The sequence below is a fragment of the Pseudoliparis swirei genome, chromosome 1 (assembly GCF_029220125.1).
Source record: "Pseudoliparis swirei isolate HS2019 ecotype Mariana Trench chromosome 1, NWPU_hadal_v1, whole genome shotgun sequence".
Lineage (NCBI taxonomy): Eukaryota > Metazoa > Chordata > Actinopteri > Perciformes > Liparidae > Pseudoliparis > Pseudoliparis swirei.
In genome coordinates, this window is record NC_079388.1 from 19,502,825 (window position 1) to 19,623,799 (window position 120,975).

Here is a 120,975-nt window from a genome sequence, read left to right on the forward strand (position 1 = left end):
AAAAATACACATTTAAAAATAATAAATATAAATACAAATAATACAAAATGTTCTCTGCATTGAAATAAACATCGATTTGTACATTGCAGGAAAGCAATAACTTCTTTACCTCTAAACACAGAGTTCGGGTGTCCCAGCCCTCACGTCCACGTGCACACACACATCTAGTTTCCTTTCACTCTGCCGCTTCGCGGTAACACTCACATTGTGGGTGTTGCCCTTGATGCACATTCTTTGTGTCAATGGCATCTGAATGATGTTGTACCACAGGCTGAGACGATTCTTACTCAGTTAAGATCCGCGCAGCGAAGAGCTCGCATTATTCAGGAACATGGACGAAGGAAGGGACTTACCCAAGTGAGTAAAGAATCTTCTACATTTCTTTATCCCAGCGTTTTGGGATATTTTATTAATTGAACATGTTTGAAACATTTTACTTCTTTAATGCCAGAAAGCAGAATGGGTCAAAAATGGGTAAAAAATAAAATCTAATCTGATTTCCTGATCTGATGAAGAAAATCTGTTTTCTCTAAATAATTATTTGTATTATTTGTTTTAATTCTTCAGTTGTTTATTTCTTTGAAACCATACAATTAAAATGAGATTGTGAAATGGACATTTTAAAACTTTTAAGAATTTGTGTCTTTTCAAAAAATTTCATTGTTCCACAACGTTATTTTTTAGGCTTTTATTTGTGTTTTGTGTGTTTTGTGGTACATACGGATGGTATGGGACCAATATTTATTATATGTGTGTCCACAAATATTAAAAACCAAACAATGGTTGTTGTTTTTAACAATGTAGTTTAGTGATCCGGGTATGAACATCCTATCCAAATAAAAAAGAAAATGTTACTATATCTGGAGATCGATAGACAAATGGATGTGTTCTACCTGTAGATGTATGAATATATAACAGATAGATACATAAATACATTTCTACAAGCATTTATCATCTTTGCACAACTTTTTTTTTCTTTATGAATTCCCTCCATGAATATTCACATTTACTTCACTCTGCCTTCACACTCATTATGATATGATATGATATATACCTTTATTCGTCCCACAGTGGGGAAATTTCAAATGACCATTATACCATAATACCATTTCATTACCAAACCCGCCAATCAAATTGTGCGTTTGTTCAGGAGGCCGTGGGACACCTGCCGAGAGGTCCCCGCCATCGGAGATGAGCGGACGCCGTGGAAGATGCTCAAACTGCTGGCGATCATCTCAACCACTGTGGTCGCTGTGGTTGTGTTTGGCTTGGCCCTGTGTAGCAAGGTTCGTCCTGGACATTTATTATAGCTATGCGGGTATTTTAGATCAAATGTTGGGGTGGATGTCCAGAGATTAATCTGCCGAACTCATGAATTGGACGTTGGAAATCAAAAATAGAAGTTGTTCTTTATTGACTTCTTTCGTCGTTCCATGAAATCACTCCTATCTCATTGCCTCGACTTTCCCCTCTTGTTCCAGGCGGCTTTTCTCCTCCTCATCACGTTGTCCAACTACGGCACGAAGACCCTCACGGATGAGCAGAGGCCCGTCGCCCTGCTGTGCATCGGCTGCGTTCTCATCGCCTCCAGCGTGCTTCTCTTCCTGACGAGCATCTGGAAGGCGTGTCACAAAAGCTCAAAGATACCGCGCAAAAGCACTGTCGCCGTGGTGAGGAAAACGTCTCGTGTGTCCCCGACCTTTGACTTTTACTGGACTTTTACGACCCTGAATTGAGTTAAATCGATACCAGATTTCAGAATTGTAGATTTGGTACAGTAACATGACATCTTTACCTCGCAGTGCACTTACCAGGAAGTATTTTGATAAATATTTGTTCTGGAATTTCGTGATTTCGATTTACTGTCAGGCTGTAGAACTGCTTGAAAAGAAAAAGTGCGCCCAATCTCTCTCCTTAAATGTTCTACTTCTGCTTCTCCTTCAGGTTCTGGTCTTCGAGTTCCTGGTAGCTATGGGCGCGTCGATCCTCACCATCATCGCGATGCCGCACCTGGACATCGTGACCAACATAACGATCCTGAGCAGCGTGGCCGTCGTCTCGGCGCTCCTCCAGGTGATCACGCAGTGCACCGCCAAGGCAAAGAAGCGCTTCCTGGTGCCCTCCATCATCGCCTTGATCCTCATCTTGCTCGGTTACGCCCTGTTCGTCTACCTGTACATCACGAAGGATCTCAATGACACCAAGACCATCATTTGGGTGGGACTGGCTGTCGGTGGGTCTATCTTGATGTCTTTTACCTGGTGGGAGAACTACTTCAGGCTGATCAGCCAGAACAGCAGCTCCGTCTTCCTCAGCCTGCTGATGAGAGACGTGAAAAAGTGCCAGAACATGCTGAACATCATGTCCAGCCTGCTCCGGATCGCGGTGACCGCCGTCGTGCTCGGAGCCTACATCCCTCTGGTCAAAATGGACTGGAACGCCGTGACCTCCATCCCAACCCGCGAGACAAGAATTATAGCCATCATCATCGGGGTCCAGCTAGTCTCCTCCTCACTCTGCCACTGGTTTTCATTGGCGGCCTGCAAGATGCACGCCCTGCGCCGGTGCTTCATCCTGCCTTTGCACCTGGCCTCTCTGGCCGTCATGGTTCTCTTCGTCGTCCCCGTCATCGTTTACTATCAAGACTACAAAACGAGCCTGAACGGGACCGCGATCGACTTCGCAGGCTACTGCAGCCAAGTCGTCGATACAAGAAACCAAAGCCTGAACGGCAGCGTGTTCCCGGGCCTGGTTCTGGATGTTACACACACTCTGTGCGTCCTGGACATGTCCAAGCCATTTGACATTGGCATGCTGACAGGTAATAAAACTGTAATTCATTTTTTTCTTGTAAACGTGTTAGAAACCATGTCTTTTTTCGCATACCGTCTTTTAATCCGCACTTGGGTAGGTTAGTACTCAAGTAGTTTACTACCCAAGTATTTAAATGCAGAAGTTGTTTTGACAAGGAGCACAAAGGCAGAACGACCACACCCTGACACCGGGATTCTTTTTCTAGGGTAACATCCAGGCTTTATTTGGCATACAACATATTGAGGCAATTAGGTATCCCTCTGTTTGTAAAGAAACATTGCTGACCCTTAAACATGGACCTCCTTTGGTTGTGATCTATTCTCTGATGGGAATATTGGGAACATATGGAACGACTAAGAGGAACTGAAGCTGGTGTGTCAACGTGATGTTAGTGGATTTAAGGGATTTAAGGGTCCCTCAATCCTTTCATTCGTCTTCCCTCAGGCTACGCAGTTTGCTGGTGGCTCGGCCTTGTGTTGGCCACCGTCCACATCTGGTACCTCAGTCTGTATCGTATCCAGAGGACCCAGGACCTGTTCACCCGGCGGCTGTTCGAGGGAGGGTTCCTAGACCAGTCGCTGCTTCTGAACACTCGATTCGAAATCCAGACGTCTTCAAGGAGAAAGCAGTAAGTGTGTGTTTCTGTTTGGAATGTAAGGAATATCCTAAAGAGGGAGGTTCACGGGGCGGGGAGTGTTTTGAGTTTGTACGTTTTTGAAAATAATCAGGAGCTAATAGTTTAGATTTCTAGTTTTCCTTAGAAATCATGATCTTTATACGATGCAAATCGATTCCCATTATTAGAAATGCAGTCTGACAACTGTCTTTGTTCTTTCTTCACTTTAAAAAATTTAAATGATCAATTTAATTATCTTAATTTTTAATTCATAGCCGCACATTTCAATTGCACACCTTTTTTGAAAACCACTCAATTCGTATGAATAGCCATGGCCTTCAGACAAAGGATGCACATCAAAGGACGTTCTGTAATGTTTCACGGCTCCTGTCAACAAAATGACAACGACTGTGGTGAAAACTTGTTTGCTCGCCGCATGTATAATTAGAACAAAACAGAAAACACACAAAAGGTGACATGTATACAAATGTACCAAACCCTTCAAATGGATTATGGTTTCACTGGAATGGATTCTGAACAGGTTCAGATAGTGTTTGTGTGACTCATTTGCATGTCATTATACATTCTTTCAAACTCACTTTCAAAGTTGATTTGACCTTTTAAAAAGGTGGATCAAGGCCTGCAGGGTTAGTCAGGATTAGCTGTGTGCTTAAAACCAGATTCTCAAAAATGCGACATCTTGTCCTTTTCAGATTCAAATCTCTCGACCCGGTGAAAGTCTTCATTTGTGCGACCATGTGGCATGAAACCCACGAAGAGATGATGAATATAATCATTTCGATATTCCGGTAAGTTCCATATTTTACCCTCTTCTCTTTTAAATGTATTATTATTTGAGCGAAATGACCCGATTGAAGCCTATTAACCTCCGACTGTTTCGAGGTCGAGTTCCCCCTTTCTTCTCTCTGACATACGTTTCTCTACAACACCATCGTCACGGTAGCTTCTGGTGATTCTTGTGCCTCCACAGACTGGACAGATACAGGCCGAATAAGGAAGAACAAATGAGTGACGTTACCTTCGAGGGACATATCTACTTCGACGACGCCTTCAAAAGTGTTCCCGGGAGCCAGGGGCACATCGTCAACGAATACGCCGAGATGCTCGTGAACATTCTCAGAGAGGTTTACGGGTAAAAGTTATATTTGTAGAAGTAGAACAAAGTAAAGAAAGCACAGAGCACAACTGCCACGTGATCTCAGAGGTTATTCCTCGAAGCTGACCTACCTTTCGTCTTCTATCGTCAGTATCTTCTTGAACATCAACAAAGGCTACTTCACAAAGCAGCAGCAGATCCCCGATCAGACGATCATAACAACGCCGTACGGAGGCCGCGTGGTGCTCACCATGCCTCAGGGGAACACGCTAACAGTTCACTTCAAGGACAAGACGCTCATCCGCCACAAGAAGAGATGGTCCCAGGTGATGACAACTTTGATTAGCATCCAAATGTCATTGTCTTTCCTTTACTGCCGGTGACATGTGGTAGCATGCATGATGTCATTTTTCTAAATAGCATGTGATATTTTACAGGTCATGTATTTGTACTACCTCCTTGGCTGGAAAGTATCAACCAAATATTACAATAAGTGGGAGAAAGGAGAGAAGGAGTTTGATCTGAAAGAAAGGTTTGAGGTAAAACGCAAATGGACACACACACACACACACTCACACACACACACACCAGTGCATACCTTCCAATATCTGTATGTGAACAGAAGCTAACTGAATCTGTTCCCCCAGAAAGAGAAGCACAACACCTACATCCTGGCTCTAGATGGAGACACAGACTTCCAGCCGGCAGCCGTGATGCTGCTCATCGATCGTCTGAAACTCTACCCGCTCGTCGGAGCCGCGTGCGGCCGAATTCACCCCACCGGAACAGGTGGGGTCAAATACAGTAATGGATGGATGAGGGATGGATGGATGATGTGTGATGACTGGTTGGATGGTGGATGATGGATGGATGGATGGATGAATGGATGGATTGATGAAGGCATGGATAATGGATTGATGAATGGATGGACGGATGGATGATGGATGGTTGGATGATGGATGAACTGTGAATTATTGATGGATGGATGAATTAATGGAATGTGGATTGATGAATGATGGATGAACCGATGAATGGACTAATGGTGGATGGATGGATGGTGGATGATGGATGGATGAAGGGTGGATGATAAATGCATGGAACCTGTAGTGACACCTTTAGGGAATTATTGTGATGTAATCTTTACGGGAAGTCAAAAACTGCCCTCTGCCACGAATGTGGTCCTAACTGTATCGACACCTACGTGAGTAAATGAAGTGACGGTGAAGCTCGATACCCTTCACACCGACGCGCATGAGGCAGTGACGGTTGTGCATCTCCGTGGCAGGTCCCATCGTCTGGTACCAGAAGTTTGAGTACGCGGTGGGTCACTGGCTGCACAAGACGGCGGAGCACGTGTTCGGCTGCGTCCTCTGCAGCCCCGGCTGCTTCAGCCTGTTCAGGGCAGCGGCGCTGATGGACGACAACGTGATGAAGAGATACACCCTGAAGTCCACGAAGGCGATACAGCACATCCAGTACGACCAAGGTGAGGGTTTAACAAATCAGAGGGGCGCTCGGCCGGTCTGTTCCAGAGCTAATAACCCAAACCAGAGTTAGTTTATTGAAATGAAAATGGACACGATCTCTCGCGTCCTGTGCAGGCGAGGACCGCTGGCTGTGCACTCTGCTGCTGAAGCAGGGTTGGCGAGTGGAGTACAACGCGGCCGCCGATGCCTACACCAACGCCCCGGAGGACTTTAAAGAGTTTTACAACCAGGTGATTACAGGAGCCACTCCAAATCGTGGCATATTGTTAAAAGTGTGTTGAGGCCAGATGGCGTACGGCTGCTAAATACCAACGCTGTGTCACACCTGTCTGGTTCAAAACCGGCACACAAAAATACCTTTGGCCTATTGTGCTCATAATCACCGGGATAATGGAAGCTCAATGATAGGTCATCGTATTATTAGATCTTTAAATTCCTACCTTCCTAAATCAACAGAAGGTCACTTCCTCTGACTTCCATTGTGACTAAAGTATAATGTCATCTGTTTTCTATCAGTCGATATGCAAATTTAGATATATGGCCAATTATGTATACACGCATTTTGTCCATCGGAAATACCAAAACGTTTTTGTGTGTGTTGCAAATAGCAACTTTAGCTCAGGAACTAAACACAACGATGTCTGTCTCCATACTGGGATGCTTTTACTGAACCAGAAACCTTCTTGTTCTTCAACTTGCCGATCTATCGGCAAAAAACGTCCGCCGCCTCTCGCATTTCGCGGGATAATTCATGCTAACGTTCATTTCGTTGCGTCAGCGTCGCCGATGGGGACCGTCCACCATGGCCAACATAGCCGACTTGCTGGGCTGCACCACCATGATCTCCAAGAGGAACCCGTCCATCTCCAAAGCCTACATGTTCTACCAGTTCCTGAACTTGGTCGCCGGCATTCTGGCACCTTCCACCGTCGTCCTTATGATTGCAGGTCAGGCTCATTTTTTTTTGCCGTTTTTTTTTCCACCAGTAGAAAAGCAGTTCCTTAGTAGAACCTAAATAAGTTAAAGATTTGACTGATGTGTACGAATGAAGCATTCGAGATAATGTTAATGTGTATTATGTTACTTCTTTAAAATGCTAATTAAACTTGACTTGATTTGTTCAGTGAATGCATTGAAATCCCATCATTTGTTAGCGCTGATGGAACGTAAAGCTAATGGCTTAGACAAGACGGTCATGGTTACTCACTTACTTATATATATATATATATATATATATTATGTGGTTGTTAAACCTCGTTGTGTGTTTGCTTCCTGTCAATCATTCAGGTAGTTTGACAGTGCTGCTGGATTTACACCCGAGCATCGCTCTGCTCGTGGCCGTGATACCACCGGCCATCTTCCTCGGGGTTAGCTTCAAGATCGAGGCCGACACTCAGATCAAGATCGCAGGAGTCTTGAGCGTCATCTACGCCTTCCTCATGATCGTAGTCGGGATTTCCATAACAGGTACGCAAAAAACAAGACGTTCAACGAAAAGGCTCTTCACGCTGAGAAGTTTCTGGCATCTCAATCTCCATCTTCCATCAGGCAACATCGTGAAGCAAGGAACCCTCCTGACTCCCAGCAGCCTCTTCATCATCGCCCTGGCCAGCTTTTACCTCTTCACCTCAATCCTGCATCCTCAGGAGATCGGCCTGATTTGCTACGGCTTGATTTACATCATCTCCATCCCCAGCGCCTACTTGCTGCTGGCCATCTACTCCATGGTCAACATGAACAACGTGTCCTGGGGCACCAGGGAGACGGCGCCGGCTGCCGGAGCCGCCGCCTTGGAAGTCGCAGTCCCTCAAACCGCCGCCCAGAAAGGTAGAACTTAGTACGATAGAGTACCGTGCATTCATGACCGAGTCTGAGATTCAAAAAAACGTAATATTATAGCTAGTTATTAACATATTTTACACGTTGAAACCTCCTGGACCGATTGAGTAATCCAGTGACTCGGGATTTTGTCATTATCAAATTCAGGGGTGTTTGTAGGATTCAAAGAAAGGCGGGGCTAAGCCCCAAGGGGAGCGGCATGCTAGGACATGTTTGCGTAATTTTATTTTGGGGCCCCAGATATTCATTGTTTCCAACAGATCATAGATTTTGGATTTTGTGCTGTATATGATAACACAAGAGACAGAATTTCAGGGTCATGGTGATACTTTCTAGTCATTTGGACACCATCACTGAGTTCAGTGTCAAATATACCATTCAATGGGAAAAATATACTCATAATAGATATAAATGCAAAGAATAGAAAGATGCCGATAGTTATTTCTTGTATTTTGAATTTGTTGTTCGCGCTCTCGCTTACTGGACACAATTTCTAACTGTTATCCCCGTTCATTGCCTGAAGACCCCCTAAAATGGGTCGAACGATCAAATCCTCGAAAAAAAAATCTAAATTTATTCCAAAATGTTTTTTCTCTTGCAGCCAAATCTTCCATCAATCGGTTCTTCTCGCGGTCCAAATGCTGCCGAAAACTCTGTCACACCGGCAGCGCCGAAGAGCTCAGCCTCAACCAGGAGGAGGCGGAGGCTCAACCCCAGAACAGTGTGGTGGAGGACGTGAGGACGCATGTGGAGGAGGAGTCGAGGTGCGACCCGCTGTGGAACATTGATCGGAGGGTCATACATGGATTAGGGTAGACTTTGTTTGTTGTTTGTTTCTAATTGTTTATTGTCTTCTTTTTTGTTTTAGGCAAGTGCCAGAATACACCGTCACTCACCAAAGTAAGTCCGAATATGACTATGGGTCAGTGGTTAGCAGGTCCATCTTCAATCAGAGGGTTGGCGGTTCAATCCCCACCCTAGTCAATGTGTCCTTGAGCAAGACACTTAACCCTGAGTTGCTTCCCTATAGCTGTGTCTACGGTGTGTGAATGTAACATGTAAAGTGTCTTTGAGTACCTTAAAAAGCACTAGATTAAATAAATTGATTATTATTATTATTATTATTATTAACCCAAACAATATCCAGGTTACTCCAGAACTGTAAAATAATACAAATGAATAGGTATATAATTAGAAAACACCTCAAACTAAATTTAATTCAGCTAAATAAAATGTAATAAATATGGTCAAATCTAGCAAAAAAAATGCATTTTTTTGTTTGTTTGTAATTCTTTTTTAATGTCCATGTTGCGTAACATGTGGCTGTCTCGCTCTCACCTTCAGATTGGGTCACACAGCTGCAGAGTCTGAATGACGACATGCGTCTGACTGAGGAAACGTTCGACAAGGTGCGAATTTAATTTGTTTTAAAGCGCGCAAAGATAATCCATCGAGCGGTCCCAGATTTTGCAAAAAATTAAAACAAACTAATTGACATTTCCGTGCAGGAAGAGGAGCAGTTCTTCAGAGATCTCATGACCAAATACCTGGAGCCTCTTCCCGAGAACAAACAGGAGAAGAAAGAGATGATGGACAGCCTGAGGGAGCTGAGAAACAAGGTGACCATGTGTTCCGCCGGTGAGTCAAATCAGCAGGATGACGAATATAAAAATACTAAATCCGTTTCTCCCTCTATAACATTTCAGATTAGCTTCATCTACTTCATCGTCAACGCCTTCTGGCTCATCGTGACCTTCACGCTCCAGCTCCTGGACTCGTCCGTCTTCATCAAGGTGCCGAAGATAAACAACAACCTGGAGTACACCGGAGAGTACATCTTCATCGACCCCGTGGGCTTCATGTTCATCCTGTCCTTCGTGCTGCTGGTCATCATCCAGTTCTTCGGCATGCTGTTCCACAGGCGAGCGAGGACTCCGGTCAAAAATATATTTCAACTTAGAACCGTGTTTGATGTTCACGGAGGTGAAAGACAACTCTAACTTTCGTGTTCTGTTCGTTTCCTTTCCAGAATATACACCCTGATCCATTATGTGGCCTTCATGGACACAGAGCCCATGTCCAAACAGGAAATACCAGAACTAGAAGAAGAACTACAAAAAAAACCAAAGAAATTTGAAGAGGTATATACATCTATATATACATATAACTGATACGGTAATTCTACGTCAGGACTCTTTCTACTCCGACCGCATCGTAGTGCTCAGGCACGTGCACAGACATTTTGGGGGGCAGGTGATCAAACCCAAAAAAAGGGCACCCATCCCCAAAAATGTTTTCTGACAGTTGAAACATAAGCAGCATGACACTTATCATGCGGTCCTCGACTTTATATCTTAATAATAATAACAGTACAAAAATATGCACAAACCCCACAGTTGAATTAATATACGGAGCATTGTACAAGCCAAAAAACAACAACATAAAATTGATAAATGAGGTATTCGATAACCACTTGCATATGCGCCTGTTTTTACACAGATCAGGTTAGTTTTTAAACAATTTTAAAACTGAATTAACTCCAAAATCATCTGAGAGACAAAAGGTTCTGCAGACTTCCAACTTCACAGCTTCCTGAGTGACTAGACGGCTAGCTTACATTTTCCTTATGAATAAATATGAATTATTACATGGCACTGATAGTACAAGCGTTCTGATTGGCTAATGGGTGGTCATGTAAAAAATAAAAATAAAGCCCTGTCAGGTATCAAAACACATTTGGAGGGAATGGATGACAGAGAAAGTAATTTTTATTCTTAAATACTGATGTGATTTACTGCAGATTTCTTCATTTTTTGTATTAATATCACCAGGAAGAGGATGGAAAGAGCAGCAATGAGGGTAGTTGAAGTTAATGTTCAACTACTACTGCCATAGTACCATGTTATGACCTTTAAACCTAAAGGTCAGATCGTGACACCGTGATCCAGTTGGGAACTTCCTGCTCTCAACCCGTACCTTTTGTTATCATTCCTCCTGAGTGACGTTCCGTGTTATTGTTTGCACCTTATATTAAGGCTTGTGCGTTTCATTGGCACAACAAGAGGGAGTAGAGCTCTTCACAAAAGTGGGCAATTAATGTGTCACGCGGATCATCCGACCGTGGCAACATTTGCTCACAGGTTCCAACCCCACCCTTTCCGTCACCGATGTTAAGAATGGGCCTCAAAAATGTGTCTCTGTGGGTGTGGAGTGAGAGTCGCTGTGAACAACCTCTCCCTGAACTTCTCACATCTCGCAGGACAACGGCGACGACGGCGACAACGGCGACGACGGCGACGACGGCGACGACAGCGACGACTCCGACGACTCCGACGACTACATGTTGCCCAGCATGCTCGGCCGGGGCGCCAGGAGCGGCACGATGGTGTGACGCACGACGCGCCCCCAACACACACACACACACACGCGACCCCACGACCCCCGACGATGACCTCTCCTTCGCACTTTGAAGCAAACTATTTTTTCTGTGTGTATCGCATTCAAATAGTTTTTAGAGTCCGTTTGTGATTATTATTATTTCTTTATTTTTCCTTCCGAGGACAAAAAAAAGTGCCACGTTAAAACCGATGACTCAGACACTGCGGGCGTAAAAAGAGGAGCAGGCAGTGTGTGTGTGTGTGTGTGTGTGTGTGTTTGATGAGTGAAATTGACAATGATAGCGTCAAATCAAATATTTTTAATTCGTGGCCGACAGCTCGAGGATGAATGAAGTAAACAAAAAGTTTTTTTTTAATGTAAACAATCAACAGAATGGAATTTTTTTTGACACAACAAGAAGGAAAAACTGGAACTGAAAACAATGAGCCGACACACGGGGCATTGCTGTCACTTTATTTCCGAAGTCTCTGCATTGATGCTTCACACGCAATATGAAGAATAACCGAGAAGTGTGTGAAGGTCAACATGCACAATGTGAAGAGGAGAAAACTGACGGCATCTTTTTTTTATTTAACAAATTAATCTGTCGTTTGTGCTTATTTGTAATATTTTAATCACTTTTATCCTGATTTCTTTTGCTACTTAATGTTTTATATGATTACGTAAAACTGGTGCCTTAAAATAAAGGCACATGGGACTGGCCAGTACAGAGAACAGGAAACTAAATGTTTTAACTCTAACCTTTGCTAACATTATATGCAAAAATTGCAACTCAACTATTAAAAGAATGCACATTTTGATGAACTTCTCAGGTCTGATTTTGTCTTTAAATGGTGTATTCTAAAGGTAAACATGGAACATATTTTGCAATTACATCTCTTAAAAAAACATGTATGTCGTGTAGAGTCTAATATAACAGTTGGCGGGGTTTTTGTTGTTGAAATCTTTCATTTTTTGTGAATATTATTGGGACGGATATATGATTATCTGTGACATTTTACAATTTTACCTCATTTAACATTGAACCGGGTTTGCATTGTTGCTGTGATTATTGATTCATAATTTGCGTGCATTCGGTCATATCCTCCATATATACTGTATATCCATGGGTTTGTGCACTTTTGAAGTCTCCATATGTTGTTCTTTGTAATCAATGAACAGAAGTTGCCATATTTACATATGTTATGCAAAAATATTCACAATTCCAACTTTTTCTCAGTTTTTATATGATTGCATATTACACACGTCTGAATTGTTTGGACTCGTATCAACGTGTCCCCTCGGGCTCCCGACGTGGGAATGTTTCACTTCAGAGAATAAACAACTCGTTGTTAGGAAAAGTCTTGCAATAAAAAGATTATTTGAACATTGTAATAATCTTTTCTCTTTTGATCCAAGTGGGTTTTGGATGAATTACAAGAGGAGCTTCTTCCCTACTCAGGAATTGTATTGGTTTAAAACGTGATGTCACCAACAAAGAAAACAAAACCGAAGCCATATAACCCGACATGTACTGAGCTCCATTGTTGAGCTGAGATTATTGTATTCAAGGTGTCAGACGAGACCGTTTTACAAGACTACTGTGTACCATTTCAAATAACAACTTGTCTATTTAGTTTGGCTCTGGGTAGTAAACCAGGAGACGAGAGAAAAACACAACAATAAAATGTCTTGTTTATTCTATCAAACTGTAGAAAACAAGTGTAAATTACAAAAGTGTGCCTTTTTATTTAATCCATACATACTGTACGTGTTTTTTCATGAAATATTTCTATTTATTTGTTGTCCCTGTATTGTCTTCAAAAAGGAGTTTGTGTTTTTCTATATCATGTTTTTTTTGTGTTGGTTTGGATAACAAAACGAGTTAAAACACAGTTTTTATTTGAACAATAATGGATTTACCTTGAAACTGCACCTGGCTCATGTTTCAGTGATTATTTTTAATGCCATTTATTAAACTTATTTACAAGCTTTAGTGGACTGTGCAGTAAGTTATCTGCAGTTATGGATGTATTCAGTATATTTTGAACGTGAATGTGAAACTGCTTATGTAATCTGCTTCCTCATACCCAGGTGGCAGGGTGTGCGTGTGTGTGCAGAATGTCTAATATTTGGTTGAAAGAAAGTACCGATGCATCATTATCTGTCAGTTCGGCCTGTTTTAAATATATTGTATAAATATATATATGAGTAACAAATGTCTCGGATGTTGAAACAAATGTCGATATGATTTAATTTTAAATAAAATGCTCTGGAATTTGGTCAGGAGGAGGAATTAGGAACCAGGAAACCAGCAAATGATTCTTAAAATAAAAATGTAAAAAAACACTTCCGCACACTGACTTTCTGACTTTTGTGATGCTCCACTAATTAACCGATTGCAAACATTGAGGGAAACATTTAATTAACCCCACAATCTAAAAATAAAAAAACTGAAACTTAAATAAATAATTTGAAAGATATACGATTGCCACTTTATCAACAATCGTAGGCTACCTGGTATTTTTCTACCTTTTTATTATGATTATTATTAAAGAGCTACGGTATTTAAAAGACAAACGAGAACTGGCTTAGCACTTGGGTGTTGCGCAACATTCTAATTACGGCTTCAACATTGAGGCGTTGACAAGCTGATCGGCGCTCTCCTGAAATTCAGGTTCGAAGAGTGTAAGTGGAATAATTGCATAACAGTGTTGACATTTTAGTGACACGGGCTGCACAGTAGTCTCCTTAAGTGGTTCTTCAAAGATTGTAAACCACGATTATATTGCATTTTACACGTACGCCGCATGTCAGCTGCACGTTTCTCTGTCATAACCGAGTTGAGCCCTAGTCAGTGGCGGCTGGAGCCGAGGGCCACGGGGCCTAACCTACCTTGAGCAACAACAAAAAAAGAAGGAGAAAAGGTATACAAACATTTAAATTATAATATAATATAAATAATATATTGTGAATATTTTTGTTTGAGATATGGAATATTCTCAGTAATATTTGTAAAAAAGGATATCCGTGCAAAATAACTGCTTTCCCTGCTCGTCCTCTCCATCCAAGCTGAGCTGGGGCCGAATATTTTTGGCCCAAAAAAGGCGGTTCTAAGAAGCAGTTTAGCCAATTCATGATTAAATATATAAATGAGTAAATTTGTATTAACAACAATTATGCCACAGTCCAATCACAATTAAATCACGTTACCATTTACACTAGTGGGGTTCAATAAATGATTACATCTTGGCTCGGTCGGTCTGTGAGAGAGCAAAGGCAGCCTCGCTCAGGCCGGTTTCCCGCGGACCCCTCCTGGCTGGCTCGCCAAATGTGGAAGATAATTTGTTTTAATTGTTTGCTGCCTCCACATATAGAGGAAAGTATGTTGTGCGTAGTTTTATATTTGGCTTAAATTACAACTGCAAAGATGACCTAGAGCGCAAACACATCCCTCCCCCTAACATGAGTTACAAGAACGCAAGACGTAGATAGACACAGCGTCCTTGTGCTGCTCCAGCAGTAACCAGCAGAGAGGAGATTGTAGAGCAAGGGCCGGGACGCTCGGACAAGATCACTTTTCAATTCAATTCAGTTTATTTGTATAGCCCAATTTCACAAATTACTAATTTGCCTCAGAGTGCTTTACAATCTGTACACATAGACATCCCTGACCTCTGACCTTTGACCTCACATCGGATCAGGAAAAACTCCCAAATAACCCTTCAGGGGGAAAAAAGGGAAGAAACCTTCAGGATGGACAGAACAATAGATGTCATGTGACCAGAAGGACAGATTAGAGTTTAAATACATTCAATGAATATGACAGAGTGTATGAATAGTTCATAGTAGGCATATTCCACGATGGAGACCTCCACGATCCATCAGGCAGATGGCGGTGGGGAGGCGGAGTGGGCGGAGTCTCAACAGGACAGTGGCGTAGTCGGTAGCAGGAATTCCACGACCCAGACCTCGATGATCCATCAGCAGATAGGATCTATGCCGATTAGAGAATGACCAGGGGGGAGACGTCAGCAAGAACCGGTGTAGGGGGTAAACTGAGTGGGGAGAAATGTGTAACGAGGGAGTGGACGGAGGCTGCGTGTTTTGCATTGAATCATTCTGGGATGTTTGCTCCCAAAAAAAGTCATTCCACCAGCCGCCACTGGTCCTGGTTGCGCTTTTGAAATCAGCAAACTTTAAATATGGAACTTGACTAACTTATGTCCAAAGACAGCTTATGAACAGCATTTTATTGCATCCCGTTTTTGACACGTTTGAAAAAGCTTTAATTTTCTTGTTTACGGTTTCTTTTGAATCGCAATTACAAAAGTAATATAGTATGCACAACAGAAATGTACAAAAGGTAGAAAAGAGAAGTCAGCTTCATAGCGTAGAAACAGAATCACCATGAAGCCTACAGAGCAGACTTTTGGATAAACAGTCCGACTCTCAGTGACGTTCGTCTGCAGCCGTGTTTCATGAGCTGGTTGCCGACAACAGCTTCATTTTATTATCGTTTATATCCACGCATGCCGACCATGAAAGCCATAAACGCTCAGCTTCCGGTTACACTCATTAAACCCATTTTGTGCATCTTCGGTGGCAGAAAATGAAAATATAGTTTTACATACATGGATTTTACTGGATTGTTTTAATTCTCCTGACCTTGAGTTTGACCCCTGACCAGACAACAGGCATCAAGTTATTCCTGGCTTTCCTTTTAATAGTCTCTCTTCCTCTCCTTCCTTCCTTCTTTCCTTCACCACCGGACTCGCCGCACTTCCACTTTCCATCCGCGACTTTAATCACATGCACAACATTACAGGAACATTTGAATCTGACGCTGGTCTCTATGATCTCCGCTTATTCACAACAACGCGCTGCAGTTTTAAGTGTTAATAAATAATACTTACAGTAGGGTAAACATAAAAAAGGAGTCTCTTTAAAACAACTCTCAAACTGAACGTATCAGTATTTTGTCACATTTCTTTTTTTTAACTTCCAATTTCTTATTTTTTAGGTTGATTTCTGAGTAAAATACATAAAGTCCATGTTGACTTCACTTGGGACATGGACAGCGGTCTCCTGGGTGAAAGTCCAGGCGCAATGACTATGCGATGATTCATATGAATGTTGTTGTTTATTGTATTATGATCGTGTTTGAGTACGATGTATCCTCACTCTGAATGTAAAATAAATATAATGTGTTGGACGACTCTTCTCGTTATTTTGTATCTGATGACTGAATGTCTTTTTTTCATTATTATATTTTAAATATACTTTTATATTTATGTCATTAATTACCTTCGCATTGAAAATGTTACTCGCATAACTCAAAAAGTATTAAACCGAATCGCATGAAATTTGGTAGGATGATTGGTTATTATCCGGGAACCATTTGATTAGATTTTGGGATCGATCGGATCAAAGGTCAAGGTTAAAGTCATCAAAATGTCAAAATCTTCTTTTTACCGTAGCGCGGTCAATTTTTATCCAATTGGCATGTAACTTATGCCAAAATGTTCATAATTCAATGCCCAATCTTGTGATATGCGAAGGTATGCGCTCTACCGAGAGCCCGTTCTAGTTATTGAACTGTGTTGATTGTTGTTAATGTCGTTGTCTATTGTCGCACCGGCGGCCATGACACGTTCCTTGTATGTGAAAATATACATCGCAATAAAAAGTTGCTGATTCTGAATCCTGAAAGTACGCTTTAGTTTTCAGTCTAATTCATAAATTGTGCCGTTAAAGACGATTTCACTCAGAGTTCGTCCACCGCCGTCGTCCGGCTTCTCGTCGCCGTGACGACGCACGCTCGCCGGGACCCGCCGCTGTCGTCCAGCGAGCGCTCGTTGGATCGACTCGTCTGTCCGTCGCCGTCGTCCGCCAGAGCCCGGCGGTACACCGCCGCCAGACTCTGCCGGGACCGCCCCCTCACGTCCAGCCCCGTGCAGAAGTACAACAGTGGGTTCACGCAGCTGTTGAAGTAGGCCACGCCCCTCGCCAGAGGGTGCCAGACCCTCGCCACCGCGTTCTTGCCGTCCACCATCTTCACCAGCAGCAGGCAGTGGTACGGCGCCCAGCACAGGAAGAAGGCCACGACGAGCAACGCCAGTATGCGCAAGGGGCGGGACTTCCCCGCCAGGCGGGTGCGTCGGATGCCGATCCCGGCCAGGATGTAGCAGGTCAGGACGACCGCGAACGGCAACAGGAAGCCGCACAGGAAGCGGACGGCGTACAGGGCCAGCTTGACGCCGCCGGCGCCCTCGGGCTCCTTCACCTCCAGGGAGCACTTGGTCACGTTGTCCTTCCGGTAGACCTGGCGGTAGGCGAAGTAAGGCGTGCTGAAGGCGGCGGCGGCGGCCCAGGCGCACGCGGCCACCACCCTGGCGGCGCGCAGGGTGCGGCGGCGCTTGGTGAAGACGGGCCGCCAGACGCAGAGCGCCCGGTCCAGGCTGATCACGGCCAACAGGAAGACGGAGCAGAACATGTTGGCGTACTTGAAGAAGCCGTTGAACTTGCAGAGGAAGACGCCGAAGGGCCAGTCGTCGGAGAGGAGCTTCTTGGCGAGGGAGAAGACTCGCGTGACGCAGAAGACGAGGTCGGCGATCGCCAGATTCACCAACCACACGTCAGTGACCTTCGGCTGAGGAGGGAGAGAACAGGGAAAGGAAATAAGGAAGGGAACGAGGAGAATTGCTTCGAGAATTGTAACCTATTTTATTCTCATACCATCCCTAAGAAAAGCTTTTGACGTATCATGAATACATCTTAAAGGAGTCTGCAGAAGTTTGTGTCCGGAGGAGGTCGAGGGGGTTGATGGGTAAACAAAACAAAAACAACGAGGTGTCACCGAAATGACCACAACTTTGTTTTGAATCACGCGTCGCAGATTTAAAATCGTTTAAAAAACATCATGGTTGGGCGAAAAAATAACTTGAGTATAAAAGTCTAAAGTTGATTGACAGAATGCAGGATATGTTTTCACTTATCTATTTAGTATCTATCTATTTAGGAGTGTGATATTCACAATCTGACACTCCTAATTATACAAAATCAGACTTGCTTCTTGTGTCATACACTCCATCACTCTAAAGCACAACTAAATGGGTGATTATGAATTTGTCATACCACTTAAAAATAATGTGTCATTAACCACCAAGCCACTTTGAATGAATAAAATAAATAAAATGAATAAAATGAATAAAATGAATAAAATGAATAAAATAAATAAAATAAATAAAATAAATAAAATAAATAAAATAAATAAAATAAATAAAATAAATAAAATAAATAAAATAAAATAATGTTACAGCCTATGTTAACTTAAATGGGAATAAAATAACAATACAAAATCAAATAATTAAATCAGGCTCTTTTTGGACCCGAAAAGATTTTTTTAAATGAGTCATATCCAAGTAGGTTTACATTTTAAGCCATTTTCCGGTAAAAAATACAATTTACATTATCGGTCGCTGCGTGAGCCATTACTTTCTAACTTGTATATTATTATATATTTAGAACAGGACAAAGAGCTTCAGGCGAACATGTATATTTTTTATACTTTCAACTCTTCTGTGCATCCACCTTGAGCTTGAACCCGGCCACCCAGATCACCAGGGAGTTCCCCGTGATGCCGATCACGATCGTCAGGCTGTAGAGGACGACGGAGACGTGGTCCATGATGGCGTCCAAGTCCACAGAGGCGTTGAGGGACATGGCTGGAAAACAGGAAATCTAAATGTTACCGATTAAATGGTCAAATTCAACAATAATTTTGTACCTTTGAAAAAAATATTTTTTCCCCAAGATGACCAAAATAAATCCACTTTTTTATTTATAAATGTAAGCTAATGCTTTTAATGTGAAGCAATAAATGAAGCAATTTCAGAGCAAAATTTTTGATTTGATTCATTAATTTGCGCATGAAGCTTGAATTTTGTTGCGGAAGAAGAGATTTGATGGATTAGATTTGTATCTAGATTTACGAATACTGTTTTATGATTTCAGTTTCATATTATATGACACTGTTAAATATATATAACAGATATATTAGTCAACAACTTAGCAGGAAACTTGTATCAGCCGAAATCCAACTTCATGTATAAAAGGTGGCTGTGGCGCTGGAAATAGGGAGACAGGAAGTGGGAGGAGTCCTTGGAGCCATTGGAGTCATTGGAGTCATTGGAGTCATTGGAGCCATTGGAGTCATCGGAGCCATTGGAGTGATTGGAGTCATTGGAGCTATTGGAGCCATCGGAGTCATCGGAGTCATTGGAGCTATTGGCCGTCATCATCTTTTTTCTCTTTTTGCAACCAGAAGTACAACTGAAAGCCGAACGACCGATCTTTTGGGGCGAACAAAATGTTACAATTATCTTTCAGCGATTTAAACTTGTAAGAGGAAAACACAGACCACTCCCAGATTCATCAACGCCGTGTCACAGACCTGTCAATCACAAGGTAGTTGGGCGTAATTAGGGGTACATATGCTTTTAATGACAAACAAGGCACCTGCAATTTCGATTTAATTGAGTTTGTGTTGCTTCATCTTGCCATCATCATTAAGAATAGCTTATGTTGTGTTTCCTTCCTGTTTTCTCTGTTCGGGGAGCACAACGAGGACTAAAGATGATCTAAAAGGTTCTCGACCGAGCGGGGGTTGAAATGTTACTTCCTGTTTCACTGTTTAACGCTCTAAAAAAAGACTGATGAGTAGAGGTGACTTAAGAGCAGTGGTGTATAAAGTACCCAAAAGTCATACTTGAGTAAAAGTAAAGATACTTGACTGGAAAATTACTCAAGTAAAAGTAAAAGTCACCTATGAGAATACTACTTGAGTAAAAGTATGAAAGTATCTGATTTTTTTTGTACTTAAGTATTGAAAGTAAAAGTAAATGCTGTTAATAAAATAAAAAAAGGGTCAGAATTTTGAGAATTATGAAGTTTATTTGTTTTGGTGCTGTGGCCGCCATGAACAAGGAGTATGAGCTTGGATGAACTTAGCAATATATGAATACTATGAAATTACTAAAATATAAAAACACGATTAACACAGAAAAAAGCAGAACCAAAATCATCACTTTAAAGTGAAAAATGTATTATTCATCTTCAAAAGAAGTTGATTTTCAAAATGGACAGATTTCAGTGTCGCTCTTCTGGGGCTGAAGATGAGTCCTGCGATGCTGAAGAGCCGTTCACATGGTGCAGGTAGAGTGTGTCTAGCTTCACAGGCCCTGATGGTGCAGGTAGAGTGTGTCTAGCTTCACAGACCCTGATGCAGGTAGAGTGTGTCTAGCTTCACAGGCCCTGATGGTGCAGGTAGAGTGTGTCTAGCTTCACAGGCCCTGATGCAGGTAGAGTGTGTCTAGCTTCACAGGCCCTGGTGCAGGTAGAGTGTGTCTAGCTTCACAGGCCCTGATGGTGCAGGTAGAGTGTGTCTAGCTTCACAGGCCCTGGTGCAGGTAGAGTGTGTCTAGCTTCACAGGCCCTGATGGTGCAGGTAGAGTGTGTCTAGCTTCACAGGCCCTGGTGCAGGTAGAGTGTGTCTAGCTTCACAGGCCCTGATGGTGCAGGTAGAGTGTGTCTAGCTTCACAGACAGCAGCACACAGTTGGGAAGCATTTCAGCAAGTCAACGTGATCCACGTCTCCATCCAGCTGTTTGCTGCTGTCATGTGCTTGAGATGACGAAGAAGAAGTCCTCTTCATCAGATGAACTGGACCTGGTGGCATCACCTAGCTGCAGGGAGGGTTCTTCCATGTGCTGCTTGATGTAGTCCATTCCTGAAATAAAGTGAGAGTATTACAGACATGATAGAATTAATAACACTTCCTAACATGTCATGACCCCAACCTAAAGTTTTGTCCAAAATAGTTTGTTTTAATTTGAGGTTTATACATTTAGTTTCATGCACTGTCCGTGCATCCAGAGTTGATTTGTGAATATGTACTTGTATCTCTGTAGTTCAACACAACAACAGTCCCAAATCAATATCGTCGCCATTACTGGACCGTCACTCTTATAATATTAATACAAATAATTATAATAATGCTGTAATGATTAGCATTATATTATAGCTAAGACGACTCAAATCAACACATTCTCACAACTGTCAACACTTCTTCAGCTCATTAACTCGCTAGAGATCCGTCTACTCCACTCACGCTGATTGTCTCATTTAATTGACGATAGCTAGCGAACGTTAGCCTAACGTACAACATGCGTAGGACAATCACTGTTGCCCCCCACCTCTCCTGCCAAAGATATAATTTACTTCAATCCTGAGGACAACACTGCTAGATATCTTAACAGGTTTATGATGACTAAACATTAACGTTGCGGCTCATGGGATTAATCTTAATTTACCTCAATGTGTTTCCTGAGGTTGGTGAGTTGTTGAAGGCCAGTATCTCCGTAGCTTTCGGTCGGCATAAGAGGCACTTCATCCGGTAGGAAGAAACTTTCACTCCGACCAAAGAAAAGAGTTCGCCCAAATATGGCCACGGACGTTGATCTTGGTCCCCGTGGTTCTTCGAGTAGCTTCCATTGCTGCTCCACATGAAATGAGTCGTATCTGTAGCCGCTCGCTCGCTAGCATCCTGGGCATCACTGGGAACAGAAAACACGCAGCAAGGGCCCCTGAACCCCAACCTGGTGCTCGTGCTGCGTTCAGGTGCGCTGCGGCGTGTTCCACAACAGTCCACGATGTTTCTCATGATTATTTTTTTCCGTAGTAACGAGTAACGATACCGTTTCAGGGGAAATGTATCGGAGTAAAAGTACAAGTTTTCATTGCAAAATGTAGTGAAGTAAAAGTAAAAGTAAACAGAAATATAAGTAGTAAAATAAAGTACAGATAAAAAAAAAACTACTTAAGTAAAGTAACGAAGTACTTCTACTTCGTTACTATACACCACTGCTTAAGAGGCGTGTGTGAGGGAGTCGAATACAACCAGCTGAGTCATCGCGTTTCGGCCTGTCTGCATGTCAAGATGTGTGTTTGTTTAATGCCTTACAATGCATTCAATTCATGGGTGTGTGCCATTGGAAGCGATGAAGAATGTTCACGTTATTGTAAAATTAAAAATAAGCCAAAATAAATGTACGTGCACAACGGCTTAGCGATGTATGATTGATGTATGATTGGCATCTGCGTTCTCAGCCGTGACTCAGTTGTTGGTGTTGAGGTGCAGAAAGATTTTAAGTTTCCATTTTAATTTGTTAATTCTTCCACAGAAAGGATGAACTCGTTGATCGGAATCAGACAACTCAGCTGGATGGTTTCCAAATGATGTCATCAGTGTGAGTTGAAACAACAACTCCACGTACAAAGATGGGTGTGGTGTGAACAAAGAGGCCACAAATAAAAGGGGTGGTGGGGGTGGTGGGGGGAGACATTGTGCGTCACCATCATGAATTGTTTTTTTTTTGCAGTCATAATTGACACAAGAGGGCGGAGCTAAGTGCATATGTATTTATGATATAGTAGCTATCTGAAATATTTTTTACAATTTTTACAAATGTTTTAAATCCATAATAAAAACACGGAGTAGTCGATTAAAGCTGCTTAAATTTTTTTAAATAAGTAAAGAAAACAAATTATTAAATGATGACCTTATAGGATTAGATACGATCATTTGTTCAAATAGCTCCACGATAATAATTAAAATCAAGAGATATACAACAGGATGTGCACACATGAAAAAGAAAAGACTTAATTAATATAATTCTAGATAACAGTGTTGTTCCTTCGGCGATGTAAGTCAACAGTTATAATCGAACACGATCGATATCTCGAAAAATACTATCCGTGTGGAAACTACCAAAATAAAACAATTTGTGACGGACTTTCTTTTTTTTCTATTTTTATAAAAAAGTAAAACACAACATTACAAAATGTTTAAATAAAATTAGGGCTGTCAATCGATAAAAAAAAATTAACTAATTAATCGCACATTTTGAAATTCATTAATCGCGATTAAAAGTTTTTTTTTCTTCTTTTTAAAGACAAAACTTCACACAGAGCTGTGTTTTCAAAGAGGCTCCTACCTATAAAGTGCCAGCGAGGTATTTAATATCGTGGATGATAAATTGTTTCTTCAGTGAAACATTCAGATTAGTAAAAAAAAAGAAGTATATTGAGACCCCATTGGTCCTGTCATCTTTAACATTGAACACAGCAGAACCAGTGGCCTTGGTAACTGACTGACATTCACATATGTCACGTTAACCCTCTGGAGGCTGGGGGCATTTTATACATTTTACAAAAACATGTAAATTCACCTTTTAAAGGCGTTTGCATATGACACATACCCACGTGTTATACATCAAACATTCCAGAACAATCTCAGCTCTATCCAATGTGAGGCACATTGTCCTCGCGCCATGTTCTCTGCTCTCTGACTGACAGGCTGCTAATGAGCCGCACCTGTGAAGTGGGAGGTCCTTTGTGATTTACTGAGTGTTCATTGGTTGTTTTTTTCGCAAAATGTTGACAGACAAACGGATTGACAAATCACGTTGAAGGTTTCGTGTGACGAGTTCTTTCCGCGCCGCGTCCCCCGACACGTCGCCCCTTCGTTCCTCTGAGTATCAGAGGGGGAGACGGGAGGAAGGAGGAGCAGGAGGAAACCCGACTGATTCATCCACGAGTTCAACTGATTCATGCTCCTTATTGTCGCGGAGAAATAATTGTTTTAAAAATGGAAACAGTGTTAAACCGTACTGCCGCGGCTTGACACTCGGTTTGAGTGTAAAAACTTCAACGAACACCGGAAGTAAACAAAGTTGCGTTAAAATATTTTAGTGCGTTAACGCGGCCAAATTAATCTCATAGATTAACGCGTTAACGCTGACAGCCCTAAATAAAATATTATTTTTACATTTCGTGAGTATTTCTTTCCAAGTCATGAATTAAAAAGTGAATGAAATAATTCTTTAAACGCCCAGAAATGGGTTTTTTTAGATCTCCGATTGTTCAAAACCACGAACAACTTCCTCAGAATTATGTTTTAAATATCATCTTTTAATAATAACAAATAAAGAAAGTTATACAAACCGTCCTGACGCAGCGGCGAGGTCGGCTGCTTTGCTCTCAGTCGAGACAGAAGTGGAGATGCATCTTGTGTGTGTCTGTGATTGTGTGTGTGTGTGTGTGTCTGTGTCTGTGTGTGTGTGTCTGTGTGTGTTCATGCACAGTGAAGCTACCCTGTGTCACTGACTTCAAGTGGTTTTATTACCAGAAGCTGGACATGTGTGTGTGTGTGTTAACGTCCCCCCCACCCTCCTCCTCTTCCTCTCTTACACACACACACACACACACACACACACACACACACACACACACACACACACACACACACACACACACACACACACACACACACACACACACACAGACCCTTCCTCTTTCTCTCTCTCTCTGGTTTTATGTCATGCGTGTCTGGCTGCATCTTCCTGTCTGAATGCTTCTTGTTTCCTTCACAGTCACACACTTTGTCTCCTTGTATTTAACACACACACACACACACACACACCTAAAGAGAGCGAGCGAGCGGATGACCGTCTTGTGTTAATCACACGGAGACCGAGAGCCAATCGGGTTCCTCCGTTAGGGGCCGATGACCGTGTGCTCTGACGTCAGATAACTTTGAGATCTTCTTCATTTCTCCTCAAGGAAAACTCAACCAGAAATAACACTTCCGGTTAAAGAAATCACTTTGTGTGTGTGTGTGGGGGGGGGGGGGGGGGGGGGGTGCTTTTTCCCTTCCCTTCAAACGTCCTTCACTCTTTCGTTGTCCCCCGCGGCCAATCGGGTCGCTCTAAACGGAGCTCGCTGCGTCCCGATGTCGCAAAAAGGTCACGACGGAAATGTTGAACTCACGAAGAGAGGAAGTCGTCCAACAAAGACGGTTTCACACGATCACACGATCACACACACCTCTAGTCGTTTAAATTCACCATTTCTACTCAAAAAGGAAAACATTAGATGTGTATTCACTCCAAAACTCTGTGAATTATAGATGTCGTGCACATGTATACAGTGTAGATATGTGAGAGGGTTACAATTATAATAATAATTTTATTTATAAAGCACCTTTAAAAACAAGGCAAAACAAATAGAATAGCAAGATACAAATATAAAATGTAAAAATAAATATTAATACATATATGATAGTATGAATGTGTGTGTGTGTTAGCGTTGTGTAAGTGATAACCCTCAGAAGTATTTAATACTAATAAAGATTCCCAGCAGTCAGTGTGCAAACATCGACTTCACCTGTGTCTGCTTCCCTCTAGTGGCAGAGGTTGGAGTTGCTTCTTTGTGATTGGCCAGATTTTGAAGCCAGTAGAAGGAAAAACAAACCCTGCTGCTCTGTCTGGTGTTTTATAATGTGAATATGAAAATATGAAAAACACAATTTATTTTCAATAATCAGGCCCCCGTAAACCAGAGAATAGCACCGTACATGGAGGTGTTTCACCCTAATCCGTATAAAACTAAAACATAATAGAGCGTCACATCGCAGGTCAGTTTAGTTCCACCTCAAAAATAATTAAACCGGCATCGCAGTTTTTAAAACAGTTTTTCCTCGATTATTTATTTGCACGATGTCATCGTCAGCGTCTCCTCGTTTAACTCCGCCCTCTCCGGGTTTATTGGGTATTTTATTTTCCTTTTCAGATTATTGAACAAATCACCACAGACCTGCACATTTGTAATGCACTACAAAGGCTTTTGAAAATTATTATTATTTATTTGTTTTGGTCTTCACAATATGGCCACGATGAAACACAGAACACACGTAAATACTGCGAGAGCCAGTCGGTCACAACGAAGCCATACAGAGATATCTAGAAAAGTTCACAGGCTGTGGGACGAAGAGCTACGAGGAAGACGAGCGAGTGTCCTTTTGGTTAAGGGAGCTACGTCATCGCTTTGACAAATTAATTTTATTAATTAACAAATGTAAACAATTTGTCCCCAAAAATGTCAACAGATAAAAACAAAAATGGCTACAAATAAAATACTAAATTTCAACATATTTTCAAAAAAGAATTTAAACATATTTCCCCCAAAAAGGTCAACTAATTAAAAAACTAAATCAAAAAAAGGAAAATAAATGTTGATGAAAAAAAGGAACTTAATTTCCCCAAAAATTGTCAGCACATTTCCCCCCAAAATTAGACAAATACAAAAAAAGTCAACAATATAAAAAATAATTCTACACAAATAAAATAAATGTCAACAAATGTTCTCCTTAAAAAAAAAATTCTAAAAAAGTCAACACATTTAAAAAAAAAAAAGTCAAAATATAAAAAATAAAAGTCAACAAATAATAATCAAAAAACAAATTTGCACTAATAAATAAAACCAGGAGTGATATGAAAAGTCAACAGCTGAAGAGACGAGTGAGAAAGGCCACGAGGTTCACAGAGAACATCAGAAAACTCCTAAAAAGCTTAAAGCAAATTGTTTACATCTGCATTGAAATATAAAAAAAGGAAAATGTTACACTTATTACAGTTGAGCTTCATTTGTTTGACCTCATTCACACACACTTGTATTTCTTCTTCTTCATCCATCGTAAAACATAGACCCACAAGCCCGGATGTATCTTTCTTCCCACGCTCCAAAACCCCGACACGTCTTTTATTTTTCATTCTCTTCCAGCGTTTCTTGTTAAATGTTCACAAAAATCTACTTTTTTAAAGTTAAATCAGAAGCGTTTAAAAATAATAATGAAAAAAAAAGACAATCTTGAAATTTCCTGATGCAGATTGCAGATGTCATGTCTCAGAGTCCATTAGAGGCCTCTTTAGAGAGAACCCAGAGAAGAACCGTTCTGGAAGAGCATTTTCTTTTTGCACAGGAGGAATGTGAGAAAACTATATTACGCAGCCTCAGCGTGTTTTGAGAAACTCGAGGGCCTCGGCTTTGCTTCGGACTCTTGGTTCAACGTCTCGACCCTGTAACTCTGAGCTTACCCTGTCAGCTGAAACAATAGGACATAAATAAATTAAAGAGACACCTTTTTAAATCAAAAGAGGCCCATTCTTACTGAAATGACCATTACAAGTTATTAAAAGTTAAGATAACGACTGTGCGACACACAACTTATAGGGAGATTTAAATTAAGTTATGCGTATTTATTCACTGCATTTCTGTACTAATGCTGCGACGATTGTGGCTCAAGAAGAAAAAAACTAAATAAAAAGCCACGATGGTTCTGGATGAGAAAGAATTACTTAAAAATATGTAAATTTTCTTTACCTGTACAATAATAAACAATAAATGTATATCAGTTAAATGCAACAAACAAACAAAACAAGGTAAGCACAGCCTCGGTCAAAGGAGAAGAAGAAAGGAAGGAAAGAAGATAAAAGAAGGAATGAAAGAAGAAGAAAAGGAGGAAAGAAGAAGAAAAAGAAGAAAAAACAAGATGAGCACAGCCTCAGTCTGTGTGAAGGGCAGCCCTGTTTGTAGATAATAATAATTGTGGGAATCTTGTGCAATGAATCCAACTTCTGCATAAATAAAATACATTAAAAAAAAAACCTTCACTTCTGCAGTTTTAGCAACGCAGTTAAACCGACCGGCTGAGACGTTCAGGGCCCCTGGGAATGTTCACCGACTCACAGGCGTGACGGATGAAAGTCGTCTCGGTGCAGGTCAGGAGCTGCAGCCCCGCGGGACTCTGATCCCAACCGGTGTGTGGATCTCGAGATTTAGGGCTGGTCTTTGAATGCCTCTCAGTCCCTCAGGGCGTTGATGTGGGCGACGATCTTGAGGGCGGGGCCTAGCTTCACGTTCATGGTGGACATGAGGTGCTCCTCCCTCAGCAGCAGCAGGGCCTGTCCGTCTATCTCCTGGGACTGGAACTGGGAGGAGACCTCCTCGCAGCCTGGAGGAGGAGGAGGAGGAGGAGGAGGAATAATAAGAAGGAGCAGGTGGAGGAGGAGAAGGAGGTGGAGGAAGAGGAAGGTGGAGGAGAAGGAGGACGAGAAAGATGAAGGAGGAGGAGAAGGAGGAGGAGGAAGATGAAGGAGAAGGAGGAGGAGGACGAGAAAGATGAAGGAGGAGGAAGAGGACGAGAAAGATGAAGGAGGAGGAGAAGGAGGAAGACGAGAAAGATGAAGGAGGACGAGGACGAGAAAGATGAAGAAGGAGGAGGAAGAAGGTGGAGGAGGAGGAAGATGAAGGAGAAGGAGGACGAGAAAGATGAAGGAGGAGGACGAGAAAGATGAAGGAGGAGGAAGAAGGTGGAGGAGGAGGAAGAGGACGAGAAAGATGAAGGAGGAGGAGGAGGAGGAAGAGAAGGAAGAGGAGGACGAGAAAGATGAAGGAGGAGGAGAAGGAGGACGAGAAAGATGAAGAAGGAGGAGGAGGAGGAAGATGAAGGAGAAGGAGGAGGAGGACGAGAAAGAGAAAGATGAAGGAGGAGGAAGACGAGAAAGATGAAGGAGGAGGAAGAAGGTGGAGGACGAGAAAGATGAAGGAGGAGGAGGAGGAGGACGAGAAAGATGGAGGAGGAAGAAGGATAAAGATGGAAGAGGAGGAGAAGGAGAAGAAGAAGAAGGTTGAGTATTGGATCATTTCTTGTGAAGTCTTTAACCTCCGTACCTTGCAGCGAGGAGATGAACTGTGACACCTCCTCCACGCTCCAGTGGGCGGGGCCAGTGGGGCCGGCGAGCGCAGAGCTCTCCGCCTGGAGCGCAGGGGGCGGAGCCGGCAGCGGCGGCGGCGGGCGGCAGGACGCCGACGAGGCGGACGACAGGGATACCGGGTCGTCTTCGTCCTCCTCTTCCTCCTCCTCCTCCTCCTCCTCGCCGCTGGACTCCTCGTCCGAGCGGCTGGAGTCCGAGCGGCGCTGCGCGGCGGGAGAGACGTCAGCGTGGATCCAGATCCACGTGGATCGTGTTCTGGGTTCCTCGCTCACCTTGGCCGGGGCGGCGCTCCCCGCTATCTTGGCGCTGGCTATTTCGGAGCTGGTCCTGCGGGGGACCCTCCGCCGGGCGACGCCCCCCTCCTCGTCCGAGTTGGGGAGCTGTCCACGACCCTGACTGTGACCCCGACCCTGAGTCTGACCCGGCCGCATGCAGAAGTGCTGCCGGAAGCTGACGTTGTACCTGGGAAACCAAAACACACTGCATCACAGAGCGGCACGAGCCACGAGCCGAAAAATATAATAACTATATATAATATATTTATAACATATTATAAATGTAGATTATATATATATATATATATAAATGTAATATATGTGTATATTATATATAGATATATACTGTATATACTATAAATATTATATCAATTTAAAATACATATATATTATGTATAATATATATATAAATGTAATATATATATATAATATAAATATATATAATACATATATACATAATACATATATATACAATAAATAAATATATTATAAATATGTATAATAAATATATATATAAATATTCTGAATATATATATTATAAATATATATATATTGTAAAAAAATACATATATAAAAAAACACATATATATAAATATATAATATATGTTTTATAAATATAAGTATATATTAATTATATAATATGTGATCCATGTTGACGTACCTCTTGGCACAGGTCATGGAGCAGAACCTCTTGGTGCCTCTGAACTGGCTGGCGGGAGCAACGCTCTTACAGTACTCACACTTCAGCACTGAGGGGGGGGGGGGGGGGGGGGGTGAAACAAAAACAACAACAACAGAGCAGATGGTAAACACGTCATATCGATCATTTCATTTACATTAAATGGAGGAACACGCAGAACTTCATTCAAACTGCTTCAAGGTTTCAAGAGAGCTTGGCCTTTACCTGTCGCCGTGGTAACCGCCTCCGATTGGCTGGCGTCCGGACCGTTGCCGGTTAGAGTCGCGTCCTTCACCGACCCACACACCTGTCAATCAAACAAAATAACTCAATTAACTGCAAGAAGAAGAATTGGCGACTATTTATCTGTAAAACGATCGATGACATCAGAAACTACAAATCCCAGGCACTCACAGGGAAAGGCTCCGCCCCCTCCTGGATGACGAAGCCCTCGATGAGGTGCGTCAGGACGTTGGGTTTCACCACGGCTTGAGGGGGAGGAGCTCTCTCGCCCTGGCACAGCGCACGGGACACTGTCAGCATGGGGGAGGGGGAGGAGGAGGAGACGGGGGGAGGAGCAACGAGGCCTGGTGGCGTGGGGGAGTAAATAAGAGGAGCAGCAGAATAAGTCAATATCTTTTTTTTTTTTTACTTTGAGATTTACACGTTTCCGTGGGTCGTTACCCGCTTCGCTGTGATTGGTCGTCAGCAAGGAAGCGTGGTTTCTGATTGGCTGGAGCCGTGGAGGGGAGGGGCCGTCGTCGTCATTGGCTGAAGCAGAGTACTTATATTTTCTAATTTGTAGATAAATTTTTAATGTTTAATCTTATGGATTAAGGTTATCTAATATTATTAATATTATAATTGTATATTATTAATGTATTTTAATTAAATTTTTTTAAATTACATTTTTATTTCCTTTAAAAATTTTTTGTTTATTTTTTTTTCCCCCTGAATTATTTATTTTTTATTATTTTTAATTTAACAATTTAAAATAAAAATTTTAATTTTAAATTAAAATTTATAAAAAAAAATTATTATTTTTTGGGTTTTTAAAAAATTTTTTGTTTTTTTTGAAAAACTTTTTTTTTAATAACATTCAATATTTTTGAAAAAAAAAACAAAAAATAACAATCTTTTTAAAAATTTTAATAATTGAGAACTTTTTTTAAATAATTAAAGTTAGATTTTTTTAAATGCAAAAAAATTTAAATTGGTACTTTTGGTTAAATGTCTTAAAAAAAAAAATAAAAAAAAAAATCTTTTTTAAATTTTAAGAGAAAAATATTTATTTAAAAGATTTTTGAATTTTTTTTAATCAAAATTTTTAGTTTAGGTTTTTTAAGAGAAAATGTACTTTTTAAGAGAAAAAAGAAAAACTTTAAAATTTTTTTTAAAACAGAGAATTTATCATTACTTTTTTAAATTTTTTTTAATTATTTGTTTTTTTGTTCCTTTTTCTCCGGGACTTTTTTAATCAAATTTAAAACCGTTCTTGCCTGGAAGTCCTTTCTTCATAAAAAGGCTCCTACCGTCTTATTGGACAGGGGGGGTTTTGTCCAAAAGGGAAAAACAAAGGGAAAACCCCGGGGGGGGGGGCTTACATTTTGATTTTTCCCATAAACCCCCGGGGGGGGCCCCCCCCTTTGGCCCCCTCCCCACCCCCCCTTGGGGGGAAGGGTCTGGACATAAAAAAGTTTTGTTTAGCTTTGTGGACTTGGAGGGAGGGGGGGGGGAAAGGGGGGGGGGGTTTAAATTTAAAAGGAGCTGGACAAATAAGATTTTGGGGTATGGGGCTTTGGGTAAGGGACTTGATGATGCCCCCAAAGGTGGGTTTAGGCCCCATTTTTTAAAAAAGTTTCAGTTCCTAAAGGGGGGGGGAAAATAGGGGGGGGGGGGGGGTTTTTATTCCATTTGGTCTTTTTGGGGCTGGCTGGAACTCTACTACGGGGGAAAAGGCGGCTAAAGGGGGGGAAACCGGGGGTTCCCGGGGCCCCTCTGTGGGAAACAGGGCCCCGAGAGCGCCCGGGGCGGCCACCCCCCGCCGGGGGAAGTTGGGGGGGCCGCCTTGGTTGTTGGGGGAGGGGGGAGGAGGGGGGGGGGGCCCCTTCCTTTGCGCTCCCGGGCCGGGGTTGCGGGCCCCCCCTGGGGAGGGGCCCGGGGAAGGAAATTTGGGGGGAAAAAAATTTTTTTTTTAAATAAAAAAAAATTTTTTTGAAAAAAAAAAGGGGGGGGCTTTTTTTTTTAAAAAAGGAGAAAAAAAAATTTAAAATTTTTTTTTTTAAAAAAAAAAATTTTTCCCCAATTTTTAAAAAAAACACATTAAAAAAATTTTAAAAAATTTTAAAAACTTCCAAAAAAAAGGGCGCTCAGCAAAACGTGGTCTTTGGAATGGTTAAAAGCGATAAAAAGGAAGGGGGGGGGCCCCCCCGGGGGGCTGATGGGGGGCTTGGGGCGGGGGGCGGAATGCCGGGGAGGCGGTGCCAAGGAGAGGGTTTAAGGGGGCTTTTGTTTTTAGGGGGGAACGCCGTGGGCTGGGGCGAGGCCCCCGGGGGCTCCTGGTGGCGGGAAAGCCTGGGAGGAGGAGGGGAGTTTGGTTTTTGTAAGCCCAAAAAGGAAAAAGGGGATTTTGGGCATTTTGTGCTTTTTTTTCAAATTTTTTTTTAAAAAAATTTTTCAAATTTTTTTTTTTTTAAAAAATTTTTCCCAAAAATTTATTAAAAGAAATTTATATATTTTTTAAATATATTTTAAATTTAAATTTTTGGATTAAAAATTAAAATATTTGATAAATTTTGTAATAATTAAAAAAAAAATGTCATATTCTGGATTCATTACAAATCAACTGAAATATTGAAAACCTTTTATTCTTTTAATATTGGTTAACACAAAAAAACTCAAAATCCTTTCCTAAATTTAAATTCTGAAAAAAAAAGATTTAAAAACACTTTAATTTTTTTAATGAAACCCCAAAGGGTTTTGAGAAAACATCAGTGTTTAAATCTTTTTTTACTTTTAGGGAAAAATTTAAAATTTTTTGAGATAGGATTTTGGTTTTCTTAAGCTGTAGCCCTAATCAGCAATAAAAGAATAAAAACTGTTTTTGTTGATTTTAATAATCCCGAATGCATTTTTTTTTTTAATTTCTTTCAGAAAAATAAAGAACATCCTTTCTAATTTTTCCAAATTTTAAAAATATATATATTATAAAACATATATTAAAAAAAAATAAAACACAAAAATATCCCCATAAAAACATTTTTTTTATATATATATTTAAATTTTAAAAAATTATTAATTTTTTTAAAAATTTTTAAATATAATTAGGGGTTAAAACGTTAACTCTTAATTAAATTACAGGATTAATTAGGTTTTTTTGCTTTTGCCCGGAGAAGAGTTCAATGGTTGGGGCGCCCCCGCGCGTCACGCCAGGCGCTTAACACGAGACTCATTGCGGAGAGCTGATGCGGCGGCTCCCCGGGGGGAAAGCCCAGCAAAAACTCCCGGAGCCTTGGGAGAGGAAAGAAAGGGTTAATTGTTAATCCACAAAACCTTTTTCCTGATTAAAAATGTTAATCGTTTCACAGCCCTAATATATATAAATAGATGCCAGTTTACCTGCTGCACGGCTGCCAGGTTGTGTAACTGCGCGTTGCTGATCTGCTGCTGCAGCATCAGCTGCTGGAAGTACTGAGCGGCATTGGGCTGCCTCTGTAACGCCTGCAGCGCCTGAGGAGGAGGAGGAGGAGAAACAGGAGGAGGAAGAGGAGGATGAGAAGGAGGATGAGAAAGAGGAGAAGGATGAGAAAGAGGAGGAAGGAGGAAGATGTGGCAGAGAACAGAGGAGAAAAAAATTAAGTACAGCGATTTGAATAAAAATCTAAAGCAGAGGGGGAGGAGCCTCATAGGAAAGGGGAGGAGCCTCAGAGGCTCGTACTGTAATAAATTGAGAGGATTAGTGGCGATGAGACAGATGGTTGTCGGCAGGCTCCTCCCCCTCACGGAGCCTCCTCCTCCTCTTCCTCCTCATGATGTGTTATTGTATTCACGTGGAAGCTCATGTTGTGAAAGGTGCAATTGGATTAAAGTAAAATATCATTATGATTAATAACAGATGCTTGAAGGAGTAAATATATATTATTATTTATGTTAAATATATCAGCATTAAATAAATATAACATTTATAATAATATCACATTTGTAAAACCCTCTAGGAATAAATACATTTGTTCTTTTTATTTGTGAACTGAAGGGAGAATTTTTTTTTGGGATTTTGCTAAAACTTTAGAAATATGCATTTAATTAATTATTGTGAAAGCCGGTAAACTGTACACACACACACTACACACACACAAACACACACACCTGCACCGCCTGTCTTTCATACAGAGACATGGAATTCATCTGAGAGGGGCGGGAGCTCGTCCCAGATGCAGCGCTCCCATTGGTCGAGGCCCCCTGCTGGTTCTGCTCTCCATCCGTCTCCATGACTACTGAGGAGACAGAGGAGCAGTCTGTCAGACACACACACACAGAGACACACACAGAGACACACACAGAGACACACACATGGACACACACAGGGAACACATGGACACACACACAAAAACACTTGTTATCTGTTGTGATGCGTTCATGTGCAGTGATTTATTGTGGGCCACACACAGTAAAACAATGCGTCCTCTTTCGCATGAAGAAGAAGAAGAAGATGATGATGATGATCCCATTTCCCCCGGAGGCTAGTCCTCCTAGCATCCCGTTAGCTGTCTGGTTACCGGATTGGAGGGCTTACGTCCCAGTGCAGCAGAGGGTTCTCTCTCTCCGCCTCCTCCTGCACCGGCTGCCCGCTGCTGCTGCGCCTCCCGGCCCTCAGGGGCGGCGGGGACAGCGGCGCCTTTCCCGGGTGGAGAAGCTGCAGCTGGCGGTCCGTCGGAGGGCAACGCCTCCTTTCCTCTTCCCTTTTTTCTTCTTCTTCTCCTCCTTTATATTCTGATGCTTTTCCTGTTCCGGCGCGTGGGGATGACGGAGGAGCGGGACGGACCACGGGAGGGATCTGAAGGGTCAGGTCGGACCCGGACCCAGAACTATAGTCCTTCTCCTCTGAGCGCACATGTTTCTATTGTTTTTCTCCGAGATGAGTCTAAACATAGTCAATATTAATAGAATATGAAATACAAAAAAAATTTGTATGTAAATCAACTAAATACATTTTTAAAAATCTACAACAAACTTTAATAATACCTAATATATTGTGTTTTATTAATATCAACAATATGTATCATAGGAGTTTTAGATTTAGAACCATTTATTTGGTAATTATTTTAATACCATAACAATTGTTTTTTATAACAGACTACATTTGCTTTTAAATCCCATTTTGGTTTAAAATATAAAGTTAAAGGTTTTATTTTTATTGTTTTTCACATGAAACCAATGTTCCAAGAAGAGCCTAAAAATAGTAAATATTAATATAAAATAGAAAAATAAAAAATATCTCCAAAAAAAGTAATAATACCTTAAGTATACTGTTTGATCAATAATATGTATAAATACAATTTTTAAATCATACGAGATTTAGATTTCCTAATTTTTTGAGGACCATGACAATTGTTTGTTACAATAACTTAATTTGCCTTTAAATCCCAATTTGGCTTAAAGTGCCAAGTTGAAGGTTATTTTTGTTTTTTTTGTAATACCTTGAAAACCATGAGCTACGTGGCTTATCGCCAGTAAATAAATGTGCATATAAGGATATTTAAATTTAAATGTGTTTCACATATTTGTCTGTGTTTCAGTATTTTGGTCGAGAACATCTCAAATACCACACACACACACACAAAGAGTGTTTTGTACTTTCATAACGCAATATGTGGGCAAAATATTGGAAGCTTATTAATATTATGAATTTTAGTTTTGGGCCCAACTTCTATAAAGCATCTTAAAATGTCCCACAATGCAACACGTCATTCATGACACCCTGAGAGGACGCGGTCACTGTAACAGTTTAGCTCCACGCCTTCCTTTTTGTAATCGTTGTTTTCATCCTGTCACACCATCTCGTCAGTCCAACTCCCCTCACCTGCCTCTGATCACCTCGTTAGTCCCTCATTCCCTTCACCTGGTCCTCACGCCTGCTCACCTGCCTCTGATCACCTCGTTGAGTCCTCATTCCCTTCACCCTGGTCCTCGCCTTCACTCACCTGCCTCTGATCCTGGGTTAATCCTCATTCCCTTCACCTGGTCCTCACGCCTTCTCACCTGCTCTGATCACCTCTCGTTGGTCCTCATTCGTTCCTTCACCTGGTCCTCCGCCTTCTCACCTGCCTCTGATCACCTCGTTCTGATCCCTCATTCCCTTCACCTGGTCCTCAACCCCCTCCTGCCTCTGATCACCTCGTTGGTCTCCTCATTCTCTTCACCTGCTGTCCTCACGCCCTGCTCCTACCTCTGATCAATCTTCGTTAGTCCCTCATTCCCTCCTTCACCTGGTCCTCCATGCCTTCTCACCTGCCTCTGATCACCTCGTTGGTCTGTTCCCACCTGGTCCTCTCAGCCCTTCTCACCTGCAGTCCCCTCATTAGTCCCTCTTTAGCTTCCCTCTCCTTCCATGACAACCATCACGACCTCATTTCCAGAGTCACCAGCAACTGTCACGTTAGAATAACAGTCTGTGAGCTGCAGAGAGGCACGAATAGCAGACTTACGGTACACGGTAACCACCGAAACACACGTGCACACGCCGCGCTTTACAATGATGAAGATAACGCAGCAAGGAAGAAGAAGGAGAAAGAAGACGACGAAGCGCGTCCTCAATTTGGGGGACGAGTGCAAAGAAGAAGAAGCAGGAGGAGGAGGATGAGAAGAAGAAGGAGAAGAGGAGGAGGAGAGATGAAGAAGATAAAGAAGAAGAAGGAGAAGAAGAAGATGAAGAAGGAGAAGAAGAGGAGGAGAATAATGAGAAGAAGATGAAGAAGGAGAAGAAGAAGAGGAGGAGAAGAGGGAGAAGAAGAGAAGAAGGAGAAGAAGAAGAAGGAGAAGATGAAGAAGGAGAAGAAGAAGAGGAGGAGAATAACGAGAAGGAGAAGAAGAAAGAAGGAGAAGAAGATGGAGAAGAAGAAGAAGAAGGAGAATAGCAGAAGGAGAAAGAAGAAGAAGATGAAGAAGAAGAAGGAGGAAGAATAACGAGAAGAAGAAGAAGAAGGAGAAGAAGATGGAGAAGAAGAAGAGGAGGAGAATAACGAGAAGAAGGAGAAGAAGAAGAAGAAGAAGATGAAGAAGGAGAAGAAGAAGAGGAGGAGAATAACGAGAAGAAGAAGATGAAGAAAGAAGAAGAAGGAGAATAAGAAAGAAGGAAGAAGAAGAAGAAGAGAAGAATAAGAGGAAGAAGAGGAGGGAGAAGAAGAAAGGAAGAAGAAGAATGAGAGAAGAAAGGAGAAGAAGAGGAGGAGGAGAACGAGAAGAAGAAGATGAAGAAGAAAAAGAAGAAGATGAAGAAGAAAAAGAAGAAGAAGAAGAAGAGGAGGAGAATAACGAGAAGAAGAAGAAGGAGAAGATGAAGAAGATGAAGAAGAAGAAGATGTCGTTTTTGGAAGCGATAGAAGGCGGACGAGTATTTTTTTAAGAGTCAAAAGGTCAAAGGTCACGCCGTCAGCCGGTGTGGGATACAAAAATAATAAAATATATATTTAATATAATATAGTCTAAACATGTGAGAAAAGATGGAGAATGAAAAGAGACGGAAGACACTCACACTCACACTCACACTCACACACACACACACACACACACGCACACTCACACACACACACACACCACACACGCGCGTGTGACCATGCCGGTCCTCTTGTGGTTCTTTTTCACTCGTCTGGACAGAGTTCTCCATCCTGGTGTCGATGAGCTGAAAGAAGATGGCTGCCGGCTGGAAACACCTGCGTCATCATTTTGAGTTTTTTGGTTTGGGATTTCTTTTAAATTCGTCTCGACTCGTCAACATCCGACCGACGTGCGTCTGCGATCTCTAATTCACGTTCTCATCTCATTTTGTCCACGACGGGTTAAAGCGGGGACAAGAAACGGGAAACTCCTGCAGGAGAAGGAGAGCCTGAATGCAACACTGGTTTCATGCACAGATACAGCAAACACACGAGGAAGCCGTGACCCCCCCCCCCCCCCTGTGGGAAATACATAAATATAAATAAAATACTATCTTCACCACTAGTCACTGCAGAATATATAAAATACACTTTGTGTTATACGTTACACACCAAACACACACGCTGCACGGTGAAGCAACACGGACGTCAGCGAGCACCTTTTAACGCACCTCCGATTACGGCAATATTTACCTTCGCATTGAAAATGCGGAAGGTTATGTTTTGATCGCCGTGTATTTCTTTATTTATTTATTTATTTGTATGCGTGTTATTCACATAAGTAAAAAAGTATTAAACCGAATCGCATGAAATTTGGTGGGATGATTGCTTATTATCCGGGGACCATTTGATTAGATTTTGGGATCGATCGGGTCAAAGGTCATGGTCAAGGTCATGAAAAGGTCAACATCTTCTTTTTACCATAGCGCGGTCGATTTTTATCCAATTGGCATGCAACTAATGCCAACATGTTCTTGATGGCGCCGCGGACGGCCGCCTCGGTGCGTTGGTGCGCGATGTTTTTTGTTGTTTTCGTCTTAAATACTGTTTTCTGCTGTGATTCCCGGAGCTCTTTCACCAGAGAAGAGCTCATGAACATCAGGGGAACAACTCCAGCGGATTTATTTCCAACGTTTTTAACTTCTGTGGAGTTCCTGGACATTTTTGTGAAAGGTGTGCTCACCTTCGCTCACGCGGTGAGACGCCGTCGGAGAGGGAAACGTTCAGGGGCGCTTGTACGGCTACGGAAGCGGGATCTCGTGCAAGCGCTGCGGGCATATTTCTCTCCAACGTCCGCTCACTGTGCAACAAACTGGGCGAACTCCAGCTGCTGGTGGGGAGACAGAGACTTCTCCTCATCCTCCGTCCTGTGCTTTACGGAATCATGGCTAAGTGGATCGATACCAGATTCTGCGCTCCAGCTCGCTGGCTTCCAGCTGTTCCGAGCGGACCGGGACACGGAGCTCTCCGGCAAAATAAAGGGTGGAGGAATCTGCTTCTACCTCAACAACGGCTGGTGCAACGACGTAACGGTGATTCTACAGCACTGTTCGCCGGACCTGGAATCTTTATCATTCACTGCAAACCCTTCTACCCCACGTGAGTTCGCTTCATTCATCCTGGCGGAGTTTACATGCCGCCCGCGAAACGTGCAAGAGGCACAGCGGACCCTCGCCGAACAGATACGGTGTGTGGGCGGACCTTCCCGGACTCTTTAGTTATTGTACTCGGGATTTTAACAAAGGAAACCTCAGCCACGAACTTCCTAAATATAGACAGTCAATTAAATGCCCTACTAGAGAAGAGCATTCTGGACCACTGCTACACAACAATCAGCAGGGCCTATCACGCCGTCCTCGAGCTGCACTGGAAACTCTGACCACGTCATGGTTCATCTGATTCCTCATACAGGCGAGACTAAAGCTCTGCAAACCTGTAGTGAGGAAGTTCAAGAAGTGGACCAGTGAGGCTCTGGAGGATCTGGCGTGCTTGGACTGTACTGACTGGGATGTCTTCAGGACTGCTACCAACAGCCTGGATGAGTACACAGAGGCTGTAACTTCCTACATCAGCTTCTGTGAGGACAGCTGTATTCCATCCAGCTCCAGGGTGAGTTATAACAACGACAAACCCTGGTTCACAGCGGAGCTCAGGAAGCTAAGACTGCAGAAGGACCAGGCATTCAGGAGTGGGGACAGGACCTGTACACAGAGTCAAATACAGGTTTAGCAAGGCGGTGAGAGATGCTAACGACTGTACTCTGAGAAACTGCAACAGCAGCTCTCAGCAAACGACTCTGCTTCTGTCTGGAGAGGCTCAGGCAGATCACCAACTACAAGCCCAAATCACCCCACTCCATGAACAATGTGCTTCTGGCAGGCCAGCTCAATGAGTTCTACTGCCGCTTTGAAAGACAATGGAGCAGTCCTGAGACAATCCCCACAGCCCCATCAACAAGCCACAGACCATCGCCCACCTCCCCAGCCCATCAGGGCTCACACCTCTGGAGCACCTCCATCAACTCAGCTGACCCTCGTCATCCTGGAGAGAGCGTCAACAGGCTGTTCAAAAGCAGAACCCCATAAAGCAGCGGGCCCGGACTCCGTCTCCCCTCCACCTGAAGCACTGTGCTGACCAGCTGTCTCCGGTGTTCACCGACATCTTCAACACCTCCTGGAGACATGCACGTTCCAGCCTGCTTCAAGGCCTCCACCATCATCCCCGTCCCCAAAAAGCCCAAGATCACAGGACTCAATGTCTACAGTCCCGTCGCTCTGTCCTCTGTGGTCATGAAGTCCTTTGACGCTGGTCCTATCACACCTCAAGACCATCACCGACCCACTCCTGGACCCCCTGCAGTTCGCCTACAGAGCCAACAGGTCTGCAGACGACACAGTCAACATGGCCCTTCACTACATCCTCCAGCATCTGGACTCCCCAGGAACCTACGCCAGGATCCTGTTTGTGGATGTTGTGTCTTCCTTTTGGGGTTCCGCCGGCGCAGTTTGAATGAGGACTTGTTGAAAAAGAAGTTTCGAGAGACCCAGCACTCCAAGAATACAAAGTTTATTCTTTAAGAGTACAAAGTAAAACAGGCGGCCGTTCGAACGGCTGGGAATCCCCGGGTCCGTGTATAAGGAATTCAACGGAGCTATGTGTGTTTACAGCTTATATAGGCAAGAGAAAGTGGGAGGTATTATGTTCGATTCTATAGGTTGCCCCAAGGTTTCCTATAGCCCCCCTTCCTCCAAAGAAGATCTCCGGCGCGTTGGCCACCAAATATGGATATATAGGGCAGTCCCCTGCTGTGGACTTTCGCCAACTTGAGACAAGAACTCTTCACTCCAAACCCTCGTGTGGCCTTCTAGGCTCAGATCTATAAAATAGCTGTATCTTTAAGAGTAATATGCAAAATACACGACATATTCCCCCCTCGAGAGTTGATAGACTCTCGCCAATAAACAAACAATCAATGCAAACATACAGGTGTATTATCATGACAAACATACCACCCCGTCCTTCAGTAAAGTTCCAACATTACTGTGACTGTATGAAGTGTAAAGTGGTGTAAAATGAAGTATTACATGTGAAATTGAAAAACCTGTCAGGCAGTTATCTTTTCTTAAAATATCATTTAGCAATGTAGACAGGAAAATTATTTCACGGTCCCTCTGCCTAAGCGACCTTAAATTAAACTCCATACCACTGAAATCAGAAAGGTTTTAGCAAATTGTGCAGGGAAATGAGTTTAGCAAATACATCAGGAATTTCTCAGTAAATAATAACAAAATAATAATGTCTAGGGGTCCGGCTGGTCATCCCATTGGACCTTTCCCCCAGACCTCCTCCTGCCTGTTCCCCTGCTTTCCCTAAATGTCACGAAAAGTAAACACTTGAGATTCCATTATATTCACCAAAGAACAGAAAATATTGTTTCCCCGACAATTAACATTTTTAAACAAGAAAATACATTCGTGATTTTGATAATGACAAATCTACGAGAAGACACAAGAGTATGTAGCACTTAAGTGCTTCAGCAGCTGGACTCGGTTCTTGAGGACGTCTTGACTCTGATGGTTGTTCCACCAGTCCTTGTCCAGAGTCTTGTAGGCCACTGGTATTGTTCATGTTTGATATAATCGACTCATTCCACCCAGGGAGTCCTTCAGCACTCCATCCTCCCTGTGGTCTCCCCGTTGTTCTAGAATGACAGAAGAGGCGACCAGTATCCTTGCATACACAACAGACACAAATCAGACATCAACACAGATTAACACTTTTATGAGTAGATGTAAATTATAAAACATATCGTTCCTTTAATATATATGTCTGTTTTAAGATTATAGTACTCATAGTTCTTTAACATGGGTATGTGTCCATTATTCTACCCTCTCCCTGTCGTCCTCATCCACGTCCGTCTCCGCACCTAATAGTGGCATCTGAGTCTGATCGCCGGGCATCACCACTCCAACCCATCTGAGTATCATAACTTTTGCAAAGGTTAGCAATAGTGTACAGAAACAAAACATCACACACAATGACAGAGCGAGTGCTACCACGATCTGGACCAACACTGCTCCTAACGGCCCTAATTTGTCCTGCAGCCAAGAATTTGCAGACCATCCAGCATCCTCCGATGGTCCAAACGCATCCCTTATGAGTTTCAATGCCTCTATGACACTCGTCATATTGTCAGAACTGTCAGGAATCAGGGTGTAAGCATCTCCAGTTAAATTTAAAGACACACAAAGGCCTCCTTGTTTGGCCAAAATATAATCCAGGGCCATGTCATGTTTTAGCAATGTCAGTCTGTGGCTCCTCTGAGTGTTTGACAGTAATTGAAACCTCTTATGGTCTCGTTCGCAAAGCCCTGTAAGGTGTATGTGATATTATCTATGTGGTCCGCCAGAAACGTCACCCCATACCATGGAAATAATCCTATTCCCATTTCTCTCCGATGCTCACCTCCAATGGTAAGATTCCAAATTGTGAAACTGTGCCATCTCACGTTTCTTCCTTCGTCTTTGAGCAGCATTTGAGTCGGCAGGTCTCTTCCCTGCTGGAAGGTGAGGACCTCGTATGGAAGTTTCAATGTTGCCATATAACAGCATCCCGTCCACCCATATGGTAGAAATATGTATGCTTTGGTTCCACAAATCCACCAAATATCCTTAAAGCTACCGATAGTCACATTCCCGGGCAAAATTTGATTCGTAACCTTCACAGACTTCTTCTTCTTTTCTTATCTGATACATCAAATGTTACTACATGCGACTCATTCTGAGTTTTGTGCTTCCTAATCCCCAGGTCCATCAGTACCACCACAATCCGAAATCCCCATGAACATACCTGGCCCACCATAAGTTGTATTTGAACAAAAGCAGAAGTTTGCCTTTGCTGGTGCTACTTCCATTGTATCAGGGACCGCCGTCCTGATATCTTCGTGTTTATCAAGTAAGTTTATATAAGCTAAGTCCTTCAACCAAGAACAGAAGGCTCTAGGTGTAAACAGATGAATTGACCAGGACATTACTATATCTACTGCAGACTGCTGGTTGTACAACAGCCATGATAATGCATAACTCTGGCACACAGCGGTGAGTGGCTCTGGTCTACTCTCGAAAACTGAAGGCCATGAGATAGGTGATAAAACTCTCACTAGACTTGGGCCATCCCGCCTCGCACCCGCTCTTACAGCATGAGTTAATTGTTGGAACCATAGGTTCCTACTTGCCCAAGGGTCTGATATTTGTAACACTGAAGGATCAAATCCAAACGCCCTCCATTTAGCCTCTCTCTTTTGTACTGTGTGATAGTTATCATTCATGTTTCCAGGTGACTGAACAGAGTTAGATGAGTCATCAACTATGTTTGAACTAGCCCTCTGATCTAGCATCGATGGCTCTGCATAATCCTCTTTTATCATCTGGGTTCTAGACTCCACACTCTTGTTTCTACTGTTCGTACTAAGTTTTGATGTTTCCATCAACTTCTGGGTTGCATTAATCACGTTCTTGGACGTAACTGATGTTGTCTTCTCAATTGTTGTGCGCACCGATGGCGTCATCACTGGTGTAGTGTGTACTGCAGTTGTCATTGCTGTGGTAGTCTGAACTAAAGGTGTCATTGCTGTAGCTTGATTGTCTAAAGGAGGTCTTTTTGTCGGAATCTTCTGAGGCGCCCTGGTAGTTAGGTGTGATGCATTTATGGCTTTCAGTGTTGACAGGATGGATTTTTCTTCTATTTTTACAGCTTTTGTCTGGGGGATTGATGTATTCCCCCCTAGTATCACTAGTGATACTATGTGAACTCTAAGTCCTAAACCGGGCCGCTCACTCCCAACGGGTGAGTCGTAAAAAGAACACTTGTAATCTCCCTGATCTTCCGGTTGAGGTTGTCGTATATACAGACTGCAATCTCTCTTAATCTCCAGTCTCCTTCTGTCAGTGAGTACTGTAAACTTCCCTGCTGGTAGTTCCCCTTCTAGGTCTATAACCCTGCCACGGCTATCTTCCCACTCAACTCTACGTTTCCCGTTTCTTCTGTCTACTCCGGGGCACTTGCACGGAAGCTGAACTGACTTTCCCAAGGTCACTTCAACCCTGGTCCTCGTAGCGGTTTGGTTTAACCCTTTTCCTAACGGGTCTCGGGCTCCTCTGTCTCCCCACCTCTCTGAGTTGTCCTGTCGTGGACTCACTCCTCTGTGAGGCCTCAGGAACATCACAGCAAACCGAACTAGGTCTTGCTGTATCTGGGACATGTTGGAGGACAATATCGCGATACCCTTTCCTGCCCGTCACCTGCGCAGACATCTCCGGTATCATCAGAAGTGTGTACAGGAACATCAACATTATCTTCTTCCTGGACGGCCTCTCCTTCTGAATTCTGACTCTGTGGATTTTCATGCATCCTCCTGTCTGGCGCATGTTCTCCCGCATCGTTGTCAGGCTCTCTCGAGCCTTCCACCTCTTGGATCTGTGACTGTGTCGCCTCCTCTCCAGGTGCTTTGACACAATGTGATAAGTGGTACCACGTTGGCGACCCCTTGACCTGGACCGCGGTTCCCGTACTGCGAATCACCTCGAATGGTCCTTCACGGCGTTCAGTATACCACTTCCTTCTGAATACCTTCGAACACCTTGTCTCCAGTCTGCACTGTGTTCCTGGTTTGCTCTTGAGCTCTGCTTGTCCCTCCTGTCTTGCCTGCCTGGCGGAAACATATGTGGATATTCTTTTATGTAGATTAACCATATGTAACATACTTTGCATTTCATCTTCTAAAAGGGCCAGGCTTGGTCCTTTCCCACTTGTCCGTAGACAAGGCGTTGGCATCAGCCTTCCTGTAACCAACTCATGCGGTGTCATGTGTAAATCGCGGAGTTCACTCGAGCGACATACCATTAACGCCAATGGCAGTGCTGCCACCCAATTCAAACCCGTGTGCTGACATATTTTGACAATACGATTTTTTAGAACACCATTCATTCTTTCGCATCCCTTGACTTTGCGGATGGTAGACTGCACCAAAGCGCTGTTTAATTCCTAGTTTTGCAAGATCAATTTCACCGTTTTGTCCACAAACTCTTTCCCATTGTCTGAGGATATTCGGTCTGGGAGCCCCATCTGCATATGACCTCTTTACACAAGAACTTGGCAACTGACTGAGCATCTTTACGTTTTGTCGGGCATGCTTCCGGCCATCGGAAAATCTGTCCTAGCGACCAGCATGTATCTTTTACCGTCAATTGGTTTTATCATGTCCACATAGTCCACCACCAGTTCTCGCATTGGACCTCTTGGGGTTGGAATGTAACCTGGTGGGACCGTCACTCCCCTCCGAACATTGTTTTTTAGACAAATTGTGCACCTGCCTATCACATAATCAATCTGTTGCAACAAATAAGGTGCCCAGAAACCATACTCCTTTGTGATTTTTCTCTTGACTTCCCCCCTTGCCACGTGAGCCAGACCATGCGCCTCCTGAATCATTAGGCCCAACAAGTCCGGTGGTGCGATTATCAGTCCCTCATGATTTCTCCAAAGTTCGGTAGAATCTCGGGTGGCACCCCGCTCTACCCACAGCTGTTTGTCCGTTTCCGGGGCGGCTTCCTGTATCAAAATTACATCTTTGAGTGTTATTTTGTCTTCCAAGGTCACTTCATGAGTGACGAGCAGGATTTTGCCCACTTTGTTTGCTCCTGTGACTGCTTTGGCTGCTTCGTCTGCCGCTCTGTTCCCTTTGAAATCTTTGAAGCATCCTTTTGTGTGCTGCACATTTGGCTATCGCTATTTCTTTGGGCTTCATCATCGTGCAGCAGTTTCATGATCTGGGCGTGATGTTGTATGAGACCCATCCGTTTTCTTGAATCTCGGTTCTTCCATACGGATCCAAACAGATGACACACATTATGCGCATAAGCAGCATCGGTGTATATTGTCACTCGCTTTCCTTCGGCCAGCAAACACGCTTCAGTCAGGCCCACGAGCTCCGCAAGCTGCGCCGATGCCGGCTGTGGTATCACTTCAGCTTTTTCAACAGTGAATCCGGTTCCTTGGGCTTTTACCACGCGTATCCAGCACTCAATTTGTCGCCATGTCGATAACAGGAGCCGTCCGTCCAATACTCCAGGTCCACCTCACTCAACGGGAGGGCTTTCAAATCCGACCTCAGTCTGGAGTATTTCTCTGCTTCATGAACACAATCGTGTGGCTCCCCGTCCTCTGGAGTTGGCAAATTTTCCGCTGGATTTGTCGTGACACACCTTACGAGAGTGACATCCTCCTGCTCTAAAAGCCTATGATAGTCTCTGAGCCTAGACATAGTCAAATTGTTCTTTCCATAGTTCAAAGATTTCTGAGACTATGATGTGTAAATTGTCACCGGGTAACCCATGGTCACCGATGATGCTTTACTGTACATTAGATGGAACCCTCCCATTGCCCTGTAGCATAGTGGTAGTCCTAACTCTACTTCTGAAAAAGCCGTGGAGTAGTAGGAAATAGGTTGAGGCCCTGTTCCCGTACCTGTTGGCTGACAAAGGACTGCACATGTATGTTTACCCCAATGGATGTAGATACATATAGCACGAAATTCTTAGAGTAGTCGGGAAGAGCCAAGGGAGCCTCCTGCAATCTCTTTTTGTCATTTCAAATGCCAAAAGGCCATCGTGCGTCAAGAAAGGTTGCAGTGGGTTTAGCATTTCCAGTGTCCTTGATCATAGCTCTCAACGGTCCCGTTAAGCTGGCATACTCCTCAACCCACGCTGAGGAATACCCTGCAATGCCAAGGAATGTCATCATCTCGGACTGTTCTGGGTTTTGGAGCCGTCCGAATGGCTTCCAGATGAATTTCAGATATGCTTCGATGTCCCAGCGTGATTTGTTGGCCCAAATATGCCACCTTCTCCTGGCAATATTGTAGCTTTTTCAGAGAGGCCTTGTGTCCTTTCTCTGCCAGTATTTGAAGCAATTTAATTGAGTCTTTATGGCATGTTTCCTTATCAGTTGAACAAATGATAATGTCATCCACGTACTGAATCACCGCACTTTGTATCACCTGGTCTATCCCGACCAAATCGTCTTTCAATATTTTGTTGAAGATGTGAGGACTGTGTTTGAAACCTTGTGGCAGTCTCTCATACTCGTATGATTGTCCATTGTATGTGAAACCAAATAGGCCTTGACTCTCTTTGCTTAGTGCAGCTGAAAAATGCACCACATAAATCTAACTCTGTGAAGTGTGAGCGCGTTTGCAGGGATTTGGTCTAGCAAGGTGTGTGGATCTGGCACCTCTGCTCGAAAGTCAGTTACCGCTTCGTTCACTGCTCTCAAATCATGTGTCAGACGATAAGAATTGTCTGGCTTCTTCACTGGCAACAAAGGCGTGTTGCTCTGGGGTTCCGTGTTATCCTCAAAACACCTGCCTTTAGAAGTCCTTCAATTTGGGGGCGATTCCTCGGATTGCCTCTTCCTTCAGTGGATACTGGTTTCTCCAAGGTGGACTGGCTCCAGGTCTGAGTTCCGTCTTTACTGGTTGGGCTGACTTTACCAGTCCAATATCAGTACTATGTCGCCCATAAATCTTCTGGAACTTGTTGTAACATCTCTTCTCTTAATGCATCCGAGTCCAGTTTGACACTGCAAATTGATTCGTGTGTCATCCTCGCAGTTTAGGGCTGTCCTCGTCCTTGAGCCGAGATCATAATCTTGATGAATCGCTGATCCTTGCTCCTCCAAATGGCCTGATTTTCTTTTAGGGTGTGAACACAGCTTCTTCAACTTCTGCCATCATTTCTCCTATCTGCTTCTCATGTGTTCTTCATTTACCAACAAGGTCACATACGGCACCTCCTTGTGATATCAAACTCTCTGTTCACGTAGTCGTCCCGGTGTATCTTCATTGCTGCTCCTTGTGGTCCCACAATTATGCAGCCTGAATTGAGTTGGACTTGCTTTGGTTGGTGGCTTAGCCATTCTTCTGGGTTGGGTTGGGCGTTTTTCAAGTACTTGGCGTGCAGTGAAGTGGATACTCTGGAAGTTTCGCATTGGGCATATTGGCGATGATAAATTTCTCCCACAACTTGGCAGGCGCCACAAGGTCTTCCTGGGTTTCCGATCCAGAATACTGTAGGTGCTTCGTCTCTGTTTTCATCACTGATTGATGAAAGATATCGTTTAGTATTTCAACCAGACAGCCGTCTGGAGTACACTTTATTGTACACTTCAACCTACATAACGCATCTCTTCCCAACAGCGCTATAGGTGTATGTTCAGAGACCAATATGGGTAGTTTGATCTTTACTTCTTGATAGCTGAGATCAACTGGTTCTGTGAGAGGGATCAGCTGTTTTACTCCCTCAAACCCGATTGTCCGGATCCATTGGCCAGACATGGGGAGATGTGTAGCATCTTTGGCCGAATACAGGTGAAAGCCGCTCCGCTGTCTACCATCACTTCCAATGGTCGATTATTTATTTTCACCTTTATCGTTGGATCTTTCTCCGGGCCTGATACTACCAGCTGGCACCTCCCCTTCGAGTCTTCCGGGCACCTCTATAGCCCTGGTTCCGGGCCTCTGTCAGGGTTTACTGGTCCTTGGTTCGCTCCGGATTGGCCCCTGTATCCTCCTCTGGGATTTCCTCTATTATTTCCTCTGAAATCTCCTTGGTTACACTCCCGGGCGAAATGGCCAAGGGCTCCACACGTATAGCATTCGTCTGAACGCTGTTGGGAATTGGGATTATACCGTCCTCCTCTTCCGCGATTTCTTTGATTTCTGCCATTCCAGGGTTGTTCTTGGTTGTAATCTGCCCGTGGGTAGAAGGCGGCGGGAGCCACTGGAGATTGCTGTAGCTGCTGGAACTGGGCCTGGTATGGCTCTGATGTCAACACAGGTTGAGTTGGTGGTGCCTGACTCTGCATAACCAACGCTTGCTTCCTCTCTGTCCTCTTTGTTTCTACGAGTTGTATATTGTTCAATTTCCTGAGGGTTTCTTGTTCCTGACCCTTGATGTCTTGGTCTTTCTTCCTGTACAGCTCCACCTGGTGTGCAATATGATCAGTGTACACTCTTCTTTCCAGGCTCCCAAGCCCAACCACTTCTGCCAATTTGCTTCGTACTGGCAGCGGCAAACCCAGCAGGATCTTGCCTCTCAACACTGACTGGTCCATGCGACTCAAATCTGGATCATTCCCTGTGACATTCCTCCATGTTTGATGAGTTCTTGACACATACGCTCTTGGGTTCTCAGCCTCTCCCAGTGGTTCAATCAAGATGTTGTCGGGATGCACATTTGTCGGAAATGTCTCCTTTAGTGCCCTACACAAGCGACCTCTGCTTGCCGCGAACAGCTCTGAGTCATTTACAGCCGTTCCCACGTACCGCGCCAGTCCAGCTTTTTCTAGGATTTCTCCCATGCCATGGACCCCAAGGAGATTAGCCAGGAGTCTTTTGATGTCTCCCATCGCTGGCTGTGAGCCAATCATGATTTCTTCAGTTTTGCAATCCAAGGATGTGCTCCGTCTTGAATAATGGGCAGTTTTTCCAGTATATTTGACATATCGGTGTTCAGCAATGGCTTATACTCCAGATTCTGGCCTCGGGCGATCACAGGGCACATTGTCTTGGGCGTGGTCTGTTTCCTAGGCGGAATCTGTTCTTCATGCCTGATTGCCTTGAGTCTTCTCTTTGTAAATCTTCCTTCTGTACCTGCAACTCTTCCAACTGTTTTATCAGCTTCCTTTGTTCTTTTTTGTCTTTCAGTTTTTCTTCAAGTCACGGAGAAGCCGGTCGATGCTTACTTCAACCTCTCTCACAGTCCTCTGTGTATCCTCTTCATCGCTGCCCTCCTCTTCATTGTCTTGGGTGGTTCTATCTCCTCTTCTTTCCGCTCTAGCCAGCGTCCGCTTGACTTTAGGATCGTATCCCCCCACGTCCTCTTCTTCATCACTCTCGTCGATTTCTTCATCTCTCAATTCCACCCAATCGACCTCAGTCTCCCAGTCAGTTGTCTTCTTCCTTCCGGAATTTGGATACGTTGTTATGGTTGTCTCCGCTCGTCCTCTCTCGGTTATTTGGTCCTCCCTGTCTCTGACCAGATAAGATCCCTTCTGACTCATCACTGGTAGCTGCGGATAAACCATCTTGGGCTTCTTCTCTTCTTCATGGCGTGGTCGTCTTTTTACTGGATTCATATGTGAGAAAGTTGGATCGGTGTCGGTCAGCAGTTTCTCAGTTTGTTTCGTATTTTGCTCTATTTCTTCCGCGTATTTATCTCTTTTCTCGATGGTAGCATTCCTGAGCTTCTGTCCTTCCTCTTCAAATAACCGAAGGATGCCAAGCTCCACCAGTCTCTTCTCTTTGCGTCTTCCTTTCCTTTGTGCCTTTCTTTTGGCCTGCCTTGTATGTGGACACAAGTACCTTCATCACGTTAATCACGTCTGGGTTGAGTGTCCCCTCCTTGGGCCACGGTTGGTCAACCTGGGGCCATCGTTTTGACCATTTCTCGGATATCTTTGCGATGTTTGCGATGCCGCTGACCAAAGGATTGTTTTTCTGTACTACATCAACTGGAGTAGATACCTTTGGATCTTTGGTGACATTTTTCCCCATTATGACGGCTTTCTTAAGCACTGTTATTATTGTATTGTTTATTGCAAGCTCAAGGTACTTCAATTAACCAATTAACAGAAATCAATCAACAAAAATAAATCAATTAACCAATTAACGAATTAATCAATTAACAAAATTAATCAATTGAATTAATTAAATCCAGACTCCCCCCTTTTATTAATGAGATTGATTTGTCTCTGCCAAAATACCAAAGGCTCACAGGCCCAACCCTGAGTAATGTATGTGCTAATCAACACAGCAAGTGCATGCCCTCATTACTGACACCAAATGTCAAGCAGAGGTTTGCCCACTGTCATCAAATGTGGTCTTGAACTCTTCTAGCAATGTCCGTGTTGAATCACCATTCAGCACATATCAAAACAAACACTGCATAAAAACATAAGCAAAGCAAAATAAAATAAAATAAAAAATTATGAAAATTAAATAATAATAAAAAATAAAAATAATTAGAATTAAAAATTAAAAATTAAAATTACAAATTAAAAATAAAATTAAAGATTCAAATGAACAAATTAACAATTAAAATTAAAATGAACAAATTAAAAATTAAGTAAATAAAATGAAACCGTATTTGTCAGCCGAGTTTCGACCAACTATTATGTACCCCTATTTAATTAAAATTGTACTTGATCAGTCAGCCGCCAAGCCTTCATGTGTTTACCTAGATCAATGTTCTACAGTTTCACCACTGTACGCAGCTTTACAATGTGTATCATGAATATCTGACTTTGACTCGAATATATCAACACAAATGAAAAGCATGGAGTAAAACATGTACCGGCCTTTTGTTGCAGATTGTCCAGCAGGTGGTGCCAAACGTCAGTGGCCACGCCCCCGGCCTGGCCCTTGGTGTTAACTGGTTCTTTGTCCTCTTTTAGCCCAAATCTCATTCGTCATAAAATGAGTAAAAGAAAGGAAATATGAAATGGTTAGGTTCTATCAGCATGTAACCTTATGTTTAACAGACTGTGTTCTCCCCGGAATGCATGGCTTCCATCTGTGTAACCCAACACGTTCACCCCGTTCCTCCCACCCGAGCTCTGGATGTAAGGACTGAGATGAGGATGTTTGACCACAAGATGGCGATGACTAGTCGACCACCACGTGTTCGTTCACCGTGGGACTCTCGCGAGAGCACGAGTCAGTCGTCTTCTCTTTTTTTTTATTTTTTATTTCGACGCACCTCCCTAACGGAGCTTATTTAATTTTATAAATCAATATCTTATTAACTAGTTAGTCTCCTCTTCAGGGAACTCACGTTTGTCTTTACGTTCTCTTATAGAATAAAAATGCACGGCGTGATTTAGAGTTTATTGAACTCCTCTTTTATCACATCTGTTAACATTTAGAAAAACTCCACACACACGCACACAGCAACTCAACGCACACACACCAGCAGGCTCGCGCGCACGCACACACACACACACACTGGGTGCAGATTCTCCGGCCGAAGCAATCGCCCCCACCTTTTTTATTTCTCCAAACCGTGATCAGGCAATGTGTCTACACGACGCACAAATGGCTATTTTCTTTCCTAAAATCAGTCATTTATACCATTCATCCGTATTAGCATGCTCTTGCCGCTTGTTCCTCTCTTAAGGTTTAATTTCTGCTACCGTCCGAGACTTTATTTCCGATGAGAGGCTGCTTCTGCATTTATTCGTCAATAACCGCAGAGTGGGAGCATACAATCGTATTTATTTCTCAATCTCGTTAAGCCAGTACTAATTTCTTTAGACTATGTTCTATCCGATTTAAGCAGCTCTATGATCATTTTCCAAAAGGTCCTTTAACCTTCTCTCTCTTAATCTCTGACTATCCCGCGCAATATTATTTTAGCGATTAACTTTCCCGCGTCTTAACGTTAAAACAAATCAAAGGCCTTATTTTCGGATAACTGCACTTACTAATTAATACACCTCAATAACATTCGCTATTTACCACTATTTTACTTTAACCCGAAAAAACTTTTCCCTCTCAATTCAAACGCACCTCTTTCTCCCCGTACTCAAATATGAAGGAAAAATAAAAATATCGTTCGACACGGTGAAATTATTCTTGAGCCACGGTAATCACACACAGACTACACTTAATGAATCAGCATATCAATGAAGTCAGCAGATGTTTACCGTGTTTGTTGTCCCGAGTATTTTCACAGCGTGTCTGTTCGCGACGCCACTTGTTGTATCTTTCTTCTTGGTTCCGTCGGCGCCGTTTGAATGAGGACTTGTTGAAAAAGAAGTTTCGAGAGACCCAGCACTCCAAGAATACAAAGTTTATTCTTTAAGAGTACAAAGTAAAAACAGACGCTTCGTTCGAACGGCTGGGAATCCCCGGGTCCGTGTACAAGGAGATTCAACGGATCTATGTGTGGTTACAGCTTATATAGACAGGAGAAAGTGGGAGGTCTTATGTTCGATTCTATAGGTTGCCCCAAGGTTTCCTATAGCCCCCCTTCCTCCAAAGATGATCTCCCCCGTGTTGACCACCAAATATGGATATATAGGGCAGTCCCCTGCTGTGGACTTTCGCGCCAACTTGAGACAAAGGAACTCTTCACTCCAAACCCTCGTGTGGCCTTCTAGGCTCAGATCTATAAAATAGCTGTATCTTTAAGAGTAATATGCAAAATACACGACATGGACTTCAGCTCTGCTTTCAACACCATCATCCCGTCCCTGCTGCAGGACAAGCTCTCCCAGCTGCACGTGCCCGACTCCACCTGCAGGTGGATCACAGACTTCCTGACCGACAGGAAGCAGCACGTGAGGCTGGGAAACATCTCAGGCTCCCGACCACCAGCACAGGTTCCCCCCAAGGCTGTGTTCTTTCCCCTCTGCTGTTCTCCCTGTACACCAACAGCTGCACCTCCAGTCACCAGTCCGTCAAGCTCCTGAAGTTTGCGGATGACACCACCCTCATTGGGCTCATCTCTGGTGGGGACGAGACCGCCTACAGGTGGGAGACTGACCACCTGGTGACCTGGTGCAGCCAGAACAACCTGGAGCTCAACGCTCTGAAGACAGTGGAGATGGTTGTGGATTTCAGGAGGAATGCAGCCCCACCCGCCCCTCTCATCCTGTGTGACTCCCCCGTCGACGCTGTGGAGTCCATCCGCTTCCTGGGCTCCATCATCTCCCAGGACCTCAAGTGGGAGCTGAACATTGGCTCCATCACCAAGAAGGCCCAGCAGAGGATGTTCTTCCTGAGGCAGCTGAGGAAATTCAACCTGCCAGGGAAAATGATGGTAAAATTCTACACGGCCATCGTTGAGTCCATCATCTGCTCCTCCATCACCGTCTGGTACCCTGCAGCCACAGCCAAAGACAAGTGCAGGCTGCAGAGCATCATCCGCTCGGCCGAGCGGGTTATCGGCTGCAATCTGCCTTCCCTCCAGGTCCTGTTCACTTCCAGGTCACTGAAGCGGGCCAGAAAGATTGTCGCTGACCCCTCCCACCCTGGTCACTCCCTGTTCGAGTCCCTCCCCTCGGGGAGGAGGCTGCGGTCCATCATGACAAAGACCTCCCGCCACACCAAAAGTTTTTTCCCGTCGGCAGTCGGGCTCATCAATGGATCCCCCACTGACTGACTGTCACCCCCAGGACTACCTCCTCTTCTTCCACCTTCCTCTCTCCTCCTTCTTCCCGCTCCTTCCTCTTCCTCCTACTCCTCCTCCCTCCTCCTTCTTCTTCCCTCCTGGAGGCCTCCTCCACACACGTCACTTTAACATGCACTTTAACTTGAGACCTCCTCCACACACATGTCACTTTATTTACATGCACTTTAACTTAAACACACGCCACGCGTAACATACACTTTTAACTAAAACACACATCACTTGAAGCACACACCCAAACACTTTCACATTATTTGTTGTCTTTCTGTCGTGATGATTGTTGTTTGTCATGTCCAAATGTTGCACCTACCGCCAAAAAAAGATTCCTCGTTTGTGTAAACATTCCTGGCAATAAAACTGTTTCTGATTCTGATTCTGATTCTGATTCATAATTCAATGCCGAATCTTGTGATGTGCGAAGGTATTCAATTCAATTCAATTCAGTTTATTTGTATAGCCCAATTTCACAAATTACAAATTTGTCTCGGAGTGCTTTACAATCTGTACACATAGACATCCCTGCCCCAAAACCTCACATCGGACCAGGAAAAACTCCCAAATAACCCTTCAGGGGGAAAAAAAGGGAAGAAACCTGGAGGAGAGCAACAGAGGAGGATCCCTCTCCAGGATGGACAGAACAATAGATGTAATGTGACCAGAAGGACAGATTTAGAGTTAAAATACATTCAATGAATATGACAGAGTGTATGAATAGTTCATAGTAGGCATATTCCACGATGGAGACCTCCACGATCCATCAGGCAGATGGCGGTGGGGAGGAGGAGTGGGCGGAGTCTCAACAGGACAGTGGCGTAGTCAGGAGCAGGAATTCCACGACCCAGACCTCAATGATCCATCAGGCAGATAGAATCTATGTCGTCTCATAGGGTCCGATGACCCCATGAGGCGTGAAGTCAAGGACTCGGGAGAAAGCAGAGTTAGTAACGTGTGATTGACAGATGAAAATTCATCCTAGGAGAGAAAAAAGAGGAGATAGGTACTCAGTGCATCCTAAAACGTCCCCGGCAGCTATAAGCCTATAGCAGCATATCAAGGGGCTGGACCAGGGCAAACCTGATTCAGCCCTAACTATAAACTCTGTCAAAGAGGAAGGTCTTAAGTCTACTCTTAAACGAGGTGACTGTGTCTGCCTCCCGGACTGAAATTGGAAGCTGGTTCCATAAAAGAGGAGCTTGATAACTAAAGGCTCTGGCTCCCAGTCTACTTTTTAAGACTCTAGGAACTACAAGTAGTCCCGCATTTAGTGTGCGTAGCTCTCTAGTGAGGCAATATGGTACGACAAGCTCCTTAAGATATGATGGAGCATCACCAATCAAGGCTTTGTAGGTTAAGAGAAGAATTTTAAAAGTGATTCTTGATTTTACTGGGAGCCAGTGCAGAGCAGCTAGTGCAGGAGTGATGTGATCTCTTTTCTTAGTTTTAGTGAGAACACGAGCTGCAGCATTCTGGATCAACTGGAGGGACCTAAGAGATTTATTAGAGCAGCCTGATAATGAGGAGTTGCAGTAATCCAGTCTCAAAATGTGACGCATGAACCAATTTTTCTGCATCTTTTGAGACAAGATGTGCCTGATTTTGAAATATTACGTAGATGAAAGAATGCAGTCCTTGAGATTTGCTTACGTGGGAGTTAAAGGACAAGTCCGATCAAAGATAACGCCAAGATTCTTTACAGTGGTGTTGGATGCCAGGGCAATGCCGTCTACAGAATCCACATCACCAGATAATTGATCTCTGAGGTGCTCAGGGCCGATTAAAATTACTTCGGTTTGTCTGAGTTTAACATCAAGAAATTGCAGGTCATCCATGTTTTTATGTCTTTAAGACATGCTTGAATTTTACCGAGTTGGTTGCTCTCCTCTGGTTTTATCGATAAATATAGTTGAGTATCATCTGCATAACAATGAAAGTTTATGGAGTGTTTCCTGATAATATTGCCCAAAGGAAGCATGTATAAGGTAAATAAAATTGGTCCAAGCACAGAACCTTGTGGAACTCCGTGATTAACGTTGGTGGTTATCGAGGCATCATCGTTTACAAATACAAACTGAGATCGATCTGATAAATAGGATTTAAACCAAATTAGTGCCGTGCCTGAAATGCACTCTACCGAGTGCCCGTTCTAGTTACTTTATGTTTTGACTTAATTACTCCAAATAATGTTGTTGTTTTTTTATCACGTAATGTCTTAAAATAATGAAACACTTTAAAGATTTTTTGAAAACTTTGAATCTCAAAATAATGAAAAAAATTTATTTATATATTTTTTCAAGTTATCAACATTTTGATAATACCTCAAAAAATAATAACAAGTTATCAATACACAAAATGTGTTTTCACAAAATCACAACGTAGGTTAAAGTCATAAAAAGGTATAAACATTTCGACAATATATTTTGAACACTTAAAATCTCGAAATAATAAAAAAGTGATCAATAATTTGACAATATATATTTTTTAAACACTTAAAATCTCAAAATACTGAAACACGTCGTCAATATTTTGATTAAATACCTCAAAATATTCACAAAGTAGCTACAAATAATAAAAAGCAATCAGCATTTTGATTTGTTTTATCATTATTCAGTGACAGGATCATGAGTTATATATGTATATATATATACATATATATAAGTTGTGTGTGTATTATGTGGTGTGTATTTGTTAGTATGTATTTGTTAGGTGTATTGTTATTGTCTGTATTTATAGGGGTGTATTTGTTCGGTGTGTATTTGTTGGGTATGTATTTGTTAGGTGTGTATTTGTTGGGTGTGTATTTAGTTAGTATTTGTTGCGTGTTATTTGTATTTATTAGTTAATATTGTTATTGGTTTGTATTTGTTAGGTGTATATTAAAATGTGTATTGTTGGAATTGTTATTGGCGTGTATTTTAAATTGTATTTATTAGGTAATATTAAGTGTGTATTATTGTTGGGTGTGTATTTGTTAGGTGTGTATTTGTTGGGTGTGTATTTGTTGGGTGTGTTGGGTGTGTATTTGTTGGGTGTGTATTTGTTGGGTGTGTATTTGTTTGGTGTTGGGTGTGTATTTGTTGGGTGTGTATTTGTTGGGTGTGTGTTTGTTAGGTGTGTATTTGTTGGGTGTGTATTTGTTTGGTGTTGGGTGTGTATTTGTTGGGTGTGTAGTTATTGGTAATTCGTATGTATTAAATTAATGTATTTGCTGGGTAAATTATGCATATTATGTTGGTGTGTAATTATTAAGTTTATTTTATTAGGTTGCATATTTATTAAATTAATGTATTTATTAGGTGCATATTTATTTAATTATTACTAATGTGCATTTATTAGAATGTATTGTTTAGTGTTATTATTAATATTATTGGTATTGTCATTAATATAGGTATTTTAAATAATTTGTTTATTTAAATTAATATATATTGCATTTGCTGCGTGTATTTGTTAATTATATTGTTAAATTAATTGCTTTATTAAATTATGTGCTGTTAGGTGCATATTGTTAGGTGTGTATTGTTGGTGTTAGAGTGTGTATTTGTTGGGTGTGTATTTGTTGGTGTGTATTTGTTGGTGTGTATTTGTTGGGTGTGTAGTTGTTGGGTGTGTATTTGTTGGGTGTGTATTTGTTGGTGTGTATTTGTTGGTGTGTATTTGTTGGTGTGTATTTGTGTGTATTGGCTCACGGCGTTGATCCCTGACAGCTGCTGTGAGAGCTGCAGCATCACGGCGATGAGGAGCGGCTGCCGATAGGCCGGCGAGCGGAAGAGCTCCAGGATGGTCACCTTCCTCTCCAGCGCCATCTTGGCGCTCTCCTCCTTCATCTCCCGCAGGTCCTTGCTCACGTTCTCGGTGCCGCGCAGACGCACCAGCGCTGTGGGCGGAACGGTACGGCACATTGAAAATACGACTTGTCGTGAACACGCCATCCGGGTTCAATTCATGGGAATATCTGTCAAATGTTAAAATATTAAAATACTGCGTGGAGCCGTTAAAGCCGTCACGTGGGAGCGTCCTCATCGGCCCATAGTTGTTTGAAATTGACCACCATGTGATTCAAAAATTTGCAGCTCTCCACCAAAACAATCCCACTTTAAAACTATTAGATTTTGGAAAATCCCAAGCTCTAGTGACCTCTAGTGGCCTCTAGTGGTAGTACAAGAGAAGACAACGCGGGGGACTGACCGCCTCCAACCCCACGAATCCAACCCGAGGGCGTGGATGGACGTCCTTCGATCAGGATTGGCTCTTTTCCTTACGAACAAAACACTAACTTGGCTTTAACGTTCAGAATACTCGTTCAGTTTACTGACTTTTGCCGAACTCCGCAGTGACAACAAAAGAGCTCGGATCGGATTCTTCTTCTTCACAAAGGGGGAAACACCACATTTCTCGTCTGGCGGACGAGAGACGTGACGGAGGAAGTGAGTCAGCCCGAAGCTGCAGCGCGATGAACAGACGCCCAAACCTTCTGCCCTCAAGGACTCCTTGAAGCACAGTGATCCAGACTCTGCTTTCTTTACCCTTCATCCTCCTCTTGCAATTTATATCCCTTTCATCCCCTCTGCCCTTCTCTTTTTCTTCATTACCCTCCTTTCTTCCTCTCAATTACTCTCCCTCCATTCCTTCCTCCCTTCTTCTCTGTCTCTCACACACTCAGCAGTTCATCACCAGTGGGTTCAGGGTCCAAGCAGAACCACCAGAGTCAGGGTTACAGGTAGTAAAGGAAGTATAGTGTTGTACAATAGATGTAGAAGTACCTCCAGTAGACGTAGGATTGTCAGTAAAGGTATTGGTACCTTCATTAGCAGTAGTATTGTCAATATCACTGGTACCTTCAGTAGTAGTATTAGTATTGACAGTAGTAGTATTGGTACCTTCATTAGCAGTAGTATTGTTAGTAGAAGTGGTATTGTCAGTAGTAGTATTATTGTCTTTAGAAGTAGTATTGTCAGTAGTATTAGTATTGTCAATATCACTGGTACCTTCAGTAGTAGTAGTAGTATTGTCAGTAGTAGTATTAGTATCGTCAGTAGTAGTATTATTGTCAGTTAGTAGTATTATTGTCAGTAATAGTAGTATTGTCAATATCACTGGTACCTTCAGTAGTAGTAGTATTGTCAGTAGAAGTGGTATTGTCAGTAGTAGTATTATTGTCAGTAGTAGTAGTATTGTCAGTAGTAGTATTAGTATCGTCAGTAGTAGTATTATTGTCAGTAGTAGTATTATTGTCAGTAATAGTAGTATTGTCAGTAGTAGTAGTATTGTCAATAGAAGTATTGGTATCTTCAGTAGTAGTAATATTGTCAATAGTAGTAGTATTGTCAATAGAAGTATTGGTATCTTCAGCAGTAGTAGTATTGTCAGTAGTAGTATTATTGTCAGTAGTAGTAGTATTGTCAGTAGTAGTACCCCTCCTCCTTCCACCCTTTTGCCGAGCCACTTTGTCGACTACTTTACAAACAAGATAGACGACATACGCTCCTCCTTTACAAATCCATCTTCTATCACCTCACCAACACTAACTTCTTCATCCCCCTCTCTTTCCTCTTTCACCCCCTTGTCTCCCAATCAAGTTCTTAGCTTGGTGACCTCCGCCCGACCGACCACCTGCGCCCTTGACCCCGTCCCGTCTCCCATTCTCCAGGCTATTGCTCCTGACCTTCTGACCTTCCTCACCCATCTTATTAACAGCTCCCTCTCAACTGGCTGTTTCCCTAACTCTCTGAAGGAGGCGAGTCAACCCTCTCCTGAAGAAACCCACGCTCGACCCGTCTGAAGTCAGCAACTACAGACCGGTCTCTCTTCTTCCTTTTCTCTCCAAAACTCTGGAGCGAGCTATCTTGAGCCAAGTGTCCTCCTATCTCCACAGTAACAACCTTCTTGACCCTCACCAGTCTGGATTCAAGGCCGACCACTCGACAGAGACGGCCCTCCTTGCTGTCTCTGAGCAGCTTCACACTGCTAGAGCAGCCTCTCTCTCTGTCCTTATCCTTCTCGACCTTTCTGCAGCATTTGACACCGTGAACCACCAGATCCTGATCTCTTCTCTTCAGGACCTGGGGATCTCAGGCACTGCACTCATCTTTCTTCCTACCTTAAAGACCGCACCTACCGGGTAACTTGGAGAGGATCTGTGTCTGATCCTTGTCCTCTCACTACTGGGGTTCCTCAAGGCTCCGTCCTGGGTCCCTCCTCTTCTCTCTGTACACAAATTCTCTCGGCTCTGTCATTCGTTCGCATGGCTTCTCCTACCATAGCTATGCTGATGACACCCAACTGATCTTCTCGTTTCCACCGTCCGAAACACGGGTGGCGGCACGAATCTCTGCCTGTCTGACTGACATCTCTCAGTGGATGTCTGCTCACCACCTGAAGATCAACCCTGACAAGACTGAGCTACTATTCCTTCCAGGGAAAGGCTCCCCCACCCACGACCTGACTATCACCTTCAACAGCTCTGTGTTGCCCCACCGGACTGCCAGGAACCTCGGGGTGACACCGACAGTCAACTCTCTCTGACGGCCACCGTCGCTGTGACGACGCTGCCTGTAGTACATGCTGCACAACATCAGGAGAATACGTCCTCTTCTTACTCAGAAGGCGGCGCGAGGTTCTGATCCAGGCTCTGGTCATTTCACGCTCACTACTGCAACTCCCTCCTGGCTGGTCTACCTGCTAAGGCCATCCGACCCTGCAGCTCATCCAGAATGCAGCAGCTCGACTGGTCTTCAGCCTCCGAAATTCACCCACACCACTCCGCTCCTCCGCTCTCTCCACTGGTTACCGTGGCTGCTCGCATCCGCTTCAAAACACTGGTCCTGGCGTGCCGCGTTTCAGACGGATCGGGCCCCGCTACATCCGGGATATGGTCACACCGACACCCCGCATCGCTTCGCCCGGGCCGGCAACAGCCAATCGACTTGTGCCTCCTGCACTCGAGCTAATCACTTCAAATCCAGACTGTTTGCTGTCCTGGCTCCTCAGTGGTGGAACGAGCTCCCCACTGACATCAGGACAGCAGAAAGTCTCTACATCTTCCGTCGGAGACTGAAAACACACCTTTTCCGACTATATCTGGATTAAAACACAGATTAGCACTTCAGTGGCACTTAGATAGCACTTACTTATGGTACTTTTGTAGTTCGACTATGTTGAGGAAATGTTACTTCCTGTATTCTTGTTGTTCTTAGTTTGTACTCTAGGTTGAAATGCACTTATTGTAAGTCGCTTTGGATAAAAGCGTCTGCTAAATGACATGTAATGTAATGTAATGTAATGTAGTAGTATTGTCAATAGAAGTATTGGTATCTTCAGTAGTAGTATTATTGTCAGTAGTCGTAGTATTGTCAGTAGTAGTAGTATTGTCAGTAGTAGTAGTATTGTCAATAGTAGTAGTAGTATTGTCAGTAGAAGTATTATTGTCAATAGAAGTATTGGTATCTTCAGTAGTAGTATTATTGTCAGTAGTAGTAGTAGTATTGTCAGTAGTAGTAGTATTGTCAATAGAAGTATTGGTATCTTCAGTAGTAGTATTATTGTCAGTAGTAGTATTATTGTCAGTAGAAGTATTATTGAGACATAAACACGTGTACTAGTACACAGAAGTACCTCCCCAGTACCTTTGCGCGCCTCCTCCTCCTGCTGCAGGTTGATGAGCAGGTAGCGGGGGCTCTCGGGGCAGAAGGGCAGCAGGACGCACTGCAGCAGGGCGGGGGCCACGGTGAGGGCCAGCAGCAGGGGCCACAGCCGGGCCGAGCCCAGCAGGGACTCCAGGCCGAACACCTGCGCGATCAGGATGCCCACCACCACGCCCAGCTGGTGCAGCGTGCCGAAGGCGCCGCGCAGGGGCGTGGGCGACACCTCGCCCACGTACATGGGGGTCAGGCCCGTGAAGAGGCCGCAGAACAGGCCGATGACCAGGCGGCCGGCGATCAGCATCTCGTGGGAGGAGCAGAGGGTGGAGAAGCCCATGAGGAGGCCCCCGATCACAGCCAGGAAGTTCACCAGGAACATGGAGCGGCGCCTGAGGAGGAGGAGGAGGAGGAGGCGGTTCAGGAGGTCAGGAGAGGCAGGAGTCTCCTCTGGAGGAGGAAGTATTGTCAATAGAAGTAGGAGTACCGTCAGTATGAGTAGGAGTATCGTCAGTAGAAATAGTATTGTCAATAGAAGCATTGGTACCTTCAGTAGTAGTAGTAGTAGTAGTAGTAGTAGTATTGTCAATAGAAGTATCGTCAGTAGTAGTATTGTCAATAGAAGTAGGAGTATCGTCAGTATGAGTAGTATTGTCAGTATGAGTATAAGTATCATCAGTTGTAGTAGTATTGTGTGTATCAGCATTGGTACCTTCAGTAGAAGTGATTAGCTTAAAGCTATGAAGATCCTGACTGTGTCTAGAACTGAGGCTACTTTTTAGGCCTGTTTTCAGTCTTTATGCTAAGCTAAGCTAATTGTAGAGAAGTATATACATTAAGTATTCCTTCCAAGTATGTAAGTAGTAGTAGTGCAGTAATAGAAATACTATTCTAAGATGTAGTAGGCTATCGTAAGCAGTAGAAGTACGATTGTAAGTAGTAGTATTGTAAGAAGTAGAAGTACTATTGTAAGTAGTAGTATTGTAAGAAGTAGAAGTACTATTGTAAGTGTGGCAGAGTGAGAAGCAGAAGTACCATTGTGTAGTAGCATCGCGTGAGAAGTAGAAGTACCATTGTGTAAGTAGTAGCATCGTAAGAAGCAGAAGTACTATTGTAAGTAGTAGTATCGTGAGAGTGGGAAGTACCATTGCAAGTAGTGGCATCGTAAGAAGCTAGGAAGTGCATTGTGAGTAGTAGTATCGTAAGGTAGTACAATTGTAAGTGGTGTGTATCGTACAGTGGAAGTACCATTGTGTGCAGTAGCATCGTGGAAGTAGAAGTACCATTGTAAGTAGTAGCATCGTAAGAAGTAGAAGCACCATTGTAAGTAGCATCGTAAGAAGTAGAAGCACCATTGTGGTGTAGAAGCTGTTGAAGTAGAAGTACTATTGTTAAGTAGTAGCATCGAAGTAGAAGTACCATTGTAAGTAGTAGTATCGTATTGGCAGAAGTACCATTGTGAGTAGCAGCACGTAATAGTAGAAGCACCATTGTGTGGTAGCATCGTAAGAAGTAGAAGTACTATTGTAAGTAGTAGCATCGTAAGAAGTAGAAGTGCTATTGTAAGTAGTAGAAGTACTATTGTAAGAATGCTCAGAAAGAGTGGATGTGGTACTGCAAGTAGTAGGTATCGTGGTAAGAAGCAGAAGTACTATTGTAAGTAGTAGCATCGTAAGAAGTAGAAGTACTATTGTAAGTAGTAGTATCGTAAGAAGTAGAAGTACTATTGTAAGTAGTAGCATCGTAAGAAGTAGAAGTACTATTGTAAGTAGTAGCATCGTAAGAAGTAGAAGTACTATTGTAAGTAGTCGTATCGTAAGGAGGAGATGTAGTACTGTAAGTTGAAGTATCGGCAGCAGTAGAAGTACTAGTGTAAGTACATTCGTACCTGATGAAGACATGGAATACTTCCCATAAAGCCCCGAGGAGGCGTGTCTTAACCCGTACCTGCCGAAGCGGTTGGCCATGACGCCCACGCTGAAGCTGCCCACCATGCCGCCCACGCTGAAGATGGCGACGGAGACGCTCCACACGATGGTGCACACCCCCGGGCTGATGGGGGTCCCGTAGCGCTCCACCCAGGTGTCGTTGAAGAAAGATCGCAGTTTCTGGACCAATGAACGGAGAGATGTGTTCAAAGATGCTAGTTAGCTTAGTTTAGCTTAGCATGAAGACTGAATGGGGAAACAGTTACTTTGTAGAAGTACAAGAAGTGTAAGTAGAAGCAGAAGTATTGTCAGCAGTATTACTACTACTACTACTAGTAGTAGTAGTAGTAATATAGTAGTAGTAATATATTACTACTACTAGTAGGCTACTACTTACTACGACTACTAGTAGTAGTCGTAGTAGTAGTAGTAGTATTGTAAGGTGTAGTATTGCATTAGGGAATGTCTTTAATCTTTAATCTGTTTCCACTCTAATAATCCAGATTAAATCTAAATCATTCATATCCAGGTGTGGAGGCTCTGAGGTACTGAATTAAAAGGCTGTATTAATATTAATATACTGTATTAATATTAGTATACTGTATTAATATACTGTATTATTGACTGTATTAGTATACTGTATTATTGACTGTATTAGTATACTGTATTAATATACTGTATCAGTATACAGTATTCATCCCCCCCCCCCCCCCCCACCTGCTCCGGGGCGTTGATGACTCCGGTGTTGTAGCCGAACTGCAGCGAGCCGATGACGGCGGTGCAGAGCGAGAACAGGAGGTACCCGGTGACCTGCTTCTCCTGGGGAGGGCAGAGGAAGAGGAAGAGGGGAGGAAGAGGAGGGAAACAGAGAGAGAGAGAGAGAGATAATGAAATCTGAGCTCATAATGAGAGTTGCAGTCCCCGTGTCACGGATACAGATGCAATAAAACAACAACATCATATAAATCATTTCACTTCGGCTCGTTTTCATGTCAACGTCTCCCTTCAGACTCGGGGACAGAAAATATCCAGAACACACATCTAGTTTATGACTTTGTGTGTTTTCGTCTGTAGATTTCTCCTAAATTCACCAAAAGTTACATTCCATAACGCCTCATTTGCATATTTAAACATCACATTTCATACCTATGAGGTCATGTTTTGACCCTATTCACCTGGAGAGTCTTCAACATGTATTAATAAAACTCTATATGATGAAGCTCTATGCAGAGGGGTTAGTGCACAGCATCCAGAGACTCATTTACACATTTATTTAAAAAAACAAGAATTTTGAACATGGGGTCACCCAAAATTAAGCTTTATAATCTGGAAATGTATGAAATAAAAAAATATATTTATTAAGATATTGCCTCATTTACATATCTAAATATAACACTTGTAATGCAAAACAATAACTGTCTTAATCCTGTGGGGAATCTTTACGGCATCTATTATTATTATTATTATTTACTCTGTTGACCTGGTGTTCAATAAATAAAACACACACACAAACACACACACACACACACTGGATGCTGAACACTGAATACATTCCTCTATTCTCTCTAAGCTCTTCCTGTTCAAGGTCACGAAGAGAGCTGGATCCTATCCCAGCATGCAATAGGGCGGGCGCTGTGGGTACGCGATCACTCAAACTTCACTTTCTGTTCCCGCACTTCTAAAAGTGGACTGGAGGTCAACAAAGGTCAAAGGTCTCGTGCTGACTCGGCAGACGGCGCGGCCGTCACACGACACCCGGAGAGGCCTCAGCTGATCCCGTGACCTTGGGGGTCAGGTGATATTAGAGGAGACTGCACCTCTCAGGAGGCACTGAACAGCCAGGGGGGCGTCGGCCACAGTGGACCAATCAGAGGGGCGGAGAGAGGAGTCAGGAGAGCAGAAAGATGGAGCTGCGGAGCTCAATTCAGAGTATTTTATTTACATATTGCACATAAACACATTTTTCATGAATCATCTTTTTGTATATATATATATTTCATTTATTTGTCATCTATTTTTCACCTTAAAAATATATATTGTAGTTATATATTTTTTATGATGAATTTATTTAATATATTTTAGGTAATAAATTAATAGTAATTAAAAGTAATAAATTAATCTAAATCCACAAAGTCTGAGCGAGGTCAGGTAATATTAGAGGAGACTGCAACTCTCAGGAGTCACTGTGAAGCCACGTGGGCGTCGCCACAGAGGACCAATCAGAGGGGGAGACAGAGGGAGAGAGAGAGAGAGAGAGAGGGAGAGAGAGAGAGAGGGAGAGAGAGATATTTGAAGGTTTTCTAACGAGTGACTGTAAACTGCTGACTGGATGATTTATCTACATTTTAAGGTCAAAGAAGAAAGGAAGGAGATGGAGGTGACATTTTCTTTCGAGGACTCTCTCGTCAAGACTTCCTATTTATCATCTTCTAAAAACATCTCAGGAAACCCTGAACCGAGCCGGCGAGCCGTGATGAGTCATGACTCATTATGATGAGTCATGACTCATCACGGCTCATCATGATGAGCAGTCAGTAAACGAATGAGGTGGAGAAGGTAAACGCCATTTTTCACCTCTGGCATGTTAGTTCACGAAAAGACCGAGCTGTCAGTCACTAGAGATGACATCGCCATGGTAACGGGGGGCTGTCAGTCACTAGAGATGACATCGCCATGGTAACGGGGGGCTGTCGGTCACTATAGACGACATCGCCATGGTAACAGGGCTGTCGGTCACTTTAGACGACATCGCCATGGTAACAGGGCTGTCGGTCACTTTAGACGACATCGCCATGGTAACAGGGGGCTGTCGGTCACTATTTTAATCAAAGTTGCCCTTGGTTGTCGTCCGTTCCCGGAGGACCTGGGGGGCATTTAGGAGCGATCAATAACCCGATCACCGTATCTTTATTGATTTGTCCGTGGTTTGTTGTCTTGTTGTGGATCTCAGAAGCTAAAAATACAAAGTATTTTTTTCGTCTTTGAAAGGTTTATAATTTTCTCTCGTTAATTAATTGATACAAACTCATAGAAAAATCATAATAACATTTTTATTACAAATAATAATGAAATAAATAAGATAATAATCAAATTAGAGCCGCAACTTTTTTGGTAAGTCTTTGTATCTTTGGAGTAAAAATGAGCCGACTGCACCTTTAACTGACGCTTCGATACACACCAGTCTAAACACGTCTGAGTGGCTTTAAGAAAATAAAACAACAAAAAAGTATATAAACTACAGATATGAACAATGACTTATTTTACTTATTTAAGTTATTTAACGTGTAGTGAATTTTAAATTAAATTTTAACAGTTTGTAGTCACTTTGAAAAATCTTCATCATCATCATCATTATCGTCATCATCATCACCATCATCATCTTCATCACCATCATCATCATCACCATCATTATCACCATCATCATCATCGTCATCATCGTCATCATCGCTTAAGTTAATTAAACCAGACAGGAAGTAAAGAGCCCATAGAGAGCGTCACGTGACACACACACACGTACACACACGCACACACACACACACACACACACACACACACACACACACACACACACCGCTCTGTGCCGTCTTGACTCCTATAGTTCTTTCTGTCCAGTCACCGTGACTCGGAGGACTTGGTCACATGACGTCTGGGCCGGACACCAGAGAGCTGCTTTTCTACGTGACACGAAACACAAACAGCTCCTGATGGAGGAACATAATCTGATTATCTGTGAGGGGAACACATCATTCAAGATGGCGCGGCTGTGTCCAGTCGCCGTCGAGGTAGCTCCGCGGAGATTGTGCGCTCTTTTAGTTTTTGTGTTTATTTTTAATATTTTCTTTGCCACAAACACATCGGCACTAACAGCATACGACCGCAGCACACTTTTGGACATAAACTTTGCAAAACAAGGGTTTTGTCCACTTTCCATCGATCCAGCGTGGCGGCAGAGATGCAGCGAACCATAACAACAACAGTGGAGCCGCTACTACGGGGAGGCAGCGAAAACATCGAGAAGCGGGCGGGTCGGAACAGACTGAGAGTTCAAGCCCACCGTCCACCTCTGCCCAGCATCCTTCTTGCTAACGTCCAGTCTCTGGAAAATAAGATGGATGATGTTAGGGCAGATCAGATTCCAACGGGACATGAGGACTGTAACATCTTTTGTCTGGCGGAAACATGGCTGACCCGCTGGTGCGGATCGAGTCATATGCCCAACCGAGTCCTTCTCTGACCGGGAATATAATGACGGAGGAATAAAGACCGTGGGGCATCACTTTGTTTCAGTGGAACTCTCGCTGTCAGAAGCAACACTTTATTTGTTACGTGTCATCTTCAGTGTCTCTGATTGGTTGTTCTCTTTGCCCATCAACACAGTGACAGGTTAACCCTATAAGGTCTGCACATGACAATACATATCACATCATATAATGGAGAACACATATTGTGTTTGTTAACAGTCTGATATCCGTTGTGTGTCAGTGCTCCATGATAACGGCTTCTATAGGGAATATGGCCAAAGAGGTTTTTAATGTCCTCATTGTGCCGTTTTTTTATTTTTACAATTTTATTTTTATTCAACAATAAGAACACAAATACAACAAGTCATCAACAACATCGACAACCAGAATAAAAAATAATAATTAAAAAAAAGGGGGTCAAAGAACAGAAAAACCTGCTGTCATGTCAATTCTGTGTCAACTGCCATCGGGTCCACTTCCTCCATTTCCTGTCCATCTGTGGTCCTGTCAGCCGTCGCCTGTGTCAGTCTTCCCATCATATGTATTTCCCCCACTGTGTCCACCCAATGGTCTGAGTGGGTCAGTCCTCAGTCCCCCATTTCCTTGTAATTACCTTTTTACCTGCAACCATGAGTATCTTGAATAGATACGAATCCCCATCATGCACAATATTCTCTGAGTAAATATACAGATACATCAGCTCATGTTTCAGAGGAAATTCGTATCTCAGAATCTCTTGTGTTATCCTATGGACCATTTCCCAAAACTCTGTTATTTTGTGACAATTCCAGAATATATGTGCATGGTTAGCATCAGATGACCCACAGTTCCTCCAACATGACTTTCTTGTTTCAGAATAGTTATTTGATATTTTGGGTGTGATAAAGAACCGTATCAGATTTTTCCAAGAAAACTCTCTCCAGGCTCGTGAACAGGTTGTTGTCTTATGTTTTTCCCACATCTTATCCCATTCGTCTTCAGGTATTTCCATGCCAAATTCTCTTTCCCATTTTTCTTTTATATACCCTGTTGTGCTTTTGTCATCCATCAATGCCTTATATAATGTAGTTATAGTCCTGACCCGCTTCCCCTCATTGTGCGTTTAAAAAAACAACTATCGGTTCAGGCACCGTTTAGGCACCGGTATCGTTTTAAAAGTACCGGTTTAGCACCGGTATCGGGAAAAACCCAAACGCTACCCATCCCTACTCTTGACTCCTCTCCTCTAGACTCCTCTCCTCTAGACTCCTCTCCTCTAGACTCCTCTCCTCTAGACTCCTCTCCTCTAGACTCCTCTCCTCTAGACACCTCTCCTCTTGACTCCTCTCCTCTAGACTCCTCTCCTCTAGACTCCTCTCCTCTAGACTCCTCTCCTATAAACTCTTCTACTCTAGACTCCTCTACTCTAAGCAGCTGAAGCTTTTCTCTTCACAATGCGAGTGCGTTATAATTTTATACTTTTATAGAAAAAATCTATATTTTCCATGGTAATAATATACTTTTCGTGGACAAAATAAAATGTGTTTATTGCACGTTACCCTAATACTAATCTACGTGGTTAAAACACTTCGATGCATACATTAGTCCGCAGCTTGACGACGTATATATAAATATTTATATATATATATATATACATATATATAAATATATATATATATATATAAATATTTCTATATATATATGGCCTATTCCAATGACGGGTTAATTTCTTCTTTAAAAAAAAAAAACATTTAAAAAGCCCACAATCGAATGAATGCAGAACTGAACATCATCGGCGATGATAACAATAAAAGGAGAAGCCTGAGGCGGCGTTGCTCTACGTAACTTTGGAGGAACTTGTGGGTTTCATGCATTAAGCACCAAAACTAAAGTACAGTAAATAAACCTGACGCCCGGGTCTGCTGCTCGCTCCTCACCCTGAAGTTAACCACCAGAGGAAAAACACATTTTGAGAGTTCAGTACTTTGGCATCAATGAAAAGATCATCGGCAACAGCTGAGGATCAATTTCCTTTCTTAGACCTATGATGTGAGAACACTTAAGAAATAGACAAACATCAAGAATATATATAAATAAATATAACATATATATATATATATATATATATACATAAATAAAAATATATGTATTTTTTAAATACCATTTATATATAAATATATATATATTGTTATATACTTATATATGTATATATTTATATAACATATATATAGATAACATTTCTTAATATAAATATACAGTATATATATATATATAATTAAATAATATGTATATATACACATAAATATACATATATATAACATTTATATACATATAACATTATTATATATTTTTATGTATATATATAAATTTATATATACATTTATACATCTATAAATATATTTATGAACATATATATATTTATATATGTATTTATATGTATATAAACACATCAAGAATAAGCAGATAATCAACTATCACGAGATGAAAACTACGACGTGATCGTCCTCTACTCAGTGGACCTCCAGCCTGCACCATGACGCCTGTCTGGAAACACACGTTTAAATCCTAGGAATGTACAGTAGGTCACATGTGTTGGTGTACAGCGAGAGCTTCAAAAGCAGGAAGATGAATCAGAATCTAGAGGAGAAGCGTGACCTTTTAAAGGTCAAAGCCTACGCTGATGATGCCATGGTTCCCGGTATAGAAGTATTATACAGTTAAATAGTTTATATTGAAATCTGTGTTTCTTCTTCCTGCTTTTTAAAACCCCCTCCACCCTATTAAAAGTCCATCTACAGCTCTACACTGTCATTCGCAGTGGATTTGACTTTTTCCTCGAGGGGCGTGGTCTCAGAGGCTGGAGGCGGAGCCGCCGCCGCTACCAGGGGGAGCTTCTCCTTCACCTCGGAGGCGGTGAGCGTGGTGGCGGTGCTGGCGCTGGCCGGAGGGGCCTCGATGGACGAGGAGGCGGCGGGCCGGCCGGCGCCGTCGCCGCCGAAGCTGCGGGCGATCTCGTCGAAGGTCTTGCCCCTCGTCTCGGGCACTTTGAGGAAGGTGAAGATGAAGAAGAAGATGAGGAAGGCCATGAAGATGAGGAAGACCCAAGGCCCGCACCACTCCTGAAGGTGGGGAGACGAGGAGAGAGGGGAGGCAGAGGTTTACAGAAATACTTTGACATGTTCACAGTTATCACAAGTATGATGTTAAAAAAAAATATCTACATATTTATATCAATATACGTCTGACTTATATATATATATATATATATATATATATAAATGTATATATATACACTGTATAGATAAATATATATATATACATTTTATAGAATATATACATATATATATTTATATATATATAAATATTAATACATATACATATCTATATGGATTTCTATAAATCTCTATATATATATTATAAATGAATATATACATATATTATATATCATATTTATATCATATATACATATATATATATATGTATATATAAATAGATATTATATATCATTTATATTAAATATATATAAATATATATAAATGTATACATATATTAATATATATATATAGAAATATATATTTATATATATATATAAAGACAAATAGATAGATAGACACACAGACATATATATATATATACATATAAAAACACAACATTTTTGGAAGGAATACCTATATATATATTTATATATATATATGTATTTATTTATATATATATATATATATATATATATATATATAAACATATATATCTAAACACAACATCATTTCACAAGAAGAACATAAATCCAAAGGAAGCCCAAACCAGGACTCACCTCCAGTTTGGGGAAGCTCATTCCAACCAGGAAGTTGGCCGTCCAGTTGCAGCAGCCGGCCACCGCCATGGCGGCGGGCCGCGGCCCCTGGGAGAAGAGCTCGGCCACGATGAACCACGGGATGGGGCCGGGGCCCATCTCAAACATGGCCACGAACATCATGACGGCCACGATGGCCATGTAGCTCATCACGGGGATGTCTTTCTGCTCAGATGGAGAGAGGGAGAGGAGGAGTAGGAGGAGGAGGAGCATCAGGCATCTTGCTGGACGTACTACTTTGTTTAAAGCTGCACTAATCAGTAGTTTAATTGGAACGTCTAAGTGACCCTTTACTTTATGTATTAGTACACCCTGAAGTACACGTCTACAACCACCAGAGGGCGCCAGAAACAAGTATATCTGGTGAGCAAAAAAAGCCACGTAACTGGAACTATATCCGTGCAACACAACAGAACTCCTTTCTCTAAAGGTCCCTGAACTCACCAGCAGGAGGGAGATGGTCATGAGCAGAGCGCTGATGGCCATTCCGCCCAATCCCACGAGGTGCAGGGTCCTTCGTCCCGCCTTCTCCACCAGGAAGAGCTGCAGGACGGACACCAAACAGATGCTTATTCTTATGTTAAGAGGTCAAAGATGTCTTTTTCAAGTTGATTGTAAAAATAAATGTTTTTTTGTCCACACTGATCTTCTTCATCATTGTCGACACACAGAATAAGACGAGCGGTGTCACTCACGGAAACGATGGTGAAGACGGTGTTGACGACGCCGGCGCCGATGGTGGCGTAGATGGGCTGCTTCACACCGGCCGACTTGAAGATGCCGGTCGAGTAGTAGAACACCTGAGGAGGGGCCACGGAGATCATGGAGGAGAAAGGCACATGTTGTCACTAAATTCAAATACACTATAATTATTTAATTTATTTAATTCATTTAATTCATTTTATTTATTTTATTTATTTTATTTATTTTATTTATTTATTCAAATTTATTTCATTTACTTTTTAGATATTACATTTCTTTTATATATAATATTTGTAAATGTGCATTTATTATTTTTATTTATATACAGGACTGTCTCAGAAAATTAGAATATTGTGATGAAGTTCTTTATTTTCTGTAATGCAATTAAAAAAACAAAAATGTCATGCATTCTGGATTCATTACAAATCAACTGAAATATTGCAAGCCTTTTATTCTGATTTATTGCTGATTATGGCTTACAGCTTAAGAAAACTCAAATATCCTATCTCTAAATATTAGAATATCATGAAAAAGTATACTAGTAGGGTATTAAACAAATCACTTGAATTGTCTAATTAACTCGAAACACCTGCAAGGGTTTCCTGAGCCTTGACAAACACTCAGCTGTTATAAATCTTTTTTACTTGGTCTGAGGAAATATTAAAATTTTGAGATAGATAGGATTTTAGAGTTTTCTTAAACTGTAAGCCATAATCAGCAATATAAAAAAATAAAGGCTTGCAATATTTCAGTTGATTTGTAATGAATCCAGAATGCATGACATTTTTGTTTTTTTAATTGCATTACAGAAAATAAAGAACTTTATCACAATATTCTAATTTTCTGAGACAGTCCTGTATATATATATTAATTTTTTAATATTTTCTTTTAAATTGAAATATTTTTTTACATTTATATATGAATATTTTTGGGAGATTTATTTATTATATATTTATATGACATTTGCTTCCTCTGTGACCCGGTTGGACAAAGTATATTACACACAAATACACAATAAAAAGTGTAAAATAAATGAAAAAAACTAGGATTGTTCATTATAAACATGCAACATTTATCTTTAGTGGTCCCTGTTGCATTTACTTCTAACTTAATGTGACATGTTTTGATTAAATGTCCTATGTTAAAGTTCTATCCTACCCTAATAGCAAGTATAAAGCATATAACTTTCCACCGCTGCCTGACAGGTGAGATCGACGTTCTCACTGTAAGTTGTGTGTGTGGTGAGTAGCGGGGTGTGTATTTGTTGGGTATGTATTTGTTAGGTGTGTATTTGTTAGGTGTGTATTTGTTGGGGTGTGTATTTGTTGGGTGTGTATTTGTTGGGTGTGTATTTGTTAGGTGTGTATTTGTTGGGTGTGTATTTGTTGGGTGTGTATTTGTTGGGTGTTATGTGTATTTATTAGGTGTATTTATTGGTGTGTATTTGTTAGGTGTATTATGTGTATTTGTTGGGTTGTTATTAATGTGTATTTATTAAATTGTATTTGTTGGGTGTGTTAAGTGTGTATTTGTTAGGTGTGTATTTGTTGGGTGTGTATTTGTTGGGTGTGTATTTGGTGAGTGTGTGTTTGTTAGGTGTGTATTTGTTGGGTGTGTATTTGTTTGGTGTTGGGTGTGTATTTGTTGGGTGTGTATTTGTTGGGTGTGTGTTTGTTAGGTGTGTATTTGTTGGGTGTGTATTTGTTTGGTGTTGGGTGTGTATTTGTTGGGTGTGTAGTTGTTGGGTGTGTATTTATTAAATTAATGTATTTGTTGGGTAAATTATGCAGTTGTTGGTGTGTAGTTATTAGGTTTATTTTATTAGGTGCGTATTTATTAAATTAATGTATTTATTAGGTGCATATTTATTTAATTATTATAATGTGCATTTATTAGTGTGTATTTGTTTAGTGTTATATTGGTATTGTCATATATTTATTTGCTGTGTGTATTTGTTGGGTATATTGTATTAATATTTATTAAATTATGTTGTTAGGTGTGTATTGTTAGGTGTGTATTGTTAGTGTTAAATTATGTATTTGTTGGGTGTGTATTTGTTGGTGTGTATTTGTTGGTGTGTATTTGTTGGGTGTGTAGTTGTTGGGTGTGTATTTGTTGTTGTGTATTTGTTGGTGTGTATTTGTTGGTGTGTAGTTGTTGGGTGTGTATTTGTGTGTATGGCTCACGGCGTTGATCCCCGACAGCTGCTGTGAGAGCTGCAGCATCACGGCGATGAGGAGCGGCTGCCGATAGGCCGGCGAGCGGAAGAGCTCCAGGATGGTCACCTTCCTCTCCAGCGCCATCTTGGCGCTCTCCTCCTTCATCTCCCGCAGGTCCTTGCTCACGTTCTCGGTGCCGCGCAGACGCACCAGCGCTGTGGGCGGAACGGTACGGCACATTGAAAATACGACTTGTCGTGAACACGCCATCCGGGTTCAATTCATGGGAATATCTGTCAAATGTTAAAATATTAAAATACTGCGTGGAGCCGTTAAAGCCGTCACGTGGGAGCGTCCTCATCGGCCCATAGTTGTTTGAAATTGACCACCATGTGATTCAAAATTTTGCAGCTCTCCACCAAAAAAATCCCACTTTAAAACTATTAGATTTTGGAAAATCCCAAGCTCTAGTGACCTCTAGTGACCTCTAGTGGCCTCTAGTGGTAGTACAAGAGAAGACAACGCGGGGGACAGACCGCCTCCAACCCCACGAATCCGACCCGAGGGCGTGGATGGACGTCCTTCGATCAGGATCGGCTCTTTTCCTTACGAACAAAACACTAACTTGGCTTTAACGTTCAGAATACTCGTTCAGTTTACTGACTTTTGCCGAACTCCGCAGTGACAACAAAAGAGCTCGGATCGGATTCTTCTTCTTCACAAAGGGGGAAACACCACATTTCTCGTCTGGCGGACGAGAGACGTGACGGAGGAAGTGAGTCAGCCCGAAGCTGCAGCGCGATGAACAGACGCCAAAACCTTCTGCCCTCAAGGACTCCTTGAAGCACGGTGATCCAGACTCTGCTTTCTTTACCCTTCATCCTCCTCTTGCAATTTATATCCCTTTCATCCCCTCTGCCCTTCTCTTCTTCTTCATTACCCTCCTTTCTTCCTCTCAATTACTCTCCCTCCATTCCTTCCTCCCTTCTTCTCTGTCTCTCACACACTCAGCAGTTCATCACCAGTGGGTTCAGGGTCCAAGCAGAACCACCAGAGTCAGGGTTACAGGTAGTAAAGGAAGTATAGTGTTGTACAATAGATGTAGAAGTACCTCCAGTAGACGTAGGATTGTCAGTAAAGGTATTGGTACCTTCATTAGCAGTAGTATTGTCAATATCACTGGTACCTTCAGTAGTAGTATTAGTATTGACAGTAGTAGTATTGGTACCTTCATTAGCAGTAGTATTGTTAGTAGAAGTGGTATTGTCAGTAGTAGTATTATTGTCTTTAGAAGTAGTATTGTCAGTAGTATTAGTATTGTCAATATCACTGGTACCTTCAGTAGTAGTAGTAGTATTGTCAGTAGTAGTATTAGTATCGTCAGTCGTAGTATTATTGTCTTTAGAAGTAGTATTGTCAGTAGTATTAGTATTGTCAATATCACTGGTACCTTCAGTAGTAGTAGTATTGTCAGTAGAAGTAGTATTGTCAGTAGAAGTATTGGTACCTTCAGTAGAAGTGGTATTGTCAGTAGTAGTATTATTGTCAGTAGTAGTAGTATTGTCAGTAGTATTATTAGTATCGTCAGTAGTAGTATTATTGTCAGTAGTAGTATTATTGTCAGTAATAGTAGTATTGTCAGGAGTAGTAGTATTGTCAATAGAAGTATTGGTATCTTCAGGAGCAGTATTATTGTCAGTAGTAGTAGTATTGTCAGTAGTAGTAGTATTGTCAATAGAAGTATTGGTATCTTCAGTAGTAGTATTAGTATCGTCAGTAGTAGTATTATTGTCAGTAGTAGTAGTATTGTCAGTAGTAGTACCCCTCCTCCTTCCACCCTTTTGCCGAGCCACTTTGTCGACTACTTTACAAACAAGATAGACGACATACGCTCCTCCTTTACAAATCCATCTTCTATCACCTCACCAACACTAACTTCTTCATCCCCCTCTCTTTCCTCTTTCACCCCCTTGTCTCCCAATCAAGTTCTTAGCTTGGTGACCTCCGCCCGACCGACCACCTGCGCCTTGACCCCGTCCCGTCTCCCATTCTCCAGGCTATTGCTCCTGACCTTCTGACCTTCCTCACCCATCTTATTAACAGCTCCCTCTCAACTGGCTGTTTCCCTAACTCTCTGAAGGAGGCGAGTCAACCCTCTCCTGAAGAAACCCACGCTCGACCCGTCTGAAGTCAGCAACTACAGACCGGTCTCTCTTCTTCCTTTTCTCTCCAAAACTCTGGAGCGAGCTATCTTGAGCCAAGTGTCCTCCTATCTCCACAGTAACAACCTTCTTGACCCTCACCAGTCTGGATTCAAGGCCGGCCACTCGACAGAGACGGCCCTCCTTGCTGTCTCTGAGCAGCTTCACACTGCTAGAGCAGCCTCTCTCTCTCTGTCCTTATCCTTCTCGACCTTTCTGCAGCATTTGACACCGTGAACCACCAGATCCTGATCTCTTCTCTTCAGGACCTGGGGATCTCAGGCACTGCACTCGCTCTTTCTTCCTACCTTAAAGACCGCACCTACGGGTAACTTGGAGAGGATCTGTGTCTGATCCTTGTCCTCTCACTACTGGGGTTCCTCAAGGCTCCGTCCTGGGTCCCTCCTCTTCTCTCTGTACACAAATTCTCTCGGCTCTGTCATTCGTTCGCATGGCTTCTCCTACCATAGCTATGCTGATGACACCCAACTGATCTTCTCGTTTCCACCGTCCGAAACACGGGTGGCGGCACGAATCTCTGCCTGTCTGACTGACATCTCTCAGTGGATGTCTGCTCACCACCTGAAGATCAACCCTGACAAGACTGAGCTACTATTCCTTCCAGGGAAAGGCTCCCCACCCACGACCTGACTATCACCTTCAACAGCTCTGTGTTGGCCCCTACCGGACTGCCAGGAACCTCGGGGTGACACTCGACAGTCAACTCTCCCTGACGGCCAACATCGCTGCGACGACGCTGCCCTGTAGGTACATGCTGCACAACATCAGGAGAATACGTCCTCTTCTTACTCAGAAGGCGCGGGTTCTGATCCAGGCTCTGGTCATTTCACGCTCGACTACTGCAACTCCCTCCTGGCTGGTCTACCTGCTAAGGCCATCCGACCCTGCAGCTCATCCAGAATGCAGCAGCTCGACTGGTCTTCAGCCTCCCGAAATTCACCCACACCACTCCGCTCCTCCGCTCTCTCCACTGGTTACCGTGGCTGCTCGCATCCGCTTCAAAACACTGGTCCTGGCGTGCCGCGTTTCAGACGGATCGGGCCCGTCTACATCCGGGATATGGTCACACCGCACCCCGCACGTTCGCTCCGCTCGGCAACAGCCAATCGTCTTGTCGACTTGAGGCCTCGAGCTAATCACTCGAAATCCAGACTGTTTGCTGTCCTGGCTCCTCAGTGGTGGAACGAGCTCCCCACTGACATCAGGACAGCAGAAAGTCTCTACATCTTCCGTCGGAGACTGAAAACACACCTTTTCCGACTATATCTGGATTAAAACACAGATTAGCACTTCAGTGGCACTTAGATAGCACTTACTTATGGTACTTTTGTAGTTCGACTATGTTGAGGAAATGTTACTTCCTGTATTCTTGTTGTTCTTAGTTTGTACTCTAGGTTGAAATGCACTTATTGTAAGTCGCTTTGGATAAAAGCGTCTGCTAAATGACATGTAATGTAATGTAATGTAATGTAGTAGTATTGTCAATAGAAGTATTGGTATCTTCAGTAGTAGTATTATTGTCAGTAGTCGTAGTATTGTCAGTAGTAGTAGTATTGTCAGTAGTAGTAGTATTGTCAATAGTAGTAGTAGTATTGTCAGTAGTAGTAGTATTGTCAATAGTAGTAGTAGTATTGTCAGTAGTAGTAGTATTGTTAGTAGTAGTAGTAGTATTGTCAGTAGTAGTAGTAGTCAGTAGAAGTATTGGTATCTTCAGTAGTAGTATTATTGTCAGTAGTAGTATTATTGTCAGTAGAAGTATTATTGTAGACATAAACACGTGTACTAGTACACAGAAGTACCTCCCCAGTACCTTTGCGCGCCTCCTCCTCCTGCTGCAGGTTGATGAGCAGGTAGCGGGGGCTCTCGGGGCAGAAGGGCAGCAGGACGCACTGCAGCAGGGCGGGGGCCACGGTGAGGGCCAGCAGCAGGGGCCACAGCCGGGCCGAGCCCAGCAGGGACTCCAGGCCGAACACCTGCGCGATCAGGATGCCCACCACCACGCCCAGCTGGTGCAGCGTGCCGAAGGCGCCGCGCAGGGGCGTGGGCGACACCGCCCACGTACATGGGGTCAGGCCCGTGAAGAGGCCGCAGAACAGGCCGATGACCAGGCGGCCGGCGATCAGCATCTCGTGGGAGGAGCAGAGGGTGGAGAAGCCCATGAGGAGGCCCCCGATCACAGCCAGGAAGTTCACCAGGAACATGGAGCGGCGCCTGAGGAGGAGGAGGAGGAGGAGGCGGTTCAGGAGGTCAGGAGAGGCAGGAGTCTCCTCTGGAGGAGGAAGTATTGTCAATAGAAGTAGGAGTACCGTCAGTATGAGTAGGAGTATCGTCAGTAGAAATAGTATTGTCAATAGAAGCATTGGTACCTTCAGTAGTAGTAGTAGTAGTAGTAGTAGTAGTATTGTCAATAGAAGTATCGTCAGTAGTAGTATTGTCAATAGAAGTAGGAGTATCGTCAGTATGAGTAGTATTGTCAGTATGAGTATAAGTATCATCAGTTGTAGTAGTATTGTGTGTATCAGCATTGGTACCTTCAGTAGAAGTGATTAGCTTAAAGCTATGAAGATCCTGACTGTGTCTAGAACTGAGGCTACTTTTTAGGCCTGTTTTCAGTCTTTATGCTAAGCTAAGCTAATTGTAGAGAAGTATATACATTAAGTATTCCTTCCAAGTATGTAAGTAGTAGTAGTGCAGTAATAGAAATACTATTCTAAGATGTAGTAGGCTATCGTATGCAGTAGAAGTACGATTGTAAGTAGTAGTATTGTAAGAAGTAGAAGTACTATTGTAAGAAGTAGCATCGAAAGAAGTAGAAGTACTATTGTAAGTAGTAGCATCGTAAGAAGTAGAAGTACTATTGTAAGTAGTAGCATCGTAAGAAGTAGAAGTACTATTGTAAGTAGTAGCATCGTAAGAAGTAGAAGTACTATTGTAAGTAGTAGTATCGTAAGAAGTAGAAGTACTATTGTAAGTAGTAGCATCGTAAGAAGTAGAAGTACTGTTGTGAGTGGTAGTGTCGTGGAAGTAGTACTGTTGTAAGTGGTGGTGTCGTAAAGTGGAAGTGCTGTTGTGTGGTGGCATCGTGGAAGTAGAAGTGCTATTGTAAGTGGTAGTGTCGTGAAGTAGAAGTACCATTGTAAGTGGCATCGTGAAGTAGAAGTGCTATTGTGGTGTAGTAGTGTTGTGAGTAGAAGTACTGTTGTAAGTGGTGGCATCGAAGTGAAGTACCATTGTAAGTGGTGGTGTCGTAGAAGTAGAAGTACCATTGTGGTGGTGGCATCGTGAGTAGAAGTACTGTTGTAAGTGGTAGCATCGTAAGAAGTAGAAGTACTATTGTAAGTAGTAGCATCGTAAGAAGTAGAAGTGCTATTGTAAGTAGTAGAAGTACTATTGTAAGTAGTCGTTTCGTAAAGAGTAGATGTAGTACTGTAAGTAGTAGTATCGTAAGAAGTAGAAGTACTATTGTAAGTAGTAGCATCGTAAGAAGTAGAAGTACTATTGTAAGTAGTAGCATCGTAAGAAGTAGAAGTACTATTGTAAGTAGTAGCATCGTAAGAAGTAGAAGTACTATTGTAAGTAGTAGCATCGTAAGAAGTAGAAGTGCTATTGTAAGTAGTCGTATCGTAAGGAGGAGATGTAGTACTGTAAGTTGAAGTATTGGCAGCAGTAGAAGTACTAGTGTAAGTACATTCGTACCTGATGAAGACATGGAATACTTCCCATAAAGCCCCGAGGAGGCGTGTCTTAACCCGTACCTGCCGAAGCGGTTGGCCATGACGCCCACGCTGAAGCTGCCCACCATGCCGCCCACGCTGAAGATGGCGACGGAGACGCTCCACACGATGGTGCACACCCGGGCTGATGGGGTCCCGTGGCGCTCCACCCAGGTGTCGTTGAAGAAAGATCGCAGTTTCTGGACCAATGAACGGAGAGATGTGTTCAAAGATGCTAGTTAGCTTAGTTTAGCTTAGCATGAAGACTGAATGGGAAACAGTTACTTTGTAGAAGTACAAGAAGTGTAAGTAGAAGCAGAAGTATTGTCAGCAGTATTACTACTACTACTACTAGTAGTAGTAGTAGTAATATAGTAGTAGTAATATATTACTACTACTAGTAGGCTACTACTTACTACGACTACTAGTAGTAGTCGTAGTAGTAGTAGTAGTATTGTAAGGTGTAGTATTGCATTAGGGAATGTCTTTAATCTTTAATCTGTTTCCACTCTAATAATCCAGATTAAATCTAAATCATTCATATCCAGGTGTGGAGGCTCTGAGGTACTGAATTAAAAGGCTGTATTAATATTAATATACTGGATTAATATTAGTATACTGTATTAATATACTGTATTATTGACTGTATTAGTATACTGTATTATTGACTGTATTAGTATACTGTATTAATATACTGTATCAGTATACAGTATTCATCCCCCCACCTGCTCGGGGGCGTTGATGACTCCGGTGTTGTAGCCGAACTGCAGCGAGCCGATGACGGCGGTGCAGAGCGAGAACAGGAGGTACCCGGTGACCTGCTTCTCCTGGGGAGGGCAGAGGAAGAGGAAGAGGGAGGAAGAGGAGGGAAACAGAGAGAGAGAGAGATAATGAAATCTGAGCTCATAATGAGAGTTGCAGTCCCCGTGTCACGGATACAGATGCAATAAAACAACAACATCATATAAATCATTTCACTTGGCTCGTTTTCATGTCAACGTCTCCCTTCAGACTCGGGGACAGAAAATATCCAGAACACACATCTAGTTTATGACTTTGTGTGTTTTCGTCTGTAGATTTCTCCTAAATTCACCAAAAGTTACATTCCATAACGCCTCATTTGCATATTTAAACATCACATTTCATACCTATGAGGTCATGTTTTGACCCTATTCACCTGGAGAGTCTTCAACATGTATTAATAAAACTCTATATGATGAAGCTCTATGCAGAGGGGTTAGTGCACAGCATCCAGAGACTCATTTACACATTTATTTAAAAAAACAAGAATTTTGAACATGGGGTCACCCAAAATTAAGCTTTATAATCTGGAAATGTATGAAATAAAAAAATATATTTATTAAGATATTGCCTCATTTACATATCTAAATTTAACACTTGTAATGCAAAACAATAACTGTCTTAATCCTGTGGGGAATCTTTACGGCATCTATTATTATTATTATTATTATTATTTACTCTGTTGACCTGGTGTTCAATAAATAAAACACACACACACACACACTGGATGCTGAACACTGAATACATTCCTCTATTCTCTCTAAGCTCTTCCTGTTCAAGGTCACGAAGAGAGCTGGATCCTATCCCAGCATGCAATAGGGCGGGCGCTGTGGGTACGCCATCACTCAAACTTCACTTTCTGTTCCCGCACTTCTAAAAGTGGACTGGAGGTCAACAAAGGTCAAAGGTCTCGTGCTGACTCGGCAGACGGCGCGGCCGTCACACGACACCCGGAGAGGCCTCAGCTGATCCCGTGACCTTGGGGGTCAGGTGATATTAGAGGAGACTGCACCTCTCAGGAGGCACTGAACAGCCAGGGGCGTCGGCCACAGTGGACCAATCAGAGGGGCGGAGAGAGGAGTCAGGAGAGCAGAAAGATGAAGCTGCGGAGCTCAATTCAGAGTATTTTATTTACATATTGCACATAAACACATTTTCATGAATCATCTTTTGTATATATATATATTTCATTTATTTGTCATCTATTTTTCACCTTAAAATATATATTGTAGTTATATATTTTTATGATGAATTTATTTAATATATTTTAGGTAATAAATTAATAGTAATTAAAAGTAATAAATTAATCTAAATCCACAAAGTCTGAGCGAGGTCAGGTAATATTAGAGGAGACTGCAACTCTCAGGAGTCACTGTGAAGCCACGTGGGCGTCGCCACAGAGGACCAATCAGAGGGGAGACAGAGGGAGAGAGAGAGAGAGAGAGAGGGAGAGAGAGAGAGAGGGAGAGAGAGATATTTGAAGGTTTTCTAACGAGTGACTGTAAACTGCTGACTGGATGATTTATCTACATTTTAAGGTCAAAGAAGAAAGGAAGGAGATGGAGGTGACATTTTCTTTCGAGGACTCTCTCGTCAAGACTTCCTATTTATCATCTTCTAAAAACATCTCAGGAAACCCTGAACCGAGCGGCGAGCCGTGATGAGTCATGACTCATTATGATGAGTCATGACTCATCACGGCTCATCATGATGAGCAGTCAGTAAACGAATGAGGTGGAGAAGGTAAACGCCATTTTTCACCTCTGGCATGTTAGTTCACGAAAAGACCGAGCTGTCAGTCACTAGAGATGACATCGCCATGGTAACGGGGCTGTCAGTCACTAGAGATGACATCGCCATGGTAACGGGGGCTGTCGGTCACTATAGACGACATCGCCATGGTAACAGGGCTGTCGGTCACTTTAGACGACATCGCCATGGTAACAGGGCTGTCGGTCACTTTAGACGACATCGCCATGGTAACAGGGGCTGTCGGTCACTATTTTAATCAAAGTTGCCCTTGGTTGTCGTCCGTTCCGGAGGACCTGGGGGCATTTAGGAGCGATCAATAACCCGATCACCGTATCTTTATTGATTTGTCCGTGGTTTGTTGTCTTGTTGTGGATCTCAGAAGCTAAAAATACAAAGTATTTTTTTCGTCTTTGAAAGGTTTATAATTTTCTCTCGTTAATTAATTGATACAAACTCATAGAAAAATCATAATAACATTTTTATTACAAATAATAATGAAATAAATAAGATAATAATCAAATTAGAGCCGCAACTTTTTGGTAAATCTTTGTATCTTTGGAGTAAAATGAGCCGACTGCACCTTTAACTGACGCTTGATACACACCAGTCTAAACACGTCTGAGTGGCTTTAAGAAAATAAAACAACAAAAAGTATATAAACTACAGATATGAACAATGACTTATTTTACTTATTTAAGTTATTTAACGTGTAGTGAATTTTAAATTAAATTTTAACAGTTTGTAGTCACTTTGAAAAATCTTCATCATCATCATCATTATCGTCATCATCATCACCATCATCATCTTCATCACCATCATCATCATCACCATCATTATCACCATCATCATCATCGTCATCATCGTCATCATCGCTAAGTTAATTAAACCAGACAGGAAGTAAAGAGCCCATAGAGAGCGTCACGTGACACACACACACGTACACACACGCACACACACACACACACACACACACACACACACACACACACACACACCGCTCTGTGCCGTCTTGACTCCTATAGTTCTTTCTGTCCAGTCACCGTGACTCGGAGGACTTGGTCACATGACGTCTGGGCGGACACCAGAGAGCTGCTTTTCACGTGACACGAAACACAAACAGCTCCTGATGGAGGAACATAATCTGATTATCTGTGAGGGAACACATCATTCAAGATGGCGCTGCTGTGTCCAGTCGCCGAGGTAGCTCATGGAGATTGTGCGCTCTTTTAGTTTTTGTGTTTATTTTTAATATTTTCTTTGCCACAAACACATCGGCACTAACAGCATACGACCGCAGCACACTTTTGGACATAAACTTTGCAAAACAAGGGTTTTGTCCACTTTCCATCGATCCAGCGTGGCGGCAGAGATCGTCTGGCGAACCACGACAACAGCAGTGGAGCCGCTACTACGGGGAGACGACGAAAACATCGAGGGAAACGGAGCGGAATTCGGAACAGACTGAGAGTTCAAGCCCACCGTCCACCTCTGCCCAGCATCCTTCTTGCTAACGTCCAGTCTCTGGAAAATAAGATGGATGATGTTAGGGCAAGGATCAGATTCCAACGGGACATGAGAGACTGTAACATCTTTTGTCTGACGGAAACATGGCTGACCCGCTGGTGCGGATCGAGTCATATGCCCAACCGAGTCCTTCTCTGTTTTCCGTGCAGACAGAACGGAAGAGTCTGGTAAATCTAAGGGTGGAGGTTTGCTTCATGACTAACAACATGTGGTGCGACCCCAAGAACATTAAGACTCTTTCTCGTTCCTGCTCCGAACCTGGAACATCTGACGATCTCATGCCGTCCATTCTACCTTCCCGGGAGTTCAGCTCGGTCATCACCACAGCCGTCACATTCCACCACAAGCGGACACCGGCGTAGCACTATCGGACCTACATGATGTGTTATGTCGGCATCAGAACAAGTATCCCGCGGCTGTGGTGGTGGCTGGGGACTTTAATAGGCAAACCTAAAAAGTCATGCCGAACTTTCACCAGCACATTACGTGTGCTACCAGAGGAAAGAACGTTGGACCACTGCTATCGCCATTCAAGAGAGGCTACAAGGCTGTCTCTCTCCTCCGTTGCAAATCAGACCATGCCGCCATTTTCTGCTTCGGAGTATAAACAAAGGATCGCGGGGAAGCGGTAGTGACGAGGGACGTGCGGTGGTCTGACCAATCAGAGGCTGAGCTACAGGCGCTCTGCGTGTCGTCGACTGGGACATGATCCAATCCAGTTCCAGTGACGTCAGCGGTTTATGGAAGTAGCAATGAGCCTCATAGCAACGCTAGCGGACACCATCGTCCCCACGGTAAAAGTTAGGGTCTTTCCTAACCAAAAGCCGTGGGTTGATAGATCCATCCGTGAAGCTGTGAACGCCGCATTGCTGCCTATAACTCGGTCTTGTATCCGGCAACATGGCGAGTACAAGGCAGCGGTCTATGGACTGAGGAGGGGTGAAGGACGCCAAAGGGAGGTACCGAGACAGAGTGGAATCACAGATGGAGCAGCGCGACACCAGGCGCCTATGGCAGGGGCTACGGACTATCACAAACTACCAGAGCAGACCCCGAATGGTGAGTGCCGACGCATCCCTAGCGGACGACCTGAACTCATTTTATGCACGGTTTGAGGCTAGCAACAACAGCTAGCTCGCCGCTAACAACAACACCGTTAGCGTAGCCGGTGAGTTCTACCGCTGGGGATGAACACACTCTCTGTGACCGAGCACAGTGTGAGGAGGGCTCTGTTGAGGGTGAACACCAGGAAAGCTGCAGGTCCAGATGGCATATCTGGGCGGTACTGAAGACCTGTGCTAACCAGCTAGCTCCAGTGTTCACCACAATATTCAACCTCTCCTGGCTGAGTCCGTGGTCCCCGCCTGCTTCAAGAGATCCACTATTGTCCCTGTGCCCAAGAATGCTTCTCCAGCATGTATGAATGACTACCGAACGGTGGCCCTCACCTCGGTGGTCATGAAATGCTTTGAGAGGCTGATAAAGGACTACATCTGCGCCTTCCTCCCTTCCTCCATGGACCCGCTGCAGTTTGCTTATCGCCCAAACAGATCCACGGATGATGCTGTCTCCCAGGTACTGCACACCACACTCTCTCATCTGGACAGCCAGAGGGGGCTATGTGAGACTGCTGTTCATTGATTATAGTTCAGCTTTCAACACCATAGTCCCTCCAGACTGGCCGGCAAGCTGATTGAGCTGGGACTGAACACCCCTGTGTGCTTGGATCCTGGACTTCCTGACCGCCAGGCCACAGGTGGTCAGGGTGGGCAGACACACCTCCAACCCCCTCACCCTGAACACAGGATCCCCCCAGGGTTGCGTCCTCAGCCCCCTACTGTACTCCCTGTACACACATGACTGTGTGGCCAGGTTCAGCTCCACACCATCATCAAGTTTGCGGATGACACAGTGGTGGTGGGCCTGATCTCCGACAACGACGAGAAGGCCTACCTGGAGGAAGTTGCTGATCTGTCACTCTGGTGCCAGGACAACAGCCTCATCATGAATGTCACCAAAACTAAGGAGCTGATTGTGGACTTCAGGAGGGTACAACAACAGAGGACGTACTCACCACTGGGGATTAACGGGACTACTGTGGAGAGGGTGAGCGGGTATAAATACCTGGGAGTCCACATCACCGAGGATCTGACATGGTCAACAAACACAGACACTCTGGTGAGAAAGGCAAGGCAGCGCCACTACCACCTCAGGCAGCTGAGGAAATTTAAAGTTTCCCAGAGGATCCTTCAGTCCTTCTACTCTGGAGCTGTAGAGAGCGTCCTGACAGGAAGCATCACTGCCTGGTTTGGCAACTGCTCCGCTCAGGACAGGAAGGCTCTGCAGAGAGTAGTGCGTTCGGCTGAACGCACTATTGGAACTACACTCCCCACCCTGCAGGACTTGTACACCAGGAGGTGCAGAACCAGAGCCGGCAGGATCATGAAGGATCCTCACCACCCCAACAACAGACTGTTTCAGCTGCTGCGGTCAGGCAGGCGCCTCCGTAGTCACGCTGCAAGAACAGAGAGACTGAGACGGAGTTTCTTTCCTCAGGCCATCAGGACTGTGAACTCCGACCTCACCAGGACCCCCACATAGACCCACACAACTGCCCCTCTTAGGCACACACACACACACACACACACACACACTTACTGTAAATATTGTGTTGTTTTTATTTTTTATTTGTAAATAGTGTGTACTTGTTGCCCTTGCACATTCCTGCTGAGCATTGCCACTTTCATTTCACTGCACACCCTGTGTGTGTATGTGACAAATAAAACATCTTGAATCTTGAATCTTGAATGTATTCATGTCAAGATGAACGAGTCCCTCCTTCAAATGTCTCAAATCCTCTTTAATTAGGATATTTATATGATATATTATAGTTAATTCAGACCAATCTGACTATTTAGATCTAAACTAGTTCGATGTCACAGGTATCGATGAAGAAGAGATCGACAGGGATTCAAGATTAAGATAGAAGATGATTAAAATGATTACGATGATTAAGATTATTAAGATCATTAAGATCATTTAAAATGATTACGATTATTAAGAGTATTAAGATTATTAAGATGATTTAAAATTATTACGATTATTAAAATCATTAAAAATGATTACGATTATAAAGAGTATTAAGATTATTAAAATCAGACTAACTTGGAAAATAATTTCAATCTCCTGAAAAGAGTTTGCATGAATCGTCTGTGACTCGTCCGACTCATAATTTATCTTCTGTAAACAAGATGTTGTTATCCTGCTGCTCTCCCGCTCTCTTTATCCTCTCCTCACGAGTGTCCATGTCGCTACCTCCTCCCTCCTCCTCCCTCCTCCTCCCTCCTCCTCCCTCCTCCCTCCCTCCCTCCTTCCTCCTTCCTTCGGCCCCATGGCAACAGCTCGGAGGTGAGGCTTTTTCTAATTAATATTGACACAGGCGGAAAGTAACCGCGGTAAGGCACTCATGCATTCATATTGCTAACACACACACACACACGCACACACACACACACACACACACACTCACACACACTACATGTGACCTACATCCAGGCAGCGCCGGGACAATCCACTCCACTTGAAACCAGGAGGGAGGGTCAATGTATGGAGCTGTTGTTGTTAATTTTGGGGATTTATTCGATAACGTTTCCAGGTATTGACGAGGTCGTCAATATGGAGCACGAGCCGCGAGGACGAGTCACGAAGGGAAACAAATGCAGAATGAACACATAGAAAATATATATTTACAGTATATATATACATATATATATGTATATATATATATGTATATATAAATATATACATATATATATAAATATATATAAAAAAATATCTATATAATATTCATATATATGTATAAAAAAATATATTTATATATATATATATATATATGTATATACACTACCGTTCAAAAGTTTGGGGTCACTTAGAAATGTCTTTATTTTTCAAAGAAAAGCACTGTTTTTTCAATAAAGATAACAATAAAAAATACACACTATACATTGTTAATGTGGTAAATGACTATTCTAGGTGGAAACGTCTGGTTTCTAATGAAATATCTCCAGAGGTGTATAGGGACCCTTTTACATCAACGATCACTCCAGTGTTCTAATGGTACATTGTGTTTGCTAATCGCCTTAGAAGACTAATGTCTGATTAGAAAACCCTTGTGCAATTATGTTAGCACAGCTGAAAACAGTTATGCTGGTGATATAAGCTATAACTGGCCTTCCTTTGAGCTTGAAGAACAAAATTAATACTTCAAATATTAATCATTATTTCTAACATTGTCAATGTCTTGACTATATTTTCTATTCATTTTTAAATTCATTTGATAAATAAAAGTGAGTTTTCATGGAAGACACAAAATTGTCTGGATGACCCCAAACTTTTGAACGGTAGTGTATATACACCATGAGACTGTATGGAGGAGCAGCTCAGGCCCAAAGTGTCAAGAGGCCTTCACTTGCAACACGTAAATCTAAGAGACGAAATGTACAAACAATCATGAAACTATTTCAAATAGGAAGAATAACAAAGAGACAAACAAAACTAAAAAAGATAAACTAAACTACAAAGAAAGTTCACACGACGGCAGACAGGGTCAACACAACTAAGAAGAAAACATAACAACATGAATACAAAACAACAACAAAGAGACAGTGACAACAACGAGACACACAATAACAAAAAAGAGACACAAAGTAAGAAAAAAAGTAACAACAAACAATGTAACAACAAAGAGACACAAAGTAACAACAAAGATACACACAATAACAACAATGAGAAACACAATAACAAAAAAAGAAACAAAGTAACAACAAAGAAACAAATCAACAACAAAGAGACACACACTAACTGTTCGGGTTCCTGTCTGCTCCTGTGTGTGATTCCCTGTCTCGTTTCCCTTCTGTCTGTGTGGTGTTGTCTGTCTACAGTATCCACCCCCGGTTTCCGCCCACTGCCACGCCCGCTTCCGTTGGACCAGCTGTGATGAGTTTCTGGTAATCACCAGCAGTGGTTATAGGGACCATGTCTTTCTCTGGCGCGCTGTCAGGTCGTTCCGGTAAAACCAGTCCAGAGCCCCCCTGGTTCAGGAGCAGCGCACAGGCTCGGTGGAGTTGCCCTCCCGACGCCGGAGTGAGACAGCCAGTTCTCCCCGGGATGAGATTAGTTTGTTTCTTGTTTTTTGGATTTGTGCATTCAGGTCAATAAAATCCTCACTTTAATTCTGAAGCTACTGTGTTGCGTGCGTTTGGGTCCTCCACAACACTCACCTCCCATAACAATAACACTGTCACTTTTGAATTACAGTTTGTTCAAATATCAGCTGTGATCATCATCTACTATCTTTTTGATGTAATTTAGAGAGAGAGAAACACATACACACACAGCCAGACACACACACACAGCCACACACACACAGCCAGACACACACACACAGCCACACACACAGCCACACACACACAGCCAGACACACACACAGCCACACACACACACAGCCACACACACACACACACAGCCACACACACAGCCACACACACACAGCCACACACACACACAGCCAGACACACACACAGCCACACACACACAGCCACACACACACACACACACACACAGCCACACACACACAGCCACACACACACAGCCAGACACACACACACAGCCACACACACACAGCCACACACAGCCACACACACACACACACACACACAGCCACACACACACAGCCACACACACACACACAGCCACACACACACAGACACACACACAGCCAGACACACACACAGCCACACACACACACACACACACACACAGCCACACACACACACACACACACACAGCCAGACACACACACACAGCCACACACACACAGCCACACACACACACACAGCCACACACACAGCCACACACACACACACAGCCACACACACACAGCCACACACACACACACACAGACACACACACAGCCACACACACACACACACACACAGACACACACAGACACACACACACACACACAGCCACACACACACACAGCCACACACACAGCCACACACACACACACAGCCACACACACACAGCCACACACACACACACACACACAGCCACACACACACACACACACACACACAGCCACACACACACAGCCACACACACAGCCACACACACACACACACACACACACACACACACACACACACACAGCCACACACACAGCCACACACACACACACACACACACACACACACACACACACACACACACACACACACACACAGACACACACACACACAGCCACACACACACAGCCACACACACACACACACACAGCCACACACACACACAGACACACACACAGCCAGACACACACACACAGCCACACACAGCCTCACTACACACAGCCACACACAGCCTCACTACACACAGCCACACTACACACAGCCACACTACACACAGCCACACTACACACAGCCACACACACACACACAGCCACACACACACACACACACACACACACACACACACACAGCCAGACACACACACACACACACACACAGCCACAGACACACACACAGCCACACACACACACACACACACACACACACACACACAGCCACACACACACAGCCAGACACACACACACACACACACACACAGCCAGACATGCAACAGTAACCCAATGAAGATGGAACACAAGCAGCTCAGGGACATTCAGTCGATCCTCCGCAGGCCGACGTCACCAAACAGATGCTGGTGATTTAATTGTGTACCGTTCCTTTAAGGGAGGGAGCGAGCGCACGTGTACGTGCACACACCGCGTCGCCATAGAGACCGAGGCTGAAGAGGCGTCTGGAGCTGAATTATGCTCGATTTTTATTAATCTTCTGAACGATGCAGACTCCGTGTTTCCTCTGTTGCTACAGGAATCAGTTCTGCTGTTTAGCTTTAAAGATAAAACAAATACAACAAATACAACAAATGCAACAAATATAACAAATAAAACAAATACAACAAATACAACAAATGCAACAAATACAACAAATGCATTTAATCTGCAGAGACATGTCAGAACTGACTTCACGTCCTCGTTATGCAACTAATCCTAAAGCCGCCATCATGATCGTATAAGTCAAGAGTCCCACACACACACTCGTTACCCCCACACACACACCTGACCCCCACACACTCATTACCCTCCCCCACCTGACCCCCACACACAGAGACCCGATTGGGCCTCATGCCATCTGCAGCATTGTCATGCTTATACACACACACACACACACACACATGAACACACACACACACACACATGAACACACACACACACACACATGAACACACACACACACACACACATGAACACACACACACGTGAACACACACACACACACATGAACACACACACACATGAACACACACACACACACACATGAACACACACACACACACACACATGAACACACACACACACACACACACACACATGAACACACACACACATGCATCATTCAAATGTCCCTTCTTGATTGGCCTCTCGAGCTGTAAAGAGTTGCAACACATTTCCCTTTACAAACAAATAAAACCTAAATAACCTTCAAAATAAAAGCACTTCCTGCTCACGCGACTGGAGGAGGAGCGTCACTTGCCTGTCCCTCCATCTTCTGGGTTCTTTCTGGGTGTTTCTACTCCGAACGGCGACGGGGCCGCGACCGGGTCTTCAGGTGGTGGTTGAAGAAGAGGAGGAAGAAGAAGAGGAAGAGGGGCTTTGCAGGACCCCGCCCGCCGGCGCTCTCCGCTGCGGGAAAATAAACACCCCTTGAAATGATAGGCGCTGTCCGTGGTACCGGGACAACGACCCTGCAGAACACCGGACACGCACCGGGAGGGTTTACGGTGATTGTCTCGGTGATGCGCGCGAGAACAGCACCGAACACCGGAGAATGACGCGTCACCCACCTGTCGTGAAAAAAGATGAGGCTCGGTGAGCTGCAGCAGAGCCCTCCCTCCCTCTTTACCTCCCTCTCTCTCTCTCCCTCTCTCTCTCTCTCCCTCTCTCTCCCTCTCTCTCTCTCTCTCCCTCCCTCTCTCTCTCCCTCTCTCTCTCTCCCTCCTTCTCTCTCCCTCCCTCTCTCTCTCTCTCTCCCTCCTTCTCTCTCTCTCTCTCTTCCTCTTTACCTCCCTTCCTCTCTCTCCCTCCACGCCCGGCTCGTAGATGTTTACATTAATTGTGATGTTATTGGTTCCCTCTCTCTCTCTCCCTCTCTCTCTCCCTCCCTCTCTCTCTCTCCCTCCTTCTCTCTCCCTCCCTCTCTCTCTCTCCCTCCCTCTTTACCTCCCTTCCTCTCTCTCCCTCCACGCCCGGCTCGTAGATGTTTACATTAATTGTGATGTTATTGGTTCCCTCTCTCTCTCTCCACTCCTTCGACCAATGAGAACGCGGCTGTGCTGGGATGCGGCGACGTGGCCCCGCCCCCTTTCCGTTCCCTTGACTCTTGAGCACCGCCGCCGCATCCCGGTGACCGTGTCCGATTATAGCAGCAGCCCTTTTATTTCGTCACTTATGACGAAGGCTCGTTGGGCGCATGCGCGGTAGGAGGCGGAGGGGGTCGTGAGAGACCGTGTCCCCGCCTTTGCCTTCCCATGATGCATCACGCCCGCCGGCGACCTTGACAGAAGCTGCGCGGGTGGTGATGCTGATGCAGCGGATGCTGATGCAACGTTGCCGTGGCAACGAGTCACGCGGATGATGCTCCAGTTGTAGAGCTGACCCCCTGCTGTTTTTTGGAGACAGTCACAACACCACGAGGCAACCTGCACGTATTGAATGACGCTCGCGCTGCAGTTCCTCTCCGGTCTCGTGATGAGGTCACCGAGGCCGCGGGACGCGTCACGTGACGCTGCATCACGAGGATGACGCAACGAGTTGAGCTACAGAAACATTTCATCTCAACACGTCTGCGTCATGCCACGTGGAGTTTATTATGTTTTTATTATAATGTTTTTATAAATGTCAAAGGATCCAGAATCACGTGACGTCAGAAAAAGCTCCGGAACATCAAGTGGAGGGAATTTATGTTTCTGCATTTTATTTATTCAGTAAATCTTTGTTGAATATATATGAGGAGGTACTTTGTATTAAAGTACATGGAATATATATGAAGAGGTACTTTGTGTTTAAATACATGGATTAGATATGAAGAGGTACTTTGTGTTTAAGTACATGCAGAAAGTAGTTTTTAACGACAGATGAAACTTTGTGATTAAAGATGAATAAATAGAAGTTAAGTGATTTATTTTTTCTTTCTGCAGCGGGCGCCTCGATGTGAGGAGGTGCACCTGCAGAAGGAACCCTGCACAGACGAGCTTTTCTATGGACGATGATGATGATGATGTGCAAGTTTATAATCTTTCTCTGTGCATGTATAATTGTATCATCAAGATAAATATGGTAATTATTGGTGAATATTATATATATTTAAACCTTCACATTGTGGTGCAGTTTATCTGCGTCTCTAATAAATTGCATTCTTTTGGAATTATTATTATTATAATTACAAGTGAGGACAAACACAAACTTAAAACAATAAATATAAATAAGACATTTTATGACACGCTTTAATCGGTTACCACGGCAACCACGACTCCTCCACACGAAAAAAAAGGCATCCTGAAATTATTATGCCGCCGCCCACTTCCTGTCAATCAGAGAGAATCATGGAGGACGTGATGCTGACATTATGAACTGAGATCATGACGAAGAGGGAAGGACACACACACAGTGTAATGTTATCTAATATATATATATATATAGACATAAATATGTCTATATATATATATATACACATATATACATAAACATTTGAATGTCTTCCATCTCCAGTTCCTCCTCTTGTAACAAAACTCTCAGCTACAGGAATAGAGATCGGCTCCTCCTCCTCCTCCTCCTCCTCCTCCTCCTCCTCCTCCTCCTCCTCCTCCTCCTCCTCCTCCTCCTCCTCACACAGGATGTAAACTGTGACACATTTACAGTACAACAATAAAACCAGAGATGACCTCGACATGCAGATGTCTCCATATTTCAAATTGAGGTCCTCAATCTATTCTTAACTTCCCTCTTAAACACTTAAATATTAAGAGAAGGAGCATATATATATATATATATATATATTTATTAGTGCTGTGAAAAATAACGCGTTAACTCAGTTAATCCAATTACAGGTTTAACTAGTTATTTTTTTTAACGCATTTAACGCATGCGCAGAATGAGCTTCCAATCCGTCTGTTGTTGGTCGTCGGGACGAAAAAAAAGTCACTTGCAAAATGAGCTTCCAATACACCACTTCAATCTGAACTCTGTCCGCTCTCATGCAGACGGTCTGTTCATCGGTAATGATCCTTCCGCAGGTTCACCTACGGAAACCTTGTTACGACTTTTACTTCCTGTAGATCAGGGGTCTCAACACGTCGATCGCGACCTGCCAGTCGCAGTAGGGGCGAGATCCCCCTAGCGACGCTGGCACTCACTGGCACCTCACTGGCAACTCACTGGCACCTCACTGGCAACTCACTGGCACCTCACTGGCAAGTCTGTGGCAAGTGCCACAGACTTGCATAGATAATGTATTTGTATTTTTTTAGACTTACTTAAAATATGCAATACGATATTGCTGTACAATACTGCTGTACTATATTGAATATTGTTTTGCTACTACTACGTTTCACTTCGTAATATATAACACTTATATACCATGATATGTATAATGTGGTCCGCCTTTCTTTAATAATAAAAAATATATAATTTTTTTTTTTACCATGTCATACTGTTATACCTCCATGAAATTCTCCTTTGAGGAGATGCCACTGTTAATCTAAAGTGTAAGCACTGGCACTCAGTGACACTTGCCGGCAGTTGCCAGCAGTTGCCAGCAGTTGCCAGCAGATGCCACTACTAGTCAAAAAGTGCCACTACTAGTCAAAAAGTGCCACTACTAGTCAAAAAGTGCCAGCAGACGGAGGGTCGGCCAGGCGCGTCTGCGGCATGTCTGCGCGTGACGTCTGCGACGATTTAGTGACAAGCTCCACTGAAGTGCCCGGACAGCGGAAGAAATTTTCATGATCACAAAATGGAGGAGCTGCGGTTTAGCTAGATAGATACACAGATGGATATATATATACATATATGTATATATATATATAGAGATAATTTGTGTCTTTTTGTAGACTTACTTACAATATGCAATAAGATAGTTCTGTACATTACTGCTATACTATATTTAATATTGGTTTGCTTCTATATATTTGTAAGGTGCTGTGATGCTTGAGTTAGGTTTATAAATGCAATTAATGTGATGGTTATTAATTGAATACTAGGCCAACATTAAATTACAGAACATTACTGCTATACTATATTTAATATTGGTTTGCTTCTATATATTTGTAAGGTGCTGTGATGCTTGAGTTAGGTTTATAAATGCAATTAATGTGATGGTTATTAATTAAATACTAGGCCAACATTAAATTACACATCAAAGCACATATATTTGCTGAATCAATAAAGCTACAGTTGTCATGGGTGTGAACAGAATATGAAAAGAACGAGGCAGAGAAAGTCCGGAAACAGTATTCACGGAACGTATTAGTAAATATGAAACACATTTAATAAAACAAAACACAACATGTAAAACAATAAACTCTCATTACGCAACTAATCACAGTGCTTGAATGACCCATCCACCTTGTAACCCTTGTCCATGAATTCCTCAGAAAACCTATTATAATCACTTTGATATTCAAAGTTGAAATCCAAGAGTCTTTCAGCTCCGTCGTCTTCTTCTTCTCCGCATGTGCTTTTCCGATGGCCAGCTGTTCTGATCGGCCCATTAGCGTCAGTGCGGGTAATGTCACCTTCCCCTTCAAAGGCCATGTCTGGCACCTTTCTGACTTCTGCCCCCATCGTGGTGGCATCTGTCTAACTACTGGCTGGTGGCAAGTCTCTGACGCGTCGTGGCACTTCTTTGACAACTAGCACTGGCAGCTCATGGCACCTACCGACACCGAACTAGTGCAATCACTGGCACCGACAACTCAGCGGCAAGTGCCGCTCGGTGCCAGTACTCAGCGACAACTCAGCGGCGTGTTTGCGACGAGTCGCCGGCAGCAACACTCAAGTGGCAGGACAGGAGCAAGCGACGACACTCGCCGAGAAGCTGTGGGTGGAACAACCATTGTTGTTACGACAGATCAGCTGCCGTTAATCAGTTTTATGATCATAGATTGGAGGAGCTCCAGGTTTCATTATTTACACTTACACTCATATACCATCATATGTATAATGTACCCGCCTTTTTTAATAATAAAAATAAAAAGATTTGTTTTTTACCATGATCATAGGCCTACTGTTATACCCCACTATGATACTCTACTCTGAGGAGATGCCACTGTTAGTCTAAAGTTTAATATATTACGAAGTGAAACGTAGTAGAAGCAAAACAATATTAAATATAGTAGCCTACAGCAGTAATGTACAGCACTATCTTATTGTCAGTAAGTGTCTACAAAAAGACAATTATATATATATATATCCATCTGTGTATCTAGCTATTTTAGCTATCTATCTATCTATCTAGCTAAACCGCAGCTCCTCCATTCTGTGATCATGAAAGTGATTTCTTCCGCTGTCCGGGCACTTCAGTGAAGCTTGTCACTAAATCGTGAAGACTCGTCTGTCACTGCGCAGACATGTCGCAGCGCCTGGACCCTCCGTCTGCTGGCACTTTTGACTAGTAGTGGCACTTTTGACCAGTGGCACTTTTTGACTAGTAGTGGCAACTGCTGGCAACTGCTGGCAACTGCTGGCAACTGCTGGCAACTGCTGGCAACTGCTGGCAACTGCCGGCAAGTGTCACTGAGTGCCAGTGCTTACACTTTAGATTAACAGTGGCATCTCCTCAAAGTAGAATTTCATGGCGGTATTACAGTATGACATGGTAAAACAAGAAATTATATATATATATATATTATTTTTTTTACATTATTATTATAGAAAGGCGGGTACATTATACATTTTGTAGCGACCCTGTGAAGTGGCTGTCAATCACAGTGTGGCACCGTGCATGCTGGTCGAGGGAGCGTGCCTGTGATTGGCGGAGTAGAGGGGAGGCGGGGTTAACCTGTCGGAAAACGGAAGTTAAGGGTGGTTGACGGGAACCGTTGTTGTTGACATTCGAGCTGCTAAACTGAGAGGAGCACGCTGTCTGTGTTGGTGGATGCCTAATAAAGGGAGGATTAATAACGTCGTCCCGTCTCCGTGTCATCAGTGCCATAACGTCCGAGACATTACAATATCATGGTATATAAGTGTAATAGGTTACGAAGTGAAACGTAGTAGTAGCAAAACAATATTAAATATAGTACAGCAGTAATGTACAGCACTATCTTATTGCATATTGTCAGTAAGTGTCTACAAAAAGACACTAATTATATATATATATATATATATATTAATTAGTGTCTTTTTTATATATATATACACACACATCCATCTGTGTATCTAGCTATTTTAGCTATCTATCTAGCTAAACCGCAGCTCCTCCATTTTGTGATCATGAAAGTGATTTCTTCCGCTGTCCGGGCACTTCAGTGAAGCTTGTCACTAAATCGTCGCAGACTCGTCACTGCGGCCGACCCTCCGTCTGCTGGCACTTTTTGACTAGTAGTGGCACTTTTTGACTAGTAGTGGCACTTTTTAACTAGTAGTGGCACTTTTTGACTAGTAGTGGCATCTGCTGGCAACTGCTGGCAACTGCTGGCAACTGATGGCAAGTGCCGGCAAGTGTCACTGAGTGCCAGTGCTTAAACTTTAGACTAACAGTGGCATCTCCTCAAAGGAGAATTTCATGGAGGTATAACAGTATGACATGGTAAAAAAAATAATTATATATTTTTTATTATTAAAGAAAGGCGGACCACATTATACATATCATGGTATATAAGTGTTATATATTACGAAGTGAAACGTAGTAGTAGCAAAACAATATTCAATATAGTACAGCAGTATTGTACAGCAATATCGTATTGCATATTTTAAGTAAGTCTAAAAAAATACAAATACATTATCTATGCAAGTCTGTGGCACTTGCCACAGACTTGCCACTGAGGTGCCAGTGAGTTGCCAGTGAGGTGCCAGTGAGTTGCCAGTGAGGTGCCAGTGAGGTGCCAGTGAGTTGCCAGTGAGGTGCCAGTGAGTTGTCGGTGCCAGTGATTGCACTCGCCCTCTCTCGCCAGTCGATCACGGCGTAGTGTCGGTAGATCGCATGACATTAAAGAGATTGGCCCGCCCCCTGACATGTTCTCTAGAGCACGTCTTTGTTCTTTTATTAAACTAAACGTCTGTTGTTGATCGTATCTCCACAGCAGCATGTCATTTCTGTCTCTTCGCGTTGCGTTAACACTTATCGATCTCCGTCTGGCGCGCCACAGAGCTCCGTGCGCGCGCATCGGGACCGAGCAAAAAAAAAGTCACTTGTCAATCTGTCCACCTTTAGATTGTATCATTGTGGAGTTAATGGTTGACAAACAAGAGAAAATGTTCTGTTTAACCCTCCTGTTACCTTTACATTTACGAACATATTTTACCCTCGGGTCAATTTGACCCGAGCAATTAAAACCTCCAGAAAATTATTAGAATTAATATTGCTTCCCAAGTTTAAGTGTGAGGTACTTTATGTTTGTTTGTTGACTACCTAAATAGCCCTTTAAATAAATAAAAAAGTTGATATTTCTGATATGTTTGACACAGTGAAAAACAGCCTGGGGTCAAATTGACCCCAAAGAACACCGACATTAAACATTGAATGGGGTCAAATTGACCCTAAGGTAACAGGAGGGTTAAACATTCTGTTTAGGATGAAGATGTATTAATGTTCCATATGGAAGAAAACTGCTAAATAACTGCTGGGTTGCAGCACCATTGTATAGAAGAATGTATAAATGTATATATCCGTCTTTTGTCATAAATCTCTATGTTCTCACAAAATATACCGAGAATATCGGTAATATGTGATTAATCATGATTAATCCACAAAAACCTGTGATTAACCCGATTAAAAATTGTAATCGTTTCACAGCCCTAATATTTATGAATATGTATATATTATATATAAAAATATATCTATATATTAAATATAAATATATATTTATATATATAAATATGTATATATATACGTTTATATATGTATTAGTCACATCGTTTTATATATATGTATGTATATACATATTTATATATACATATATATATAGATACATATATATATTATATATATATATATCTATATATTAAATATAAATATATATACATATTTATATATATACGTTTATATATGTATTATTCACATCTTTATATATATATTTATATATATACATATTTATATGTACATATATATACGTAAATATATAAATAATATATATATATATATATATATATATATATATATATATATATATATATATATATATATATATTTCACCTGCTCTTAATCCCCCGTCTCGACTGTGGCCTCAGCGCCACCCGGTGGCCTGCAGCGGTACTGGCTGCGGATCAGGAGACAGGTTCAGATTTACATATTTCATGATAGTGTTTTAAAGTGCCACTAATCAGAGTGAACATGTAAAACATGAATTAGGGTTAAGGGTAAGAGCACCATTTACAGGGATTGTGGAACATTTGAGTTTTTTAATTGTAATAAATATTACAAGTACAACATTTTACAATTTTACCTCAAGTCTAAAATTTTACCCACAATTGTAAAATTGGTCATGTGACATCAGGACTCCTACAAAACCAGGGTGGAGTCATCAGTGGCAGGGGTCAAAGGGCACCTCCGTGAGCCCCCCGTGGAGCTCCACCGACTCCTGGGACCAGGACATCACGTCGCCGACCGGGCGGCCCTCGCCGCACGTGGCCTGGCCGTAGACCTCGCCGGCGCTCAGGACCCGGGACCAGAACTGGGAGTCGGTCATCTCTCCCGTGAAGGACTGGGTGACGTCAAAGCGGCCCCCCATCGTGTCCTGGGAGGAGTCACGCTGAATGTAATGACATCTGGCGAAAACAATACTAAATTCTCAATAATCCAAATGTTGTCATATTTTTGAGACAATAGTAAATGTAAATGTTTGTAATGTTCACTGTAATCAGGGTGCCATCGTGTGCACATGGTGGACTAAGTGGGTTGGTTGGATTTAAGGCGAGTCAACGAGGGATTGGCTGCAATGAGGCTATGAGTGGCCTCATGATAATTACAAAAATCAATCAATCAAAATCATCAATATAAAAACAGATCACGATGGGAAGTATTTCAGTAAGACTGAATCATGTTTAAATGTTTAATTAAAATTATTTTAATTTAAAATATCTATTTTAGATGGATAATTTAGCTATGATGTGTCTTAATTTTAATTGTATTCCTCAGAATGTTTTAAAAAATTACAATTTATAACTTTTATGAATCTTGATTTGACTTAAATATAACTACTGCTCCTATTTATAGTATTTGTTTATTTCACCGTGTTTCAAAATACAATTCTGTGGGTTAAAAAGTTATCCTGTGAGACATCACTGCTACACCTCTCAGACAGAGACACAAACACACTGTGAGCGTGTAATAAACAACAACAACAACAACAACAACAACAACCGTGTGCACGATACGGCTACTCACACACACACACACTAGCCATGAAACAAAAAGATATTTCCATTCAGCTTCCTGTGAGTGCAAAAAGCAGGAATCAGCTCAATTAAAAAATCGAATTAAAAAGGGGTAAAGTTCCGTTTCTGAAGCGCAAAGCGACACGTGATCGTAGTTTCGGGGTCAAACACCTTCTTTGCTGGAGCCGCTGAAGTGGCTCTTGCACCATTGTGCTTTTTAATTGTTTTAAGTACATTTTGATGTCAGTGATTTATTCTATTTGGGGGTTTTTTCCACTTCATTCTGCATCCGTGAAAAGCTAATGAGAGCCGACGCCTCGCTGGGAAAAGCAAAATGCTCAAATCAAAATCTCTCTCTTCTTTTTGCCTTTTTGCCAAAGGCCATCTACCCATTAAGGACCCGCTGGAGTCCCGTGACACGGAACACACATTGGACCGCCCTCGAGGTCATAAAAGTACCCGTTACTCCAAAATAAAAACGTCAATGTTTTCCTCTGGACCTGAAGGCAACACGCACCCCACCATGAGGGATGTGTGGACTCACTTCCTGTCACCACAGGAAGTGAGTCCCTCTTCGATCTCTAAAACAAACGACATCGGATATTTACGATGTGATCGTTGATGGACTTCGGGGTCCTCGCCGCGGACCAATGAGGAACGATGTCTCAGTGCCACAGGGACAAGAACAAACTATGCCCCACCCCCTTCGTGTATCTGCTACTTCTTACTGATTGATAAAGCCAAATATATAGCATTTAAACGAAAAGTTTATTTATTAAAGGCTTCAGACTTTCAACAAAATGCATCAACTCCACATCGCTGTTTATCGAGCTCATAAACTAAATTTCTTTCAATGACCTTTAAGAGAAAATACAAAAAGCAATCAAACAGAAGAACCTTTTTTTTTTACTACAATCTGTTCCGTCCTTTAAAATATGAATAAATAGATGAAATCTTAAAAGAGAGCAAATCTCTTGATTTTAAGGCTGGTTTCTATTATTCAGAATTAATTCAGTTATATTTCTTCGCTGCGGTGAGGGAGGTCAATACTGCTGTGCTATATATGTAATATAGCACGTAAGCTCGCAGCTTATTGTCAATTCTGCGCCCTTGAGAAAATCCTACGTGCGTTACATAATTACGAAAAATCAATCGCTACTCATATTTACAACATCGAAGAACAACAAAAAAACACGTTGACCTGGAAAGGTGCGGCTGGTGTTTGAAGGATCGTTATTGACGTCCCGGCCTGAAGAGTTCAGCTCTGACTGTGTTGGAGTCGCTCAAACGGGAAGATTCACAGTTGTTGATGTTTAAAAAGGTTAAAAAAAGAAGAAGACGAAGAAGGGAATAACAAATAACTTTTTGAGAAAGAAAAGTAAAACTTTTCTTACCTGCCCTGCAAGTGTGACGTCCCCGAGCTCGTTACTTCCATTCAGCCTCTGATCAGCTTGAGGAGGATTGGGTTCAGGTGGATAAGTCTCTCTCCCTCTCTATGGGAATATATCTAATGCAAATCTGTCAGCCATTAAACGACATCCATCATTAACTGGAAAGTTTTTTTAATTGCGTTTTATTTGCTTCTTTAATAATAATAAATGTTAATAATAATGAATGATAATAATAATAAATCCAAAATTGCATTTTGTGCTGAAGTTGGATACAACCCTTGTCATATTAGTTTCATTAAACTACTTTAAAAATTCTTGTGTAATTTGTTTATTGCAAACAGCTGAGAAATTTGGTATTTTCCCAATAAACCTAATGTGCAATGGGGGTTGAATAATTTTGATTGCAACTGTATATATATATATATATATATATATATATATATATATATGATAGGTTTTTTCAGATATCATAATTCTTATAGAATATATAGAAATAACAACTTATTACTAAAACAGGAAGAAAATTTACTTTTTAATGCAGCTGACTGAGTGTTTTATACAAAGATACATACACACATCTAATATGTAAACAACATAGAACAAACATGTAATCCAATGTTAAAATGTCTGTTCTGGAAATATATTCAAAATTAGCCCATATAATTTTATGGGCTAATATATGCACGTAAATAAGTTTACGTGCATATATTTAACTCATCATTTGCCTACTTTTTATTTGCAAACATTTCAGAAAACTCGAAAAGCAAATGTTGGTCCTTTCTTGTCGTAGTTTAACAACAACACGGTGATGAATGTGCACGCGTGTGTGCGTGTGTGTGTGTGTGTGTGTGTGTGTGTGAGACCGTAATGCAGGAGTCACGTCGAGGTGAACAGGAAACTTCACAGCTTAGTGACGTTTCTTGACCTTTTCCTCCCCCTGAGCATGTTTCATAAGTCTTCTAAATCCACCCCAGTCCTCCTCTCTGACCCCCGGTGTTCCCCTGGTGGCGACCCTCTGTGTTCCCGATATAGAAACATGCTAAATATATATATACGCCAGACTGTTGTAAAAATCTTAACCGGATTGTCGGCGGGTTGTGTGTTTATTGTTTGGCAGGTCATTAACCCTCCTGTTATGTTCGTTTCTTACATACAGCCGTGATGTTCCCGGGTCAATTTGACCCGGTTAATGTTGAATCATCCAAAAGTGGTCAGAACTATAGTTTGTACATCATCACCAACAACATTACTAACAATTAAATCAGTTTTTAGTGGAATTGAGTTATTTACCCCTCCATAGATCAGAGTTCAATCAGGAGCACTCACTCGTTTTAATGAAAAATACATGTTCAAACTATTTTTTAGGAACATTGAAAGAATCTAAATCTAAATTGCATTAGTCTACCATAACATGTATTTTCTCCTACATTTTATTTGCATTTTGTCTGTTTTTTTTTTTCATGGGGTGATGTAGATAAATAGAGATGAGACACCTGTGCTGTTCAGGGTCATAATGACCCGCCCACTAAAAATCAAGCCAAATGAGTCAAAAAGGATTTGTATTGAAAGTAAACGTTAGTTATGTTTATTTTTAGTGTTAAGATGCAGAAATTATATGATAAAAGATGACCAAAGGCCAGCACACAGTCATCCTCTTGGTGCATTCGTATGTATCTGCAGAGTGTAATGTTGTAGGACTTCTCCGCAACCATTTTGTATGTTTGGCCCCTCCCCTGCTAAGGCGTGCGTGGAGTTTTCCCACAGGGAAAAATAAAGGTTCCCGTCAAAATAGTATCTGTATTACTCGCACAGGTGGGGTCGTTAGAAAGAGAATGTGTGTGGGTCTGAGATTGGGATGAGACAGGGTGTGTGTCTCTCCCAGTCAGACAGAAAGTATATTAGAAGTACTATACGACATATATATTCGTTGAGACATGAAAGAAACCCTCACATTAGTGTCCCATGTCCAATAAAGGTGTATTTAGGGGGAAAGTTAGAAGATGATAAACATTGTTTCGTCTGTAAAGTGTGCTTCTCATGTCGGGTGATGGGCACACAGCAGGATAGAGATGGTTCCCATAACAACCACCTGATTCTTTTGTTTGAAGTTTGAAATGTGTACAACTTTATATATGGGGTTGTGAACGGGGTGTGTGTGTGCTGATATGTTTGTTTGTGTGTGTGCTGGTGTCTGTGCGTGCATGTGTTAGTGTGTGTGTGTGTGTCAGTGTGTGTATGTGTTGGTGTGAGTGTGTGTGTTGAAACTTGGTGGGAGGGAGTAAGAAAGACTGTCCTACATTTACAAAGAAAGAAATAGTCTAAACGTGACTCTTCTGATGACTTTTAGCCTTCACTTTCACAGCCGGGTCAAATTGACCCGGGAACATCATCTCTGTTATATAAACCTGCAGGGGGGGTTGCAAATACATGATATTTTTTATTTTTTTTAACGTTGATTACACTAAATAAGGTAAGCAGAAGAAGTTTTATACAGAAAGAGTACTTTGAAGTATTTTTCCTAGATTTTCAAACTTTGAAACGGGTCAATTTGACCCGCAACATAACAGGAGGGTTAAAAAACCTGCCGTTGCATCATAACGTTCCCTCACCCAATACAATATGCACGTTCTATGATGGTAAATAGAGGTAAACGGCAATTTTATTACATTTATTAAATGTTGCTTAAAATTTAGATTGAAGGGGCAATGTTATTTTTTATTATACAGTAAAAATAAATGATATAAATATATACACACACAATAAATATATAGATAAATAATATTCATATATTTAATATATATACAATATATATATGTATACATATATATATATATATATTGTATATATTTATTTATATATATACAATTCATATATTTAAACAAAAATAATATAAATATACACAATATTTATATATTTACATATATATATGGTATATATAAATACCATATATATACAATTTATATTTATTTATATAAAAATAATATTTATATGTATGTTCCAAATATTTATATATGTTCATCAATATATTGTATATATATGATTCATATATATTTAAACGCAAATAATATATATAATATATATAATATATATATATATTATATATGTATATGTATATATGAACAATATTTATATAGTTACATATATGTTTTATACATGTATACATTGTATATATAGATTCAAACAGATAATCTAATATATATATATATTTTAAATTATAATTTGTGTCTCCATTTTCTTCTGTCATGATGAATAATATTTCATATTTAAAGAAACAAGTGTAAATAACATCCTGAAGCCAGTATCCATAGCCCCAAAGTAACTGCTTAAAATTACCATCTTAGCCGGCTTTAAACGCTGTAAACCTTCTACGCTCGTGGTCCGGAAATCTTTTGACGTCAAAGTGCTGATGCAATCACAAGAAGAGGCAAAATATTATTGTTTCTTTATGGCGCCTCCTGAGAATGGGTTTCGTTTAAAAATATATATATATATATATATAGTCATATTTTTATCATTCAATTCCGAGCTGTTGGCCATAGTTCCGTAATAACATGAATCGTTGAATAGAGGTTTTTGGAAGAAAAAAAAAATCTGCATCTGCAACACTCTAATCTGTATCCAGGTTAAAACATAGAACACATTTCCAGTTTTTAACCATCCTTATCTTGTATCTCCATTAAAGGGTTATTGTGGATGATATTTTGTTCATGTAGAGACTAAAGCACTAATAATCACACCGGTTTTCCAACAGAAAACAGGTACTTTTGAGTCCCCGCTTGGCAAAATGAAACCATTTCTCACATTCCAGCTCTCCCTTTTCTCTCTCTCCCAGTGCCGTTGAATATTTCATCCACAAATATATTCGTGCCAGAATGGAAACAAAGCTCTTCATGCGGTGAAAGCATTTCATTTAGCGAGAGACTGACGTGCTTCATCATCATCTTCTTCATCCTCGTTTTCAGAGCGAGATAAGCACATTGTTTTAAAACGCAACTGTGAACCCATTTGAATATTTCTGTGGGTTGAAAAACTTTATCATTTGAAGAAAAGACTTTGATTGACAACTCACGCAAGCTGTGTCGCTATGGCTAATGGCTTGAGATAGCCGGAGAGAGAGAGAGAGAGAGAGAGAGAGTTTTTAAGTACAAATGTGTCTGATTTAAAGTGTGTCCCTGTAATGAAGGTCTGCACTGGTGTCGGTGTCCCCGCAAACCAAACACATTCTGTGTGATGGACCCTTCGGGCTGAAAAAAGTATTTTTTTCTGAAAATCAACATTTGAAATGTGCACTTGACCTCTGACCTGGTCAGATTGACGGACGCTCACTAGACGATGGGGGGATTTATTCTACTGGACTAATCTGGGAAATGAAGAGCAGATTATTCGGGTGAAGGTAGCGTGGGTGACAGCTGACGGGCAGGAGGCAGAGAGCTAATCCGACGTTACGGGAAGACGTAGTTTGCGACCGAAAAAAAACAATAACAAAAAAAGACGTCATTTGATGGGACTTATTGTAGGTCAGTGTTACGATCTCAGACACTTAGGAAGTAGGACCCAATTGCACGACCCGGGAGACAGAGATAAAGTATTTGTAAGTACTTTATTTTTCGGTTCTGCAGTGAACAAAATGAAAGCGCTCACGTAGTGAGGATCAAAACTTTCCAAGAGCACAACATAACCCGACCTGATCATGGCAAAAGACCAGACGAACTGACAAGGAACACTGGGAGACAGGGGAATTTAAGCACATGGTAACAAGACACAGGTGGGACCAATCAGGGGAGGGGCTGACACTGATGAGCATAGGAGACAGGTGTGATGACAGGTGAAAACAATCAGGAAGCCTGGAATGAGAGAAAGCGAACATAAATGACCTGAACCTCTCTAGCATATCTGTCGGTGCACAACATTACCCCCCCCTCTAGGGCCAACTCCTGATGGCCCAGGCTGATTGTAAAAGTCGTGGATAAGAGTCTTGTCTACGATAAATGAAGCAGCTATCCAGCTTCTAGCCTCAGGACCGTAACCTTCCAGTCTACCAGGAATTGCTTGCCCTCCCCTATTACGGACCTCCAGTAGCTTACGGACCTTGTAAACGCCACCCCTTCAAAGAACTGGGGCGGTGGAGGGGGCTTGGAGGCGGGAACAAGTGTGCTCTCACACACCGGCTTGATTCTACTAACGTGAAACGTTGGGTGCACTCTCAAGGTCCTGGAGTGTTGCAAGCGACGCCGGGTTGATGACTCTGGACACTGGAAACGGACCCACAAATCTCGGAGCCAGTTTCTTTGAGGCGACATGGAGTGGTAAGTCTTTGGTAGAGAGCCAAACCTTTTGGCCTGGACTGTAGGAGGGAGCGACCCTGCGATGAACGTCCGCAACAGCCTTCATCCGAGCTGAACTGAGAAGAGACTGGCGAGCACCAGCCCAAACTCTGCGACAACGTCTGATCATGGCATGTGCCGATGGAACCATCACCTCTTCCTCGTTGTTAGGGAAAAGTGGAGGCTGGAAACCATTGACACAATGGAATGGAGAGAGACCTGTGGCCGCCGTGGGAAGGGTATTGTGGGCAACCTCGACCCATGTGAGGTGGTCACTCCAGGTGGTCTGGTTCCGGGAGACGAGACAACGAGCGTAGTCTCTAGTTCTTGGTTCAGACGCTCCGACTGTCCATTTGACTGAGGGTGATATCCTGATGACAGGCTGACGGTGGCACCTATGAGTCGACAAAACTCTTTCCAGAAGGCGGAAATGAATTGTGGACCCCTGTCGGAAACAATGTCATTAGGGAATCCATGGATCCTGAATACGTGATTCATCATGACCTCTGCGGTGACTTTGGCAGAGGGAAGCTTGGTCAATGGGATGAAGTGAGCCATTTTGAAAATCGATCAACCACTGTTAGAACCGTAGTCTTGCCTCTGGATGACGGAAATCCTGTCACAAAATCCATCGAAATGTGTGACCAAGGACGATGGGGAATCGGCAGCGGCTGGAGCAAGCCCATCTTAACTTGAGATGAGGTCTTATTACACGCACACACCGGACAAGCCGCTACATACAGCCACATTTTTCTTCATGGATGGCCACCAGAAACGTTGTTGAATCCTGAACATTGTTCTTGCTACTCCCGGATGGCACGAAAGCACAGATGAGTGAGCCCAGTGGATGACCTTGGAGTGAAGAGCCTCAGGAACAAACAGCAGATTGTTGGGACACTCGCTAGGTGCTGGATTCATGACATTTGCCTCTTTAACGTCTGACTCCACTTGCCAGGAAAAGGCTCCGATCACCCGGTTAAGTGGAAGGATGGTCTTGGGCTCTACCGCAAGTGGTTCGGGATCGTAAAGACGAGACAAAGCATCGGGTTTTGATTCTGAGACCCGGGACGAAAAGAGAGTGTGAAGTTGAATCTACTAAAGAAAAGTGTCCACCTGGCCTGACGGGAGTTGAGACGCTTAGCCTTTCTTATATATTCTAGATTCTTGTGATCTGTCCAGACTAAAACGGTGGCTCTGCACCCTCCAGCCAGTGTCTCCATTCCTCGAGGGCAGCTTTTACAGCTAACAATTCCTTGTTTCCCACGCCATAATTCCGCTCTGCCGTTGTCAACTTCCGCGACAGGTAAGCACATGGATGCATCTTGTTGTCTTCTGCAGAACGTTGAGACAGTACTCCTCCAATTCCCTCATTGGAAGCATCCACCTCGACCATAAACTGGCGCTGGGGATCTGGAATGGTGAGTATGGGAGCTGATGTGAATCTATCTCTGAGAAGTTTGAAAGCAAGATCCGCCTGGGGGTCCACTTGAAGGAACCTTAGGAGAAGTCAGAACATGCAGAGGAGCAGCAACAGAACTGAAATTCCTAATAAACTTCCTATAGAAGTTAGCAAATCCTAGGAACTGCTGAACCTTTTTCCTGGAGTCTGGTGTGGGCCACTGGGATACTGCACTGACTTTCGAGGATCCATTTGGATATGATTAGGTGAGACTATGTATCCTAAGAAAGACACCTCTTCTGTGTGGAACTCACTTCTCTGCCTTGACATATAGCTGATTATCCAGTAGTTTCTGCAAAACTTGGCGGACATGGTTGACATGAGATTTAGCGTCTGGGGAGAAAATCAGTATGTCATCCAGATACACAAACACTGAAATATTCAAGAATTCCCGCAAAACCTCATTCACAAAAGCTTGAAACACAGCCGGTGCATTGCACAGTCCAAAAGGCATTACCAAGTACTCATAGTGACCATTCTGAGTGTTGAATCCAGTCTTCCACTCATCCCCTTGTTTTATTCTAACCAAGTGATATGCATTTCTTAAATCCAACTTGGTGAATATCTTGGCCGTTGAAGCAGTTCAAAAGCAGATGACATGAGTGGCAGAGGATAGCGGTTCTTCACCGTAATGTCATTTAGTGGACTGTAGTCTATGCAAGGTCTCAGAGACCCGTCTTTCTTTCCCACAAAAAAGAATCCCGCTCCGGCTGGAGACGATGAAGGACGGATAATCCCTGATTTGAGTGAAGAGGAGATGTATTCATCCATTGCTGTTCTCTCAGGTCTCGAAATCGAGTAAAGTCTCCCCTTGGGAATGGGGGCTCCCCGTAAGAGATCAATGGGACAGTCAAAATCTCGGTGAGGAGGTAGCGACAAGGCTTTAGACTTGTTAAACGCTTCTTTTAAATCATGGTAACAGGAAGGTACCTTGTGTAGATCAGGATAGTCAGGGTGATCTATAATGATCCTACTAGAGTCTGTTGGTGCATTAACAGGTTGCAGTTTACACCTGCCCTTACAATCCTCTCCCCATTCCTTAACTTTCCTGAAGGCCAGTCTATGTGAGGATTGTGGATCTTCAACCAAGGAAACCCCAAAATAATCGGGTGCTGAGTCGACTCAAAATATGAAATTGCATGCTCTCGGTATGGTCCTTATTTATAGTAATCTGTATGGGCTCAGTGCAATGGGTAACTGTGAACAACAAGCGGCCGTCTAAGGCACTGGCACTAACAGGATGAGATAGCGGACAGTTTTTTTATAGCTGTTTGACTAGGCCCCAGTCTATAAGGCTTTCGTCAGCCCCTGAGTCTATTAACACACCCTGGTCAATGGTCTGATTGTTAATACAAATGTCTACCTGAGTAACAGGTCGAGGAGGGAAGTCTGCAGGAAACTTGCTCACCAGCGCACTCCTTTTGACTGGTGAGCACGATCTTTTCCCGGGCATGAAGCGAGTTGATGACCCGGCTGGCCGCAGTAGAAACAGCAACCCTCCCGTAGACGGCGCTGCCTCTCCTCCAGAGAAAGCCTGGTTCTTCCAAGCTGCATGGGTTCACCGGAGTCATTCGGAAGTGTAGTCCTCAGATGGTCCGGTAACATGAGCTGGAAATCCTCCGCTGGCGGCGCGACCCTCCGAGGCGAATTCTGGAAGCTGGGAATAACATCTCGGTTGCGTCGACGCTCCCTCTCTCTTTCAACAAGGCGGTTATCGATCCGGAGGGACACAGCGATGAGGGATTCCAGATCCCGGTGTCTCTCCAGTGGAGCCAGCTGGTCCTTTATCGGTTCCGAAAGTCCTGTCATGAAGGCGCCACGAAGAGCCGGAACATTCCATCCGCTGTCCGCTGCTGCTGTACGAAACTCGATGGCATAATCAACCACCTGACGGTTGAGCTGACGTATTTGAAACAGTCTTCTGCTGGCCTCCGTAGCAGGCGATGAGTGGTCAAAATGCGCCTCATAGTCTCTATGAAATCGCCAATGAGTAACATAGTTCGGTGTCTCTAGACCATTCTGCAGTAGCCCAGGCTGCAGCTCTTCCCGTTAAATGAGACACAATAAACGCCACTTTACCATGCTCAGATAAAAAGCTGCTGGGTTGTGTTGAAAATGCAGATCACACTGTACCAGAAAGGCTCTGCAATTCGAAGAGTCTCCGGAAAATCTCTCCGGAAGAGCCAGCCGTAACGGGAAGGAAACAGCCTGACCTGGGTCGTCAGCTGGAGTATTGACAGGCAAATTCTCAGCTGTGGATGACGTCACCGGAGGAGCAGTCTGTTGATGAGTGAAAAATTATTCATTTGGGCAACCAGTTGTTGCATCTGTGTAGATAATTCTTCCTGAACCCCGCCTGGCGTCCTCTCAGCTCTTGTATTTCCCGGCTGACTTTGTCCAGTTTTTCCTCGTGATGGAAAATCGTCACGCCCTGTACCGACAGAGCGGCGTGAAGCGTTCTTGGGTCGGCTGGGTCCATAATGTGGTCAGTTCGTTCTGTTACGATCTCAGACACTTAGGAAGTAGGACCCAATTGCACGACCGGGAGACAGAGATAAAGTATTTGTAAGTACTTTATTTTTCGGTTCTGCAGTGAACAAATGAAAGCGCCACGTGGTGAGGATCAAAACTTTTCAAGAGCACAACATAACCCGACCTGATCATGGCAAAAACCAGACGAACTGACAAGGAACACTGGGAGACAGGGAATTTAAGCACATGGTAACAAGACACAGGTGGGACCAATCAGGGCGGGCTGACACTGATGAGCATAGGAGACAGGTGTGATGACAGGTGAAAACAATCAGGAAGCCTGGAATGAGAGAAAGCGAACATAAATGACCTGAACCTCTCTAGCATATCTGTCGGTGCACAACATTACCCCCCCCTCTAGGGCCAACTCCTGATGGCCCAGGCTGATTGTAAAAGTCGTGGATAAGAGTCTTGTCTACGATAAATGAAGCAGCTATCCAGCTTCTAGCCTCAGGACCGTAACCCTTCCAGTCTACCAGGAATTGCTTGCCCTCCCTATTACGGACCTCCAGTAGCTTACGGACCTTGTAAACGCCACCCCTTCAAAGAACTGGGGCGGTGGAGGGGCTTGAGGCGGGAACAAGTGTGCTCTCACACACCGCTTGATTCTACTAACGTGAAACGTTGGGTGCACTCTCAAGGTCCTGGGAGTTGCAAGCGCATACCGCCGGGTTGATGACTCTGGACACTGGAAACGGACCCACAAATCTCGGAGCCAGTTTCTTTGAGGCGACATGGAGTGGTAAGTCTTTGGTAGAGAGCCAAACCTTTGGCCTGGACTGTAGGAGGGAGCGACCCTGCGATGAACGTCCGCAACAGCCTTCATCCGAGCTGAACTGGAGAAGAGACTGGCGAGCACCAGCCCAAACTCTGCGACAACGTCTGATCATGGCATGTGCCGATGGAACCATCACCTCTTCCTCGTTGTTAGGGAAAAGTGGAGGCTGGAAACCATTGACACAATGGAATGGAGAGAGACCTGTGGCCGCCGTGGGAAGGGTATTGTGGGCAACCTCGACCCATGTGAGGTGGTCACCCAGGTGGTCTGGTTCCGGAGACGAGACAACGAGCGTAGTCTCTAGTTCTTGGTTCAGACGCTCCGACTGTCCATTTGACTGAGGGTGATATCCTGATGACAGGCTGACGGTGGCACCTATGAGTCGACAAAACTCTTTCCAGAAGGCGGAAATGAATTGTGGACCCTGTCGGAAACAATGTCATTAGGGAATCCATGGATCCTGAATACGTGATTCATCATGACCTCTGCGGTGACTTTGGCAGAGGAAGCTTGGTCAATGGGATGAAGTGAGCCATTTTGAAAATCGATCAACCACTGTTAGAACCGTAGTCTTGCCTCTGGATGAGGGAAATCCTGTCACAAAATCCATCGAAATGTGTGACCAAGGACGATGGGGAATCGGCAGCGGCTGGAGCAAGCCCATCTTAACTTGAGATGAGGTCTTATTACACGCACACACCGGACAAGCCGCTACATACTCGGCCACATTTTTCTTCATGGATGGCCACCAGAAACGTTGTTGAATCCTGAACATTGTTCTTGCTACTCCCGGATGGCACGAAGCACAGATGAGTGAGCCCAGTGGATGACCTTGGAGTGAAGAGCCTCAGGAACAAACAGCAGATTGTTGGGACACTCGCTAGGTGCTGGATTCATGACATTTGCCTCTTTAACACCTGACTCCACTTGCCAGGAGAAGGCTCCGATCACCCGGTTAAGTGGAAGGATGGTGTTGGGCTCTACCGCAAGTGGTTCGGGATCGAAGACGAGACAAAGCATCGGGTTTTGATTCTGAGACCCGACGAAAAGAGAGTGTGAAGTTGAATCTACTAAAGAAAAGTGTCCACCTGGCCTGACGGGAGTTGAGACGCTTAGCCTTTCTTATATATTCTAGATTCTTGTGATCTGTCCAGACTAAAACGGTTGCTCTGCACCCTCCAGCCAGTGTCTCCATTCCTCGAGGGCAGCTTTTACAGCTAACAATTCCTTGTTTCCCACGTCATAATTCCGCTCTGCCGTTGTCAACTTCCGCGACAGGTAAGCACATGGATGCATCTTGTTGTCTTCTGCAGAACGTTGAGACAGTACTCCTCCAATTCCCTCATTGGAAGCATCCACCTCGACCATAAACTGGCGCTGGGGATCTGGAATGGTGAGTATGGGAGCTGATGTGAATCTATCTCTGAGAAGTTTGAAAGCAAGATCCGCCTGGGGGTCCACTTGAAGGAACCTTAGGAGAAGTCAGAACATGCAGAGGAGCAGCAACAGAACTGAAATTCCTAATAAACTTCCTATAGAAGTTAGCAAATCCTAGGAACTGCTGAACCTTTTCCTGGAGTCTGGTGTGGGCCACTGGGATACTGCACTGACTTTCGCAGGATCCATTTGGATATGATTAGGTGAGACTATGTATCCTAAGAAAGACACCTCTTCTGTGTGGAACTCGCACTTCTCTGCCTTGACATATAGCTGATTATCCAGTAGTTTCTGCAAAACTTGGCGGACATGGTTAACATGAGATTTAGCGTCTGGGGAGAAAATCAGTATGTCATCCAGATACACAAACACTGAAATATTCAAGAATTCCCAAAACCTCATTCACAAAAGCTTGAAACACAGCCCGTGCATTGCACAGTCCAAAAGGCATTACCAAGTACTCATAGTGACCATTCTGAGTGTTGAATCCAGTCTTCCACTCATCCCTTGTTTTATTCTAACCAAGTGATATGCATTTCTTAAATCCAACTTGGTGAATATCTTGGCCGTTTGAAGCAGTTCAAAAGCAGATGACATGAGTGGCAGAGGATAGCGGTTCTTCACCGTAATGTCATTTAGTGGACTGTAGTCTATGCAAGGTCTCAGAGACCCGTCTTTCTTTCCCACAAAGAATCCGCTCCGGCTGGAGACGATGAAGGACGGATAATCCCTGATTTGAGTGAAGAGGAGATGTATTCATCCATTGCTGTTCTCTCAGGTCTCGAAATCGAGTAAAGTCTCCCTTGGGAATGGGGCTCCTAAGAGATCAATGGGACAGTCAAAATCTCGGTGAGGAGGTAGCGACAAGGCTTTAGACTTGTTAAACGCTTCTTTAAATCATGGTAACAGGAAGGTACCTTGTGTAGTTCAGTATATTCAGGGTTATCTATAATGATCCTACTAGTGTCTGTTGGTTCTTTAACAGGTTGCAGTTTACACCTGCCCTTACAATCCTCTCCCATTCCTTAACTTTCCTGAAGGCCAGTCTATGTGAGGATTGTGGATCTTCAACCAAGGAAACCCCAAAATAATCGGGTGCTGAGTCGACTCAAAAATATGAAATTGCATGCTCTCGGTATGGTCCTTATTTATAGTAATCTGTATGGGCTCAGTGCAATGGGTAACTGTGAACAACAAGCGGCCGTCTAAGGCACTGGCACTAACAGGATGAGATAGCGGGACAGTTTTTATTTTTAGCTGTTTGACTAGGCCCCAGTCTATAAGGCTTTCGTCAGCCCCTGAGTCTATTAACACACCCTGGTCAATGGTCTGATTGTTAATACAAATGTCTACCTGAGTAACAGGTCGAGGAGGGAAGTCTGCGGAAACTTGCTCACCAGCGCCTCCTTTGACTGGTGAGCACGATCTTTCCCGGGCATGAAGCGAGTTGATGACCCGGCTGGCCGCAGTAGAAACAGCAACCCTCCGTGACGGCGCTGCCTCTCCTCCAGAGAAAGCCTGGTTCTTCCAAGCTGCATGGGTTCACCGGAGTCATTCGGAAGTGTAGTCCTCAGATGGTCCGGTAACATGAGCTGGAAATCCTCCGCTGGCGGCGCGACCCTCCGAGGCGAATTCTGGAAGCTGGGAATAACATCTCGGTTGCGTCGACGCCCTCTCTCTTTCGAAGACGGTTATCGATCCGGATGGCCACAGCGATGAGGATTCCAGATCCCGGGTGTCTCCAGTGGAGCCAGCTGGTCCTTTATCGGTTCGAAAGTCCTGTCATGAAGGCGTCACGAAGAGCCGGAACATTCCATCCGCTGTCCGCTGCTGCTGTACGAAACTCGATGGCATAATCAACCACCTGACGGTTGAGCTGACGATTTGAAACAGTCTTCTGCTGGCCTCCGTAGCAGGCGATGAGTGGTCAAAATGCGCCTCATAGTCTCTATGAAATCGGCCAATGAGTAACATAGTTCGGTGTCTCTAGACCATTCTGCAGTAGCCCAGGCTGCAGCTCTTCCCGTTAAATGAGACACAATAAACGCCACTTTACCATGCTCAGATAAAAAGCTGCTGGGTTGTGTTGAAAATGCAGATCACACTGTACCAGAAAGGCTCTGCAAAAGAGTCTCCGGAAAATCTCTCCGGAAGAGCCAGCGTAACGGGAGGAAACAGCCTGACCTGGGTCGTCAGCTGGAGTATTGACAGGCAAATTCTCAGCTGTGGATGACGTCACCGGAGGAGCAGTCTGTTGATGAGTGAAAAATTATTCATTTGGGCAACCAGTTGTTGCATCTGTGTAGATAATTCTTCCTGAACCCCGCCTGGCGTCCTCTCAGCTCTTGTATTTACCGGCTGACTTTGTCCAGTTTTTCCTCGTGATGAAAAATCGTCACGCCCTGTACCGACAGAGCGGCGTGAAGCGTTCTTGGGTCGGCTGGGTCCATAATGTGGTCAGTTCGTTCTGTTACGATCTCAGACACTTAGGAAGTAGGACCCAATTGCACGACCCGGGAGACAGAGATAAAGTATTTGTAAGTACTTTATTTTTCGGTTCTGCAGTGAACAAATGAAAGCGCTCACGTAGTGAGGGATCAAAACTTTTCAAGAGCACAACATAACCCGACCTGATCATGGCAAAAGACCAGACGAACTGACAAGGAACACTGGGAGACAGGGGAATTTAAGCACATGGTAACAAGACACAGGTGGGACCAATCAGGGGCGGGGCTGACACTGATGAGCATAGGAGACAGGTGTGATGACAGGTGAAAACAATCAGGAAGCCTGGAATGAGAGAAAGCGAACATAAATGACCTGAACCTCTCTAGCATATCTGTCGGTGCACAACAGTCAGGACACGATATTTTTTCGGAAATCTAATAATTTGCAAGGACCAGCTATAAAGAAGCTAAATAAACCACAGGAATATCGTGAACAAGTATCTGATCGGGTGATATGTACGATGTTCTTACTGCTCAGTCTTGTGGAAATATGACAAACATTTTTTTTTGCCAAATAACGGCCAACCGGAAGTTCACCAACGCCATTTATTTCAAGACTTTAGAAGTAATGAGACAAATGAAGCTTAAATTCTAGACATGGTCCATTTTGACTTCATTCTATATCCGTGTGTTTAGAGAACAGATGGCATGGCACAACGCTTCCTATCGTCTGCGTTTAAAAATAATAATAACCGTGTCACATCATCAAGACACCGGAACCCTTTTCACGCCGCATTTGGACGATGACCTTGAAGGTCATCGCTGACGCAGGAGGATAATTGCGTCTAATGATCTTTCGTGCAACAACAACAACAACAACAACCAAGAAGGCTTCCGTTGAGGGAGCTAGTGGATGAACAACTGTATCAGAAAGTAGACGAAGGAACCACAGAAGAAGAACCGAGTTCCGGGTTCTGCCTCCGTCTGTGCATCGCCGTCTTTTCTTGCCCTTTAAACTCTTTCATATCTTTCTCCAATTCGGCCCTTTTGATGACAATCTCCCTTTCCCCTCTCTCTGCATAGACCTAAAGTTAATCAGAGAGGCACCAGAAAAGTAGCTGACGCAGCTCTGCCTCTCACAAAGACACGACTCTGTGAATATATACGGAAACAGAGCAATTCCACTTCCAACAAGCTCCCTGATCTTTTGACCTGCGAGTGTCACATCTAAATTAGTCTACGATCTGTATCTGTAGTGTATGATAAATAAGCAAAAACAGAACTAAATCGTTAAAAAACTGAAGGACGACCGATAACATTGACAATAAAAATATAAGTTATTGCTTATTTTTTAAATTGTTTAGGGTAATGAAACTACGATAGCTCGTTTTTTTTAGTGTGCAGCAGACATATTTCTTTCTTCAGATTGATGGAAGAATCTGAGAATTGTACAAATTCAGCGATACGTTTACTCTGACCTCCGAGACGTGACAGGAGAAGGTGTGTGTTCTCCGCCCGTCAACATGAACCTGTACTTTGTCCCCAAGAGGTCAACATCCTGATGAATCTGATTGGCCCCTTTGAGTTGCTCTAATCCCATCAGAGCTCCCTGTGACACACACACACACACACACACAAACACACAAGTTCACGGTTCAGGCTTCTGACTCTCTGCATGCCGGAAGGATCGGCGGCAGATCCCCCCCACCACACACACACCTCCCCCCTTCAGGCCGGCTCGGCCAGGGTGTGCCATCTCATGGCGAGGCCTCACGACTGCACTGGGCACCGATGCATGGGTGGTTTTAGGAGCATATTATTTATGTATCAATGCATTATAAAAACTGAATAAAAAGTTTTTTCTTTCATTTATTTATTTATTTATTATTTATTTTCGTCATATGTTTGGATTTTTTTTTAAATGATAAATGTTCCCTTTTTTATTTATTTTGTATTATTATTATTTGTTACTTTATTAGGATGTAACGACTCGTGTGTAGACCCAAATGCACCCTCGACTCCAGGGATCCTTCGAACTTATATTCCACACTCTAGAAACGGCAGGCAGAGTATCAACAGGACGAAGGGCTGGTAGGTTCACGGGGAGTCGGACTCGCGGGTTAACCAGGGACAGGCAGGGTCGGCAACAGGAAATCCGTCTAGAAACAAGTGCTGGAGAGTCTGGCATAGAAAAGGAAGAACAATCTGGCAAGGTGTGTGTGTGTGTGTGTGTGTGTGAGGCAGGAGACTATATAGGGACTTGATTAGTGATCAAAGACAGGTGTGTGAACAGGTGAAGGAAGTCAGACTGACGAGGTGGGAGTGACTGAACCATAGAGTGAGGAGCTGAACTGTGACAACAGGTGTGTGAACAGGTGAAGAGAGTTAGGACGGGGAGTGAGGAGGGTGTGGAGCTGAAACTGTGACATAGGAGGAGAAAGCTAATACATAATTCTCCCCCCCCCCCTCCATCAATGTCCATCTGTCCTTGGACAAAGCACCTGACTTGCAGTCGCTGCTGTCGACCAATCGCTGTGGAGTCCGTAGCAAAGTCACCATTTCCTGTTTTTAATAAGGTTAAAGTGAAATAACAAATGAAGTCTCTTCCTCAACGCTGAGCTGTGCAGTGACTTTTAAACAGTCCCAGCGTGCCGTCGTGTTGCTTCACCCGAGTACAAAGGAAAGCAACGAAACAAATCGATATGTCTGTTGACCACAAAACCGCTCGTCCCAAATGTCAGCATCAATAGATCATCGGCAATGAAGCCGTCCACACGTTTTAGCGTATTGGTACAAAAACAGAACTGTAACCTTTTAGTATTCCCCGGTAACAATTTGAAACCATTTAAATAAAATGTGTTAAATCATTGTGTCCCAAGTAGCCTCAGGGCGGACTATTAATAAAGCATGTAACGAGTGGAAAGCTCTCCATCGGCCGGCAGCCGCCGCCCCAGCAGGCTGTGCATCGTAATGTGGCGGCTCAGCGGTGAGGTCACTGTCTGAGCCCGTCCTTCATTCTTCTATTTTATATTATTTTAACTCTGTTCTTTTTTTCTCTCACCGAATCTGTCCGGCCTCACCAATTATCACAATGCGAGGCACATCTGACTAGCACTCACAATCAATGGTAATTAAATAACTTGTATTCCCAGATATGGTTTTATCAATGGCCGACTGGTGCCCTGCTTCAATATGCCATACACACACTCATGGAGATCCTCGTTCCCAGGTTTATCTATAAGAAATCAACAGAATTGTATGATTATCCTTTTGAATTAATACTGTACCGCCACCTGTTGGTAGAATTGTAGGAAATATTGCGCACTTATGCATTCCACAATATTCCTAAATGTGGTTAAAATCCAATTAGGCATGGTCGAGTTATGGCCAGTTAAGTGCATCAGGCCACGCCTTAAAAATGTTGATTACCAATTAAAGACAAACTTTAAGTCACGCCCCCAAATATTTTTGTTCAGGCTCATCTGAATGTGATGGTTGGTATTAGATTAAATATGCGCCAACAGAAGAAGGGAAAAACATTATCCAAAATGGTTGATGATAACATTGGGGGCGTGGCCTATTTGAGTTAAAACAGCTTAATCTAATGAAGACACTGTGCAAATATTGTTTTGCTACACCTTGCATGGATCAATCACACAATGAGTTGAACACTTAGTAAATAAAACGGTGTCACTGCCTGGGCGAAATACATCTTTTGGTTTCCGACATACCACCGTGTGAGCCAGCCAACAGGCAGCCAACCGGCAGCCAATCGGCAGCCAACCAACCAACCAACCGCTAACCAACCAACCGGCAGCCAACCGGCAGCCAACCAACCAATCGCTAACCAACCAACTGGCAGCCAACCAACCAACCGCTAACCAACCAACCGGCAGCCAACCGGCAGCCAACTAACCAATCGCTAACCAACCAACCGGCAGCCAACCAACCAATCGCTAACCAACCAACCGGCAGCCAACCGGCAGCCAACCGGCAGCCAAGCAGCTGGTTTCCGAGGTGTTGAAGCTGCAGATCCCTCCTCAATCAGCGTAGCCAGACATGAGCCTCACAGCCAGAGGAGCTGCAGCCCCCCGCTCGGCTTTAATGTCATTAA

General features: G+C 43.1%; 5 protein-coding genes across 5 annotated transcripts; 1 reads left to right on the forward strand and 4 right to left on the reverse strand.

Moving 5' to 3' along the window:
- Positions 1–331: 331 nt before the first annotated feature.
- Positions 332–13,600, forward strand: LOC130198266 (chitin synthase chs-1-like). The gene is given in 22 exon segments (XM_056421400.1): positions 332–357; positions 1,151–1,286; positions 1,482–1,670; positions 1,945–2,821; positions 3,259–3,442; positions 4,144–4,239; positions 4,422–4,583; positions 4,699–4,873; positions 4,985–5,017; positions 5,060–5,336; positions 5,833–6,033; positions 6,149–6,264; positions 6,813–6,981; positions 7,322–7,501; positions 7,583–7,861; positions 8,475–8,637; positions 8,742–8,773; positions 9,218–9,282; positions 9,382–9,492; positions 9,580–9,794; positions 9,903–10,014; positions 11,133–13,600. Coding segments are annotated over 22 exon segments (3,930 nt in total). The 3' UTR covers positions 11,265–13,600.
- Positions 13,601–14,868: 1,268 nt separating this feature from the next.
- LOC130203039 (C3a anaphylatoxin chemotactic receptor-like) lies at positions 14,869–19,239 on the reverse strand. Its single transcript, XM_056428963.1, has 2 exons — positions 18,845–19,239; positions 14,869–17,903 (listed from the first exon to the last, which is right to left on the reverse strand). Exons 1-2 carry the CDS (start codon positions 18,974–18,976, stop codon positions 17,019–17,021), a joined length of 1,017 nt encoding a protein of 338 aa, XP_056284938.1. The 5' UTR covers positions 18,977–19,239; the 3' UTR covers positions 14,869–17,018.
- Positions 19,240–27,950: 8,711 nt separating this feature from the next.
- On the reverse strand, positions 27,951–34,368 carry LOC130198278 (polyhomeotic-like protein 1). The gene is made up of 10 exons (XM_056421402.1): positions 34,246–34,368; positions 33,499–33,609; positions 33,308–33,390; positions 30,565–30,674; positions 30,295–30,467; positions 30,106–30,187; positions 29,863–29,950; positions 29,199–29,388; positions 28,883–29,129; positions 27,951–28,163 (listed from the first exon to the last, which is right to left on the reverse strand). The coding sequence occupies exons 1-10, from the start codon at positions 34,366–34,368 to the stop codon at positions 28,012–28,014; spliced, it is 1,359 nt and encodes a 452-aa protein (XP_056277377.1). The 3' UTR covers positions 27,951–28,011.
- Positions 34,369–48,616: 14,248 nt separating this feature from the next.
- On the reverse strand, positions 48,617–66,633 carry LOC130198290 (solute carrier family 2, facilitated glucose transporter member 1-like). Its single transcript, XM_056421415.1, has 6 exons — positions 66,538–66,633; positions 64,557–64,658; positions 63,859–64,019; positions 61,900–62,303; positions 57,964–58,151; positions 48,617–48,910 (listed from the first exon to the last, which is right to left on the reverse strand). Exons 1-6 carry the CDS (start codon positions 66,631–66,633, stop codon positions 48,617–48,619), a joined length of 1,245 nt encoding a protein of 414 aa, XP_056277390.1.
- A 3,930-nt stretch (positions 66,634–70,563) lies between these two features.
- Positions 70,564–83,484, reverse strand: LOC130198298 (solute carrier family 2, facilitated glucose transporter member 1-like). The gene is made up of 9 exons (XM_056421427.1): positions 83,389–83,484; positions 81,431–81,532; positions 80,748–80,905; positions 78,803–79,203; positions 74,798–74,985; positions 72,605–72,709; positions 72,354–72,452; positions 71,871–72,074; positions 70,564–71,178 (listed from the first exon to the last, which is right to left on the reverse strand). Exons 1-9 carry the CDS (start codon positions 83,482–83,484, stop codon positions 70,852–70,854), a joined length of 1,680 nt encoding a protein of 559 aa, XP_056277402.1. The 3' UTR covers positions 70,564–70,851.
- Between the last annotated feature and the right edge of the window lie 37,491 nt (positions 83,485–120,975).

Excerpts from the sequence above, each read along its gene's own strand:
- LOC130203039 (XM_056428963.1), bottom strand. The coding sequence starts at position 18,976 with ATGTCCCTCAACGCCTCTGTGGACTTGGACGCCATCATGGACCACGTC. Across the intron at positions 17,904-18,844 it reads TGGCCGGGTTCAAGCTCAAG|CCGAAGGTCACTGACGTGTG; the intron begins GTGGATGCACAG and ends CTCCCTCCTCAG.
- LOC130198278 (XM_056421402.1), bottom strand. The coding sequence starts at position 34,368 with ATGGAGACGGATGGAGAGCAGAACCAGCAGGGGGCCTCGACCAATGGG. Across the intron at positions 30,188-30,294 it reads AGGGGGCGGAGCCTTTCCCT|GTGTGTGGGTCGGTGAAGGA; the intron begins GTGAGTGCCTGG and ends TTTGATTGACAG. Across the intron at positions 29,951-30,105 it reads GGCGGTTACCACGGCGACAG|TGCTGAAGTGTGAGTACTGT; the intron begins GTAAAGGCCAAG and ends CCCCCCCCTCAG.
- LOC130198290 (XM_056421415.1), bottom strand. The coding sequence starts at position 66,633 with ATGGCGATGTCGTCTAAAGTGACCGACAGCCCTGTTACCATGGCGATG. Across the intron at positions 64,659-66,537 it reads CCATGGCGATGTCGTCTATA|GAGAAGCAGGTCACCGGGTA; the intron begins GTGACCGACAGC and ends TGCCCTCCCCAG. Across the intron at positions 64,020-64,556 it reads TCATCAACGCCCCGGAGCAG|AAACTGCGATCTTTCTTCAA; the intron begins GTGGGGGGGGGG and ends TCATTGGTCCAG.
- LOC130198298 (XM_056421427.1), bottom strand. The coding sequence starts at position 83,484 with ATGGCGATGTCGTCTAAAGTGACCGACAGCCCTGTTACCATGGCGATG. Across the intron at positions 81,533-83,388 it reads CCATGGCGATGTCGTCTATA|GAGAAGCAGGTCACCGGGTA; the intron begins GTGACCGACAGC and ends TGCCCTCCCCAG. Across the intron at positions 79,204-80,747 it reads ATGGCCAACCGCTTCGGCAG|GCGCCGCTCCATGTTCCTGG; the intron begins GTACGGGTTAAG and ends CCTCCTCCTCAG.